At 42.7% G+C, this 144,179-nt stretch overlaps 1 protein-coding gene across 9 annotated transcripts; it reads left to right on the top strand.

Annotated features, from left to right (window-relative positions):
* The first annotated feature begins 23,112 nt into the window (after positions 1–23,112).
* PIGG (phosphatidylinositol glycan anchor biosynthesis class G) lies at positions 23,113–124,910 on the top strand. Of its 9 annotated transcripts, none has more exons than XM_049796305.1 (13): positions 23,113–23,310; positions 26,177–26,382; positions 27,552–27,761; positions 29,281–29,469; positions 30,962–31,100; positions 33,597–33,809; positions 38,864–39,081; positions 41,768–42,049; positions 51,413–51,870; positions 60,373–60,564; positions 65,336–65,645; positions 76,930–77,093; positions 119,239–124,909. In XM_049796305.1, exons 1-13 carry the CDS (start codon positions 23,151–23,153, stop codon positions 119,462–119,464), a joined length of 2,967 nt encoding a protein of 988 aa, XP_049652262.1. In that variant the 5' UTR covers positions 23,113–23,150; the 3' UTR covers positions 119,465–124,909. The 9 variants fall into 9 exon arrangements, 8 of the variants coding, with proteins under 8 accessions (XP_049652262.1, XP_049652265.1, XP_049652266.1 ...); XM_049796308.1 differs by lacking the exon at positions 119,239–124,909 and adding an exon at positions 79,444–79,542; XM_049796307.1 differs by lacking the exon at positions 23,113–23,310 and adding an exon at positions 23,676–23,874 and having other exon boundaries at positions 119,239–124,910.
* The last annotated feature ends 19,269 nt before the right edge of the window (positions 124,911–144,179 follow it).

The raw sequence follows: 144,179 nt of genomic DNA, 5'->3' as shown, positions 1-144,179 counted from the left end.
GTAAGGGAGAGGTCTTGCTTAAGCCTTGTTTTACTTGATGGATATGCCAGAAGCTGTTTTGAACATCAGAAGAAAGCTCAGACAAGGAAACTTTGTCAGTTTTCTAGTGCAGATAAGCTTAACAGCCTGCAATCGAATGTAAGGACTCCTTGCCTGATTTCCTCTATATATAGGACTTACAGGCTCATAGTGTCTCTGTAGGTCAGTGTCAGTGCATCTTAATGTTTTAATCCCCTTGTTAAGTACAAAGAAACATGGCAGAGAAGCAGCCATACTGCATGACTTGAGGAAATAGGTGGCTGAGGAAATAGGTGGCTGAGTAAAGTGGGGAAGACCTGTGAAAGGCTGGAAGCAGTAAAGCAAACTTCTGTCTTATTAGACAATAGGAATCCATGAGACTTCATAAATGCCTCAATGGCAGGGGAAGCAAGAGGTCCAGTCATCTTAAGAAATGAAACTGTAGAAAACCCAGATGGTTTTGTTTTTCTACTTGGCAAATCACCATTTTCTTGGCCTATCTGCAGTGGGCAGGTGTGAACACAGAGACAGGTAACTCAAATGCGGTGATGCCAGATCGTCTGCTTCAGGTACCAGCTTCCATCACTGCACCAGGCTTGACTCCCTGGGACCATCCCAGACAGGATGAGTACCCTCTGCTACCCTATGCTCCTTCCCAGGGCACGCAACAACTGACTCTCAGCTTCACCCTGAAAATGCAGCACCCTGCCATTGCAGAAGCAAGCTTTGGGAAACCCCCGAAGCAATGGTCTTGGAGCCCTAGTTGACTCGGGGCATGGCAGAGAGTGGGTCCAGGTATGATGCAGAATGACTCCGGCCCACCCAGGAGCAGCAAGCCCTTCCCCACCAGGGAGGAAGTAGGGTACGACTGCCTGGCAGGCTGCTAATTGGTGATGAAGTTATCAAAACAAGAAGTTCTAGCTACAGGGTATTAGAAGACATTTGTCCTGAAAATATAAACACTTGAAAACCTCTTTGAGAATTTACTGATGCTGCAGTTTCATGATGCTGATTCATAGCTCAAGTGACTAAAGACAGCTGAGTTACTGTTTCTTCCCCCCCCTCACACTTACTTTTGCTTATAGTAATTTGCCCACTGATATGTTCTTGTTTCCTGTGCCTGCACTGTAACAAGTAGTGTTTCCTGACCTCTCTGCAGCCACTGACACATCTTATTAAGGACCCTTGTATAGGTTCAGCTCTTCCCTTGGTGATGGTTTGGCTATACATTACTGAATTTGACAAAGTGCACACATCAGTTAGCAAATGGGCAAACAGCCTGCATTCTTAAGGCCTGCTAGCCTTTCTCATTTTCTTCTTTCTGAGGCTAAGCAGTTGAATAGTGCCTGGGCATTGAGATGAGCAGGTTTATGATGCTAGCTTGGTACAGCATGGTATTTCCCAGCAGTGAAAAGCAACACATAAGGACCTGTCTCCTGGAAAGAAGTATTTGTGGTAGGAAGTGTCACAGAAGCAGTTGGTTTCTAAAACAAGAAGTGCTTACATTACATGTTGGTATTTTTTAACATAAAGAATGTGGTGCTTAGCTATTAACAAATATCTAGGCTTAAAGTAAATCAAAAGCAGTGTTACTGAACAACTGGCACCTTCAGGTGAATTTTGTAGTTAGTTCATTTTAAAATAAAGACTTGGGCTCAGAGGACGGACAGATGTAAGGCAAGAAGGCTATAAAGATAAAAAAAAAGCTTGGCTAGGATTTCTTACTTAGGAAGGTTATTTCAGTAAATTAATACGTTGTGGAAGAATGATTTCTTCCTTCAGCATTGTAATTGTTTATCACCATTGTTCATAGGGACCAACGAAAAGAGGACTTCTGCACCATGAGAAATTCTCAGTAGGATGAAGACCACGTAACTAAAGAAAGCTCTATAGCCCTAGGCAAATCAGGCAAACAAGGAGCGCTGGAGGGGGCTGATGTTGTCACTTGCATGCTGGGGACAAACGTACTAATGTCATGGAGAGGGAGCAACTAAGCAGGAATAGGGGCAGTCTTGTTTCCTACAGTTGTGGGGTGCACTTGCTGGATTCCCCAGTGACCAAGATGCAAACATGGTTGTTGCACGTGTTCTGGTTGGGACGTTCATATCATGCCCCCTTTCACCCACTGCTCTGTGGATTCTTTGGCACCTGCTAAGGGCTCAGCTTATGCCACAGAGGGGATTTTTGGTGGCGGCACTGATAAGAGTTTGTTTGCTGTTTCCAAGTTCTCATTAAACGTGGAAGAGCACATTATCACTGAGAGACCGTCAAACATAAGAGCATGGCTGCACAAGCTTTTTCCTTAGGAATAAGAAGCAGAGTAGGATTAAAGGAGGAAACAGTAACAAAAGGGAGCAAAATTAGGGGGAGGAGGGATTTTGGAGAGTTTTCATGTATAAAGCAAAGCTGTTGCTTCAGCTGTGCCCTGATTTGGCTCCTTCTCTCAGTGCCTGTCCTGAAGGCTAGATGACGGGCATTGATGTGTGGAAACAAACTCTACAACTCGCAGAGAGTTATAAAGCAGGTATGTTTATTACACCACTGGGTCCAAGGCAGATCATTCCTCCTAACTTGCACACAGTTGCACAATTTACCAGAAATTTATACAATGTAAATATACATATTCATAGGGTTACTCAATACAAAACATACAAATGCATAAGTGAGGTGGAGTAATTAAAAAAGCTTGTGTCAGCAATTCTAAATTGTATATGTTATCATTGCACAGGCTCAGATTTTTCTCCGGTGGTCGTTTACTTCTTCAGGGGTTTTATCTTCCTCTTCCTCTTCTGTCCATTAGACGAACTTTAGTCATCTACGCATGCTCTCTTCTTACGAGGCAATTATAGCAGTTTTATGGTTGCTTCTCATATATGTTATCTTAGACCTATATTTCAGTTCTTGTTATCACTTCCTTGGTTTGACACATCAGTCCTTGACAAGTACCGGTCCCTGACAAGCTTAATCTTTGACAAACACCAGTGCTTGGTAAGCAAAGTTACAGAGAGATAATCAAGGCAAACTAGATCATTAAGCAATACTTAAAATTATTATAGCTTGTTAGTTCCCTATATCAATCCAACCCCCCCCACCCCTTTTCTTTTACCTTTGCAAATTCTTTTGCTATATGATGCCATTCCCTTTAAGGGTTTTGGCAAAGTATTTGCCACTTTCAATGTTCTGCCATAATTTGTGTTTCTTCCACTCTTCATAGCTACTTCCAGATTGTTTATACATCCGCATGAAATACTGCAACATACAACAAACTAATAACCTAAATACAATAATCATAACAATTACAATAAAGAGCTGCTTAAGCCATGTAAGATTAGGTAGCCAAGAAGTGAGCCTTTTCCAGAGGTTAGAAAATCCAAACAAAGTGTCATCCAGGGATACCTGATGTAAGACTTTGGCATGGTCCCAAACCTTCTGAATGTCAACCTCTATTCTACTTGATTAATCTACATAAGCACAACAGCTTTTATTGATCAAGGTGTATACCCCTCTTATATGAGCTGTTATTACATCTAGGGCCATTTCTGTTTTGAAAGACTGCTCACTTCAAGGATTTCACCTCCTGGTCTAAATGATAAATGGCATCTGCAGTTGAGTTTGCTATTACTTCCATTTCTGCCAAAATATTTACTATGGCCCGTTCTAGCTGTGCCACACCTAGGGTAGGGAGCAAAGCTCTAACAAAACTATGATATCCAGTACTGTAACTAACCAGAGGATTAGAGACAGCTCGCTTATTAATTTTCTCCAAATGCCTCCTATGATGCCCCTCATGTTATCCTTATGGAACATTTGCAGTGGAGGAACTAAGTAGCCCATAGTACATTCTCCTGTCCAATTTCGTGGTAGCTGCTTTCAGGCTCTTAAATCTCCGCACAGCCACCAATACCCATCTGGTAGGTCACACGTGGCGTTTATTGCTTGTAACACATTGTTAGTGCTCCTGCCATACAAGTACCCTGCCCACATTTGTTCATTCACTGAAGCAGTCTTTGTATAGGTTACCTTAAAGTCTCTTATTACTCCCTTGACCAAGGCTATTTCTGTTCAGTTGCCCTCTTTCGTTCCATTAAACTGTCCTAACGAGACTCCTGAAATATTATAACCTATGTATTGTACAGAGTGGTTCACTGATACTAACCTGAAGGTTACTTGTTCTAATGAGGAGTTCCCTGTCCGACAAGAGTATGAAGTGTTAAACAGCTCATACAGATTTATCTCCATCCAGTTACTTACAGGGACTCCAAAAAGTGGAGAATTAAGATCATCAGCTTGCCCACATATCCAACAATCCCTAATATTGGGGTATTTTACAATGCTTTTTACAAGGGATACATAAGCATTTGCATTAAAGGCTGCATCTATTAAGTCACAGTTCAACAAGGTTACAAGAACCCATATTACTGTCTTTGGATGCGAAGTTTCAAAGGTCCAGTAGGAATTGATTCCCATTGTGGTTTAGGGGCCTTCTTCACTCTAATGTGATGTATCCATGATGCTTGTTCTTTAATCTTGACTGCCATATGAGAGGTCAGCAATACTTGGAATGGGCCTTTCCACGTCGGTTCCAAAGGTGAATCTGAAAAAGATCTGACATATACATAATCCCCAGGTTCAATACTGTGCACAGGCCCATCGAGACCTCGGGCTCTGTTTCCCAAGACCAGCTTTTCTATCTCCCGAAGCTGTTTTGCAGGCTTATTACATAATCAGTTAATATTTCATTCCCAATTTGAGTTGATGTTCCAGCCTGTATCACGTAGGGCCTCCCATACACTATTTCAAAAGAACTTAGCCCTCCTTTGGTTCTGGGCTTAGTTCTAATTCTCAGAAGTGCCAAAGGCAATGATTGAGGTCAGGACAAACTGGCCTCTTGACCTAATTTTACAATCTGCAGTTTAATTAGGTGGTTCATCTTCTCTACTTGACCACTTAATTGAGGATTATATGGCGTATGTAGCTGCCAATCTACTCCCAAGAGCTTGCTAACTTGTTGAACAACCTTTGCAATGAAGTGTGGGCCCTGATCCGATGAGATTACTGTGGGAATCCCAAACCTCGGTACTATTTCTTGCAATAGTACTTTGGTTACTTCCTGATCTTTATTGGTGTGGCAAGGGAATGCTTCTGGCCACCCCGAAAAGGTATCTGTCAAGACCAACAGGTATCGAAACCCCTCCTTTCTTGGGAGTTCTGAGAAATCAATTTGCCACTGTTGCCCTGGATAATTTCCCTTCCCTATTTGTCCAGGCTGGGCTTTAGGGCCTGTCTTGGGATTATTCTGCAAACATGCCTCACACTGCTGTGTTACTTGCTTGATAGTGGTATACAGATTTCAGGCGAATATCAGCCGACTCAAGTATTTTTAGAGGGCTTCTGCTCCCCAGTGGGATTTTCTATGCTCTGCCATGACTACGGCCCACAACAATGCAAGTGGTATTATTATTTTTCCTTGTGAAATTTTAGCCCATCTACATTCTTTGATTTTCCCACCCAAGTCTTCAATTAGTTTTTGATCCTCTTTAGAATACCTGGGTTCACAATCAATTTGTATTTTACTGTCTGGGAGCAAAGACTGTACCCCTAAATCCCTTTTCTCAGCCACTCTTTTGTCCTCGCCGTCCACCATGGCGTTGACCAATTCCTGAGCAGTGTTTTCTTTCTAATGAGCTTTACAATGCATAATAGCCACCTTCTCGGGCAGCTGTACTTCTTCCAGGAGCTTAAGAATTTCTTCAGCACGTTTTATATGTTTCCCTTGGGTAGACAGGAGTCCTCTTTCCTTCCATACATCTCCATGAGCACAGACTACCCCAAAGGCATACTTGGAGTCCGTCCAGATGTTAATTTTCTTGTCTTTAGCTAGTTCCAGTGCTTGAGTTAGAGCTATTATTTCTGCCTTTTGTGCCGAGGTGTTCGGGGCAAGGGATTTGGACTCTTATTACCTGATCTGCAGTGGTTACCGCATATCCTGCCTTGCGGACGCCTTGTCAAACAAAGCTGCTCCCATCAGTGTACCAGGAATCTTCAGCATCTTCTAGTAGCTCCTCCTTTAGGTCAGGTTGGCTGGAATAGACTGCTTCAATCATTTCCAAGTAGTCATGTGACACTGGTTCTCCTGTGGTCCTGCTAAGGAAAGATGCTGGATTGACAATGTTAGTAACCATTATTTCCACATCATCTTGCTCCACCAGGATGGCTTGATATTTAAGGAACCTTTGTGGTGAGAGCCAGTGTCCTCCCTTCACCTCCAATACCACTGATACCATATGAGATACCAGTACTGTAATCTTTTGGCCCAGTGTAAATGTACGTGCTTCTTGAATATTCAGCACCACCACTGCTACCGCCCTGTCGTGGTTTCAGCCCAGCCGGTAACAAAGGACCACGCAGCCGCTCGCTCACTCCTCCGCCCCCCTCCGGTGGGATAGGGAGGAGACGGAGGAGAGAAAAGAAAAAGAAACCAGAACCTCGAGGGCTGGGATAAAGGCAGTTTACTGGGACAAACACAAAGAGATTACAACAACAACAACGGCACTAATGAAAAAGTATACAAAAAGAGTGATGCACAGTGCAACTGCTCACCATCCGGGACCCGATGCTCCGCCCCTTCCCACACTGAAAACAGAGACCACCCCACCGCCTGCTCCCCATTTATATACTGAGCATGATGTCCCATGGTATGGAATAGCTCCTGGGCTAGTGCAGGTCAGCTGCCCCAGCTATGCCCCCACCTCCCAGGTTCCTGTAAAAATTAACTCTATCCCAGCTGAACCCAGAACATTATCCACCCCTTATTCTATACCATCTACATCACGCCCAGATCTTACATTTTTTTTTCTAATCAACCACTACTACTTTCCTTGTCATATATATAAGTATATGGACTCCACCCTCCGACCTCGCACACACACACACACACACACACACGGTGTTCCTTTAGCCTATGGGCTATCCCTCTAATGTGTCCATCGATTTTAGGGCTCTATCTGTTGTAACAGTTCTTCAGGATAAGAGAGAGATGGTGTGAGATGTTGGGTTCTTGTACGCTACCTCTGGAGCTTGTGGCTAGTACATTTGGTGCAAATCATGCCCTTGGTCTGCAGGTCGAAGATGTTGATCTTCAGGAAATTGCTGGGTACCAGTTCAAGTTCTATCACTGTTGTACTTGGCTCAGTTTCAAAAGTCCATCCTGTAGTCATTTCGATAATTCTCACAATAATACCCTTGATATGGCATATAGACACCATAGATACAATGACATGCATTGGCAGGTTATTTAGCAGTTAAATATCATACAGCCCAATTCACTGGCTATTTTCTCCCAAAATCAAATCTCCCTGAGGTACACATCGAACTTCCCCATCCTTCTGCATCACCTACCAGGTGTACCCAGGTCCTTGAGCAAAAACAACGCCTTGAATAGGTTTGCCTCTGCTTGAGGGAGGACTAACCCAGACTGGCTTTCCTAACATACTCCTCATGCGCACTACAGGGACTTTATCCCCTTCTACAGTATGTGGAACTCTTGGTTGGGCGGGGCCAGCCCGATTGGTGGATCCTCTAGTATTAACTAACCAGGTGGCTTTTGTTAAATGTGTATCCCAATGCTTGAAAGTTCCACCCCCCATTGCTCTCAATGTAGTTTTCAGCAGTCCATTGTATCGTTCAATTTTTCCGGAGGCCGGTGCGTGATAAGGGATGTGATACACCCACTCAATGCCATGTTCTTTGGCACAGGTGTTTACAAGGTTGTTTCGGAATTGAGTCCCGTTGTCCGACTCGATTCTTTCTGGGGTGCCGTGTTGCCATAAGATTTTCTCTTCAAGGCCCAGGATAGTGTTCTGGGCAGTGGCATGGGACACAGGGTATGCTTCCAGAAATCCAGTGGTTGCTTCCACCATTGTAAGCACATGGCACTTGCCTTGGTGTGTTCGTGGGAGTGTGATATAGTCAATCTGCCAGGCCTCCCACTGTTTATATTTCAGCCATCGCCCTCCATGCGACAGGGGTTTTTGCTGCCTGGCTTGCTTAATTGCAGCACATGTTTCACATTCATGGATGACCTGTGCGATAGTGTCCATGGTCAAGTCCACCCCTCGATCTCGAGCCCATCTATATGTTGCATCTCTTCCCTGATGGCCTGAGGTATCGTGGGCCCACTGAGCCATAAACAGCTCACCCCTACATTGCCAGTCCAGGTCCACCTGAGACACTTCAATCTTGGCGGCCTGATCTGCCTGCTGGTTGTTTTGATGTACTTCAGTGGCTTGACTCTTGCGTACATTAGCATCTACGTGACGTACTTTTACCACTAGCTTCTCTATCCGAACAGCGATATCTTGCCACAGTGCAGCAGCCCAGATGGGTTTACCTCTGCGCTGCCAATTGCCCTTCTTCCATTGCTGTAGCCACCCCCATAGGGCATTTGCCACCATCCATGAGTCAGTATACAGATAGAGCACTGGCCACTTTTCTCTTTCAGCAAGGTCTAACGCTAGCTGGATGGCTTTCACCTCTGCAAACTGACTCAATTCACCTTCTCCTTCAGCAGTTTCTGCAACTAGTTGTGTAGGACTCCATACAGCAGCCTTCCACCTTCAATGCTTTCCCACAATGCGACAGGACCCATCAGTGAACAGGGCATATTGCCTCTCATTTTCTGGCAGTTTATTATACAGCGGGGCCTCTTCAGCCCGTGTCACCTCTTCCTCTGGCGACATTCCAAAATCTTTGCCTTCTGGTCAGTCCGTGATCACTTCTAACATTCCTGGACGACTGGGGTTTCCTATGCGAGCTCGCTGTGTGATCAGTGCGATCCACTTACTCCACGTGGTGTCAGTCGCGTGATGCGTAGAGGAAACTTTCCCTTTGAACATCCAGCCCAGCACTGGCAGTCGAGGTGCTAAGAAGAGCTGTGTTTCAGTACCAACCACTTCTGAGGCGGCTCGAACTCCTTCATATGCTGCCAAGATCTCTTTTTCAGTTGGAGTATAGCGAGCCTCGGATCCTCGATATCCCCGACTCCAAAACCCCAGAGGTCGGCCACGGGTCTCCACAGGTGCTTTCTGCCAAAGGCTCCAGGTAGGACGATTCTCCCTAGCCACAGTGTAGAGCACATTTTTAATATCTTGTCCTGTCCGGACTGGCCCAAGAGCTACTGCGTGAACAATCTCCTGCTTAATTTGTTCAAAGGCTTGTCGTTGCTCAGGCCCCCATTTAAAATCATTCTTCTTCTGAGTAACTTGGTAGAGAGGGCTTACAATTTGACTGTAATTTGGAATATGCATTCTCCAAAAACCCACAACACCTATGAAAGCCTGTGTTTCGTTTTTATTAGTCGGTGAGGACATAGCTGCTATTTTGTTGATCACATCCGCAGGGATCTGATGACGCCCATCTTGCCATTTTACTCCTAAGAACTGGATCTCCTGCGCAGGTCCCTTGACCTTACTTTCTTTTATGGCAAAACCAGCCTTCAAAAGGATTTGGATTATTTTCTTCCCTTTCTCAAAAACTTCTTCTGCCGTGTTGCCCCATACAATGATGATGTCATCAATATATTGCAGGTGCTCTGGAGCTTCACCTTTTTCTAGTGCAGCCTGGATCAGTCCATGACAAATGGTGGGGCTGTGTTTCCACCCCTGGGGCAGTCGATTCCAGGTGTACTGGACGCCCCTCCAAGTGAAAGCAAACTGAGGCCTGCACTCCGCTGCCAAAGGAATGGAGAAAAATGCATTAGCAATGTCAATTGTGGCATATCACTTAGCTGCCTTTGATTCCAGTTCATATTGAAGCTCTAACATATCTGGCACAGCAGCGCTCAGTGGTGGTGTGACTTCATTCAGCCCATGATAATCTACTGTTAGTCGCCATTCCCCACTAGATTTCTGCACGGGCCATATGAGACTATTATAGGGTGAGTGAGTCTTGCTGATCATTCCTTGGCTCTCCAATTGGCAAATCAGCTTATGGATGGGGATCAGGGAGTCTCGGTTGGTGCGATATTGTTGCCGGTGCACCGTCGCAGTAGCAATTGGCACCTGTTGTTCTTCAACCTTCAGCAACCCCACAACCGAAGGGTCTTGGGAGAGACCCGGCAGGGTAGACAGCTGTTCAATCTCCTCTGTCTCCAATGCAGCTACACCAAAGGCCCACCAGTACCCCTTTGGGTCCTTGAAATACCCCCTCCTGAGATAATCTATACCAAGGATGCACGGGGCCTCTGGGCCAGTCGCAATGGGGTGTTTATGCCACTCATTCCCAGTTAGACTCATTTCAGCTTCCAATACGGTTAGCTCTTGGGATCCCCCTGTCACACCAGAGATATAGAAGGGTTCTGCCCCTTTACAACTTGATGGCATTAGGGTACATTGTGCACCAGTGTCCACTAGAGCCTTATATTCCTGTGGGTCTGATGTGCCAGGCCATCGAATCCACACTGTCCAGTAGACTCGGTTGTCTCTCTCCTCCACCTGGCTGGAGGCAGGGCCCCTCTAATCCTTGTTAGAATATACGTTACTCACTTTCTGCACACGTGAATCAGAAGTCCCTTCAAGGGGATCAGAAATGAGATCAGCCCATCTACTGCATCTGGGGGACTGCTCACGGGAAACTGGAGCAGCAGTTTTCCAAGAAGAATTCTCTTTTCTGGTTGCTTTTTCTCGCAACTCCTGTACCCGTGCATCCAAGACTGAGGTAGGTTTTCCATCCCACTTCCTCATGACCTCTCCATGGTCACGCAGGTAAAACCACAGGTTAGCCCGTCGAGTGTACTTTCTCTCTCCTCTCTCTTGGGCAGAGGAACGCTTACTCCCAATAACTGCGATGCGGGCCTGTACAGGTGAGGAGGAGGACAGATCTACTTTGAATTGCTGGAACTCTCGGGACAACTCCTCTACAGCTGAGACACAGGCCCGTAGGGAGGAAGAGAGACTTCCTTCGTATTACCGGAGCTGGACAGCCAATTCATCCACCGTTTGTCCATAGCCTTCTCTCCAGGACATTACTGCCAACGAGTTGGCATAGGTTGGTGGTGCACTTCGTAGAAACTTCCGCCACATGGGTTGTGTGCATTGGACTTCATATGGATCTGTGGGTGACTGTGCATTTTCTGGATCATTATAAATCACCTCCAGCATGGCTAATTCTCTCAGGCACTGGATGCCTCTCTCCATGGTGGTCCACTTGCCTTGGTGACATGTAACTTCATCCCTGAAGGGGTATCTTTCCTTTACATCTAACAGAAGTCATCTCCAGAGGCTGAGGACTTGTGTTTTTCTCCCAATCGCCTTGTCGATGCCCCCTTCCCTAGACAGAGATCCCAATTGCTTGGCTTCCTTACCCTCTAATTCCACACTACTAGCCCCGCTATCCCAGCATCGGAGCACCCAGGTAACAATGTGCTCACCTGGGTGGCGGCTAAAATCTTTTCACATGTCACGCAACTCACTCATGGATAGAGATCGGGTAATTATTTCAGGTTCTGCCTCTATCTCCTGTTCTCACGATGACCCTGGTTCATCTTCATCTCTCACTAAGTGAACTGATTTCTTTGTGTGTTTCTTTTTCTGTACAGGGGCAACTGATACTGGCACAGGCTGGTTCTCTCGTTTAGCTGCAGTGTCTGTCACTGGGGTAGGGGTAGTCATGGTACCTGTTGCCGTGGTAGGCGCAGCCACAGTGCTTGTTGTCGGGGTAGGGGCAGCCAAGGTGTCTGTTGTCAGGGGTTGGGTAGCCACGGTGCCTGTTGTCCTGTTTTCCATCTTTTCCCCCTTTTCCCCCTGAGGGTGCTGCCTAGTATCAAGCAGTGTTTGGTAGATACTGGCCAGGGCCCAGCACAGTGCAGCGAGTTGTGTGTCTCTGGGATAGCCACAGCATTTTTCTTTCAAATATTCTATCACTTCATGAGGGTTCTGTAGTTGTTTGGGAGTGAACTTCCAAGCCACTGGAGGTGAGAAGTTCTTTAAATACCTGCCCATATCCTCCCACATGCTGTGCCACCCATGCGTATCCAGCTTTGGGCCAGATCTCTGGGTGTGGTCCTCTTAAAGAGCCTTTTTGTAGCCCTAAAGAAGACCTGAAACATATTCAGGAGGCATAGCACTAACAGCACACTGGCTCGCGCATCCCAAGGATATTAAAAATTCTCAAAAGCTGTTGTAATTAGTCGGAAGGAGGAAAGGGAGGCGAACGGACGGGGGGGAAGTATCCCCCCCTAACTTCCCCATGGATGGGGTGTAATTACCAATAAAATCCGACAGAAGGTGCCCAAAGTATGGAAATGATATCACTGCCTCATACAGATACCAGCTTAACCTCATGACCAGTGATGCAATCATTTCATAAGTCGACATTGCCCAGTACAGCAAAACGATAATCCCAATCACTCTCCCAGAGATGAGATATGCAACTACAGGCAATACATAGAGCATATAAGAGTTTACAAAACGCCACCATGTAAACAAATGAAACAACATTGTGACTAACAACTATTTAGCCAAGAAATGCGTTTGACGAATTTGTTTCAACACGCTCTGGCCAGATCTGTCGTTATCTCAACCCTTTCTGCCCCATGTTGGGCGCCAAAAAGGACTGTCGTGGTTTCAGCCCGGCCGGTACCAAAGGACCACGCAGCCGCTCGCTCACTCCTCCGCCCCCCTCCGGTGGGATGGGGAGGAGACGGAGGAGAGAAAAGAAAAAAAACCCTGGAACCTCGAGGGTTGAGATAAAGGCAGTTTACTGGGACAAACACAAAGAAATTACAACAACAACAACGGTACTAATGAAAAAGTATACAGAAAGAGTGATGCACAGTGCAACTCCTCACCACCTGGGACCCAACGCTCCACCACTTCCCCCACCGAAAACAGAGACCACCCCCCGGCCCGCTCCCCATTTATATACTGGGCAGGATGTCCCATGGTATGGAATAGCTCCTTGGCTAGTTCAGGTCAGCTGCCCCGGCTATGCCCCCACCTCCCAGGTTCCTGTAAAAATTAACTCTATCCCAGCTGAACCCAGGACAGGCCCTCAGGCAGCTAAGCCAACCCTTACTTCATCAAGCTGTTTGGAGATGTATGCCACTGCCCCTCAGTATGGTCCCAGGTTTTAGGCTAGGATTCCTAGGGCTATTCCTTGCTTCTCATGAGAGAACAGCCAGAAGGGCTTGGTGATATCTGGTAACCCCAAAGCAGGGGCATCCATTAGCTTTTTCTTTAGCTGAGGGATCGCTCTTTCTGCTTCTCTATTCCAGGTAAGGTTCTTTTGATTAGATTTCAACAGTTTGTAGAGTGGCTTTACCACAAGTCCATAGTTATATATCCATAGGCGACACTATCCTGTCATTCCTAGGAACGTGCAGAGGTCTTTAGCTGTCTGCGGTCGGGGTGTCTGACACTTAGCCTCCTTTCTCGCTGTCCCTAGGTTCCATTGGCCTGCAGTTATCTTGTATCCAAGGTAAGTTACTTGCTGTAGAGCTACTTGGGCTTTCTGTGAAGAGACTCGATAACCATTAAGTCCGAGGAAATTTAACAGACTAATTGTCCATATTATACACAGTTCTTTCATCTCGGTGGCTATCAGTAGGTCATCTACATACTGTAATATTACTCCAGCTTCATGTGGCCGCTCCCGTTGTTCCAAATCTTTGGCTAATTGATTTCTAAAAAGAGTGGGACTATTCTTAAACCCCTGTGGTAACACAGTCCACCATGTTAGTCATGTCTTTCACCAGAGTCTGGGTTTTCCCACTTGAATGCAAATAGCAACTGGCTTTCTGGGCTCAAAGATAGACAAAAGAAGGTGTCTTTCAGGTCCAATATGGTAAACCAAGCCAATTCAGGTACTAATTTAGTTAATAATGTGTCTGGGTTTGCCATGACAGGGTGCAGATCCTCAACAATTTTATTAATAGCTCTGAGATCCTGTACTATTCGATAATTGCCATCTGACTTTTTGACCGGTAGAATAGGAGTGTTGTATTCCGATTCACACTCTGTTAATAGTCCATACTTGATGAACCAGTCTATTACTTGTCAGATTCCTTCCCTATCTTCCATTCTAAGGGGGTATTGCCTAATCCTTACAGGCCGCACTCCCGGTCTGTGTTTGACTATTATTGGAGGAGCATTTTTCACCTTTCCTGATATCTCCGAGGCCCATACTCCCGCATATACTTGGTTCAGGACTTCCTCAGGTATTCCTGAGTCAACAGGAGTATTTAAGAGGGCCAGACTCAAAATTTCAACTAACTGGTCATTTCCCACTTGAAGTTCCACTTTTCCTTTTTCAAATCTTATTTCCACTTTTAATTGTTCTAATAAGTCTCACCCTAATAGAGGCTTTGGCAAATTAGGCATATATAAAAAATTGTGTATCCCCAGTTGTTTTCCTAATTTGAATTTAAGAGGTTTTAAGAAACACGCCTTTTCACTTTGGCCAGTAGCTCCTCTTACCGTTACAAAGTCATCATCTAGGGGTGTCAAGGCTTGATTTAAAACCGAAAACACTGCCCCAGTATCGACTAGAAATTCCATGCCTTGTTGTTTCCCTAGCTTTAATATAACCAGTGGATCCGCTAGGGTAGATTCCCCAGGTCCCCGTCAATCCTCCTTGACGTGGGCCTGTATCCTTCCTTTCCGTCTCTCTGGGCACTCGTTTTTCCAATGTCCCCTCTGTCTACATCACGCACATTAGTCCTTTCCCAAAAGTCTCTTAGGTCCCACACTTTTGAATCCTTTACTCTCTTGCAACACTGCTACCAATGCTCACTTGTCTTTCCTTCTGTCCTCCTCTTCTCTATTGCTAAACACTTGCCACACTTCATCCAGTAGAGTCTCCAAATTTCTACTTTCTGCCAGCCTCAGTTTCTGTAACTTTCTCTGGATATCACTCACTGACTGCCTAATGAATAGAGACACTAGCTGCCGGATTCCTATCTCCGATCCTGGATCTAGAGGAGTGTACCACCTCATAGTGTCTCATAATTTATCCAGAAATTTTGAGGGGGTTTCTTCTGGGCCTTGCCGAACGGCACATAAAACTGAACAATTGATTGTTTTAGGGATGGCCCATTCCATTTCCTTTATGATCCAATCCTTGTATCCATTCAATAACCTCATGTGGGCCCCTCTATTAGGGTTCCAATGTGGATCTTGTAAGGGAAAGTGTTCTTTTATGTTGTCTCCCATACCTTTAAGATTATCATTAGCCAGATCTTGGGATGTTTTTAAGATTACCTGCTTTTCAGTTTCTGTCAAGTGGTCTAGTAACAACTGAATATGATTCCAATCAGGATTATGCTGTTTTATTAGAAATTGGAAATGCTTGGTTACCCTCATGGGGTCACTTTGGTAAATTTTGCCACATTTTTCCATGTTTTGAGATCAAATGAGGAAAAGGGAAGTTGTATCAGGATAGGATCTCCCCCGGTCCTACTGCTTGCCTTAAGGGCGCCTGCAATACTGCTTGCTCCTTCTTACTCCGGGTGTGAGAGGATACTGGACTACCTGGAGGGGTTCCAGGATCGGAACCATCACTTCCCTCTTATTGTGCCCTTTGCTGGGTCCAGCCTCTTTCAGGTGGTTTATAATATTCTAGTAGATCCCCTGCTTCAGGATCTCTTACATTCCCCAGCTTCGTACATCTCTGCCCTATGCTACATGCTGAGCAACGTCTCTTCAACTTTCTTTTTCCTTCTTTCTTATACTCCTTCTCTAAAGCTAACACCATTGGGTCCTGTGGGACTGTCAATCCCCAGTCAGTTTGATACTCAGGGTGATTTCGGAGGGTAAAGAACATGTCCACATACAAGACCTCATCCCACTTCCCCTCTCTCCTCAAAACCAACATCAATTGCAAAAGGGTATTGTATTCAGTATTCCGTTAAAGGGCCATTTCTCTCCACCTTCTAATTTATACAAGGGCCACCACTGATTGCAGTACTTTATTAAAGTTTTCTTATCCATACCCCCGCTTGGCAGTACCCCTATATCCTTCCAATGGGCCAAAATGCAGCCTAAAGGGCTCTTCGTTAGTATGCCACCACTTTGTCTGTGACCCATGGTGTCTGCTTATATTCTTAACCAAGGAATATGACCTGATTATACTGACAGCAGTAAAACCTAACCCAGGGCAAGTCGTGTAAGTATGTACTTGCACTGCATTGGATACAACTAAACTCTAGGCAATTACTAAGATTGTGTTCCTGCCTTCCACCAAAGGAAATAATGTACTTAGGACAACTGGAACGTCTAGAGTGAAGGAACAATCAACAACGCTTACAAAGTGGACAGACACTAGTTCATGCTCCATTTGGAGGACTTTTTATATTTTCCCTTTTTGCGTTTCCTCCCATACAGTAACTAGATAACTTGCCCTTATCCCGCCCTTCTATTGATTCTTTATATTTCCCAAATTCCTACAAATTGCCTGCTTAAGTTCGCCTGAACGCTCAATCTCATCCCAGTCAGACCAGCTTCCTTGACAATGGGTACACTGAAAATCACTTCCAAATCATACTCGACGTCACAACCAAAGCACTTGACAATAAAGACTGAATTACATGAGAAATCCCAAGGTCTGTGTATAGGACACCAAAAATTAACACTTGGTTTGAATAATACTGTTCCAAAGTCTGTCATACACTTCATTCGTCTCTGGCCACTCTCCTCACGGAGAACACGGAGAACCGCGGATCAGAACTCCACATTCGCTTCGCAGCTGCGCTGCATCTCACTCAGACATTGCAGGCACTCATTCACACAAAAGGGCCCGTAACGCTTCTCACTCACACCACAAAATATGTCAATTAGAACAATAGTCAAGTTCATGTGTAGCATAAATCGTAAACCGTTAACCATTTGCCACAGGTCCACACCAATCAATATCAGTTAAATTATAATACACGGTACTGGATTTTTACATTTGATGACAATAATGGCAATACCACATACTACTCCCATCACCAAGACTAGGAGGACCCAGGACTGGACCCAGGATACTAACAGTTGGGGTACAAAACTCACCCTGCCACCACCTTATGGAGGCTCAAACTCCAACCCGGACAGACTTCCAGCAGTGAGCACCAATGCTCTTTACCTCGTGTAAGACGTCTCCTCATGACTTACAGGTATCCCCTTACTTAATTATAACATACCTGGTCCACCGAGGATGGTCCTTGTCTGATCCTGCGGTGATCTGGGTGAGTGGGGAGTCCTCCTGAGAAATCTTGGGGTCGCCCAGAGGAGTCCTGTCCTCAGCAGGTCCTGCAGCCGCACAGAGAAGGTCCCACCTGGGTCGCCAAATTGACAGAAACAAACTCTACAACTCATGGAGAGTTATAAAGCCGGTATGTTTATTACACCACTGGGTCCAAGGCAGATCACTCCTCCTAACTTGCACACAGTTGCACAATTTACCAGAAATTTATACAATGTAAATATACATATTCATAGGGTTACTCAATACAAAACATACAAATGCGTAAGTGAGGCGGAGTAATTAAAAAAGCTTGTGTCAGCAATTCTAAATTGTATATGTTATCATTGCGCAGGCTCAGATTTGTCTCTGGTGGTTGTTTACTTCTTCAGGGGTTTTATCTTCCTCTTCCTCTTCTGTCCATTAGACGAACTTTAGTCATCTACGCATGCTCTCTTCTTACTAGGCAATTATAGCAGTTTTATGGTTGCTTCTCATATATGTTATCTTAGACCTATATTTCAGTTCTTGTTATCACTTCCTTGGTTTGACACATCAGTCCTTGACAAGTACCGGTCCCTGACAAGCTTAATCTTTGACAAACACCAGTGCTTGGTAAGCAAAGTTACAGAGAGATAATCAAGGCAAACTAGATCATTAAGCAATACTTGAAATTATTATAGTTTGTTCATTACCTAGTTTGTTAGTTCCCTATATCAGCATTACTCTAGCTGGTGGAGTCTGCTAACACTTGGGGGGTTTCAGACATTTATACTATCAGAATCAGTCCATCTACTTAAGTGGTTTTGCAAGTTTTCCTTGAGCACTGATTCTTTCTCATTTGTGTTTTATCTAGCCCATTTAGACTGAATGAAAAACATTGGGTCAGAGCATCCCGAGACCCATTCTAACCAGCACCACATGTGGGGCTCAGGCTCAGCGATCCCAGCCTAGGCTCGCAGCTCTCAGAGAACCTGCCTGGATGGGAGCACAGTTGCAGTTCTAAATCCAGGGCTTTCTTAAGCAGGAACAACTGTTTACATCTCTGTGCAACCCTGTATAGGGGAAGTGGGATAGAGGTATTGCTACTAAGCAGTATAAGCTTTGAGTGCAGGGCTCTGGGAGAAACTAACAAGCAGCTTCTTTCTTCAATTAGTTCTTTCTCTGCAGCTTTGCTTTGCCTTTGAAAGCAAGTAATTTCATACTGCAGCAAGAAGAAAGTCTGCAGTCTACAGAAACAAAACAGACTTCAGCTTCCTACAGCTCACCACTTCAGGGGTTATCAGGGGTTATCTTCTTCAACGATCACTGGCTGCCTCAGTCTCAAATCCCAAAAGCTCTGCAAGCATGGTCTCCAAAGTAACTAAACCTGAAGGAAGACTCTGTGCTTGTGCATGCACATGTGTGTGTGTAAAGTAGACAATCAATTGTTTGATGTGGATAAAGCTATTGAATTTTTTTTTAATATAATAATTCTCCTGTATGTGCAGAAATTCCTATTCAGTCTCAGATTTGAGAAGCATGGTTTACAATCATTATGCTTCTGCATTGTCTTCTACAGACCTCTGGAGACTTTGCAGTGCACCAGAATGGAGGAAGAAGATTCACACTTCAATAGACAGTCTTTGATAACATTTTCTGATGTTTTACCACAGCTTAATATCAGCAGAGACCTGACATACATTCAAATTGCCAGGTACTGAAGACTGGAGAAATGATAGGAGAGAAAAAAATTACTATGTGCCCTTCTGGATTTCTAACTACATAGTAGTGCTTTCACAGTGTCAGATCACCTTGGAAATGCGTTTTCTTACTTCAGCTTCACTTAACTGATATGCTACACACACCTTGTATGTAAAAATGGTGGCTTTAACTTACACCAATCAATTTTGCCACTCTCCCCATTCCTGCTCCTCTTGTGTGTTCCCCTGTACAGTACTGGATGTATTAGGGACAAGTTTAAGAAGCATCATTCTGATTACAGAAGAGGGATGCTTGTTCAAGCCACCAGCATGAGCTGTTCACGTACTTGACTTTGTCAAGTTCAGATGAAATGTGCAGATTTCACATAAACACACACACACTCACATGTGAAATCCTGTTAAATTAGGACCAGAGAGGGAGAATACCTGAGGCAGTTCAAAGAGCAAGGTGGTAAGCTGCAGATCCCAAGTTACTAACTTAACAGCAGACAGAGACCTGAGAGCAAGACTACAAGGAAATCAGTCACAATAAGTTTAAGGAACAGAAGGGGAAATAAGAATAAGAAACTAGGGAAAATGGCTGCATATTGGCTGTATTTGAACCTACAGGAGAGGGGAAGATTGGGCCTTTTTTTCCAGTCAAAATGTGAAACACAAGAAGTGAAAGAAACAGGAGAAAAGGAGCTAGGGAAGCAGATGTGCTGGGTACTAACATGAGCAGTGTTTCATTAAGTGCTGGCAGAGGACATAGAGACTGTTGGAAGGTGGTGTGCTCCTCCCTCATGGGATGCACCAACCTTTTGTCTCATCTGCTTTTTAATTGTTGCCCTAGTAAAGCAAAGCCTTGAGGGATGCCAGAGAGATTAGCAACATGACCTGGGTGCTTTAACTGTTGGTTCCAAACAGCTTCACCAAAATGTGTTGCTACTGGTTTAGTAGAATCAGTGGTAGGCCTGGTGAAGACAAGGCTTGGTTGGCTTTCCGTCTGCTGATTTCTCAGCAGGTTTGGGGCAATGCCTCTTGTGAGGGCTGGGCACAGTGCTTTAAATTCCTTCTTCCTCAAGACACACCGATGTAAGTTTGCTTGAGTGGCTCTTCACAACGGTGGCAGTAGCAATGTGCTGCTCCTGTGGAGAAAGATGCAGCTTCATTTCCCAGGTGGATGAGTTGCACTGTGCTCTAAAACGCTTGCTGGCTCTGATGAAATGACAACCTTCTGAGTGGCATGAATTGCACTTTGCTGCACAACACTCTGACATCAACATTTAACTTTCTAAAGGCTATTTAAGTTAGTCAGTGCCCCTTGGCATAAATTGGTGTACACAATGCTGGTTGTGTGCGTACAAGCTGGGGAGCACACAAACTTCCTCCAAATTCTCATGAAATGACCAAGTCTCACAGGGCATAAATCTGTTATGCACAATGGAAGAGGTTACACCCAAAAACTTGTAAAATCGCCACAGAAATGCACCGTAGTGATTTTGAGTATATTATGCTACAATATACTTGTAGACTCATAGACAACTCTTCAGATCTAAAGTCTTGTGCAGCACTCAGATTTTTTCCTAGATATTCAATGCCTGCAGTTAAGTGCAGTAATAATGAACTTGAAAGCACGCTGCTGCAAGAACTTGCTAAATGGTGTAACTCAGTAAATGCCCAAAGATAGGTCCTGGGGAGTGTGAACCACATGCCAGCTAGTGTAATTACCTCTCTGGAGAAATCCTTTTGTCTGAACACAGACCTTATCATGTTACGTGGGAATTTGAAGGTATGAAACATGGAGAAACATGCAGTGTTTGGGGAATTTCCATCTTATTCCTGAAAGGGAAAGTGCTGTAGTATCTTCCAAGGAAATAAAAAGAAGACAGACTTTTCTCAGTTGCTGTTTGGTGATTTATAAACACTGCCTACATTAGGGTGCTTTATGTTTGTTAGTGGAGTTAACTTTTCTCATTTTCTGCTTGGAGAGTCTCACTTACTAGCTCAAGGTTTAAAGGAAAGCAGAAGATGCCCATAAAAAGTAACAAATACAGCTTTTCTGGACATACAAATAACGTAACTTCGAAGCACATTACCTAAAGACATCTTAGAGCTTGAAGCACACATACAAAGGCCTGCAGTAAAAGCCAGAAGTTTCCTTTTGCCCTTTTCTACAGATTTAAAGCCTTGCACGTTCTCTCTGAATTTCACTGCACCGTCCATAGTCATCTGCAGTTAATTACTGAATACTAATGTTTATGGGCCTTGAAAGCCATGCTTCTGAAAAGAAACAACTGAACCGTATTTACAAAAATGCAATTTCTTTTTAACATAATGGCTTTGCATTTTCTTAGGAAGTGTTAGAAGCAGTCTGACCAGAACCATGAAGTGGTAAGAGGGACCAGAAAAAGCACTTACTATGTGGCCTAAATGTAGCTCTGCCACGTAAACAGTGTGAGCCCACAGGACATGGGCTCCTTGACTTCTCTGTACTTGGAGGCCCTAGGAAACACTTGGAGGGATATAAAGATATACAAAGCTTTTGTCCTGAACTCACTCACAGATGTCTTTCACATCAAGGCGGCTTCACCTAGTCACGCCTTTTGCAAAACCCAGTATGAACAGCTGGCCAGTAAAAACTGGTAGTAGAAGCACAAACTGCCCAACCTAAGTGGGAAAACACTCTTAAAAGCAAGGTACAATGCATTTGGCCCATCTTTAAACAAAACAGATCTTTGAGTTGAGGGAAATGGCCCAGCAGGAAAACTGCTCTGGACCCCAGTTACATGGTACTTGTAGAGTCACATCAACATATACACAGCTATGGGATAATGCCTGTATACAGGTGAGGTGCCACACTGGCATCCAGCTGTTGCAGTGCAGCTTTGTCTGATAACGGACCATAACGAGCCAAGGTTCAGGATGGTTACTGCCAGACAGGCAGTCTGTGGCTGGTGGGGCAGTGTACTTGTCAGATCAGGTAAAGCTAAGGTGGGGCAGTGTACCTGTCAGATGCAGGTAAAGCTAAGGAGTTGTTTCTGTATGCTGCTAAAAAAAAACAAGTGCCACATCTTTCTAGCAAAGAGGTGGGTCATAGAGAAATCGCTTGGGTAGACATGGATAGCAGTTTTGTTTGGGGGAATGGAATTTTGAGTTTTGAGGCTATCCTCCTGGATCAGTAAGTGTAGCTAGACCACTAACAACTCTGCCTCACTTTGCAGAATGTCTTTTCATTTTTCAGAAAATGAAAGTCTTTTAAAAACTTACTTCTCCTCTTTGATCTGCCATGACCCACCTGCTACAGCCTGTTCCCTTTCCAATAGAAAGGAAAGGTTAAAAAATTACTACTACTCAGTATTATTAAAAAGGCTAGGGAGAGAAAGGGGAAGATTCTGCTTTGCAAACACCTGCAACAGTCAGTGACTTGTTTCCTTCCTCACCTGCCGTGCACCCTTTGTTGCAACTTTACATAAAACCTCCCTGCCATCACAGCTCAGGCTTCAGACCTGTGTTTTAGGGGAAGCAGCTCAAAGCACTGCTGGTTTCTGGAGCAAACATCAGCTCCCAGTACAAGCTGCACAAGCAATCGGCCGCAGCACAGTTTACCCGCGGGAAGCTGAGGCCCTGACACCTCGGCACTTTTCCTTCAGCACCGCCGCTCCGAGGCGGGACGGCCTCACGCCGCTGCCGCCGGGCCACAGAAGGCCGAAGGCAGGGCAGCTCGCCAAGGCCTCGCGTCCCGGGGCCCTTCGAGCGCCGGGCTCCAGCACACTGCCACCCGCTGGCCCCACGCAGCCTGCTGATGCTATCCCTTAACCCTACGGCCTTTCACACCCCACTGCAGCAGCTCCCCCACCGCCGGAGGACGCGAGGCTGAGGCTGGGGCTGGGGCTGGGGCTGGGGCTGGGGCTGAGGCTGGCCCTCCACCCGGGCCTACCCGGGCCCCGCGGCCGAGCGGAGGCTGCTGGGAAGCCTAGCACCACCCCCTCCCCCCCACTGGCTTCCCATTGGTGGGAGTACGGCGTTCCACTTCCGGCTTGCGTCACCCCTCTAGCGGAGGCGTTGGCTGGCCGCCAGCCAATAGTAGGGCTCGACGGCCAGGTGCGGTGATCGCTGGTTGGCCGGCGGATAGGCCAGGGGCGGGGAGAGCGGGAAGGGGCGGGGCGGGGCGGAGCGCCACCAGTGCCGCCCCGGGGGAGGCGGGGTTGCGGAGGCTGGCGCCGCCGGGGGAGCATGCGGCTGCGCTCGGGTGTCTTCGCCTCCTCCTGCCTCCTGGTGGAGGCCCTGGGGGTCGCGCTGTTCCTCCGCGGCTTCTTCCCCGTGCCCGTCAGGTCCCTGCCCCGCAGAGAGGCCCGCGGGGACCCTCCCGCCGAACCGGTCCCTCCCGGCCCAGGTAACCGAAGTGTCGTGTGTCCCCCCCCCCCCCCCCCCCCGCCCCGCGACGATCGCCGAGGCACCCCTCCTCCCCCGCCGCCCAGCACGGGAAGCTTCTGCTTACCAGGGCCACCACGCCCGCAGCCCTGGGCAACGGTTGCTGCCGTGACCCCCGCTCCTCGGCCTGGGCCAGGCGGGCTGAGGGACGGGGCCGGGCAGCCCCGGCGGGGCCGGGTGTCTTGCCGCTCACCGCTGCGTCTGCCGCCCTCGGTTCGTGTTGAGCTTCCCGGGTTGGGAGGTCGCGGAGGGAGGGGCAGCTGGTGCCAGCCCTGTGCCGTCGGGCCCCCCGGCGCCGTGGGACGGCTTTCTGTAGAGCCGCCGTGTTTCCAGACCCGCTGCCGAAATAGCTTAGAACTTAACTGATTTCGCCTGTGGTCCTCGACGGCCGCCAGCAGTATCTGCTCGCAGGTGCAAAACAGCCTCCGAGCGTCGGCTGTCACGTTTTTGGAGGGGTGCGCTTTTCTGTGCTTTTATTCCCCTTTCCCTATCTCTGATGCAGCCGCCATACCCGTGCTTGTTAACGGTAAGCTGTTTGTGTTAAATAATGACCTTTCAGGTCATTATTTCAGGTCATTATTTCAGGTCACGTGCTTGCTCTGTCAACTTACTGGTCGTGTTGTGCTTCAGGATCATTGTTTCTGTGGTGCTCACTGCGGTGTGTGAGTGGCTTAATACCACTTTAGGGAGACTTTAACACTTCAGTAGTGAGGAAAGCAACCGTCGTAATACGGGTTTCCTTCACAGTCCAGTCCGATTGCAAAATGCACAGTGTTACTGTCCAGTACCGTTTCTCTGAAATTATGGTCTCTACAGATCCTGCTGTATTCCTTAGCTGAAATTGTGAAACCAAAGTTTGCAAGCATCTTTTAATGAAGAGCCAGTAGAGGATGTGCTGATACATATGTGTCCTATATGTCCAGTCACAAGTTGCATTAAAATAAGGTGAAGAAGAGGACTTGAAGGAGTGTTCTTCACCAGTGTTTGGAACTCATGGAGTGAAACTTCAGGTTAATTGGTATTTTGCTCATACAAAGCTCTTTCTGTAACTGCCAAACTGGGTCTTTAGCCACTTGTTATTGTTAATTCTTCTAAAGTGTATGACATTATATATGTTGGGACAGGCTTACTTAAACTGTGAGAAACAGTAGAGGGAAGAGAAGGTTGTGTAACTCAGAGCACGGTGTGGTGATATCACTTTAGCAGGAACACTGAAAGAATCTAATCTGGTAACAGACTGGAGTGGATGCTGCCAAATGACAGGTTGCTTTTTAGCTGGCGGTTACCAAGACTGTTAAGAGATGCTTGACAGGCCACTGTGAGTGAAATGTCACATTCACATGTGATTAGTAGCAGGAGACTAACATGGAAGGAGACTATTTGGGTGGGAGGGAAGTGTCAGACAATTGGGTTTTGAAAAGACTGATTTGAGTTGAAGAGTATAAATGTCTACCACAGGGCTCTACAGTTTAAATTTAGGCATGTCAGTAGTAATCCTAGGTATAGGTAGGCAAAAATGGAGTGGCAGTGGAAAAATACTTCCTTTCTGTAGTTCTTGCATTACAGTTTGCATGCAGAGTGATCTCTTGGTCAGGATAATAAGCTCTAAAGGCAGGGGATTGCTTACTAAACCATGATACAGAAGGCTTTTGGCCTACTTTAGATCTGTTCAGAAAAGCATTTCTTCAGTGCTTCTGTATTTCCTGAATGTTTCACTTTGTAAGCCCTAACTGCCATTGAATCCATGCTGTTTTGCCTGTGGGATGATTGATAAAATGGTGTAGTTGCTTGTAAAACAGTGAATCCTTGCAGCACATCGTTGTAAATTTTTGGTAGAACCTCTGGTTTTCTTCACTGCTTACAGAAGTTCGGCTTCAGTTAAAATAACTGTTTTCTAAATAAACACAGCAGGGATAAATAAGCATGCTGCATGCCAAGAGTTGCACAATGTGTTGCTTTAGCCATCTTATAGTAAGTATTTTCAGATGGCTTGTAATTGACTCCTAATTCCTTTGCACTTCTCAATACTTTGACTTACTGATGAATAACACTGTAGCATGGAGTTCTGAGTAGGGTGTATGTGTTTGTGATCTGAACATTTTTGGTGTCCAGCAGGTTTTGTTTCCCTAAGCAAGCTATGAGAAAGACTTAACTAACAGTACAGTACATCCAGTTGTGCCTGCTTGTTTTCCACTGAGAGCCAAAGCATGCCTGCTAAGTTGATAATTCAAGTCCTGGAAAAACAACATTATCATTTGAATCATTGTTGCTGGCAGTTAGCAACACTTTGTTATTGTTGAGACTTCCTTCTTCACCCTGCTGTGACCCCCTCCCCAATTTCCTTATCTGGAAAAGTCACTAGCAGTAACGAGTCTGTGAATGTCAATTTATTGACGCTTATCTACATACCCAAAAATACAGTTTCTGAGGCTTTTTTTTGAGGTTCTCTTGTTAGACACAACATTGTGACCTTTCCAAATTGTCAACCACTTATTCAGAAGCATATTTTACTCTGAACAAGAGTAAAAACCCCTGACTTTATGTGCATTTCATTCACATTTTGTTTTCCTTCCTAGATGCTGTATTGGATTTTTTGTTGTTGTTGTTGTTGTTGTTGTTGTGTCATTCTTGTGCTGGATGGCCTGAAAACTCAGCTTCCTCTGATTATTCCTCATGTTTGCTATTGTTTGCAACTTCTTGCTTCTGAATGTAAAGTTAATAAAGAAGTTCGAAGCACTAATTTCTGTGATAAAGTTGTCCTTTAACTTCTGTGTAGCCCTTGTTAAAATTCATTGATGACTTTTATATACCCTTTTTTTGTTTTTTAGGAATGGTTTCTAACTGGACCAAAATTCCACCACCACTTTTCAAAAAAGTTGTCATTGTGCTGATAGATGCTTTGAGAGATGACTTTGTGTTTGGATCCAAAGGTAAACAGTTCATGCCGTATACCACACAAGTTGTTGAAAAAGGGACATCCTACAGTTTCATCGCTGAAGCAAAGCCACCCACTGTGACTATGCCTCGAATTAAGGTAAGTGGGGGTTTTTCCACTTAGGGTTGTTTTGTTTGAGAAAGTTTTGAAGGCTGAGTTGTTACATATGTTCAGAGTTGACATAAAAGGCAGGTTTGCTGTGTTACTGCAATTTGTGGCTGGAACTTGCTTTGCTGTAGTGGTGCCTGTGATAGAGTCCTGATTTGCCATGGCCCAGAGGTGCTTCCTGCAGGAAAGGTCAGGTCAGGGATTGAAGGAGCGTAGAGAGGCAGAGTAAGAGGAAGAGGTGGCAACTTCCACTTAAGTTCCCTTGCCTTGTTTCATTCCTTCATTTGGTAGCTCTGTGGTGGGAAGGTCTGTGAGAATCAGTTAAGCACAGTTGAGGCCCTAGTGCAAGCTTAAATGTTTGACATATTTGTAATCACAGGAAGTCAGTAGCCTCTCAGTCATTACATTTTCCATTTGTCTTCTATCTAAGAACACTTTTGATGCTATTTCTTTGTGTTCTTGTAACTTCTGGTAGGAAATCCAGTTTAGTGTAACGGATGTTTTGTCATAGGGATGTCATAGGGATGTTTTTGCAGAGCTTAAAAAGAAAATTGTGCCAAGTTCTGGGTAACTAAAAAATGAATTGTGGCTGTGTCATCAAAATACTTGATCAACCAGGCTTCTCAGTGGTAGATCTGAGTGACATTTCTTGCATTAAAGAAGCTGAGGGAGTGAGCTTTGGTAGGTTAGCTAGAAGGCCAGTGAGAGAGTGAGAGGGAGGCAGCCTGGTAACTCTTGATAGGTGGACTTCATTGCATTTTCTAGATTATTAGTTACTGTTTTGAGTGTGCTACCATTGTTATTGTTGTGTTAAGTCAGTTTACTTAGGCCTTCTAAACCACCTTTTTGGTGATTTAATGACCAGTAAATGAGGTGCATTTCAGCTGGCATACAAAGTCATTTTGCTGTCCACTAGTTAAGAAAATATTATTTTTACCTTTCCTTAAAGCAGTTATTATCTCAGACATCAGTTAGCACTGTGTTGTAGCAGGTGAAGTGATGTGGCATGGCAGCTTATGTGTTCTTTTACTTTATTATGTTTCTTTATTGAAAGTATAATTTATCTGCCCTCTGCTTCATTGTTTCCTCTTACAGTAATACTGTATTCTAAGTACTGTAAACTTTTTCTGTTAGTATGTCTCTTTTCTTGTTTTATGTAGGCTTTGATGACAGGTAGTATACCTGGTTTCATTGATGTTATTGTGAACCTCAATTCTCCAGCTCTGTTGGATGACAACCTGATATGGCAGGCAAAAACAGCTGGGAAAAGGATAATCTTCTATGGTGATGATACTTGGGTTAAATTGTTTCCAAAGCATTTTGTGGAATATGATGGAACAACATCCTTTTTTGTGTCAGACTTTACAGAGGTGAGAGGCTTTGATAATCCCAAGTTAAATTATGTGAGTACATACACAAAGTGGCAACTTCTAAGAACAAATGAGTAAAACTATCCTTGTTCTGAAATACAAACCTGGCAATTAAATAGAAATGGGATTTATATCTTTTTTTCAGTATTGACAATATGGAGCTAAGCATTTCAGTCCCTCATGCATATGCTGTGGGAAGCGTTTGGATGATACTGTAACAAATAGTGTGTTACTGAATAACTTTATCCTAAACATATATACTCACAAAACTTGTGGTAGGAAGTTAGACCACTTGCTTTGCTTAAAAATTCCACTATACATGTTTCCAGTTTGCTATCACATTTATATTGGTATGTGCCATTTTTAAAAGGCCCATTAATATATAATCTTGGTCTCTTAGAGGCATACTTTCTATAGTATTGTATCACTTTTGTAGTTGCAATATGGGTAGTGTTTCAGTATGTTACCAAAGAAGGAGCATAGAAAGTAATGAAACTAATTGTGAAAAATCTTATTCAGAGCACACTCTGGGCAAAAAAGTAAATGGCTAGGCAATATTAGTTCAAATTTTGAACCTTTATAATTTGTAAAACCTCAGGTGATTGGCCTGCTGCTACTGACGTATTTTACTATCATGTTTAAGGAAGTTATATAGGTCTAACATGTGAATTGGAAGACAGTTTTAATTGGTTACTCTAATAAGACTGGCAGAAGCTTCAGCATGGAGTGAAAAAGTGCAAACAAGCTGCTGGGTCTGCGATTATATGTCTCTCAAGCTCTTTATACAGTCTATGCTTTCTGAATATACTCCATTAGACAGAAAGCTTTTTATCATTTTTTAGGTAGTTACACTCACAGTCAACAAAGCAGTGTTGCATGTGAAATTTTGTAAGGATTTTTAATATCCAGGGAGAAATACATGCAACCAAAAATAGGTTGTCAACCTTAGCAGGAGAACATGTGAGTCAGGCCCCAAATAGCACTTTTCAAATAATTTTTCTTTCTTGCTATGTTGTCAGTTCTTTTTCTCATAGCAAGTACAATCTTTTTGCGTTTGCACAGTAGCAAAAATTGAGTTGAAAGAGCAGGAGTGGATTTTTTCCCCTCTGCTTCCAAGCACCAAAGAGAGGCTTTGTTCCTGTACCTGCTTCTTGTGAAGTGGTAAGTCAGGAGCATGAAGGACAAAAGTGACTGAAAATTTCTTGAAACAGTTTTTAAAAGTATATGTGGAAACATAGCAACTCAGTTTCTCTACTTGTATGTAACCTGATGCCCCATAACCAGAAAAGAGTGAAATGGGGTGAAGAATCTGTTTTGTAAGGCAGATTTTTTTGACTGCCTGGCATTGAAGTAATCAATCTGATTTTTTTCTTTTTTTTTTTTCCTTGTTAACGTTGTGAGTGACTGTAATTCTCATCAGCTTCTACAGAATTTTCGTGGGTAGTGTGATCTAATTTTTCTATGCTTTTTTACAAGAGGGAAATTTTTACCTTTTTATTGTTTTCCTTTTATTTCTGAGGTTGATGATAATGTTACCAGGCATTTGGATAAAGTGTTGAAGAGAGAAGACTGGGATCTCCTAATACTGCATTACCTGGGATTGGACCATATTGGACATATGACTGGGCCAAAAAGCCCATTAGTGGGACCAAAACTTCGTGAAATGGATAACATCCTGAAGAAGATTCATATTTCTCTTCTTTCAAAGGTAATATAGCTCCTTCTTGGATCAATGTCTGTTAGTTGTGGACTAACTTTAAAATGTTTGCTTGTTTGTGGATGGTAGCTTGTTTATTCCTAGACCAAAGCGGGTATTCTTCTTTTCCTTCCCTGGCCATTCCCCAGCTAACAGTATAGTATAGCATTTTTAAGGACTTGCTGGCTGAACAGCAAGGAAATAACTCCCCCTTGGTGTGCAGGAAGAAGAGAGGAATACGTGCCAGAATTCTCGTATCACTCATGAATTAAAATGGTGGTTGGTGTGCTTTCTAGTAATGAAATTCAGCAGAAAGAATAATGGGCATGTATAGCTAATGGCTCTGATTTCTACAGTTGTGAAGGCATACCTAATTCTTAGATATTTAAAAGATTCAAATGGAACTGGTGGTTGTAAACAGCATTTTTCTTATGCTAAATGTAGCACATAAATTACCAGATCTGAATCTGGTTTTAGAAACAGAAATATATGATGTCACTTATCTAAATAGTCTGGATGTTGAAATATCAAGTCCTAATTCCAAATGGCCTGAAGCTTTTTTTCTTGTTTGTTTTTGGCAACTGTAAGTCAGAATAGCTGCTCGTGAAATTTCAATAGTATTTTTAGACAAATGGATACTATTATATGAAAAGAGAGGTTAAATCCTGCTTGTGCAGGTTACAATCTCATGAACATTGCAGCGGTTTTACTGCAGTTTGGTATGTTTTCCTTTTGCCAACTATATGCAAGCCTTTATCTCTGTTTTAGACTACAGAAATAATAAAAGCACTTTACTTTTGGATACAACAGGTACTGGTAATAACTAGAGATGACAAAAAGCTTGAATGACAGTATTTTCTGGTGTCTTTGATTTGTAAGCTCAAAATTGTTGGACAGGCTTCACTTATGCTTCTCTTTCTTCAGAAAAAGAAACATCATTTGATATCAGTCATGTCAAATTTCTACCCCAAAAGCACTTGAGAGACTAGAGACTATTAGAAATAGGGTTATATTTCTATATTATTAAATATTAAATTATTAAATTTGTATTATATTAATATTTACAATACTAATAATTTAGCATTTATATTAAAAACTCAATGTTGCTGAAGGAATGTAGGTGAGGAATACTTCTCTGTTAATGCTGCTGCTCCTGGACTCCTGGTTTTCTTCCCACAGTATGATGACCTTTATTTAATCCTTCAGTCAATTTCTTGTGACTCTGTAAATGAGGGGTTTTTTAAAAGCTTTTTTGTGGTTGTTGTAACATACTGAGAAGTACGTTAGATACGTATGTGTGCCTTAGCTGTTAAAAATGAATATTACTGCATAATGCTTAGTTGCAGACATCTCTTGTAATCTGTCCCAGGTGCTGTGAGCCAATTTAAAAAATTAAATTTATTTTGAGAAATAATTATGTGTGAAAGTTATAAAGATAGTGAAGCATTATATATACACACATCTTGTTTGTACAGTAACTTAAATTTATTTCTGTGACTTGCAGGAAGAAGCTTCTCTGCCAAATTTGCTAGTTGTCTGTGGGGATCATGGGATGTCTGAAACAGGTAGTCACGGTGGTTCTTCAGACGGAGAAGTGCACACACCACTGCTGTTTATCAGCTCTGCTTTTGAAAAGAGAAGTGGTAAGGATCAAAGAGGCTTGACCTTTTTAATACACATTGCCATCTCTAATTTATATTATCTCTAGAAATTCTTCCTCAAAAGTGCTCTGGTTTGTCCTACAGATATCTGGCAAGGCCCATTCTGTGTGACCTGAACCTCTGGTTTAAAGCCACAGTTTGCATCTTTGTCATGGTGAAACCATGGCTTAAGCTTTGTAACTACTGAGAGAATTGGGTATTTCTCAGGTGATAACCTTTTGCAGCACTGTCCTACTGCAGTGTTGAGAGCTAATGAGTTCTGTTGTCAGGATCCTGGAATACTGGTAAATGGATAGGATTAGAAATAGAATCCTATTGGAAGTGAGTTTTAAGTTTTGTCTTTCTTGGCCTGAATATTTCCCTGGCCTCCATTCTTTCCTCTCAGGCAGCTAGGATAGATGAGTGAATGACAATTTCTCATGCTGAGAGTAGCAGGAAAGAGGAAGAATTGCTCTTGTTAAAGAGTGAGAGATGACAGCAGTGAAAACATGACTATTGATTGCTAAGCTTTACGAAAGAATATGGAGCATGTGTGTATTCACTGTATTGGCCAGGCAGTTAATTTTAACTCATTCATGTGAGTTTATCCGTTTCTGAAACTCATTTTCTACTTGTATAGTATAGCTTAAGTAAGAGGCAAGAAGGGAATGGTGTGGTAAAGAATCTTTAGCCTCCATTTGTAGAGTCTTGCTTGAATAAACTCCTTGACTGAGTGAATTGGTGAAGTGTAGTTATACCAGGAGCAAATACTTTCTTCAAAATAACACTTCCCTCTGCCTTTCATTCTGCCTCTTGCTCATTTCCATCTGATTTCCTTGCTTTTAAAGCCTGTTTGCAGAACCTTGCCTTGCTTATCTAGCTGGAGGTTCCTGCAGCACAGTGGAAGTACATTTATCAGCCTGTCCTTTATAGAGCTGTTACCCAGCTGCAATAGAAAGCATTGTTTGAGGAGTCATTGAACTCTTTTCAGATACAAAACCAAAACAAAGTCAAGAGCTGACCAAAGCTCTCAGGTAAGGTTTTGCTTTATAAATTTCACTGGTATGTGTTGACAACCAGGCCACATGAATGTAGACTCTGTAAATGCAATCTCTTGTTTACTGGGATTAGTTTCTGTTAGGTTTAAATTGAATGTCCAGTTTTTACAATACAGTGAAATGTATCTATTCACCTGTCTTCTGGGATCGAGTTTGTGATTCCTAATGATGCCCATGTAAATATCCAGCAGCTTGCTTCTCATTGCTACAGTAATCAGTATTCTAGCGACTGCTCCTTATGATCCTACTGTAAACAAAATGTACGGTGGTTAATTTGGTAGACCTCAAAATAGTAATCCTGTGGGCTTTTGCATTTAGTATGCTGTCAGAATATTACTTGTGTAGCCTTCTACAGAGACATGTCACCCATGATTGGCTAAATGCATTTGCTAGTTTGGCTTTTTTTAACCAGTTAAGAACTTGCCTTTAAAGATGGAATCTGAAAACTGCTGACATAACAGGCACTCATGCAAAGAGGCTTTAGGGATTATAGATGGCATTTGGTACAAGTATGGGATTAATCAGAGCTAGATGAGAAATGAGAGAAGTTCTAATGCTCTTAAAGGGAACCTTGAGAGTAATAAAGACTGTGTATATAGAATTCGTTCTGTACTATATTTAAGTCAAAACACTCAATGGCTGGAGTTGCAAAGAGAATGAAGTAAAGTATAATAGAAAAACACTGTTATGTAACTAGTAAAGCACACAAAGAAACAATTGGCAAGACAAACAAAAGGTTACTTACTTTAGTGAAATAATTCACACATGTAGATGTCTGTGGGACTGAAGGCTAATTCTGATAACTGCAGTAAGGTAATGGGATCCTGCACAGAACCCTTTAAAAATCACTTGGTTTGCCTGCATGGAGCCGAGCCATGGATTTGGGCCTCAGCATTCTTTACTTGACTTCTAATTCTGTTTCCCTAGCAACCTGATATTAATTAAATCTTGAGCTATTATCATTATATCGAGAAGCTTCTAGAATGCTGTCAGTATTATAGATTGTCATGCTTTGTTCATGCATTAAATTAGTCTACTGTAGTGCTTTCTATTCTTTCTACTGTAGAAGTTATCAAACCCTCTTAGAACGTAGGCTGCAACTTCATACTAAGATGATCTCCTGGACCATCTCTGTCCTTACTTGTACCTGTATAAAATACATGCTGTGTTTACAGTAGTTGCTAGCATTGAAGAGTGATGCTTGCTGAGAATTGAATAAATTTTGGTTTTACAACAGCAGAGGACAGCAGCTGAAAAAGATCACTCAGCTCTCTGTAGACCACTTGAACTAGCTGATCTAACACCAATGAAAAAATTTTGAAACTAACAAGATGCCAGCTGTCTCTGGAGAAATAGAATGGCCCTGCTATTGAAGTACTGTTTTCCTCTCTTTTTTTCTTTCTTCTTTTTCCTTTTTTTTTTTTTTTTTGGTTGATTCTAGGTCCACTAACCCAACCTGGATTTGTGCAGCAAACTGATTTAGCTAGCACGCTGGCAGTAGGTCTTGGTCTACCAATTTCAAGAAACAGTGTTGGGAACCTTATATTGCCAGTTGTGGGAGGCAAGACAATGAGAGAACAACTACGTTTTGTGCACTTGAATGGGTTCCAGCTTAGCAGACTGCTGCAAGAGAATACACCTGCATATGAAAAAGGTAAATTAGCTAAAAAAAAAAGTTACATATACAAAAGGAGATTGTTTATAACACAGTTTGGTCTTTTAAGTTCAAGATTACAGCATGGCACTGCAAATTAGCCATTCAGTTGAGAGCAGTTTTCGGAGAAATGATACTGAGTTCAGTCTTTACTGTAGCCTACCTGGCACACTGCCTCTGAATAAAGTTTTTTTAGTGACCATTACTACTCCTAGTAGGCAAAGTGCGTAAATAATGATGAAAGAGTAAGATTAAAGTAAAACTCCCAGTGTAGTTAAATCTCAGGGGTTTCATATCTGCTATTTGTGAGGTATCCTACACAGGGCACTGATTCTGAGCTATTTGGAGGAATAGCACAATGAAGTGAATTTTCTAGTTTAAATAAAAAGGTGCTTCAAGTAAACCTGTGAAATAATTTAGGATAAGTTATCTTTTTATTTCATTCTTAAGTATGACTTTATTTGGAGTGAGAACCGAAAGAACTGCAAAGTTGCTTATTAAAAATACATATATGTGTACATATATATATATGTCTATGTGTGTGTGTATTTGGAGGAAAGAATAAAAAACAAGTGGAAAAAATAAACCAAACCTAGCAAAATGTAGTATTTTGTTAGGAAGCATGATATAAACTGCAATATAAATAAGCAAGTTAATATGATAATTATGTGAAAATAATTGAGTCAGGGAATGAAGGAGAAAATTTTACCATGGACTTTAGAAGATGTTGTTGTCTTAAAGTGACTGTGAAGCTTGAAGTTCTTGTCACTTGATTTATAATCTGTTGAATCATTAAAATAACTGGATGAGAATGCAGAGCTTTGTTACAGCTATGAATAATTAAAGTGGGTAACAATGTAAAGTTTAGCAAGATGATCACTGTAGGTCAAGAATTAATTATCTTTCAACATCATGGCTTCTAATCACAATTAAACCCTGTCCAGGAGTCTACAAAACAAATGCCACTTATAGTAGGAACATGTCAATAGCAGGACCCATGCTCCATATATTCTGATTTTTTTTCTCTGCACATATTTCCTCACTTAACCCATTTGTGTCAAGTGAGGAAACTTCCCTTGGTGGTGGAGTTCAGGATATGGTTGTGTTACTGAAAATTCCAGCACTGTGTTTTGTGTTACACAAAATTCCAGCTTTGGGTTTCTGAGCAAGCTCATACCTCAGTGTAAGGTAGGCAGCTGTGGGTATCTAGTAATGCTTCCCTCATGTTCTGAACTTCTGAACATGCATCTAAATGATGAACTAGGATTGTTTCTTTGAAAGGCACTTCACAGTGGAATGAAGAGTCACACCTGAGAACAAGTTGGATGTTGTTATTAAAATGAGCATCCACTTTTCAATTTGAAACTAATCCTGAACTTGTATTACATGCATGTGTGTACTGAAATAATTTGATTGTTATGGGGAGATTTGTATATTGAAACTGGAGAAGTCACTTTTACATTATCCATTCTTTCCGTATATTTATAATTTTTTTTAAAATGATTGCTGCCTGTGACTGGAACTAAGTGAAATTGTTATCAAACAGATGCTTGGGAAGCATAGCCATTTGCATGTGATAACAATGGAGGGAGGCTGAAGCAGAAATTGCTAATGTAATACTATGCAAGTAAACAGTTGCCAGTGCTTTGGGACACTTGTAACTGGGCAAGCTCGCTTTGGATTTTGCCTTAAGTTTAACTTGTCTTGTGAATATCCAATGTAGGAGTGACTTGGAAATGTTACCCACCAGTTACCAAAATGCTTCTTCAACAACCCAGTCTGTGACCCTTCTCATTTTTTACTTACTGCATACAAATGTGCCACTGGACAGATATCATTGGAGTTCTCAAAGGAAATTTGGTAACTGTGATCCTTTATTCCTTTCTGCAGGATCTTTAAATCATTCCTTGTTATATATCAATTATAGAAATATGGGTGTGACTAAAACAGTCATCTTTCATAACATGGACAGAATGGGTTTGGTGGGCAGCAGCATGGAAAGAGGTAGATGAGAATGAAATAAAAACACTAAAAGGAATGAAGAAGTAAACAGGGCAAAAAGCATGAAAAGAGAGCAGAATAGGAGCAGATGATGTGGAGAGAATTTATTTAGATTTCAAAATATAACTTGAACTCATTTCAATGTTCTGTTTAATGAAATAGTGTTTTGTCAAATCTCAGTTTGATTAAAGCTCATTTTAGGTTATCCTTTATGGATTTCTAGATTTCCTCAAAAGTATGAATATTTAAATATTTCAAATATATTGGAAAAGGAATTTTCTAGGGAGTTCATTGTTCAAAGAACTACCATAGGGAAATGATAGTCTGCATGTGCACTGGCAGCTATCTTGATATACAGGTGTTTGCTGCTGGCTGAATTGTGCTTTCTAGTAGATAACTGCAAACCTCCTGCATAGCGGCATCAGCATGCTTTGGAGTCTGTTCAAAGTCTTGGGAGACCAGACTGGAAATTTTGAGTTAAACATTGCTTTCTAAAATTTTTGCTTTGAATTCAGCCTGTAGTAGATCACGAAGTGTCGTATATACTGATAAGAGACTTACAACTGGTAAGCACGATACTTTCATAACTGTACAAGAATTGTCAATAGAAATACTTCATTCATCTTCATTCAATTGAAATAAATTTTTAAATGTTTCTGGACTTAATAATGTACTTTTGCTGAAAAGGCTTAACAAAGAACGCATTGGGTTTTTTCCAAGTCTGATACACTGTTGATCTACCAGGAGTAAAAATGAGCTGTAACTTAAGTCTTTGTGACACCAAACTTCAGTCATTGCTTTAACCCTTGTCATCTGAAACTGTGCAGCAAATGTTTTACCCTACTTTTATCTAAGAAGGTAAGGATTGCAAGATGGGAAGATAATGATAGGCTTACTATATAAAAATTTCCAAATTGGCCTTTTTGCTCTTAAGTTGTCATTAACTTTCAAGTGAAGTCGCAGGGAAATAGCAAGGATTATTAATGTGAAGTGAAACTAAATATTTATTTCATGCAAAGAATACAGATATGTGTGAATGTTCACACAAAGCATGTCCAGTGAGACACAAGTTTCTGAAAGTTATGCTCTTGCTTTCCTTGTGTTGTCAACTGAATTTACATTGTGATTGTTTACTTTACTCAATGAGCAATATTTTAAATATCATATGGCGTATTGGAGTATGGGGTGATGCAGCTATAAAATGAAGAGGGAAAACATGTCTTAAGTGCTTTCAGGAGCAATGCCATTTTCCACATTTACAATAAAACACAGAAACTGACCTAATTGTTCTATTTTAAATGAATGCTCTTGAAATTAAACTTATATGAAGTGAATGGAATGCTCTTCAGGTGCATGTAGGACCCACAATAATAATTTTGGCAGAAATTGTTTTCTTTTTTTTTACCTTTATGCTTGTAGTGAGTGTTTACATTTTTTTCCATGTAAGAACAAAACGATGTTCTTCTGTTTTCACTTGCAGAATCTGGTTATTGTCACAGCTGAACATATCTTTTGGGGAAGCAAAAAGGCTACCAAGGCTCAGCTTTTTGCGCTGCAGTTTTTTGTGTAAATGTTTAGTAATAGGAAAGTTGATGGTGAATATGAATGGTAGCTGATGGGAGATACGCAGAGTACTTTCATGTGTCCTTTGAATCAACTTAAATCATCTCTCCACACCTACCCTTTGGTGTGTATGAATGAGAACAGTTAGCGTAAAGTAAGGATTCTGTGGAATAACTAGTGAGGGGAAATACAGGTAGGAGAAAAGCCACTGCAGCTGTGACTTGTAAAGGACTTCTAAAATGTAGGATTTGGCTGTTTCCTTATTTCCTGTCTCTCCTGTTGTCCTCACTCAAGCTTTTAAAATAAATTTAGAGGGAATAGAGTAAGGTAGACGTGTTTCTACAGTATAAGAGAAAAAGAAAAGAAACCATAATGTCTCTGTACCTAGATAAAAAGTATACTCACGTTAAAACGTGAACCCACAGAATTTAATGGCTGATCTAAAATTACTTCCTTCAGGGACGCAGTATAGTGCTAGTCTTGTCCTCATTCCCAGTTCCAAAAGCAGACCACAGTCTTCATATGTGTTGTCAGTGTTCACCTGCAGTCCTGTTTACACATGTATTTACCAGAAGACTTAATCAAAACTACATTTCTACAAGAAAATATTGCCTAGGCATGGGCAACGGATATGTGTCCTGGAGGTTGTTTTTTTTTCCTGAGTTTTTCTTAATCTATTATTTGTTTGGTTTTGGTTTGGTTTTTGTTTATTTTGCTTCAGGTCAGAATTTTTTAGATGTAGATAGGCCACCGTGAAATAACCTTCTGCCACAAGAGTCTGGCTTCCATAGGTTGGTGGCAGCATCAGGGTTTCTCTCTTTTAAACAAGTTAGACTGTGGGCCATCCTTACACTATAGCAGTTACGATGTTTCACTGCTGCGGATTGCTTTGCACCAGCTTCATAGTCCAAATGCCTAAAGCCAAACTGTGTTCTTCAGCTAACTTTTCTATTACTGCTTCAAAATCTTGCATCCTGTGTCTTTAACTTTGTGTTAGCAACTGACTCTCGTTAGTTTTGCAGCAAAATTGAGGTCCCCAATACAGTGTGTGTGTCCTTTGGTGTTTCCTCCAGAGATCAGCTATTTGATCATTTCCCACTTGGCTTGTACAATATGGCCTGGATAATGAGTGGCTCCAGTGGAAAACATGACTTTTTTTCAGGATTTAAAGCATTTTGATAAGTTTGTCCTGGAAATCTTTCGTAAGAGTAAGTGGATGTTTTAATATGTTTGTTACTTTTAGAGGTCTTGACATTTTATCAGGTTAGGGATTAATTACTTTTATTCTGAGTAACTGGCTCATTATGGTCTTGCTGCAGGAAAATAATTTAACTTTGTAGGTGTGAAAAAAGTTTCAACCCCCATAGCAATATTTTTTTTATACTATACAAACAAATTTAAAAATATGATCATATCTCTAATTAATCCTCCTTTGTTCAGGGATCCTCTTACCTCTTTTCTTTTCCTTTTTTTTCTTTCCTCCTCCTTAGATCCTGGCTATGAACATTTTAAGATAGCAGAAAAGTCCCATGGTAATTGGATCAAACTGTATTTAGAGGGGAATAATTCAGAAATACTCTTAAACCTTGGCAAAAAGGTCCTGAAACAATATTTGGAGGCCCTGAAGACTCTGAGTTCTTCACTAAGCAAACAAGTGGCACAATATGATGTGTACTCGATGATGGTGGGGACTGTGATCATTATGGAGGTACGAAAATACACCTTTCTATGAAAAAGCTAAGTGCAGAAACGTGAAAGTTTCTGGGTTTTGACTACTCTTACTGGTCTTTAGAATTACCGAGTATGAACTCTTAAAGTTGGCTGACTTTCTTCTTGGATGAGATTAATATTCTTTTTAAAGTGTAGCTTGGCCCTTAAAATGATTCAAGAGAGCTTTTGATAGAAGCTACTTATGGTTTGGTGTAACTAGTTACAGTAAATATGCAGATGTGCTACAACTTAAGTAACTCCCATATTAGTTAGCCTTCTACTTTTTGAGTAGCATTACTACATTAAAAAAAAAAAAAGTCTGGCAAGTAAGTTCCTACCTGTTCCTCTTTATCCAACAGTGAGTGTAGCTGCTTGGAACAGGCAATAACTTCTGTGAGCAATTTTCACAATTCCAAGAATTGTTCTTTGTACAGGTGTAGAGCCCTGAAATAAATACTGCTGTAAGGTGCTGGGTTGCCATTTTGTATCTCATGTAGGAATAAAGATAAGATATCCCATGTCTGGAATTTTAAGTGGTTCTCTGCCATTGATATTTTGGGCAAATCTTAAATGCTGAAAATATCCTCTGTGGTAATGCTTTGAGAATCATGCTGAAAGGGATACCATGCCTGGACATTGAACTTTTATGCACAGAAGCTTGCACTGGCCTTTTAGAAGACACAAGTGTCAACTTTTGTAATAATAAGCGTTGTTCCCTAGGATGGAAATACCTACTACAAGCTTAATTTAGTCCTTGCATGTGTGTAGTGCTGTACAAGACTGTGTAATTGCTGTAGTACTGCTCCCGTTTGGTGCCTGGAATGGAAAACAGTACATGAGCAGCTATTTAGTATTTGAGTCTCCTTTGTCCTGGCAGGACTCTATGCTTCGTCTCATATGCACAGCTCTGTGCATGCAGAGTACATCTGAAATGGCTTTCTGATAGACTGCTCAGTGGGGTTTATCACTCTGCTGACCACTTCACAGGACTTAGTTCCACAGTGCCTTTGGGAGATGAGATGGTAGGTTCTGTTCCCACTCTACAGATGGCAAATCTGGAGGTCGACAAAGCTCAGCACAAACTTGAAGTGCTTGTATTTCTTTTTTGTTCCTTTGTTTTGGGAACCTATGCATTCAAGCTCTTGACAGTTACTTTGGACCTGAAGCATTGGATTTCTTTTTTTCTTGAATGCAGTTGTAGGTGCTTACTGTTTCTAGAAAACAGATCTCAGCTATTTTACTCAATGGGCCTTTATCAAAAGAAACGTGCAGATACTAACCATGAAAATTTTGGTTGAGAAGAGCTTGCTCAGCATCACTGGAAGACTTTGCAAAACTGCTGGAGCTTTTTCCTTTCCCCAGTGCAGTACTCGAGAAACTGCCTTGCTTTCCAAAGTCTTTTTGTCTTGATACGTATTTTCCACCTTCGCTGAATAGATAAGGGTAGGGAGTCTCACAGGTGACTTCAAACTACACCATGCTATAAATGCCATTTATCCTGTATTTCAGATGAGAATACCGCTGGGACATAAGCTGATAACAGTGCATTTGCTCAAAAAAGCTAAATTTAGATTTGTAGATAACTACAATTCGAGCATTTTCCTATCATGAGTGCTGTCTTGTTTTATTTGTAAGTGCTGTGTTAAAAGGCAATACCTAAGCCAGTTTGATACTGTGAAACCTCATATTTTCATTACCAAGTGAACTGTGTGAAGTTGAGTATGAAGAAGAAGGAAGACTAATGCAGTGCATTGGATTTTTTTAATCTACTTTACTATATCTCACTGTATTGTGGGAAAAATTTTAGGCAGAGGTCTTCACAAGTGCCAGTGAAAGATTACAGGTTGGCAATGGTTTGATACACTTGTTTTTATCTTGATTTGTTGTAATCTTGCCTTAGCACAAGCTGATTGAGCTCAGTCTAGTCCTTGCTCCATCTGTGCCCCTTGCAAAGTATTTTAGCATGCGGCTGAATTTTCCCTTTACTTGTAAAGGTTTGCACATGGGTAGCAAAAATTATTCACGATATTATTAATCTCCACTGCTACAGTTACCTGAGAGGAAACTTGGAATTCTGCCTGATCTATGTGCAGGTTAGAGCAAAGTGAAAGTAAAACCAATAAATCAAATTAAGATGAGGAGATGTGTAGAAAATAAATACCGGGAGAATTCATACACTTGTGTGATAGTATGAGAACTTTCCCTAGTCTGGGAAGCTATGTGTATGTGTATGTGTATCTCACACATTGTGAAATTAATAGCCTTTGGCAGAGTCTGTATGTAACTTTAGGCATTTACAGGTGATAAATAATGGGTCAAATTTGTTTACTTCAGAACTATTTTGATACTGGGAGTTAAAGCTCTTACTTTTGCAGGGAATGAAGATCATGCATGTGATCAGGTACCACAGGTGAGGAGGCACATGGCAATTTATTAAACTCCAGCAACTTGTGTGCCCAAGACCTTAATAGATGAAAACATGATCTTTGATTCTCCCATTTATATGGTAATATCCTACTGGGGATAAAAATCCAGCATAGTTCTTCACAGTGTTTTTTTTGATGAAGTATGTAGATTAGCAGAGTGATGTGGATGACGACAGTATGATTTTTTTGTGTGAATTCTCACTGCATGCTTTAGCTAACCCCAATTCTTTAAGTATTAATTCTCTATTTTTTTTCTAGGTTCTGCTGCTGCTTTTGCTCAGCCTTCCAAAAGCCCTGAGCAGCCAGGCAGAATTTGAAGTGTCCCTGTCCCCTCTGCTGTTCTCTCTGCTGTTTTACTTGATGTGTCTGATGCTGTGTGCAGTTCACGTCATTGTATGCACATCGGCAGAAAGTTCATGCTATTTCTGCAGTATGTCCTGGTTAACAGCAGTTGGAGTGATGATGCTGATTTCTGCACTCATGTGCAGTATTTTATCTGCCATTGCAAAGATCTTTGAGAATTCCAGACCTCCACTGAAGGTGAGAGCATGTGTTAATTAGGGTTCAAAATGTTTTGCTCTTCATGGCATACTTTCAGATAAAGTTTTATAAAAGTTTTTTCTGTGTGTGCTTAAAGAAATTGTTATTTGTAATGTAATTTGAATAATTTAAAATTGTAATTGAAATGTGGTGTGTTCACTGTGGCATGATACTGATTGCTATAATTAAGATCATAGAAGTGCTTATTTTCATGTTACTTTAAGAAATGTTCTAATTAGTGTTTTGCAGTTGATTTTATGAGATCAGAAACAGTTATGCTGTGTATAAATTTTATGCTGTTACACAGTGATGTTTCACAATTGCAATTAAAGCAAGATGTATGATATTTTGCAAGAGCATCCACTGGTGATGATCTGTCCTTTCCCAAATACCACAGACATGAATGCTCTGAGGCTAGTAAGAAAATACTTTGCCAGTACCCTTTCTTATATTGGTATTCTTAATGCTTTTTTAAAAATAGTTTTGAAGCTCTTAACAGAGGGAACAAATCTAATCTGTCTCTTCTACTTTTTAAGTTAAACTTTTTCAGTTTTCTAAATTTAGGAAATTGAGTTTGTTACAATCTTTGGAATGCTCAGAAGTGTTCTTAGTTGTGCGAGCAGTTACCTTTTGTAAAGTACTTGATGAGTTTTATTGTTGTATTGAATAGAATTCAGGTAATTCCAAGGAAGTAGTATTTGCAATGTCTTACTCTTCTTTCACTGTGAAACTTATATGCCAAGAACTGTCAGCCACACCATAAAATAAGCTTCTAGCTGTTTTTTCTGATGCTTGTTAGTCATATCTTTCAAAGGTCTCGGAAATTCAGTAACTTTAATGCTCACAGCGCTCTATTTAGTGGTGCAACCTCTATGCAGTACAGTCCTTTGTCCGTCTGGGTTTGTCTTAATCGTGTTTGGGGTTTTAGTATCTTTTTTTTTAGTGTGTGACAATGTGTGGCAAGTACCTTGCTTTCAAAGATATGATGACATATTCCTTCAGGCTAAAAAGCAAACTTTCTGACTTAGAGAATCATTTAATAACGAGTATTCTTCATATAATTCAGAAAATTCACTACTCCTGAGTGGAGATTAATATTGCACTCTCTGCAACTATATGCTGTAATTACTGAGCTTAATTATAAATTTAAATTCTTATAAGTAAGTAAGACTGCTGATTTTTATTATTCAAACTATACCATTTTATAATTTTGTTTCTGTAATTTCTGTGTTTGTGTTATTCCTCCTTGGAAATGCTGCTTTTCTGAGAGAAGCCTTGGACTAAAAGTAATGCCCTTCTCTCCTGAGCACTGCCTTTTTTCTTTTTTTCCTCTTTTTCCGTGTGCTTCAGTGCAATTAATTTCAGTGTATTGAAAATGATTAAAAAGGGATTTGCTGATAGAACATGGTGTTTCATTCTTATGTTTATATTTATCAGTCACATAAGATTTAGGTTTGTCTGTTGATCATTTAGATAGACTAAAATAGAGTAACAAGTCAGCCAGCAGCATCTGCTTAATGAAACTGGGGAAGGAAGTTTCACCTTGGGTATGGCTGCTAACAGAACAGTCTTTGTAAGCGTAAAACACAGTTTGCTTTTGGTACTGAAAATTTTTGTGTCAAAGTAGTGTTAATGTTTTGCTGCCAAAGCTAGTGATGCTTGTGTAGGATTTTTTTAAAGCCGAATAAAAGAAGAACGTAAAATTAACCAGAGTGAATGGAGAAATACGCTGAATGAGATGTCTAGTTGTACAGTTTGTTAACAGTGTTGGTACTTAGGGGTGTGTTGGTCTTTAAATGGACTCAGTTCACTTCTGCCATTTCTGAGTTGTTCTACTTAGGGCCTTTATTAGCTCTCTGTATTTTATTGTAAACAAGGTAGAAATCATTCTTAGAAAAAAGTAAAAGAATATGGTCTTGAAATAATAATTAATGATCCAGTGTATTCTGTAGAAACTTAACATTTACTTGTTGTGTGATAATAAACAAAGACAACTGTGGAAGACAAGCTCATTTTTCATCTTAATTGTTACCAGTTTTTCTAATTTTAGCAAACAGTAAGAACCTAAAAATGATGACTGTCCAGACCTGCATAAAATTTACAGACGCTCCACTTCAATAGAGATGAGAGCAATGACAACAGATAATAGCTTTCTCCTCCAGGTTGATAATTTCAAAGAAATTCAGCCTGTCTGTGACCAGAACTCTTTCTTATATGGCTAGAGATGAGTTAATTCCTTGTGACACCCACTACTGTAGGAGTAACTTTAAAGTAACTTTATATGACGCAGGAAAAATGCTTTCCTGCTAGGTCAAAGACTGGAATCTAGGAAGATGCTGCTATTCCTTGGCTATTACTAACTTTAGAATAGGCCGTTACCAAGTATCGGTTGACAGGTATGAGCTTTGCCTTTTTAGTTTGGTCTGAGTCATAGGGTTTCATTCCCATCTGTTCTTGGCATGTTTTCATCCTTGTTGGTGAGAGACAGCTGCTGGTGTGAACAGCTTCCTGCAGGTGGCTTATATATTGCTAATACAGCTGCTCTGTCAGTGATCACAGCAGCAACTGCAAAATATATCCTGGTATTCAAAACTTGAGTTGGGCGGAAAGGCTTTTCTTGTATTAATTGCTAGCTCCCTGATGGAGGCAAATAATTCCTCAAGGAACACATAAAAAGAAGCACCCATATAATCCATGCTGTTCCATTTTTAGAATTAATCTTTCTGAGGAACTTTAGAGGAGGAAGTGCCACTTCCATACCTGTAATCTGTTGGCCATTTCTGATGATTCCACCTGGTCAGCTATGCCTAGGGAGCAGGGACAGGAGTATGTGTGAGAAGTTAGCTCTCCTTTCTATTTCAGTTGTCTTCTTTCTCCACCCTTGCTTTGTCTGTACATCTGCCCTTGAGGACAAACTGAGCAAAACCCAACTGATTAGAAATTACATCCAGGATACTGTATCCAGTTTCATCTTTGCCTTCAGCACCCCACATTCTGCATATGCAAGATGGCTGCAGCTTGAGCTTTCTCCCTGGTTGATGTTGGGGCTTTGGATCCAATCCCCTGTTGCTTGAAGAAGGATGTTACAGCAGCAGCTTGTCTCCTTTTCCTCTTTGGTACCAACTATGAGACCATCTGAAATTCAAGAAGTGGCAAAAACGCCTTTTATTCAAAAGTGAAACTTGGTGTCACTGCTGATTACACTTCTATCACTTTAGGACAGGGATCAGTTAGTGTTTCTTGGACATGAAGATGCTTATTTTCACATCACCTTTGAAAACATCTCCATTTGGCTGTAATGGAATAGTTATCAATTCAAGCATTCTTCTTGGAACTAGAAAGGTGGGGGAGTATCTGAAATTGGTGCATACATGTTTTCTGGAGTTTTACTGGGACCTCAGGACATACCAGCAGATGATCAGATCATCTGCTTCAAGTTGATAATATGTGAATTAGGAGGTTTTCAGCAATGTTTTCCAGAAGCTTTGTATGTTTGTTTGTTTTTCCAAGGCTGGGGCAGATAGGAGTAAAAAATACTGGATTCTCCATTCCAGGTCTGTCTGTGATCATGTTCCTACCTGAGACATATCTGAAAATGTGGGAAGCTGAAGTATGTCTTAAAAAGTGTAGGCAATAGTAACACTCATTGAGGCAGACATGACTTTGTATCCAGACCTGTAGAAATCCGTTTTCATCATTCCATCCTTAATACTATTCCATAGGTGACTGGATTGTTGGATATATATCTCATCTCATCAATCAGATAGGCTTTGCTGTCTCTGTTCAAGTTCCAAAGCAAGCTTGAAATATTTTGTAGATTTAGTAAGTTCTCCACTCCAAACATGTATAAAAACAGTGGCCTGGATTTGATTTACATTTTTACCAGTCTCAGGGCTGTTGCAGAATGGTATGGTGGTTTTTTTTGCGGGTGGCTGCTTATACAAAGATAGAGCCTGGAGAATGTGACAGGAGCAGTGGATACTCTGGTGTTGCTTGCAGTATGGATGTGAGAGGTTATTTACTGATAACTGTGGCACAAATACTGTAATTCACAAACATTATGTCCCACCTTCCATCCCCTTTTCCAATAGAATACCTAGACTTTGGTGGAGAAACAGGTTGCCTCTGTATGCTGTGTGTTGATCTTGAAGGGCCTTCTATGTGAGTTAAGAGTATTACTTATGCTAAAATAACTCTGAATCCAAGCGTCTGTGACCTGTGCGTCTCCACAGTGCAAATCTGCGTATGGGCACCACTTCTGAAAGAGCTCTGAAAACCTGCTCTTCTGATGGCAGAGGTAGAATCCTGCCTGAATCAGGGTCTTGCCAGTTAAAAAAGCTAAAAGCATTTTCTAAGCTCATGCTATATGATAAAATGTAGGTATTTTAAAAGTAATTAAGATAAGCTTTCTTGTTAATGGCTTCAGAGCTATTTTTCTTCAGATTGTTTCTGTTCACATCTAAAGATTTCTCTGAAGTGCTCTCATTTGTAATGCTTTTTTTCCACCGTGGCTGAATATAGAAACTGATTACCAAGTTCATGAATTTTCTGAAGACCAGTGCAGACAGTGTTAGCATCTGCTTCCTGACTGTTATTTATAGGTTCTGATTACTATGTTTCTAGCAGCACCAGTCCTTTCTTTTAATGACACTTCAGGCTTTAAATAGTTCTGCAGCCCTTTATGAATTCCAGAAAATCATCAAAAAGTTTAACTTCTTGTTCATAGCTTCACTCTAATTGCTTGATAGTTGACTTAAGTACATTATTTACTACTAGTAGTTTTATCTTTTTTCCTATTTCTGATAGAAACCAAAACGAATAGTTTTTTTTAAACAGAACACAAAAGTTAAAGCTTGTCCAATACAGCTTTTGAGAATTTGCATTATGCAGAATTACGGTGGTTTTTTCATTACGTGAAAAAAAGTCCCTCTTTCTGTTTATTTTAAAATGCCCTGTTATTTTAAAATATTTTTGTTTTTCCTCCTCGGTGTGATACTCTTACTGAATTGAACGATGAAACATTTTTATGCAATTGTACCTAAATTTTTTTTTGCATTTTTTGACTTGGGGAAGAAAAAAGGTGATTGGATGATGCCTTTACTGGGTAGGTTTCAAAAGTGATCCCAAACTGCTGTGAAAATGTAGGAGCAAGTGTGGTCTGTAGTACTCTGTCATAGGAAAGTTATCATCATTGAGAATCAAGACAAGGTCTTTGAGCAGAGAGCACAAATATAAGAAGGGAAAAGAATGGTAAGTATTTAAATTTGGGGTGATGGTGAGCATGATAAAGAAAACATTCTTCATCTGAAAAGCGATTGTGAAGTTCCTCAGGCATTAACTACAGATGGTTAATTTTTGCGCAAAAGAACTTTGCTCTCAGCCATACAGAAGACATATAATTGGAATTGGACCCAGAAGACAGACTACAGGAGGTTTGATTTCAAAGTGAAGAAAACAAGTTTCATGGGCAGAGATACATATACTCCATTGTTTATGTGCTGGCACTTCTGCAACCTAGCAAGATACATTCGAAGATAGGGCAAAGAGGTCAGTTTCTGTATTACTTAATCACTAATGCTGTTGCATCAAATGTTAAAGCTACCTTGGCTTGAGACATTTTAGGCTTAAATTGAAAGCCTCGCATTTATAAATTTCTAAACCAAAGATTCTGTATTAAATCTGTTTGCCAAGGTAGTGGTGCAAGTCATAGGATTCTTATAGTATCTGGAGTGCCTGCTGAGTTCCTGAGGGCTGGACATGTTCAGCAGCTAGACAGAGCTGTGAATATCAGAGTAGGACCCACATTTCTGTGCCTGTAAACCAGATTTGAAAACTAAGTACAATCTAAGTAATCTAAGGTCAGGCTGTATAAAAAAACTGTAATGATGGCATTCCTAATAAGGCACAGCTCATATATGAGGGATTACCAGCAAATTTAGAAAAAAATGATGAAGCTATTTTCAGTATTTCTTAGATCATCAAGGCTCAGGACATTATAATTTGCAGGATAATTTTTCATTTTGCATAGTGACTAACTCTGGTCTGAAATGTGGTTTATCAATAAATGCCATTGGGCTTTAATCCTTTGATGTGAATATAAGAGTAAATTTTTTCTCTTTTCACTGGAGTTGTTAGAGTCAGACAAGCAGGGAAGAAATACAGATTTCTGAACTGGGACATTTCACACACTATCATTTTCTTGAGGCTTTTGCATGTTCCCCATAGATAATACATCACTTCTTCAGTTTTCGTATCAGTGCTGACAGCAACCAGATACAAGAGAGCAATCCTTATATAGATTTTATGTTGTGTCTTATAAAGAAGATGTATTGCATTGAAGACTGGTTCATTCTCATTTGTTGAGGATCACAGATTCCTTTGTTTCTGCAAGCAGACGGTGCTTATGTGCTTGCTCATTATTTAGTTAGCCAAGATCTTTAAGGTCAGCGTGATGGAATTATTGGAGTTTAAACTTTTTGTAGTTCAGTCATGTACTGTTCTTGTCCCAGCTTTGTGAATTTCATGGTCTTTGATCTCTGCATGGACTACATCTCTACCTTGTTCTTTTGTTCCAAATACTAGCTTATGGTAGTAGAGTACTAAACAAAAAAGGGGTGGTTCTTAGAGCACCAAAGAAATTTCAAGTGCTAGTCAATTTAGATTGGGCCTGGGCAGTTTTTCAGATTATGACTGTTCCTGTGCTAAATTTTTAGTGGGTGTCCCCCCCCCCCCCCCCCCCCCCCCCCCCCCGTTATTGTTGTGTGTAACCTCATGGGAACTTTTTCATTGTTTTTTTGTTTGTGGGTTTTTTTTCAGTGAAGTGACTTTTGGTGTAATATATTTCTTTAACAACACAAGAAATGGAGGGGATGTGAATAGGTGATAACTTTTAACTATCCTTCCTGCATTCTTTCACATACATCTTATAAAATCTTGATTTTGCAAAAGTTTTTTTCCTCAAAGCAAAATTCTTGCTTCTTGCATCAAGTGTGTGTGTTGTCCTCTCCATGTTACTTTGTCTTGCTTATTGAACATAATAACATACATATAACATACATATGCTACTGTCAGTAAATCTTAAGCATAAGTGAGACTTGCTTCTAAGATAATCAGGGATATTTGTATCATTTACACCCATTTTCATGTTACCTGCTCTAAGATTAGTGAGTTTCTATATTCTTCTAACAAATGATTAAACAGTTGAGGAATCATAGTACACTCTGCATCTTTGAATGTGAGTACATTCTCTGTGAGATTTATCTGTATGAATATTCAAGGCAGTTTTTTAAAGTTTGTTCATAAGGTCAAATATAGGAGGATGATGTAGTTGAAGTGTGCAGTTAAAGACATTAACATTGAAAGTAGGTTCAGAGATCTTTGGTCAGAAGTAAAAATGGCATGCCATAGTTTCAATTTGGCTTTTAAGTTGTTGTTTATCAGGTGTTTAAAATACCGGTTTAAGAGATACGCTGTGATATTCTCTAATAGAGGAAAAATTAATGAGAATATAAAATAGTAAAGGATGATTTTTGAGAGTGTCTTTCCCAAAATGCTTCATGAGTATGTAACCCTATTTGCTAAGGCATGTTAGGAAGCCCCTGCTGGCTCTGTTGGCCTCCAGGGCTGGGGCATTTGTCCTGCCTTGCTGCTGGAGCCCAGCTGTGCACGCCCAGCCTGGGCCCCTGTCCCCACCTCTGGACTCATACTTTGAGAAGTTACAAGTCCTTCCAGTCAGTGGGCCTGTGACCTCTCACTCATGGGTGTGCACACTGGGCCCTCCAGTGCTGATGCAGACTTACAGGCTTGGTCATCCATGGTCGCTTTTCTTGTTGCTGACACCCTGACCTCTCTTGCACTCTGATCTCTCAGCTGCTGGCACCTCAGGCTCGCAGTCCCGATGGCCTGTGGTCCCCACTCCGGTCTCTGGCATGTGGACTCTCACGCGCTACAGTCACTGGCACTACAGGTGCGTGGGTTCAATGACCCATAATCCCACTCCAGCTGCTGGCATTTACTTTTACTCACTCTGGTCTCAAGTTGCTGGCCTGCAGGCTTGTCCCCAGTTACTTGCCAGACCCAGTTACTTGTCCCCAGACCTTGCAGCACCCACAGGTGGGACAGAGAGTGGAGTTGCACAGAAAGAGAGGAGAGGATTTAGTGACAGGATAGACCACAGTGATCAGGCACAGGGCTCAGCCAGAGAAGCGCACTGACTGGCGCCTGCTTATATGTAGCTCTGGCCCCTTTATCCTTCCTCCTCTCACTTTGCCCCCTGCCTCCAGCCTGTTCCTCACTATCCCCTCTCGCTCACCTTTGTCACTTTCCTGAAGCATTGCTTAATGAGTTTGTATAGATCCACAGGCATCATCAGATATCCGTAAGAGTCATGTTCTGTCAATTCCCCCTTATCTGTTACAAAGTCCACGCTGACGCGCTTCAGAGCTATTACTGTGGTTTCTTAATGGCCTGTCAATTAATGCCTGAAGAGTTTTGGTCATCTTTATGATCTCTCTTCATGCTTAATTTTCAGGTTTGTGTCTGTGTGGTCTTTTTATGGTTTTCCCTGTTACTTCTTACTCCATGTGAGGTCCTTTACCTGATAATGCTCTCATCTTCCACATGCTCTTACATTCTCTTTTTAGCTGTATCATCTTCCACATGCCCTTACGTTCTCTTTTTAGCTGTATCATTGAGGGCAGTGATGATAAGGCGGTTCCAAGTAGCTGCTGTGAACAGGAAATCGAACTAATGGAGGCATTAGACAAAGATACCATGGGTTTAGATAGGCATAGCATGTGAAGTAAGTAATAGATGGGTAAGGTTTAAAGTAGATTTTATGATGAAAGACACATTTCAAGCTAAGCAAGGTTAGGGGGTGCCATCAGACTGTCTGCAAGTAACTTATAAATTTGAGTAGTGAAAGCTGTCACTGTACTGAGTTGAGGGTAGCACACATTTAAACTATTAGAAAATTACCCATTATCTGTATCTCAAGTTTGATTTCTGCAGGATTTCTATTTTTACTTCTACAAATGTGCAACAGGGAGACAGCTTGTTTTGAACCTTCTGTCACAGGGTGGTAAGGAATCTTAATCTGTACAGTTGTGATGATTATTCATAGAGGAGTTTTTTCCCTTAAACAGAATGTCATTTTAAAATGTATGATTATGTTGCCATGCTAGCAAAATAGGCTATACTAAAATGATTCTTTTATAAATTTGGGGGATTTGTCAAGATAGAAATAACTTGTTTCATTGTTTATTTTGTTTTCTTAGAGGAAATTGCTGTAAGCATACTATGAATGCTTAAATAAGTGAAATTTTTATATACTTTCATCACTGCTATTTTTTTGTTTGTTTGCAGAATCCAGTTGTGTCCAGTTCCAGCTGGTCAGAAATAGATGTGCTGATTCTGGCTGGAACAATTGGCCATGTTTTGAGTTTGGGGGCAAGCAGTTTTATAGAAGAAGAACATCAAACCTGGTATTTTCTTATCAATACACTTTGTTTGGTGCTGTGTCAGGAACTTTGTAGGAATAATTTTCTTCTGAAAGAATGGGACCCTCAGCATAGCACCACAGTGAAACAAAATTTTGATAGTATTGGGGAAGCCTCTGAGTGCAAGAATATAGACATTCCAGCAGCACGTAATTCAAAACTGGGCGAGGCCACCTCTTCAACTGAATTCATAAAAAGATCAGATAAGTGGATAAGCTTAGCAAGTCCATGGATCATCCTTATTTGCTGTCGGCTACTTCGATCCTTGAATCAGACAGGCGTCCAGTGGGCTCATCGGCCAGACTTTGGCCATTGGTTGACAAGGTGGGTATCTGATTTATTGTCGTACTTTCTGTCTTATTTAAAAATTAATGTATGTTTCATTTGGTGAAAGATGTATACATTGCTATACAGTCTCTTGTTTACGAAGTGCTGCAAATGTGCAAAGCAGGTAAACAGTGAAGTATCAAAAGGAATTTTTCACTGCTGTTTCATGCAGGAGTAATTCTTTGTATACTATCAATAGTTTATAATCTTTGCCCTACACCATGGCTTATCTAATTAATGCCAATTATACACAATAGGCTTATCAGAGGCAAAAAGTAAGTATTTTCCACGTATAAGTCAACAGTGTCTGGTTTGGGAAATTAAAAACTGCTTAATAGAATTAAACCCTTCAAATTAAGGCAGAAGTTTCTGCGGAATTCCAAACTTTATGTAGTTGCAGGAGAAGATGCTGCACATAGAATTCTTCCTTGTCTGTCATAGACATTTATTGTGTGGGTGGAAAACTGAAGGAATTTTTCAAGTGTGGTATGATAAACAAGAAGGGGAATTTTTTACAGCTTGAAGTACACTGGAGAAGGGCTTCTACTTTTTCTACTACCTTTTAGTATTGTGAAGAGCTACAGTCATTATTCAGTAATAAAAGCACTTGATATTTGAACTGTCTTCTGTACTTCAGCTGGTAGATGGAGAAGCAATACCTTGTGACTGACTAGGTCAGGGTTTTGCAGACAGCAGATGGGGAGGCTGTGCTGTGTAAGATAAAGAGATTTCTTGCCGGTGTCTTACAACATGTGGATGAAATGTCATTCATCATTCATTAAAAGCGACATGAGCAAATGAACTAATATGAGACTAGTTGCTTATTGGCAACCTCACAGATAAAATGCTAATTGCTGTGACAGGCATGAATGCTGAAAGACATGAGGGAATTTATGGCATTATAGCAGTTATTCTATCCCAAAGCTTTTGCCATGCATTCCGCCTCTTGAGATGCAGTAAGGGATTGAGGAAGGGATGTCATATTCCCAACTTTATGTCCACATGACAGAGAACTCCTTCATTTTGAGCTAAGCCGGTGTGTGGGTAGGATTAGGTGTGATTTGGTGCGACTGGGAGGATTTTTATGATTAGTCCTTAGCATCTTCCAAAGATTTATTTGCCCAATAGCTTCCTGGGCCAGATATCTTCTTCAGACTGTCAACCCTTTTCTTTGGTGTGTACTAGTGCCACAATGCTGTGAAACAAGGACTTAATATTCTTGCAGCTGAAAAATTGTGTTTGTTTCAGAGATACGCTTTTGCTTGTATGGTCCCCCAGGAATGTTTACTGACACTTGGAAATGTTACCAGCCTTCTAAAAATTGTGTGTGCATGCCTGGACTTAACTTCCAAAGATCCTGTTTTGGTTAAGCATGCTCCCACCTCTGATTTCCTGGTGCTAGATATCCCTGTAGAGCAGCAAAATCTGTTATAGCCTTGGGCTGTGGGGACTCAGGCAGATAGCACAGGCAGAACAGTCTGCAGCTAGAGCAGGTGCTTCTAGGGCTTCCTGATTTGTACCAAAAGCTGTGAAATCCTGTATGGCCAGCTCTAATACTATTGCCTGTCAGGAGCTTCCATGCAACCCACTCAGGTAAACCAAGGTTCTTTACACCTGTTCTGGCTCAGTCTGTTTTTTTGTTGTTGGGGAGGGAGGGGGGAGAAGGGAGGGAGGAGGCTATTTTTGTGTTTCTTTTATTTCTCCTGTGAGTTGGAATTGGTGTGTTTTGCAGAATTCTTGTCTATCTTTGAAAACAACAGAGTCACAGGATCTGGAAATTATTTCGTTCAGTCCCTCTACTCAAAGCAGAGTGATGTGGAACAGATTGCTCAGATCCTTGTCCAGCTGGGTTTTTGATATCTCCAAGCATAAAGACTCCATAGCTATTCTGGGCAACCTGTTCCACTCCCCCCCCCCCCCCCCCCCCCCCCCCCCAAATATTCCTTTTGTTAAAAAAGAATTTCTTTTATTTCAACTTGTGTCCATTGCCTCTTCTCCTCTTGCTGGGCACCACTGAGAAGAATATGGTTTCATCTTTTTTTTAACACCCTCCACCTTGAATTAGGCTGCTAAGATCCATACTGACCCTTCTTTTCTTGAGTCTAAACAGTCCCAGTGATTTGAGCTTCTCCTTGTATGACAGATACTCCAATCCCATCATCATTTTCACAGTCCTTCACTGCACTTACTCCAATATGTCCATATCTTTGTCTGTACTGGATAACCTGTAATTGGACCCAGGGCTGAGCACAGGGGAAGAAACACCTTCCTCAACCTGCTGGTAACGTTTTTGTAACGCATCCCCAAATGTCGTTGGTCGTCTTTGCTGCAAGGGCACATTGCTGGCTGATGATCAATTCAGTGTCCGCCAAGATGCTCAGAGCCATCTCTGAAAAGATGGTCAGCCCCCAATCTGTCCTGATGTGTGTAACTATTTGTTCCAAGGTGCAGGACTTGCCTCTTCCCCTTGTTGAACTTCATAAGGTTGCTGTTGGGCCATTTCTCCAGTCTGATGAGGTGCCTCTGAGTGGCAGCAGACCCATCTACTGTATCAACCACTAGTCCCAGTTTTGTATTGTGTGCAGACTTGCTGAGGGGGCACTCTGTCCCATCGTCCAGGTCATTAATGAAGATGTCAAACAGTATTGCTGTGCCAAGTCCTGGGGCTGATCCTTAATGACTGACCTCCAGGTGGACTTTGTACTGCTGATCACAACTGTGTGAGCCTGGTAGCTGTGCCAGATTTTAGTCTACCTCATTGTCCACTTTTGTAGCTTGGACTGCATCAGTTTGCCTGTGAGGATGTTATGGGAGACACTGTTAAAAGCCTTGTTAAAGCTGAGATAAACAACATTGCCTGCTCTCTGCTTTTCCACTGAGCTAGTCATCTCATCTCAGAAGTCTGTCAGACTGATTAAGTATTGCTTCCCTGTCATAAAGCCGTCACAGCCATATTATTAAAGCTATCTGCCTCCCCCTTCAGTAAGGCTGAAGTACAGCAGCTAGATATCAAACCCAAAACTTCAGTTTTACAGGTGAATTGCTCCATGTGCTTCCCCACCAAATTATAGCCTCACATTGAGTATATTTGCTTGGGTCTTGAATATGAGCCAGCAGTGTGCCCAGGTGGCCGAGAAGGCCAACAGCATCCAGGCTTTTATCAGAAATAGTGTGGCCAGCAGAGCTAGGGAAGTGATTGTCCCTTTGTCCTCAGCACTGGTGAGACTGCACCTTGAATAGCCTATTTAGTTTTGGGCTCCTCACCACAAGAAAGACACTCAGGTGCTGGAGCGTGTCCAAAGAAGAGCAGTGAAGCTGCTGAAGGCTCTGGAGCACAAGTCTAATGAGGAGGAACTGAGGGAACTGGGGTTGTTTAGCCTGGAGAAAAGGAGGCTGAGGGAAGACCTTACTGCTCTCTACAACTAACTGAAAGGAGGTTGTAGTGAGGTGGGTGTCAGTCTCTTCTCCCAAGTAACAACTGATAGGACAAGAGGAAATGACCTCAAGTTGCACTGGGGGAGGTTTAAACTGGATATTAGGAAAAATTTCTTCACCCAAAGAGCTATTGAGCATTAGAACAGGGTGCCCAATGAAATGTTTGAGTCACCATCCCTGGAGGTGTTTAAAATACGTGTACATGTGGCACTTAGGGACATGGTTTAGTGGGACTTGGTGGTGTTAGGTTTCAGTTGGACTTGATGATTTTAAGGGTCTTTTCCAACCTAAATGATTCTATGATTCTATGAAATGCATAGAAAAATAGCAACATATAGTCAGACCTACAGCATTGTAATTGCATTATGGCACTAGGAAAGACTAGTACAAGAACTCAGAGTTGAAAGTGTTGCTTTTGTTTAAGGCATACACGCCTGGCACCTTTACAAATATGTGAATGTCTTCCAGAAACTTCACTTTGGCGGCTCAGTAACACCATCCTACTTGTTTGGCTATAATAGTATATTAAAGGAGCTCTTACCTTACAAGGCAAGGTACCTGCTGTCTTGCTCCTCCCCTCACTAATGGCCCTGTATTTTACCAGCACAGCTGTTGCTTTGTCAGTATGGTGAATTAAATCATTGAATAGATGTGGCTGGAAAAATAACCCAAGTTGTCATGGGAAACTCTTGGCTTTCAGATGGATCACTTCCCATTCTGATTTACCATCCAGCTTCACAGGCAAATGGGCTGGCTTAGTATCAAGAACGCAGGAAGGGAAGAGTGTGCAAGCCAGCACTGATGCTGTTGAAATTCCTGTAGAAACAAAATATGGAAGTATCTGCATCTTTTGAGGTGCTACAGACACAAACAGTTTTTTCTTTCTGCCGTTGCCAAGCATTCCTTACAAAAACCCACATGCCTTTCAAATCTAATTGAGAAAGAAGCAATGATTCACAAACTTCTACTTTTGGGGGATTTAAAAAGATTGTGGAACAGTCCAGAGTGCCATGCCATGGCAGGATAAGAGGATGTGTCATTGGGGCTGCCACAGTTCTGCCTTCTCCCTTTCTTTGGTGTAACTACTTCTGCCATGTTTAGGGACTGGGTGAAAATGCAGAACACTAGCAGCCCTGGCACAGGTTGACTTGGGCTACTGTGGAGCTACATCCTGACTTAAATCAATGGAGCTGCTTTTAGCCTACCAGGAGAATATAATATATGTCACCATGCTGACATATACTTCAGTTGCTTTATAGGATTTAAAGATTGCCGAAATAGCAGCATTTGAAGTGCACAGTTTTGGGACTTGAGTGATGGGACGTAGGTGAGTTCTTGGGTCTGAAATGGTTCACTGGACAAGCTTCAGAAAGATCAGTCAATAATGCAAATAAATCTTTGCACATCCTGTGGTTTGTAGAGTATCTGTGAATTCCTATTTGGCAAGCATGCTTGCATTTTCTTTGGTTGGAGGTTTTAATATCTTTGTTGCTTCTCCTTCACAAGAGAACAGCGTGGTAGAGATGTCTGTTTCCCTAGTGTTTTCATCAGGATTGAGATGATGTGTGTTCCTTATAGCGTAAATTAAATGTTGGTGATAACCTGAGTTGCATAAAGCACTTATTCCTCTTCCCAAAATGCATTACTAGCCTGTAAAGTTGATTGTTATTCTATTTTTAGTATGTGTTTAATTTGCATAGTTATGTCTTAATAGCGCATTTTTTAGTAGTATGAAATCAGAACCTTACTTAGATTATGTATACCCTTGTTAGTTTGAGTTAAAGCTACTCAGGCTTTTTCTAGCCAGCCTTCTGTTTTGTGTCTTAAGACAAACTAATGAACAAACGACCCTCTTTTTTTCCTCTTGTATTGACCTTTTAGATATTTGTGCTCATGGTCAGACATATTTTGCTTATCTGGACAGTGATTAAGGGGCTCAGCGTTTGAGACAGAGAGACTATTGTGCAGGTTTGTGCATGGAAAAATGTAAGCAGCAAAGCACAGAAAATCAATCCACTTATAGTGTGTTGAATTTGGCTACTAGGGATGCACTGAACAGTAGTGAAATATGGAAAACGTTCTTCGTTATTTGTAGAGAGACTCTGTGAAACCTACTACATAGGAAAAAAAAAAAAAAAGACTTTGGAGGGAAAAAGAAGAAAAAGAAAATCAGGCAGTAGATGAAGTGGAAGAGAACATACAATCCCTAAATTTGCCTGGAAGTTGGATTTTCTTTTTAATTAGTTGATTCAGTTAGCTTCATTTGGCTGTTAATCTTGGTCAGAGCTGATACCTGGAAGGTGTCAGAGCTACTACCTGGGTCACTGTGGAAGGGGTGAAACTGTCTATGACAGCGTCAGCTTGACGAGAAGTGACGAGAAGCAGTGCCATGGGAAGATGATAATATTTTCTTTTAATAATGTACTTAACTCTCCCCAAATGCCCTTCCACCTGAAGCTAGCATACCATATGACTCCTGTGTATTTTATTGTACATAGTAGAATGAAAGTAAACAATAAAAAAAAGGCTTTATCCACATAAAATATGAATCATATGCACATTTATAATTCCTTTCACTCATATTTGCAGTAGTGAGGTGAGGTCAAAGCAGTGGGAGGATATGTCTTCAATCTTCATTCTGATACCGGAAGTATGAAAGTGTAGACCACAGTAAGAACATACAGCTGAAGGTCTCTTTTTCTCCTTACCCCTTCCCTAGGTTCTCTCTCAGGAAATGATCAGTTCTTCACTTTCAATTTTGTGGTTTGGGCAAAACCCACTACATTTCAGCTGAGATCAGAGTGGCACGTTCATGCTTATATTTCTGAGTAGAATAACAAAATCATTTAGAGCTTTGCTAAATGGCTGGACTCTGGGTTGAGCAGCTACAATACTCTTTCAAAATAGCTGCTAATTTAATATGCATTTAGCTGCCTAACTGTAAGAACCTTGGCTGGAAAACCTTGAAACTGTAGGTGATTTATGCTGACCTGACTTCACTTGCTATAAATTCTTTTATAGTTTCTTCAGCAAACTCTGTGAAACACTGGAGTAGGCTTTTTTTCAACAAATTTACAAAAATCCAAAACAGAAGTCACAGAGGACTATTACCAGAAAACCTGGACACAAGTTGAATATAAAACCCTTTGCTAGCAGTCCAGAATGCACTATTAATGACTGATGTACATGTGACTTTGAACATACCCTTGCTGTCCACTGGGCCTTCGCTGAGAATTTTCTATCTTTTGGTGGGGGTTAGAGTATGATTTCAAATATACACTGTAGGAAATTGCAGCTGTTGGTGAGTGTCTTGCTTGATATAGCACCAGCAATTACTTCTTTCAGGTAGGAATATTTTTTAATTTTTTATGTGTTGCTATGTTAGGTTTGCCTGCAAAAGTCTCTTAACAGAAGTGCATTGACTTTTTTAGGTAAAGGGCTAAAGACAAAGATGATAATGATGTGCTTTTATTTATCCCTGACTTGTTTTATCTCACTCTCATACAATGAGCAGCCGAAGGAGAATATGGCCTGAAAGCTTTTAAAATTTTCCACAAAGGTTCATTTGAAAGATGCAGTGGCTACTAAATTATTTCTTTATGCGTTGATCATAAGAGATAGTACAGACACTATCTTCACAGGTTGCTGCAGCAATCCATTCACTGCTTCTACTGTCTGTTCCTGTAGAGGAGGAACAATAGTGAGGAGAAACATCAAGACTACATTTTCTCTCCCATAGTGTTCTGGTTCTTACTCCTTGGGAGTCTTGTTAAGTTGTATGAAGTGCTTGACTGGGTCCTGCAGGGAGGACTAACAGGACAATTCTTCTGCCCCATATTCTTTCCTGTGTGACTTTCCAAGCACAACAGTTATTGGTTCAACTCCTGTTAAAGCATATACTAGGGAATAGGAAAGTAAACCTCTTTGAAGTACTATAATTTTAATTAAAACAATGATAAAACTGGAGTTTTGTAAGTGCAGTCAGAGTTAATGCAGGTAACAGCCCAGGTTCACTGTCAGTTTGCTGAAGTTAGTGATCTTTTATTATGGCATTTTGAAGTGTTGGAAGACAGAAGATGGAGCCCTTGGCTCTCACATTCTATGTGATGTTCTTAACAGAAGGTCAATCTAACAAAATTAGTGGTTCTAGGTCATTTGGGATACTGGGAATATTTGCAGTAGGCAAGGGTTAGCAGTTCTTGGATTACAGTGGGCTTTCTGAAATTGCATAGCTAGCTAGAGTAGGGGTTGAGTGCAGACCTTTACCTTACCCCATTACATTTTGCAGTGCTAATTGATATTACTATAGATTTAAATACAAAATGTTGGCAGCATACTCAATGAAATGCCCTTGATTCTGGAGTGCATGTTACCTATTTAGGATGCAGGGCAACAAACAAACTGTACCTGTAATCTTCTTGGCCATGATGCAAATTTTGTGACTTTATCTCTTGTATGTATTGATCCAGTACAAGGTTCTGTAGCTGTGTAAAGGAATTAATCATATTGTGCTGAAGTGTTTGTATGTGTATGTTTTAAACTATGAAGTATATTTCTGGTCATTTCGGCTAGGTAATGTTTTGTATGTCTAAAATTAAAACAAATACATGTGCAGTTATTTAAAAAGAGAGAATAGTTCTAATTCTATAGTGAAAAAATCTTTTCTGCCTTATGCTAGAAAATGAAATGCTGTAGTGCACTCTTTCAAAATGTATAAATAACAAACCCCTAGTTTAAAAGCATTAGACCCTTTCCTATTATGCAATATGCAGCTCAGTTTTTATATAATTAACAGAATAACTTGCATATGATGGAACACAATAATTACACTTTTAAACATGCATGCTTGAATAGAAAACCTCATTAATGAAACCACTTTTTCTAAAAATACTCAAATATTTTACCATAACTCTTGGAAAGTTCATAACAGATGTCAGTGCAGTGATTTGGAAATACAGTGCTGTAGCTAGGGCTTTGTCAAATGCGTTTAGCAGTAATTACAGTGGTTTGAAGGGTTTTTTCGTTGTATTTTTTTGTTGTTGTTGTTTTTTTCTTTTTCCCCAGCTCTGAACAGAAATCTGAACTCTCCTTCTTGGCTGCAGTTTCTCTACTTATGATCTTCTTTCTGGTTCAAAGAAGATGCTCCCTGGTTTCAAAAATTGCTATGGTGCTCGGGCTCCTGGGAGTCTACAGTTACCGGGCAGCTATTGGAAATGTCATATTTCCATGGCAACATGCCAGCAAAGGTATTTCAAAGTAAGTTAATCAACAGATATGTAACTGTATTTCTGGAGAGGTGTTAACACTTTGGATATCAGGGGATAAGGTGGGAGGGTATGTTATGTCTAGGCTGCAATCACATTTTTGTGAATAAAACTCTATTTTGTAGGTGGCCAGCACTCAGTTTTTGTGGTATGTGCATAATTTTGAGCCCCATGAAGGGTCTTCTGACTGTGACAGATCAGAAGCCAATCAGATAAGAATTAATACAAGGAATATCTAACGGTGATACCCTGTGTTTTTGCTACAGAGAAACTCCAAATACACCATCTCCTCTTGTTTTAGATGGACTTGCCTCATTTGGCAGAGCATGTGCCAAGATCATCTGGCTAATTCCTAGTTTTGAAATTCTTAGGCAGTAATTGGGAGAGTTGCTTTTCCATATCTTTCTTTTGCAGGTGAGTGTTCTGTAATGGATGGCCTTTCAAGATAAAACCACGTCCTTTTTGAGGGCTAGGCTGTGCTGCACAATGCATACAAAGAATTTTTATGTGGATGTTACATTTCTTATGGAACTAGTCCATAACTGTAAGGAAGCTATTAGCTCTTTCACCAGTAGCTACTTTTGGAATGTAGCTAAGTGGCTTTAGTTTTCTTAGGATACTTTTTACTGTTGGATTGTACCTGGCTCTGCAGCCTCAAGTTTTTCTAAATGTCAGAGAGCTGCAGAAAACTCCCAGAGTTAGTTAGGACATTTGATGAGAAGGAAGGGGTCATGGAGGAGAAGTTGTAAAACAATTGTCTTCTAGATATAATAAACCTTCCCCTGCACTCATTTTGAATTTGATACGGATGCAGATGGTTTCTGTTGGAGCTTCTTAATCAGGGACCAGAAATTCACAAGATGTGCAGAGATGGAAAAAACCCTGGAGGAGATCTTAGGACATATAGAAGATCAGATTTGCTAACCAGGCATGTTTTATAACAAATATTTTATGTATGTATATCTACATATATTTACATACATTCCATCTCTCCACATATTGAAGATAATTCTAGTTGTATACTAGTGTTAACATTGTGTGCCAGCTCTGCTGGATGCAAAAGTAATGGTAATCTTTACTTAGTCTGCAGGATTTGGTTCTGTGTTTGAAATGTGCCTGATTTCTGAGTGTGACCTCTAGTTTTGCTTTGTGTTTGCGTAACATCCTTGGAGAAGAATACTGTCCTTGCAATAGGAAGAAAAATATTGCAATGTGGGACAGAACATTAATTACAGCAATTGAGCCACAAATAAAATGTGATTAGAGAAAGAAGTGGAGTACTTAAATACTAAAGACAGAGCATTTACTGGGAACTTGCTTATTCTATAATCAGCATATTGATCGCAATTGTAACAAGAAAGATACAGGCTTTTAGTGTTATTTTGCCTTAAATAAATAGTGAATATGGTGATTTAATTAAATTATGTCAGCCCTTTATATTTCTCTTGTTATATACAGGTTTAAAAGTTACTGTCATGTTTCAAAGCTTTGTACCCTTTATATAGATCATCTGTGTAAGTGGTTTGGTGAAAGCTGGTAGGGTTAGCAAACACAGGTTTCAACCTTTGTGTCACCATGTGTTCGGCACCTGGGGCAGGTAGCGTGGTGCAGGGCTCTTTCCAGTTGTCAGTAAGAAAGGACCAACAACAAATATGTAACAGATAGCTGTTTTAATAAGATAGAAAAAGGAATATAGGTAGTGAGTCCCTTCAGATGCTGGGAACCCTGCTTTCATGCAGCATCAGACAAACCCCAGATGAATCTTCCCATGGCAAGCTGTGGCACACGGGTCCCATCTCTTGAGAGGTTCTGCTTCCCTCACCATACCATGGTGCCTTTTTTTTTTGTGTAAAAAAAAAAAAAAACCAAACAAACAAAACACCAAACCAACAAAAAACCCCAAACAAAAAAACCCAAACCACCACCACCAACAACAAACCCCTAACAAACCAAAACAAACCCATGTGCCTACTCTTGCCAGGTCAGAATGTTATCTCTGTCATAATGCCCACCAGTGGCACAACACAGGCCAGCACAGGGGTTCCAGCATTGTTCCTTGCAGCAGCTACTCAGGCTAACGTGGGTTTCTTGAGGCTGAAGTACAAGGCCTAATAGAGCAGCCGTGGCTTGCCCAAGATCACTAGCCCCTTAAACACATTATCTTCAGCAAGGCTCCCAATACAGCATGTGAAAAAAGATGGTAGACACATTAGTAGATTTCAGATGTGATGTGTTGACATAGTGATCCTAGCTCATCTTTATTAGGTAGCTGATGTGATAAATAGTAAAAGCCCATTTAAAACGCCACCAGGAACAAAACCAGGGCTTTTTTTTTAAATGTGTCTAGAGGTATCTTTAGTGTATTCATGATACAGAATAACTCCAGATCCAGGTGCAAGGTAGAGGTAGTTTTGTGTAATATGAGAAAAAGCTGTAGGCAGCCGCTGCATTTTTCATGCATAATGCTTTCTTCTGTAAGATGGAGGATCTTTGCTCTGAAATGTCCCTTCTTTGTACCTTTACTGAAGATAAGGTTTTTTTCTCTGAATGTAACAACTGCTGGAAGGTAGATGAGGGAGAAGATGCTATTGAAGTGTGTCCCATCTTCAATAACTAAGATAACCTCTAAATTAAAAAATGCAAGGAAGTAATATGGCATTCTGTTTTCCTCAGAGTTCTTTTAAAAAATGATAGTTTGTGCAATGAAAAAGGTAAGTATATACCATACTGAAACAAAACCATTTGCTGAGAAACTTGGTTTTTTTTAGTTTGAATTTCCATAAACAGGTTAATTTCAGTTTTCACTTAACTCATTTAATAGTGACAAATACCCAAAGCTATTTCTTAAAGTTTTACCTTTAAGTCACCTGAATGTATCTGAATATTTTATGGTAATAATTACATCAGAATCACCAGAGATGCTGAAAAAGGGCACTGGATTTCTGCAATAGCCAGAAACACAGGAACTCTCTAAACTTTACTGGTTTTTATTTTTTTCCCCTAAAGGAAGAAGCCAGTGGACCTTACAGGGGTTTTACAAAGGCTTGCTCTTTAAGGGAATAAGATAGTAAAGCCCCTTTGCATAGACCATTAGGTATGAGTTTGAACCTTTGAAAGCTAAAGCACAAAACAGAACACTGTATTCAGGTTTAGGAAGGCCACATCACTATCATGTGGTGGGTTTGCCTTTTTTCTTGGTTCTGTGGGTGCAAAAAGAAAACTGAACATGTAAATACTGTTGCTTATTATTCCTTGTCTTGATTTTTGGTTCTCTTTCCTGTACGTGGAAAAGAGAGATTGAATTCAAGCTCATTTTTTAGTAATTGTTTGAGAAGGAAGGTGACCTTCCGAAGACAGAAAAAAAAAATAATTAAAGTTAAAAGGAGAAATTTCTTTTTAGAAATTTTGACTAGTGGTGTTTTCTGTGGTCAGCTAGTTACACTAGTTACACCAAGTCTAATCACACTTTTAGTATTTTTAGTGTTGTGGTCTAATCTACCATATATTATTAAGTCCAGATGACTCAAGAATCCTCACTTCTGAGTGAATCATATTAACTTTGCAGGAGACCTTGTTCATTCACCACTCATGTATAAAGTGACTGGTGATCCCTAAGGATAATGTATATAAAATTATGGAGTAAGTGGGTAGATAATGTGTATTTTTACTTTTTGCAAGATAAAAAAATAATTTTATAACCACAAAGTTTTTCATATGCTCGTTTAGTGAGTTCAATGGATTATTATAGCTTAGCTCACACTAATGTGATCTGCGACTTTTTTTTGCCCAGTAAACCTAAGAATATCAGTGCATTCTGATTGATGTCTTCTTTCACTTTCTTTGTTTCTTGGGCCTTGCACTTCTAGAATAGCAGGTCACAGTTTTTAAGGTTACTGGTCCTTGTCCTTGTCAACTTTTTGGATGAGATGCTGTGTTTTCTTCAGAAGGTGACTTTTGCTGGAAATGAAGAAGCCAATGAATTTACAAGTGCAATGAGCATAGCAGTAGATGCTAATTACACTTACTACTTAAAACATTCATTTTTCTGTACTGGGATTGCTTAGGGATTTGAAAAATGTGTGCAGTTACAAGGAAAAAATGTGCTGGTATAAACTAGCATATCTGTATATCTGTGCAGCTGTGTAAGGTGAGAAGATGTCTGAAGTGTGCAGAAGTTTCAGACAAATAAGGATCTTCAAATACTGTCACAGTCTTTTTGGTTGACTAAAAGGAAACACATTTGTATGAGTGAGTTGTGAAAAATCACTGAACAACTTAAAGGGAATAGTAATTTTTAAGTCAATACCTGAAACAAAGTTTCCATATCACTCTAAGGAGTATTTGGAGGGAAATTAATTCATTTTTGAATGGCATACTTATATGAAAGTATTTATGGACCTAGACCTTGAATAGTAATAACATAAATTTATTTTGGTTACATTAATTGACATATAATTTAATTTTTATATTTTAGGTTAGTTTAGTTTTTAGCACACACAGTTTTCTTTGCTAAAGTTGATTTGGAGGTGTTGTAATTCAAGTATGAACCATTTTTAGAGATTTTGTATTTGAGAAAGCTTTCTCATTAAATTGGCCAGTAACTAGCCTTAGAATTTAACCTGTTTGGCAGAATTGCATTGGTCTTGCACCTCTTTTGAAAGACTTTTTGACCTGTGAAATAGATATAAGTAAGTAGTTCATCTTTCTCTTTTATTTATTTATTAATTTTTTTCTATTTTTTTTTTTTTTAATTTCCTCTTTAGGGGGATTACTGAAGCTCGTTTTGTTTATGTCTTTGTTCTTGGCATAGTCTTCACTGGCACTAAAGATTTACTAAAGTCACAGGTTATTTCTGCAGACTCCAGTGTGAAGAGTACAGGATTATGGGAAGTATATAGTGGATTGGTTCTACTAGTGGCCCTTCTATTTAGACCTCACAATTTACCAGTCTTGGTGTTTTGTCTGCTGATACAGACAATGATGACAAAATATATCTGGAGACCTTTGAAATTTGATGCAGCACAGATTACTATCATGCACTATTGGTTTGGCCAAGCTTTCTTCTATTTTCAGGTAAGCTGAATACTCTCTCCCTGCTACAGGGGTGGGAGGGGGGAATAGGTTTTGAAAGCAATATTGTCTGTTGTGAGTAAAATGCCAACTAAGTCTCAGAGTTGAAGAGTTTACTAAGTTGTCAGAAGGGTTTAGTTTTTAACTGTATTATTAAGGTTTTGTTTTCAGAATCAGGGAAAGATACATACCTTGATAACTTATCCTCAATACAGACTTTCAAAAGTGTTAAAAGTATCGGATACCTGTACCGGGTGTGATTTTGGTCTGTTAGTGGGCCTCCTAAGTACTGTTCTGGTGATAATACATTTAAAAATTTCAGCTGAGTTGATTAATACCAGTAAAAAGCTTTTTGTCCCTGATTCTTGAGGCTTACAAAACCTTCAGTAGCATCACAATAGGTCTACATACAGTTTAAGATGGAAGAGAAGTTCTGTGACGAGGTAATGTCTCTTATGAGAATCATAGCTAATTGGCAATCTTATTATATCAAATGGTATCTTCTTTCCTGAGGAGCCTTACTAGTTTCAGTAACATAGTTCTCTGCATTGCAAATAAGGTTGCAATTCCACAAAAACTTTCCTTAGCATTGAAGCTGGAGAAGTTCTTTCCACTTCTAATAATGTTAGAGACTTAGTGTAGCAGACTGTCTGTCGTGGTTTAACCCCAGCCAGCAACTAAGCACCACACAGCCGCTCACCCCCTCACCCCCCCACCCCAGGGGATGGGGGAGAAAATCGGGAAAAGAAGTAAAACTTGTGGGTTGAGATAAGAACGGTTTAATAGAACAGAAAAGAAGAAACTAATAATGATAATGGTAACACTAATAAAATGACATCAGCAATGATAAAAGGATTGTACAAAAGGAATGTACAAATGATGCACAGTGCAATTGCTCACCACCCACCGATCGACATCCAGTTAGTCCCCCAGCCACCATTCCCCTGCCCCCACTCGCCAGTTCCTGTACTAGATGGGACATCCCATGTTATGGAATACCCTGTTGGCCAGTTTGGGTAGCTGCCCTGGCTGTCCCCTGTGCCAGCTTCTTGTGCCCCTCCAGCTCTCTTGCTGGCTGGGCATGAGAAGCTGAAAAATCCTTGACTTTAGTCTAACACTGCTTAGCAACAACTGAAAACATCAGTGTGTTATCAACATTCTTCACATACTGAACTCAAAACATAGCACTGTACCAGCTACTAGGAAGGCAATTAACTCTAACCCTGCTGAAACCAGGACACTGTCTCAAGAGGGCATTTGTTAAGTTGGAAATCAGGTTGTTTCTGGTTTAGGGGGATAGGCTTTCTGATTTGTTGCAAAATTTCAAGGTGAGACCTGCGTTGGCTTGACTTTTGAGGCATGGCTGAGGATGTTAAAACTGTGGTCAAGCTTACAGTACTTACCTACTCAGTTGCTGATCCTGTTAGTACTGGCTGAGGATTGGCTTGACTTTGCTCTGAGAGTGCATGTAAGGATAGGGAATTGCTCATAAGATCATCCTGATTCATCCCTTCCCAACCAGCTTTCCTGCTCAGAGGATGTAATGTTTTTTCATTGAATGGCTTTTGCATGTCTTGAATGTTGCTGTTCAGGCAGTCATCTCTGATTATGGCCGCCTGAGAGCATAGTTGGGTTGGGTTGGCAAGAGGCTGAAGGCAGGGCCCTCTCAGTACTGAGGTACCAAGCAAAAGCAGCTGTCAGAAATTTAATGGTGGGTAGGCTGGCAAGAAGATCCTAATTATGGAGAAGGGACTAATAAAGAGTGGTTTGAATGTTTTCATAAAGCACCCATTTTCACTGATGAATTCTTGGTACAGTTGGGTGAGAATTTCACAGAACCAACAAATCACCAGATAGTTGAGTCTGGAAGGCGCCTCTGGAGATCATTCAACCCAACCTCCCCTGTCCAATGGCAGGTCAAGCAGATCAGGTTGGTCTGGACCATATCCAGTCCAATTTTAAATACCTGCAAGGATGAAGACTCTGCAGTCTCTCTGGGCAGTTGGTTCCAGTGCTTGACCACTCTAGCCAGTAAAAAAGCTTTTTCTGATGTTTAAACAGAACTTCTTGTGTTTCAGGTTGTGTGCATTGCTTTTCATCCTTTCGCTAGTCACTATGGAGTGACTGAGGTGGTCAGAGTCTGGCTATGTCTTCTTTACTTCCCCCCCCCCCCCCCCCCCCCCCAATCAGATATTTGTACACATTGTTATGATCCCTCTTGAGTTTTCTCATCCTGAGAGTAAACAGATCCAGCCCTTTCAGACAGATGTTTGTATGACAGATGCTTTGTTCCCATCACCATCTTTGTGTCACTTCAGTGGATTTTGTCCAGTACATCCATGTCTGTCTTGTGCTGGGGAGCCCAGAACTGGACCCGGGAGCCCAGAACTGGACCCGGGAGCCCAGAGCTGGACCCAGGAGCCCAGATGTGATCTCATCACTGCTTTGTAGAGGGACTAGAGCATCTCCCTCAACCAGCTAGTGATGCTCTCCCTAATGCAGTCCCAGGTGCTCTTGTTCTTTGCACAAAGGGCAAATGGCTGGCTCACAGACAACATGGTGTCCACCAGGAACAACCTATGTCCTTCTCTAACAAGCTGCTTTCCATATGGTTAGCCCCCAGCCTGACCCGGGGCATGGGTTTATTCCTCCCCAAGTGCCACATATGTCATTTCCCTTTGCAGAACATCATGAGTTTCCTGTCGGACCATTTCTTTAGCCTGTCTAAGTGCCCCTGAGTGGCAGCAGACCCATCTGCTATATCAACCACTAGTCCCAGTTTTGTACTGTGTGCAGACTTGCTGAGGGTGCACTCTGTCCCATTGTCTAGGTCATTAATGAAGATGTCAAACAGTATTGGCCCCAGTGCCAAGTCCCAGGGCTGATCCTTAATGACTGACCTCCAGGCGGACTTTGTGCTGCTGATCGCAACTGTGTGAGCCTGGTAGCTGGGCCAGTTTTTAGTCCACCTCATTGTCCACTTTTGTAGCTTGGACTGCATCAGTATGCCTGTGAGGATGTTATGGGAGACACTGTTAAAAGCCTCCTTATGAGGTGAAAGTGCATTAGATACATATAGGCCATGTATCTCTGGCCAATATGGTATGATGGAATAGAAAGTAAGGACTTCCTGAAATAATATCTTTGCTGTGGAAGTGTAATTGGGCAGGTTAAATTTTGTGTCTTCTTTGATCTGAGTGCTGCAAAAAATTGGGGAATAACTTTTCTGAAAGAATTTCCATGAACTTTGGAAAATGTGTTTAGCTGCTTCAGAAATAAGCTATCAGAGGCTATCAAGAGCATGATACCTCCTTCCATTTGACAATGCTATGCCAAAGGTTTTTTTCTATACCAATAAAAATGTGTTTGTTCAAGACCAGTAAAAGCTAAGAGATCTAATAGCATGTGTTGGGGTTTTTTTGTGGTTTTATACTGGTAGTGGGAACATAGAAATGTGTTTTAAGATTTTTTCTTTTTAATAACTTACATTTTGCACTTTCAACTACCCTTGCAATTGAGGAGTTTTTCGGTGTTTAGAAGACTGGAAGAAGTGATTTCCATTTTAATTGGCCGCACATTGTGCTGTTGGATATCCTGCATTGTCTCTTGCACATAGAAATGCTGCTGAATCACAGCATCCAAAGCTCAGAAAGGAGAAATTCCCCATTGTTTCATTGTGAGCCAGATTGCTTGACTGGTCATCTCCTGTCACTCTAAGATCTGGAGAATGAAGGGTGATAGTTAGTTATCAACATTTCTGGTAGAAGCAGACCAAAGCTTTTTTTCCCTCATGTTGTTTCCTATGCTGTTTATTACCAAGTCCAAGATACAAAGTAGAGTAGATCCAGATAAAGAGCTGCCTTTTTTTGTCCCATCCCGTGTCTGTAAACTTAAGCTTTGAAGAGATTCTTCTGAATTTAGCAACGGCTTAGAAAAAATTTTGACAAATTCTTTCTTTAGCACAGGGCCTCTTAAAAAATGTATCAATTTCAGAAGAACTTGCCAACAGTATTTTGCAAATTTCTTTGGCTGTCTACTTGGAAAACCAAGGTGTGTGCCTATTCAGCATGCCCAAGGCAGAATAAAATGACAAATTAAGTGTAATAGAACAGGAGAGAGTTTAGAAAGAACAGTTTTGATTGTGGCCTATTTCTCTATTTTCTCTATTTATTTCTTTATTTTTTTCTATTTTCAAAACATCCTAGAGATGTTTCAAAAATAGAGAAATCAATTCTGATAAGGGAAAAAGTGCTTTTAAGAGTCAAGACAGATAGAATTTTTTTCTACCCCCCACTCCTTAGAGAGCAAGTTTTTCGTTCTCTTTTAAAAATGCTGTAAGTACATTTACATTAGGTGTCCTTTCTAGGATGGAGATTAAGAGTTTGACCAAAATATCACTCTTCAGATGTTAGCTTTGTTGTTTTACTCTCTGATGAAAAAACTGTTCTGCAGGTATGGAAGAGAACAAATTGAATCATACAAGGCTAAGAGGGGTTTTTGTTTTCCCTTCTCAGTTGAAAGCAATTATCTGATGTGCAAAATATTAGTGTAGAGAAGTAGAATGGTTGAGCTGGTAGCTCATAAAATTACAGAGGCTACAAAGGTCCCTCAAAATCTAATTAATGTTCTCTCTTCAATTGCTAAACTTCTCCCAGTTTGTTCTGAGAATAGATTTTCCTGTCTGGGACTGTAGATCCCAGGATGGGAGAAACTTCTTCCAGAGATTATGTTTAATTTCATGCTCTTTGTATGTAGGTTTCCTTAGTATGTAGCATTCTGATCTGCACTAGCAGGGAAAATTAAAAATCTGACAACCTACAACCCCCACTTCTTCAATAATTATTTTTCCTGGATATATTTAAGTTTCTCCTTCCCTTTCCTTTGAGTTCAGAGTCTAGAGCACAAATGACTTGTTTTAAGGGAAAAACTGCTCAGTTTGTGTAGCTTAAAATCAGGATTGAAGTGTTTTGTTAGTGACACGTAATTAACTGGCAATCATATATTAATGGCACTTAATTAACTGGCAGTCACTGATCTATAGATGCAGGTTCCATACCAGGTATACAAGAGATGGCCACTCATCAATTTCTATGCCATTTTGTACACCTGATTTGAAAAAGATCTAGCCCCCACCCCTACACTGTGACTTCCCTCTCCCAAACACATAGAAGTTTACCTCCTCTTCAGGTGTGTTACAAACACTCTCTTCTCATGTCAATGCGGGTTCCCCTGTTTACTCACACGTTTTGTGACAGATGCAGGCACTCAATCTTTAAGTGTTAATGTATATCTCAAGAGTACCATAGGCAAGTGACCTCAGGAGAAGCCATAGATGATTTTGTGTGGTTATGTACACTTTTCAGCTCTTCCTTACCTGAGTGATGGAAGGTGGAACTCTGAAAGTACCTGTACTTTTCATGATGTAGCTTTTGTTTAGTAACAGATTTTAATTGTCTGAATAACCCATTTAATCTTTTTCCTTTACCTTGTGGGAAAAACAATGTCTTTGCCTGGTGACAGCTTTCAGATCCCCTTGTTACTTCCAATGTCTTCCAGTGAAGGTACACCATTCTTACTTAGTAAAGTGCAGGTGCCCCAGATTTAGCAACTACCTGTCTTCACCATGACTATCAACGTTGAGGTGACATTTTGGCTGACTTAGGGAAGGGTTGTATTTCAGACAGTATGTGACATATATTGTTAAATACTGAATAAACATTAAGGAAATACAACTGTGCTATTTCTGTTGGAGAAGTCCATCAATTTCTCAACTTGAATATTGACCTCTGTTCAGCCTACTTGTTTGCTGCCTCTGGAATGAGCAATATATATGCTTCAATGCTAGGGGAGAGATGTGAAGGAAGCACAACTGTATTATTAGGCATGATATGCACTGCTGGCATAGATGTAAATGTATTCCCTGACTTTCCTCAAGTTTTGTGGTTACTAGAGCTACCATTATTAAACTGGGTGGATTCAGAGTGGTGCTAGGTTTTTAATTTCTAGGCAGGCATAAAGATCTAATGTAGCATACAAAAATAATAGCAGGTTTATGGTTGAAATACAGACTTTGAAAAACACTGAAATTTGTTGTTGATGTAGATCAGATTGGATACTAAATTTAAACCGTGCTCGCTAAATGAGGCAGGAGAAGAGGAATATAAACTAAATATAAAACCTCTTCATCTGAAAATAGGAGTGAGATTTGGAGAACTACTTTTTGCACATGTCCTGGTGTGATTATGAGGAGAATGAGACTTCTTGCCCATGTTGATGAGCCTTTATTAAATCTTGGTAGGCAAGAGGGTATGTAATGACAAAAGCAGTAACTCTGTCTCGCTAAGTGTGGAATGTAAGTGATGGCCTTTTGAATATGTTAGTGAGTAAAAATAGCCTTGTTCAGGATAGCATATTTAATGAATGAGGCAGTGTGCTTTTGAAAAAAATTTTGTAGGGTCCTTAAAGACTTTATGGAAGCATAGCTGTGAAAATCCTAAGTGTACAGAGTAAGCAAGGTTCATAGGAACAGATACTATTTTTCATTATTCAGTTGGTATAGTTGATAAAAGTAGGGGGAAAAGATTAAGTGCCTGGGTGTGGAAGCTAATATTTTGATCTTAAGTAGAAGTAGGAAAAAAACCAAATTAAGTATGGGTTGAAAACAAATGCCTTGAGCTTACACTTGGTTTTGCGTTCTGTACTTTATCTGTGCCAGTGCATCTCCTGTCTAGGAGTTTAGCAGAATTCAAGGTTATCTCCTTCACTGAGAGGAGCTGTTGGGAGAAAACTGTATTATTAGGCATGGCCTTAGAAGGAAAGGCCTGGCCCTCCTTTCTTTTGGGAGCTGCTCTTAATCTGATGCTTTACTGCCTGTGCTGTGTCACAGCTCTGTAAGCAGGTATGGCTGTTCCTGTCTCGTACCCTCTTGATCCTGATTTGGACCTAGACCTGGTGACTGGGCTTCCTGGCTAATCTTGGACCTGCCTTGTCACTGCAGACTTGCTGTGTGATCCCTGGACTGCATCTGGCCCTAACCACTGTCTCTGGATCCAGGCCTGACCTGGACATGCCACTGAGCATTCCCAGTCCTCCTGACTTACTGCTCTCACCTGCCTTGTTTTCACGCTCATTTCCCAGCTTACCTTCCCTTGCAGAACCAGCTGGCCCTTGCTGCTCTCTGACAGTGTGTACCCAGAAGGCAAATTTATTAAACAGTTGTAACTTACATGGGAAGACTACACATTAACTCATTTTTCCAGCCCTTCAGCAAGATTTTTGTGAATAGCAAGCAGTGGAAAAGGTTGCTCACACAGGCTGAACAGTCTTTATGCTTGGAGGTTTTCAGAGCTTGGCTGGATAAAATCCTCTGTTATTTATGTGAAGCTGGGTGAAACTACATAGGTTTTTTTAGTCTTGTTTTAGTAGTTAGCATCTTTGCTTTATTTATTGCTTTGTGTAAACCAATGAGAAGAAGCAAAGTTAAAAATACTCCAGTGTTGTCAAACAGATATGAAATTAATACACTTAGTCAGAACACTACTTACTTGTTAGGATATTATTGCAAGCTTGAGAACCTCTTATTGAATTTTTCAACAAGCTTGAATGATTGATTGTTTTCACCTAAGCTCTGAGTTGTCCACATCTCATAACTTATCAGTCATTTCCCAGAAGCATACTATATCATTGCTACTTGCCCTTCAGATGTGGCGAGAATGGAAATAAGTATCATAGTTGTTTTTCTTAACTATAGCAGCTCCTAAAAAAATTATGCTGCTGTAAATATTTCTTAAAACATTTTAGTTACATTGAATGAAAGCTCATAAATGAACAAAAATTCCATGTATTTATTTATTGGTCTTTTGGTTTTTTTGTTCCCATCCTTAGAGCAGTCTATCTGCAGAAGAGGAGAAAGAAAATACAGTCTCAAAACCTTTAAGACTGGTTTATACTTTCTGGTATTTTTTATCACTGGAGGAGAACAGAATAGGTTTGTACATTTTCAGAGTCATTTATATCTGATTTATCTTGCCTTTAGGTAGAGAGATGGACTAAGTGACATTTTAAAGTGGCTTATGGCTTTTTCTTGTTATGATTTGAAAACATTGTAGGATAATTTATGTTGGAGGGGACCTCAAAGGCCCACAGTTCAACCCCATTCTCAGAGCAGTATCAGCTGTGAGTTCGGACCAAGTTGCTCAGGGTCTTGAAACCTCCGAAGACGGAGACAGCAGAATCTTTCTGACCAACCTTTTCCAATGACTTTATTTTTTCACCTTAAATTATTTGCTTCAAATCATTAAATTCCTCATTCTATGCTTGTTTATAGAATTCCAGTTACTAGAAAGGCATACAATTGTGTGAAAGGCTCAGAGGAAGTGTGATAAGTCTGCTGTGTTAAACCAGTCATTAAACAAGCCAGAAGCATGTCAGTTTTGTCTTGCACTTCTGTACTTCTCAGGCCAGCGAGAGTCATTGAGATACTGCAGGTAATAGCTCATATTCAGTGAGTGATGTGGTATCTGAAAAGTTTTCAGAAAAATCACTGCAGCTTTGAAGAGGGTTTTAGATTGTTTTCATTACTGTCTATGGAGGGATTCTCCTCTGTTACTGTAGCAAATATGCTCGGTAGTTTCTCTAGCCAGCTTATATTTGTGCTTCGTTGATCTCATGACGGATTATCATGGAATGCTTTTATGCAATAGTGCATTGCCTTCTGTCACTTTCTACCCTTACCGCAACATGGGTGATACTTTAAAATAAAACCAAACGCTCTGAATTGTTAGTTTTTTATGTATTGTGTGAAGTATTAGAAGTCATAAGTTACTAAAATTCAGTTCAAATATATTAATTAGTCTTGGAGAAATATATCTCATGTGATGAAAAAATGCTTCCTACTGCTCAGCAGGGCTCTTCCAGTAGTAGCTGTGGAGCCATTCATTAGGCTCAGCAGATTCCTGGTGAGAGTAGGGTGTTTGGACACTTAACATCCTGTGTGGTTGGAGTTGTAAGTGTGTGGATCCAAGTGTGTGCATCCTTGCTCTCCTTGTTGTACAGCTGCATCACTTTAAACAAAGTCAAAGATTGGTGTAGTGAGCCCTGTGTGAAAGGAACCGCAAATTGTTGGGGAGAAGGTGGAAAGCAGTGTTCCTTCCTCCTATTGCCTTCTGCCCTCACTACCTTCCAGAGGAGAGCAGACCTTTTTGCCCTGTTGTGCAGGACCAGTGACATGCACTCCCAGGTGCTGCATTTATTCTTGCTCCTTCTCACATGCAGTGGGATGAGGAGTGGCCCTGAGGTGCCAAGAATCAGCCATGTGTATGTGCAGGTGGAGCAGTGTGAAGAGACCTTTCAGCTCTTCATGAGGTAGAGCAGGATTGCCTGATGTCTCAGCTTTTCTACTCTGTGCACATCATACCGAGAAGGAGGGGAGAGAAAATAAATAGATGTGGTGGGGAAAAGACCTGTTGCTGTGGGCAGGGATTGTGGGAAAAGACAGCAGGTTCTCTCCCTACCTGTCCCTGTCAAACTTTTGCTTGTTGAGGAGCAGCACCTTGCCCTGCTCTCCAAGTGCTGCACCTGACCCATCTGTTCTTGCCATGTCCTCAATCTGTAGCCCTTAAACCTGAGGAGGCTTGTTTTACAGCTTTCTTTTCCAGTCTCATCTTACAGGCTCTAGGGCACATATACTCTTTTTCTTTAGCTGCTCATCATTAGTTATTCTTTGCTCTGCTCCTGTCATTGCTGAACATTATGCTAAATGCATAACAATAACTTATTACACTGGTGCAGCGTAAGAGTAATTTACTACAGTGGTGCATGGTGAAGGTCAAAAGGAGGAAGACTGACAGTCATAAGTCAAGATTTTTCTCCTGTATGATGTCTTGGTAAAATCCATACCTTACTGCCCTCTTACAGATTCAGACTCCCCTTACATTCTGGGGATATCTTCATGGTAGGATTCATGGGGGATAATGAGCTGTGAATGGTTCTGTCAACAAGGATGGCTTTTTTTCCTTTAGAATTTAGAGCTGTTTCAGGAACAGGGGTTTTGCTGTCCCTGGTGCCTAGTTACTTATGTATGTGAAAATGCTACCTATTTTTCGTGCTTCCCTGTGTGCTCTGGATTTTATAAGCAACCCAGACATGTATTTGATGATGGCTCTTTTTTGCTGGTGTAACTTGCAGTTCAAGAAGACTGCAGTCACTAAGGTGAGAGATCAGGTTGGAGGGAAAGGAGTAGCTGCCATTCCTCATATGCTCCGAGGCTGTCGGTGGTGACAGCCCTTACATTTGGATTGCTCTAGGATTCTGTAGGGAGGATTGAAGAATTTGATGACTGTTAGAATACCAGTGCTGTAGAAACTAATCAGCTTCTCCAGGTACTGTAAGAATATCCACGAGCTTTTGCACTAATTTGAGGAAACCTATGTGACGTGCCAAGCTAATCACAGTGTGTGTTTGCTGCTTTAGATGTTTGAGTAAAGTTAAATACTTGGGCATTTCCAGTGGAAAATACTTCCTTGAATTTTATATTACCACTTGTTATTTAGTGGTCTTAGTCACTGAAAAAGAAAACTAGGTAAAATGTAGAAGTCTTCGACAGCTCTTGATACTTTCACTGCTGTGTGTTCCTTGTGGTTTTCTCTTTCTAGGCTTTAAATGCCTTTTATTGATGATTCAGGCTATCTAGGCTGACTTATGGTCTATTTCAATGCAATCTATTGTGTTATAGAGATGTGAGAAACAGAAACATCTCTGAATTTGCCTGTCTAACCTGGTTACATGCAACAACTTGTGTTGTGGGGCAGGCAGGTGGGCATTGTAATGTTCTACTACAGCTCTAAATTAGCACCCTGTTGTCTCTATGGACAAGAAGTATTTATTTCCTGGTGTAATTTAAGGCAACAGGCCTAAAATCTTGGGTTTGAACCATATATGATGAAAAATGCATTTTTTTCATTATTGTGACTAAAATCGGCAACTGTAGCTGCTTGCTTTAAACTCTTTTTGATGGAATGTATTAAACAACAGGCTTGTTAATTTACGGACAAAATAAGACAAGCAAAAGATCATGCTGTTCATGCCTTCCTTAGTCTGTAAATCCTAAATAGAAGCTCTTGCTTGGTAAGCTGCTTTATTGAAATTCTGATGTAAAGAATATGGCTGTACTGTAAAGTGGCTTGAAGAGTAATTTCTTCAATGGGTGCAATAATTAATATTATTCTAATGTATTCTAAATGTTTCTTTGGAGATATTTTAATCTTTACTTTTTTATTCCTATTTTCAGGGGAATTCAAATGGCATTGCTACTGTGGATGTTTCAGCAGGTTTTGTGGGACTAGAAAGCTATGTGGAGATACCAGCTATCTTCCTTACAGCATTTGCAACATATGCAGGACCTTTGCTTTGGGCCATTCATCTGCTGTGCTACTTGAGTTCTGAAGTTAGCAGGTAATCATGTTTTGAACTAAAGTAATGCTTCTCTGTGGGCTGCAGATATAAATACCATCCATGGAGTGTATACCTTTTCAAACAAATAGTTTTGTTCACATAATTTTTTTCCATGGAAGTTAGTTTTCTATTAGGAAAATGCATGTTCTTTTTTTGGTATGAGTTTGTATCACCTCACTCTTCCAGTTTCACTTTCTCTGCAGAAGTTTTGCACTGGGAATATATATGTATGTCTTACTAATTTTTTTCTTTTCTTAATGACTTCTCAGTTTGCTGTGCTAAATTACTTAAGATTTTATTACTTTCCGTTGTAACAGCATGTGCTGCCGAAAAACATTCTTCTTGGAACCTATTAAGCAGGACATCTGAGAAGCACTTTTTAAAGTAATAGAATAGAATTCAAACTTAACTAACTTGCTGTTCTTTCAATGTCTGTCCTTGTTTTGCATAGTGACATACAACATTTTATAAATAAACCAGATTTATTTTATTGTATGTTACTGGTTATTGCAGTCATTTGTAACTAAAATATTGGTACTTTTGGGTATCTTGTGTAGCGGATGGATTAATGTAAAATGAATTAGTGCATTTGGAATTTTAAGAAGACAGTTGGAAAATGCTTATGTAATGTTGAGTGTGCATGTAAAATCCAATTGGACTCTCCAATATTGCATTTAGCTCATCATCCTGGGCATTCAAACTGAGAGATGCAGTATGTTAAAATAGAGAGAAGTGTTGTAAATTCCGTATCGTATAATGCAAAAACTTGATATATTTTCACAGAAATAACATCTGACAGCGGCTAAATTCTTACCATCCAGAGTCTTTTCTCTGTTATCATGGAATATAAATGTAATTTTTTTTAATTTTTTTTTTTTAACGGGGAGCAAAATGTTACAGCAGGCTTGGCAGGTAGGATTTTAGACAGTGTTTAGTTTATCACAACTCTTTGCCTTATGCATTGTCATCCTCTGTAAACCTCTGACTTCCCTTTATGTACAGAGTGTCATCAGGTCTCATCCTGTCAGTGCTTTTTGTTTTCTGGCTTCTCTTCTCATTTCGCTTGTTTGTTTTAGGCTATACCTACACTGTGAACTTGTGTTGGCATGTGTGTGTTCATCAAAGTTGTAAGGAGATGGGATCCACAGATGAGCAAGCTGTGTAGGCTAGTGGAGGTTTCTGAACCAGGAAGGACCTGTTCTAACAGGCTAAATTCCTGCACAGTTATTTTGTCCATTGCGCTGTATTAACAGGCACCTTTAGCAGGCAGATTTATTATTCACCTTATTCACTGATTTGCCTGTCTGCCATATTGCTCTCTAAAGATGTCTAGCTCTCTACTTTATAATGCACTCCTTAGTGTAGATTGAGACTCAGTGTAGAACATAACCTCTTAGTCTAAGGTCAGCTACCTTGAAGTCATCTGTGGTCTTATTGATACTGTCAAAGTACTGGTCTTTATGTATAATGCCTCTGAAAACCAGCCTTTTCTGTGTTCATTCTGATTTTTTTTTTGCTTCAGGAGAAGTAGATGTAGAATACACTAATTATTGATGTCTGGATTTGTATAACGACAGAAACCCCTTTCTTGAATTTTCCTTCGTACCTGGTGTCTTCACACCAAACTCAGTTTTATCTCTGTGTTTCTAATGCTCCTCAGCTTAGCTTTAGTTACTGCTTTGCTCCTTCAGTACATCTTCCCAGTATCCAAGCTCTTCAAGTTTTCTCCATTCTTTCAACTCTCTTTAAAAAGAGTTACCATGTACATATAAAAAGCCCCACCTCTTGTCTTCTGGTACATGTGACCCATGACCCTGGGTATTACTTACCCTCTATTAATGTACTGTTTTTCCCAATTCCTTTATACCCCTGTGATGCTTTGTTTAAAATAGTGCTAGGTGGTTTCACTGGTCACATCCATGTTCTTGTGGTGTTGTGGTTTTTTAGCAGTCCCACTTTCCATTCTTCATTATTATAGTGTAGGTGCTTTGGAACTGGAGCTTTTTGCTTGTGCTTGGAGGACTCCAAGCACAGTGGAGTAGACCACCTCAGTGCCATTGTCTAGGGAGAGAGAGGGAAAGAAAAAGAGCTCCTGTAATGTTTTTAAAGAGCTGAAGTTTTAATGTTGTTTAAACCCTAGACTGCAGACTGTGATGAACACTAACATACAATGAAGAGAAAATTATACCATATATAGCATGTTTTTTGAAAGCTCTTCTAACAAAATAATAAAAAACTTTCAGTAACAAAATCTTTGAGAACCTACACTTGTTTAGTATTGTTTCAAATAATGTGTCTCTGTAGTAGTGTTGGTTGTTGTTCTGATGTTTTCTTGGTTGAATTTTTGCAGATTAAAAGCTCAGCTAGTAGTGTTGCCAGGTACAGTGCTGGTTTAAACTGCTCTCAAGTGGGTCGCTGTGACCTGTAATACCCACATCACTTATGTAAGTAGTTTCCATCAAGCAGCTTGTGTGTGTGGCCATTTTAAGGTTCATTTGGGTCAACTGGTAAGGTTGTTTGCTCTACGAAACAGTACGTAACTCTGGCCTGGAATCTCTGTAGCTGCTGGGACTTGTTTAAATTGGTATGTTGTGGTGCCTGGAACTTGGTCTGTATGCTTTTTATTTTACTCTTGTGTTCTGCTGTTGCTGGCCAAATGATTGTTTCATTACTTTGTCGTTATTCCTTGGAGCCAAATCTGAAACTTGCAGAAGGCAGAAGTTCAGCTGCTTCATGTGTTTTCTTAAATGTATGGGAGACTGACCTTTTAAAAAAAACTGCTGGATGCTTTAGAATGTTCTTTATAAAGGCTTCTGATTAACTGTTTTATAAGCAATATGCCTTGGTTAGTAAAATTCAAACCCTTTCCTTTTTTTATGTGGTCCTGGGTGCAAGATGAAGGTCCTTTCCCCACTTCCTCCAGATAGGAACGTCTGAAAGAATCCAACTGCCCTGGGTTTTTTTGGAGTATGTTGAGTGGGTCCTGTCAGATTGCCACAGGATGTTGCCAGGATTCCTGACACATCCTGGTAGAATCTTAGCTGGATGGATGTGCCCAGAACTGCTTAGCAGTGCCATTCTTAGCAAAGTCCCAGCATCCTGCAGCCTGTTTAGGCTGAGGAAGTTGACCTTGAGAGGGAGGCCTGACTTCAGTGCTGACTATCTTTGTTTATTCCAGCCACTTAGCAGAGCCCATGTAATTTATAGCTGCATCAGTTGGGCTGGCTTACCAGAGCTTCTTGCTGGAGTTCTTAGAAGCTGAGCTCCACTGAGGCATCACTTCCTAGGGGCAAGTACACATACATACCCTTCCCTCTCTCTGCACTTTGCATTTATGAAATCACTTGAGTCTGGAGTCCAACCCTCCTGTCCAAAGGAGGGTCAACCAGAGCAGGTTCCTCAGGGCCACATCTAGTTGTTTTTTTAGTATCTCCAAGGATGGACACTCCAGGGTCTCCTTAGGCAACCTGTTCCAGTGTATGACAACCCTTGCAGTAAAACAGTTGTTTTCTGATGTTTAAGGGGAGTTTGTTGTATTTCAGTTTGTGTCCATTGCCTTTCATCCTTTCACTGGGCACCACTGAAAAGAGTCTGGGTACAACTTCCTTACTTCTGCCCATCACATATTTATGAACATTGGTGAGATCCCTGCTGAGCCTTCTCTACTCAAGGCTAAACAATCCCAGCTGCCTCAGCCTCTCATTTTATGTCAGATGCTTCAATCCCTTCATAATTTTTGTGACCTTTCAGTTGACTTGCTCTAGTACATCCATGTCTGTCTTGTACTGGGGAGCCCAGAACTGGATCCAGAACCCCAGATTTGATCTCAGCACTGCTCAGCAGAGAGGAAAGATCACCTTTTTAATCTGCTGGCTCTACTTTTCCCACTACAGCCCTGGGTTGCCTTAAGGGAACATTGCTTGCTCACATTGAACTTGTTGTCCACCAGGAACAACTATGTCCTTCTCTGCCAAGCTGTTTTCCAGATGGTCAGCCCCAAGCCTGTCCTGGCGCATGGGTTTATTCTTCCCCAGGTGCAGGATTTGGCATCTCCCTTTGTTAAACATTGCGAGTTTCTTGTCAGCCCATTTCTTGAGCCTGTCGAGGTGCCTCTGAGTGGCAGCAGACCCATCTACTGTATCAACCACTCCTCCCAGTTTTGTATTGTGTGCACATGTGCTGAGGGGGCACTCTGTGATGTTGTCCAGGTCATTAATGAAGATGTTAAAGAAGTATCAGCCCCAGTGTCAAGCCCTGGGGTTGATCACTAGGGACTGGCCTCCAGGTGGACTTTGTGCTGCTGATCACAACCCTGTGAGCCTGGCATCTGAGCACTTCTCAGTCCTCCCCACTGTCCACGTTCCTGGTGGACAGTTCCTCCTGGACTGCATCCATTTACCTGTGAGAATGTTACAGGAGACAGTGTTAAAAGCCTCCTTGTGAGGTGAAGGTGCATTAGATACATATAGCCCACGTATCTTTGGCTGATGTGGGAAAAGGGAATAGAAGATAAGGAGGTTTTGAAATAACACATTTGCAGTGGAAATGTAGCTGGAACTCCTTAAACAATTTGCTTCCATCTGATCAAGAATGTGGAACTATAAAATATTCTCCTCATATGGAAAGGTAGATATGTTTCTAAAATAATTAAGTGGCATGTGATAGACAGTAACATGGATATTACTGCCTCTTTTAGTCCTTCAGGGTCTCCTAAAGAAAGTTGGCAGCTTAAATATGATGGGATTTTCACAGACAGAAATAGTAAGAAGTACTCTTTGGCTTTGGTTTCCATGGAAACTGTGCAATAACTCTTGAAACTATTTTTGAGACAGGGCGTACTGATTAAACTGATGCCTGAACTTAACCAAGTATTCTGTGTGTGATTTGCATAAATTCCAGAGAGCACCTGATTCATGTAAAGGGTAGTTTTTACAGTGAGTGCTCTATTGCTCTGATCTGAAGTAGAACTTTGGATTTTGGGATCCTTATGACTGGGAAAGGGGCCATGTTGTTGGACAGTCTGACCTATATTGTGTGACATCACTGTGCAGTACACTCCAGATGGCTTCAGTTTTCAAGCTCCTGCCCAAACAAAATTGTTATGTGGGTGACGTTCACAGTGTTGTGTAATTACCACTCTTCAGCTAGGCATCGGGATAGTTTTCAGATTACTTCCACACTGGAAACTGTGTTTTAATAAGTTTAATGAGTAATGTATCAGGGTGAACTGGTGGATGTTTCCTAGCATTAGAAGGTTGCATACTTATTGGCTTTTCTTCCTTAGTGATCAAAAGTTATAACAGTGCTTTTATGTTAGCAGATGGATTTCAGGTATTGAAAATGGAAGTTATGGCCAACAGGAGGGTGTTATAGTTGCAAAACTTTTAATGTTATGCCATGACTTTGTCAATGCAGAATGCCAGCACAGCAAACTTAAGTTTTGCTGTGAATTCTTTTATAAAGCTGATCACAACAGAATTAGGAAGGCATGCTAGCTAAAGGAATTTCAGCAGTTAACATCAGCTTTTGCCATCTTCGAACTAATGTGTTTGATTCATTAAGTCCCCCATTCACAACCCACGTTAATACATTAATCCTTTTTCCTTCTGACATAAACTGGACATGCAGTGAGTGTTTCAATATACCTTTTTTTTTTTTTTTTTGAGTCCCAGGTAGAAAGTGCAGCCCTCCTTAAAGATAAAGGAACAATCCAAACATTTTTCTCTGAACCCTTCATTATTTTACATAAATAGTTTTTGATTCTGATGGTTTCACTCCATTCTTTTTCCTGAGGTTAATTAAAGCTGAAAAAATGTTTGCAACTAAAAATATACTGCTGCTGTGCACTCTAGAATGCTAATACCTGTTATCTATTGTATTTGCCAGCAGTCCTGTTCTCTAAATAAAAAAATTAATAAAATGTATAGAAGAAGGTATCTACTTGTTCACTGATCTGCATGGAAATCTGGAATTGATTTTATAAAATTGGAATGGGGTTTTATTGCCACAAGCTGGAAGAGTATTTTACTCACTTAGGTATCTCCTGACATGTTGTCATTGCAGTGATGGCGGGAGATTTCTTTTAGACATCATTAGTGCTCTGTGATGGATACCTCTTCATTCATTCCTTTGCCATGCTGGTGAGACACTGACTTTTCCTATGAGGTTTCCTTCAGGCAGCCATGGCTCTTATTATTGGAAAGTATTTTCATAGTAGTGAAAAGTGATCCAGCAAAATAGGGTTGCCTGCAGTTGCCTCTACGTCATAAAAGAAAGACAAGTTGTTTCAAAGCAATTTGCAAAATAAATGTCATTGTCTTGCTCCAAGGACCAGCTATGCAGCTGTGTTTTAGGAGCTGAAACACTTTCTATGTAGGTGTTAAGGAAAGTTCTGTGCACAGAATTTATAAACCCATAGATGTAGGGTGGGGCAGGTTTTTTCGCTTTGTGTAGATAGAAGTAAGCATCTGAACAGATCTGGATTATGATCTAATTTTTGGTAGAGTTGGCATATGTAACATGAGGTTTGTTTTGTAGTAATGACTGATGACCCTAATTGAAAACCTGTGGTCCAGTGTGCTAGCTACTGCCCAAATGCATTGTAGAGTGGGCCATACAGCTTTTAAATGGTCTTATTGATGCTATGTAATGCCATTGCTATGAGATTTTTCTCACTGACAGAACTGCTGGCTTAGGTAGAGACCACTTTAAGTAAGCATGTAAGATACGCTTTTTAATTTTTAAGTGGTCTATCACTTTTTCTTTGTGGTTAATCTTGACTTGAAAGGAAAGAGTTCTGAAATGGTTTTTTATTTCTGCCCAAACTCTAATTTGAGGTTTTTATGGTTGCATTGTCTTCCTCCTCTTGCTCTTCTGGTGTTCATCTGACTTATGGAAGTATGCTCAGAAGCAAATAGCTGATTTGACTGCACAGCCTTCCAGTTCTCAGTGTATCTGTAGAGCTACAAGCTTCTTACTCTACCTAGAGTGCAGGTGTGCAGTATCAGTTTGCTGTACAAAAGGGTGTAGGATTTGACATTTATTCTTATTTGGAACCTCTGCATTGTGAGACAATATTTTTCTGCAATCCTGTATGGATAGATTTACAAATGCTGCTTACGCAAAAGAGTTCATTAAATTTAATACACACATAAGCTTATTGAATCTGTTAGGAGAATCAACGTTAATGACATTGGGCATGAGTAGCCTAGGGGACATCAATTTCAGGCAGAAATTTGGGGATCCAATGGTAAGCAAGCAGAATTTCTTCAAAGAATAATGACAATCAAGACAGGATATGCTAGCAGGACTCTAGAAAGACTTGAAAAGCCTCTGAAACTATGGAAAAAATAATGAAAGGAAGGTTGGTTAAGTTTTGTGTCTGTAAATAAACTTCTGGTAGTCTTTCCTATTGCTACTGAACCACGGCCATAGGAACTTAACAGAGGAAAGCTAACTTGCATCAGAGTTGCAGGATAGCAAGTGGTCATGTGGCATGTTAGTTTCAAAAATCATAGGCACTGGGGTGCAATAAAAGGAACTTTAGTAAATTCTGATGAAAGGGATTAGGTTTGTCTATACTGACATCTAAGTTAGTTATGGACATTGATTAGTTCACACAGCTGTTAGTAGGGAAATGACCCTGAAGCTTGGTGCTGCTCTAAAATGAAATTATACTTTCCTGAGTGCTTCCTCTCTATCTCTGACTCACTGTCCCTCATTCTTTCTTGCTTGCTATCCCTCTCTCTCACTTACTTGGTATCATTCTCTACCTTGCTCAGTATCCTCCCCATTCCTCTCTTTCTTCTGCTCTTCCCTCACACACACCTCACGCCCCATACCCCAGCTTCTCTTCTCTCTTGGACACACTTTACACCGCTTTGATGTGCTTTGCTTCTCACGTGCATGTGCTTTGCCCCTCTCCCTCTCACACTTGCCTCCTCTCTTATGTGCTTTCTGTCTTGTCACAAAAATTTGCAACTGACCCATGCCAACTGAGGAGAGAGGTGAGGAGGCAAAGTATAGAATTACATGAGTAAGTATTTATTCATGTGCATGAGGTGTCCCAGCCAAACTGGGGCACCCTGAATGTGGTTTCACACAGGGTTCTTATACCTTTTTTCATGCTTCTCTGTTGTTATCCTTGTCTCTCTGTCTCTCGCTGTCTTGCTACACACCTGTGCCCTGCCACCCCCTGGCTATTCCCCTCTCTCTCACTTCCCCACCCTCTCTCAGATGCTTCCCCACCTCATGCACTTCTCCCATCTCTCATGCCTGGGCTTTCATCATCTCTCAGGCGTGGATGCTCCCCGTCTCTTTTGTGTGCAGGCCTTTCCCACCACTCACCTGTGTGCTTCCTACCTCCCATGCATGTGCTTCCCCTCCTTGCACATGCTTACTTCTCTTTCACGGGCTTCCCCACTCTTGTGCTCTCCTCCCCCATGTGCTTCTGTCCTTCTTGTTCTTCTTTCCCTTTGCAAGCATGCTTCGCCCGTCTCGTGCTTCCCCATGCGCTTTCCTCCTCACGCTCTTCCTCCCTCACACTGCACCCCCTCACAATCCCTGATCATGCTTTTCCTCTCTCCCTGTTGTGCTTTCTCCATCTCACACATGCATTTTCCCTGCCTTGTGTGTACTCTCTCCCCTCCTTGCACACACTTCCACCTTCACTTACATGCTTCTCCCCTTCTCATACATGCTTCCACCTTCTGTCACACACTTCTCCCCTTCTCGCATGTGCTGCCACCTTCTCTCACATGCCTCTCTCCCTCTCTCATGCCTGCTTCCCTCTCCTTTGTGCTCTTCCCCTGGCTGGCACACTTCCATCTCTTTTGTGTGTTCCTCCCTTCCTTTGTCTGTTCCCCTCTCACACACTTGCCCCTCAGTCTTCACACTCTACCCTCCATATGCTTCCCTGTCTCACACATGCACTTTCCTCCTTGCACATGCAATTTCTCCCTCTCACATGTGTGCTTCTCCTCACAAATGCTCTCCCTCTCTCACTTGAATGTACTTTGTCTCTCCATTGCTTGCTTGCTTTCTTGTGCACTTCTGTGTGTCTTCATCTTGCATGTCCTTCTGTCTCTTGCTTTTCCTTCTGTCCTCCTTTCCCTTCTGTACATTTTCTCCTTTCTTGCGTGCTTTCCCATGTCTCACACTTTTTCCATCTCTCTCACACACACTCAAATTCCTACAAATTCAAGTTCCTTGCATTTTCCCTCTGTCACACATTTCAATCTCTTACCTGGGTCCTCCTCCTCTCTCATGCCTTCCCTCTCTCACATGGCTTTTCTTTCTCTTGTACTTCCCTCCTTCATTCTCTCTTTGCTTCTTTGTCTCTTAATTTCCCTCTCCTTTTTATGCTTTCTAGTTCCTGACAGACTTCTTTCTTGCCTGCACCTTCCCTCTCTTAAGCTTGCAGTTTCTCACTTGTGCTTTCTCCTCACTTACTCTCTGTCCCTTCTATCTGTAGAGTTTTTCCTCTCAATCTGTAAAGCTTCCCCTAACCATACTTGGCTTTCTGCTTGTCTCCGACCTGCTTTTCCTCCCTCTTAGAGTTGCATTTTGCCTCATTTGGGCATTTCCCATCTCTTGGATGCACTTTACCTCTGTCTTTCAGGCTTTCTTGAGTCGCTCCTCTCTTCCCATCTCACATTCCTCATCCTGAGGCTTCCCCTCTTTCTCTCTCCACTTGTATTTTTCTCTCTCTGACTCTCTTTTCCTGTGTGCCTTTTCCCTTTCTCTCTGATGTGCTTTGCCTGTCCATCATGTATATTCTTATCAACGGTCTGGACGAGGAGATCGAGTGCGCCCTCAGTCAGTTTGCAGGTGACACCGAGTTGGGCAGGAATGTTGATCTGCTTGAGGGTAGGAAGGGTCTACAGAGGTATCTGGACAGGCTGGATTGATGGGCTGAGGCCAATTGTATGAGGTTCAACAAGGCCAAGTGCTGGGTCCTGCACTTGGGTCACAACAACCCCATGCAATGCTATAGGCTTGGGGAAGAGTGGCTGGAAAGCTGCCTGGTCGAGAAGGACCTGGGGGTGTTGGTTGGCAGCCAGCTGAATATGAGCCAGCAGTGTGCCCAGGTGGCCAAGAAGGCCAATAGTATCCTGACTTGTATCAGAAATAGTGTGGCCAGCAGGACTAGGGAAGTGATCATCCCCCTGTATTTGGCACTGGTGAGGCTGCACCTCGAATACTTTGTTCAGTTTTGGGCCCCTCGCTGCAAGAAAGATATTGAAGTGCTGGATCATGTCCAAAGGTCAATGAAATTGGTGAAGGCTCTAGTGAACAAGTCTTACAAGGAATGGCTGAAGGAACTGGGGCTGCCTAGTCTGGAGAAAAGAAGGCTGAGGGGAGACCTTATCACTCTCTACAACTACCTGAAAGGAGGTAGCGAGGTGGGTGTTGTTGGTGTCTTCTCCCAAGTAACAAGTGATAGAATGAGAGAAAACAGCCTCAAGTTGTGCCAGGGGAGGTTTAGATTGGATATTAGGAAGACTTTCTTCACCGAAATGGTTGTCAAGCTCTAGAACAGACTGCCCAGGGAAGTGGTTGAGTCACCATCCCTGGAGGTATTTAAAAGATGTGTATACATGGCACTTAGGGACATGGTTTAGTGGTGGACTTGGTCGTGTTAGGTTAATGGTTGGACTTGATGATCTTAAGGGTCTTTTCTGGCCCAAATGTTTCTATGTGCTGTGCCTCTTGCATGTATGTTTCCTCTCTTATGCTTTCTCTGCTCCCAGTATCGGGGGTGCATTTCTTCTGCATGTTTTGGCTCTCCTGCATTTCACCTGTCTTACATGCTGTGCCTCTCTCATGCTTTTTTCTTCTACTTCCCTACTTCCCTATCTCATTCTGTCACTTTGGCCCTTGGACATGCTTGTGCACTTTCTTCCACTCACGTGCTTCCCCTTCTTGCATGCACTTTCCCCCTTTTGCATGCTGCTTCCCCCTCATGTGCATTTCTGTCCTTCATGCATGTTGTCTTTCTCATGTGCATGTTGCCTCTCTGACACAGTGTGCCTTTTGTGTGTGCTTTACCTTTCATGTGCTTTGCCTCTCTCACACACATATGCTTTGCCTCTCTCATGTATGCATGCATGCTTTCTCTCACTCTCACTCCTCAGTCTCTTCAGCTCATGCTTTACCTCTTGTGCACATGCTTTGCCACTTGTTCCCTCTCTCATATGCACTTTGCTGCTTTGTCTTATGTGCTTTGCTGCTGTTGTGTCAATCCAGGCACTTTGCTCTCTCATTTTCTCTTGCCTTCCTGTTTAACATTCTTTCCTGCCCTCTCATGCATTTCCATCTCACAGTTTTCTCTCTTATTTGCACTTTTCCTCACTTAAGCTTTCAGTCTTTCTACTATACCCCTCTGTCTCGCTTGCTATCCCACCCTGTCTTGCTATACAACTCTCTCTCTTGCCCTCTCTCCCTCCATCTCAATCACACCCCCAACTATTCCTCTGTCTCAAACTTGTCTCACTCTCAGTTTCTTTCTTCCTGCCTCCCCCCCGAGCTCTCTCTGTCGCCAGCTCTCTCTGTCCTCTCCCTTTTTGCTTCCTCTCTTCCAGACATGTTTTGCCTCTGTTCCTCACACACTTTGCTTCTTACATGTCTTTTTTTCTCTTGTGCTTGCCTTTTTCATTCTCCCTTGCCTTGTCTCTCTCACTTGCTCCATCCCTCACATGCTTTTCCATCTCTGACACATTCTTGCACGCACTTTTTCTCTTGCTGGTGCTTTCAGTCCCTCATTTGTGCTTTCCCTCCACTGTTTGCTATTTCCCTGTTACTCCCTATCCCTCCTTCTCGCTCTTGGTATTGGTCTCCCCTCCGCTCCCCGCCCCTGCTACCCATCTCTCTCTTGGGCTTTCCCAATGTCTCAAATGTGCTCTCTTTTCCCCTCACAAATTACCCCTCAATCTCACTCTTACGTTCTTTTTCTCTGTTTTGCTTCTGCCTCTTTGTCTCTGCCTTTCTCTGTACTCCCTATCTCTGTCTTTCAATTTATCTCTCTTCCTCAGACATGCATCCCCTATTTGCAATCTGCTTTCTTGCTGTCTCAGTTTCCTCCATCCCTCCAACCTTTCCCTCTCTCGGTCATGTTCTGCCTCTCTCGCGGACACTCTGTCTTTCAGATGTGCTTTCCCTCTCATTTTGATCAGCTTTCTCTGTCACAGGCCTTTCCCCTCTCTGACAAATCTTAAATACATGTTTCCGCTCTGACGTAGTTTGCCTCTCACACGTGCTTCGCCTCTCTCTTGGTTTCCTTATCTCTCATGTTCTTGTGAGCATTTGCACTCTTGCATATTTTTCTATTTTCTATTTCTTCCCTGTTCCCCACTTCTGCCCGTCTCCCTGTTGCTTTCTCTTTCCCTTGCTCTCACTTTCCCTATGTATGTCTCTCTCTCCTCCCCTTCTCCCTTCAAATTTTCCTTCTTTCTCAGACATGCTTTCCTTCTCTCAGATATGCTTTCTCTCTTTCTATAATATGTTTCTGCTTTTGCAGTTTTCCTCTTTTGCTTGCGCTTTCCCACTTGTGCTTTCTTTTACTTGTGCTTTTCTTCCCTCTCTCTTTTGCTATTCCTTGCTATCTGTTGCTGTCCATCTCTCACATTTCCCTTTTCTCTTGCCTTCCCTCTCCCTCTCGTCTTTATTGTTCCCTTTTGCCCTCACCCTTTCACTCCCCGCCCTCTGTCCTGTGCCCTTCCCACCCACCTTGTTTTGCCTGCTTTTCTGTCTTCACCCACCTTGCCCCCTGCCCCCTTTTCCCTTGGACTGTCTTTGCCTGTGTCTCACATGCTATTCCATCTCTGACAGTTTTCCTCTTTTTACACGTACTTCGCCTGTCATGCTTGAAGTTTCTTGCCTGCGCTCTTGCACTGTTGTTCACTATTTCACTCTCAATTGCTCACTTCCTCCCTCTGTTGTTTTCCCTCTCCTCAGCTTTCCAGTTGTCTCAGACATGTTTTCCCTCTCTTTTGAATGTGCTTTGCCATTCTCTTGGATGTGCTTTCCCTGGTGCATGTGCTTCTCTTCTCCTCCTTGCTTTCCTTGTCTCCTTTGTGGGCTGTGCTCACACTCAGTAGCACATCCTTTAGCATGTTTCTTTGTCATGGTCTCTTGCTTTCTCCCTGTCTTGCGTGCTTGCTTTCCTCTCTTCCATGCACTCTCCAGCTTGCTTACTTTTCTATGTGTTCTTTCTTCCTCTTTCTTGTGCTGCCTCTATTTCATGCTGCACTTCTCTCTGACACAGCTTTCCTTTGTATTGCTTCACCTCGCGCATGGTTTGTCTCTCTCATATGTGATTTGCCTCTGTAAGAGTGTGTTGTCCCCCCCCATGCACTTTCCTTCTCTCGCCCCACTGCCCCTTGCTTGTCTTCTCTCTTGGACACACTCTCTCCCGTCTCATTTTTCCTGTCTCTTGCACTTTCCTCTCTTGTTCTGCCTCACTTTCCCTCTCCCTCTTTCACTTTGCCACTCTGTCTTCTGTTTTCCCTTGCATGCTTTTCCATCTCTGAAACATTTCCTTTCTTGCATGCACTTTCCCAATTTATGCTTTCAGTCTGTCCTCATGCTTTCTCCTCTCTGTGGCTCATTATCCCTCTCTCTCTTGCACACTACACTCCCCATTATCCCAGTCTCCTTCTGATGCATTTCGTGCTCTCATGCATGCTTTGACTCTTTCATTCTTCCCTTTTGTCTGCTGTGTGCTTTGTCTCTTTTGTGTATTTCTTTTTTCTCTTGTGTTTCCCTCTCTCACTCTTTTGCTTTCCCATTCTCTCTTTCCTCATCTTGCATGCTTTCTCCCTGTTGTACAATTTTCATCTCTCCTGCCTGCAGTTTTCCTTTTGCTCATGCTTCCTGTGCCTTGTGATTTTCCTCCCATTCTTGTGGTAGTCCTTGCTAACTCTTACTATCCATCTCTTTCTCTTGCTTCCCCCTTCACTTCTTACCCTCTTCCCCTTTCCCCCCACTCCTTTCTTTCTCTCCCTCTCGATTTACTTTTCTTCTGTTTTCCCTCTCTACCCCTTTTGTTTTCACCTCTCCCTCTCACTATCCCTATTTGCCCTCTCTGTCTCTGACACACTTTTCCTCTGTATTATTTTTCCTCTCTCTTGCATACTTTCTGTCACCTGCTTTCTTCTCTCTTGGTCTTCCCTCTTACGGGTGCCCTTTCCCTGTCACATGCACTTTGCATCTCTCTGTAGTTTCACAGTCTTGCATGTTTCTTCTTTCTCTTGCGCTTGCTTCTCCCTCTCTCCCCCCCTCTCTAGCATGCTTTCTCTCTGTTGCACAATCCCTTTCTCTCCTGCTTGTACTTTCCCTCACTTATACTGTCTGTTGTGTTTTTCCTCCCCCCCCTTTTTTTGTTATCCCTAGCTGTCACTATCCTTCTTTCTCAATTCCTTTCTTTCTCTCACTTTCCCTCTCAATCTCTTGTTCCTCTTTCCTTTCCCCCTTTTGCCTCACTCTGTCCCCACCTCCACCCTCCCGTCTCCCCCTGTCTCTTTTCACCCTCCTTGCTTTTGCTCTTTCTCAAACACTTTCCTCTTTCACTCTCACGTGCTTTCCCTTTTGTCTTAAGCTTTTTACCTCTCACATGGTTTCTCTCATGTCCTTTGTCCCTCTCTCACGTTTTGACTCTCTTGTGTGCTTTTGCTTTCTCTTGCACTTCCCTCTCATCACTCTTACTTTCTAGTTCTCTCTTTCTCGTGCCTTTCCATCTCTGACACATTTTTCTACTTTCTTGTCTGAACTTTCCCTCTTGCTCATGCTGTCAGTTTCTTGCTTATGCTTTTCCTACTTCTGTTGCTTGCTGTCTCTCTTTCTATTGCTTGCTATCCCTATTTCTCTTTCCATCCGTCTCTCTTTCCCTTGCTACTCTTCCCTCTTTGTTTCTTTTGCTTTCCCATTGCCTTAGGCATGTTTCCTCCCTCTCTCCCATGTGTTTGCTCTCCCCTCTCTCCCCAGATTTCTCTCTCAAGCTTTCACCCTGTCTTGGTCACGGTGTCTGACATGCTTAATGTCTTGCATGCACTTTGCCTCTCTTGTGCACATGCTTTGCCTCTTTCAGATGCTTACCTGCTCTTGTGGATTTGCCTTTTTTGCTTTGCCTCTCTTACATGCTGTTGCACTCTCTAGTGTACTTCCCCTCTCTCTGATGTGATTTCCTGCTTGCCTGGTGCTTCCCTGATGTGAATTCCCTCTTGCTTGTGCTTTCAGTCTCTTAGTTGTGCTTTCCTTCTCTCTATCATGCTACCGCTCTGTATCTCTTGCCACCTTCTCTCTGTTTCCCTCTCTCTTTCTGCCTCTCCCCATCCCTCTTCTTTTTCGTCCCTCTTCCCCCCCACAGTTCTCTTCTTTCCCCACCCCCTTACTTTCTCTCTCTCACACACTTCGCTTCTCTGTCATTCCACTTGCATGTCTCTCTCCCCTGCTTTGCATCTGTCACATTATTGCTTTTTCTCAGACATGTTTTACCTCCCTCTTTCTAGTGCTTTCCTGCTTACATTCACTTTGCCTCTGTCTCTTGTTTGCCATATCTCCCATGTGCTTTTGCTGTCTTGTATGTTTATTCTTTCTCATGTGCTTCCCTCTCTCCATGTCAGTTGCTGTCAACTTCTTTATCTTGCATTCCCCCTCTCTCATGTGCTTCCTGCCTCTCACACAATTCTCCTCTCTTTTGATTGCAGTTTTCCTCTTGCTTGCATGTTTACTTGTGCTTTTCCTCCCTCCACCTCCTGCTATCCTTGTGTTACTTTGCCTCTTTCCCTCTTCTCCACCTCTCCTGCTTTTTTCTCTCACACTCTTCCTCTCTGTCTCTCTCAGACATGTATTTCCTCCATATTGCTTTCCTTCTCTCTCTCATGCACTTTCCTACTCCCATGTCTCACACAGTTTGCCTCTTTCACCTGCTTTGCCCTTCTGATGTGTGGCTTGCCTCTGTTCCTCTGTCACCTAGTTTGCCTTGGTCTCTCTTGCACATGGTTTACCACTCATATGCTTTCTCCTTCCGACTTGCATTCCCTCATGCTCTTTCACACTTTCCCTCTCTCTTATGTGCTCTTCCCTCTCAGGTGCTTTCCCTTCCTCCCACAGGCTTTCCTTGCATAGGCTTCCCTTGCATAGGCTTCCCTTGTACTTTTCCTCTTTCTGTCATGCCCTCTGGCACACCCCGTGCCTGTCTCTCTCAACAGCTTCCCACCCCCCCACCCCGCACACAGTCTCTCTCATGTGCTTTCCCTCTCGTGTGAATTTTGCCTCTCTTTAATGCTTTCCTGATCTCTCATGTGCTTTTCATTGCTTGCTGTTTTAATTCTCTCGCACTCCCGGCCCTGTCTCTCAACTACCCCTCCTTTCTGTGTCTTTCTCCCTCTCTTGCATGCTTTCTCTCATACAATTTCCCTTCTTGTGGACGCTTTCCATCTTACTCATGCTTTCTGTCTTTTACTAGTGTAATTCATCACTTTCGTGTACTGTCTCTGTTGCTATCCATCTCTTGCTTCCTCTTTTTCTCTTGCTTTCCCTCTCTTATCCCATTACTTCTTGTTGCTATCAGTTGCCCCTTCCCCCTCTCTCCCTTCAACTGCCACCCCCCTCATCTCTGTCACTTTCCCTCTCTCCCTCACACACTTTCTCACTCAGTGTCAAAGGGTTTGCCTCTCTCACCTACTGTACCCCTCTCTGTTGTGTGCTTCTGCATGTCATGTGGTTTGCCTCTCTTGTGCTTTCCCCTGCACTCTTACGCACTCCCCCCATCTTCCCTCTCACTGTCATCTTTCCTTCTCTTGCATGCTTGTTCTTTCTCTTGTGCTTTACTGTTTCCCTTTTTTTCTCATGTTGTCTCTTCCTCTCTTGCTGACCACCTCTTGCATGCTTTCCTACCTTTCTCACACTTCTCTTTCTTGCATGCTCTTTCTCTCTCACTCATGCTTTCAGTCTCCTGCCAATGCTTTCCCTCTCTAGCTTGCTACCCCCTACTCTCTTGCTCTCTTTCCCTCTCTCATTTTCTATCCCTCGCACTTTCTCTAGCTTTTCCTGTCTTCCTGTATGTTTCCCTCTCTGTCATATGCCCTTTCCAACTGTCTTGGATGTTCATGCCCTCTCTCTTGAATATGTATTCCCTCTCTCCTGGATGTGCTTTGCTCCCCTCCGCCCCTCTCCACCCCTTGCTTTCCATATATCTCTTGTGTGCCTTCACTCTTGTGTGCATCTTCTCTCTCTTGCACACCCCCCTCTCTCTGTGTCACTCTGCTCTTCTCCCCCTCTCTTGCATGCTCTTCCAGACACACAATTTTCCTCTCTTGTGTTTTGCACTCTCTCACTCCCACTGTCAGTTTCTTGTGTTCTTTTCCTCCCTCTGTCTCATGCCATCCCTTGCAATCTCTCATTATCGCCCCTCTTGCTTTTCCTTCCTCTTGTTTTCCCTCTCTATTTTCCTGTTCCCTTCCCTCCCTCTCTCCCTCACCTCATCGCCGTCTTTCCCTCTCTCTGACACATATTTTCTCTGTTAGTTTCCCTTTCTCACACACTTCCCCCTTCATTCACATGCTTTTCCTCTCTCTGCTGTCCGCCCCCCCCCCCCCCGCCTTCTTGCATATGCTTTCTCCAGCACTCCCTTTTCTCACTCTCTCCATCTTTCTCTCTCTTACAGCCCCACCCCCCGGTTTCCTCCCTCTCTCCACTGTCTCAAGCACCCCCACCTGCCTCCATGTGGTTTTCATCTCTCTAATGAGCTTTCTTACCCCACCCCCTCAGTCCTCGCCCCCCCCTTCCAGCCTCTCCCTGAGCCTTCCACCCATCTCTGCTTTCCAACTCTCTTGCATGCTTTCCAGTTCTCTCATGCACTTTCCCTCATTCACATCTTTCTCATGGTTTTCCCTCTCTTTCTCCTTCACTTTCCTCTCTTCTGATTTCCTTCCCCTTCTTGCATGCTTTTCCACCCCTCACACCCTTTTCCTCTCTTGCTTGCACTTTTCCTCCTGCACGTGCTTTCAGTCTCTTGCTCAGAACCCCTCTGCCCTGTTCCCTCTCTGCTGCTGTCCCTCCATTCACATTCTCTCCCTCCCCTCTCCCTGCCCCATGTTCTCTCTCCTCAACAATTCCTCTCTTGCTGGTCTTCCCTCTTTACCTCTGCCTCTCTCTTCTCACCTTCTCTGACTGTTCCTGCCCTCTCTTCCCTGCCCCCTGCTCCTCTATCTCCCTCTCTCTTGCTTTCACCTGCCCCCTCACTCCCCTTCCCCCCTCCCGCCCCCCCCCCCCCCCGTCTTGGAAGGTGTTCGAGGTCTCTTTCACGTGCTTCCCCACTCTCTCTTCCCCCATCTTCCTCATGCTCTTTCCTGTCTCGTTCTCTCTTGCTTTGCTCTCTTGCAGTTTTCTCCCCCTCTTGCATGCTTTTCCAACTCTCACTTGCACTTTACCTCTTGAACATTCTTTCAGTCTGTTGCTTGCTCTTTCTTTGTGTCTCTTGCTCACTAGCACTCATCATCTGTCTTACTAGTCCTCTCTCTCCCTCCCCCCATCTGACGTGCAGAAAACAGTCTCCACAATCAGTGAGATTGTAAAGTATGTATGTTCATTCAGTGCAGGGCAGCATGGGGGGATAGTCCCACCAAAGTCGTGTGTGCCTGATTTGGCAGTTCGCTTTAAATTTATACAGTGAAGTTTTACATATACATAGAGTTTCGCAATACGCCTATACATAGGCATTACCTATCCCCGCTTTATATTAAAATTAGCTCTAGGAATTCATTTCCATAGTCTCCTCTCAACCGCGCTTGCGCAGTGCCTCCTTATGGTGGTTGTCTGGTGGTCGTGAAGATGAAGGCTGTATGTCTTCTCCATGGTGAACTCTTAACCTTCTGTTCCTGCGCAGACTCAGTTGTCCCTTGGCATTTATCCAGATCACAAGGCTGGTCTTGGCTGGTTCTTGGAGTCGACTGCTGCTTCTTATCAGGGTCTATCTCCTGTCCCAGCCAGCCTCAACAATGCAATCGTTAAACATCACTTCTCATCCCCTTGGGCCATGTCTACCTCTATTGAAACTTCTTTAACTTCATTATAGCTAGATAATTATTAAACAATTCCTATCTACATTCATATATCTACTATATCTAGTAAGGTTCCTTTGGTTCCCCATCTCACCATCCTTCGCTGTATTTCAGTCCCTCATTTTGTCTTGTTGCCCTCTCACCTTCCTCCTCAAGTATTCCCCCATTTCCTCTCTCCCCAACACTCCCTCTCTTGCTTCCCCTCTGTTTCCCCCTCTCCCTGCTCCCCCACCCCATTTTCCTCCCTTGCAGGCAGCCTTTTCCTCTGTTTCTCATATGCTTTTGCACTCTGTTGTACACAGTTTCTGTCAGTTTCACATGCTGCCCCCTGCTCCCCCTCCTACTGTCTGTCTCCTGGTCACTCCCTCTGTCTTCGAGTCCCTCCACTCTTCACTCTTCCCTCTCACTGCCCCCCCTGCTTTGTCCCTCTCCCTCTCTCTCTGGCTCTCCCTCCTCTCCTGCCCCAGCTGGCCCTCTGGCTACCCCATCAGTCCTGCCCTTGTTCTGACCTTCCCTCTCTCTTTGGTTGCCCCCTTATCAATGCCACCCTCCTTGCTGTCCCCATACTCTCCCCGCCATGTCTCCCTGTCCCTCTGTCTTGCTTGCTGTTCCCATCTTTCTCACTTGCTGCCCCTATCCCCACACTGTCCTTCCATCTCTTTAGCTGTTCTTCCATCTCCCTGTGTCTCTCTCTGTCTCGTGACCCCATCTTTCTCACTGTTGACGCCTCTCTGTCCCTTTGTTTCTCTTGCTGCCCTTGCTGTTCCTTTCACTTGCACGGTGTCCCTTCTCCCTCTCGCTGTATCCTTTCTTCTCTCCCTTTCAGTGTCCTGCCCCCCTCCCCCTTCAGTCGCTCCCTACTCTTGCTGTCTGTCTATCCCTCTCACTCTTTTCCTCCCACTGTCTCTCCTGGTCTTCTCTCCCCATCCCCAGCTGTCACTCACTCTCTCCCCTTGCTGTACCTCTCTCTCTTTCCCTCTCACTGCCCCTACTGATCTCCCTCCACCTCACTGTTCCTTATATTCTCCCTGTCTTGCTCCCCACCTCTCCTCTCTGTGTCTCCGTTGTCCCTACATCTCTTTATCTCTCTCTCTCACTGCCCCTACATGTCTTTCATGCTTACTGTCCTTGCCCCTTTCTCATAAATTCCACACATTTACACCCTTTCTCTCTCATCTATCACTCTCCCTTTGTCTGTCTCTCTCATGTTCCCTCTTTTGCATATTTTCCTTTCTTGGACACAGTGCCTCTCTCACAAGTGTTCTCCCTGTCTTGTGTCTGGCATGCTCACTGCCTCTACTGCATGGTCTTTACTTTTCTTGCACACTTTTCCCCTCCCTTGAATAAGCTTTCTGTCTCTGCCTTACAGGCTTTTTTACTCATATTCATTACATCCTTTCTGTCTCAGGTTTCTCCATTTCATGCTTTCCTTCTCTTGTGCATGCTGTTATGTGCAACCTGGCATGCTTGAGCTCTTTTGTACACTTGCCCTCTCTCAACACTTTTGCATTCTCACTTCTGCAACCTCTCTGTTGTATTTGCCCTGTCTTGTGTGCTTTCACTTGCATATGCTATCCCTCTCATTTGTGCTCCCCATCTCATGGACTTTCCCTTTCTTCTGCCTTCTCTCCAGTGCTTGCTTTCTCTTGTGCTTTCCCTCTCCACAGGTATGCTCTCCTGCTCCTATATGTGTGCTTTCCTTCTCTCTGGCATGCATACGCTTTCCCTGTCTTGCATGCGCTTCTCCTCCTATGGGTACTTTACTTCTAGTGCATGTGCTTTCTCTGTCACTCACTTTTATGGTTTACTTCTGCCTCCATTCCTCACACATGAATTCCTTCTTCATTGTGCATGTCCTTTTTGGTCTGCATCTCTCACACATTCCCTCTGTCCCTCTTATGCACTTTTTGTTTCTCCTCACACCTTGTGCACTTTTCCTCTTACTCATGCTTGTGCTTTCCCTCTCTTTTTCTTACTTCCTCTTTATCTCTCTCACCATTTCCCTCTTTCTCACACAGTTAACTCTCTCACTTCCTTGCATGCTTTCTCATGCTTTCCTCACATGACTTCCCTTCCTAGCATGTTTTCCTTGTCTACTACTCTGCTGCATATGCTCTTCCCTATCTCTACTGCACCCTTTTCCTCTCTTATGTGCCCTTTCTTATTTTTTCCTGTTCTTGTCAGTTGTCTCTCACACATTTTGTTTCTCTTCTGTACTTCACTGCCTCTAATGCTTTCCCTTTACCACATGTAGTTTCTCTTTCCATTGAACAGTCTCCCAGTCTCTCTTGCTTGTACTTTTCCTCCCTCATGCACAATGTCTGTCTCTCCCTCCCTTCACTGGCTCTTCCACTTCCTCTCTTCTCTCTTGTTCATGCTTTCTGTCCCTTTTTCACACCTTCCCTCCCTCTCCTTTTCTTGCACTTTCCTTTTCATGCATGCCTTCCATTTCTAGTGAGCTTTCCTTCTCACACATGCTTTTCCTTTTGTCTATTGCAGTTTTCCTTGCTCTTTCTTGTACACTTTTCTCTCTTGTGTGTGAATACACTTTCCCTTTCTCTTTCCCTCTGCTCTATTGGTTTTTCCTCCTTTCTTGTTTTCCCTGTCTTGTATGCATGCTTCCTGTCTCTCTCTGTTTTGTGTTTCCCCTCGTTTGCATGTGCCTTTCCTCTCTTGCATGCTGCCCTCCTCTCACTACCTAGCACTTTCTGTCTATGGGTTGTGCTTTCCATCTGTCTTTCTTGCTTGTACCTTCCCTCCCTTGGGCATGGTTTCCCTTCCTTATGCAACCCTTTTCCTTCCTCCCTCGTGCTGTCTTGCATGCTTTCCCTCTTCTGTCACATGCTTTCTCTCTGTCATGTGTGCATTCCATCTCTAATGAATGTCTTCTTTTTTCCATATATTTACTGTCTCGTATCTTTCATCTTTTTTAGTGTGCCTTTCCCCTCTCTGGCACCTTTCCCGTGCTCTTTCTGTTGCACCTTTCACCTCTCTTGTGCATGCTCCCTCTCTTTCTCTCACTTTCACATATGTGCACTTCCCTGCCACCACCCTGCTATTTGCTTTCCTTTTCTGTCTCTGGCACACTTTTCCCTCTCTCACGCATTTCATTTTTCTCTCATGTGCTTTCTCTCAGTCACAGTTTCCCGCTCTATCATGTGCATTCCCCCCCTCATGTTTTCACTTTCTCAGATGTGCTTTCCCTTTTGTTAGCTCAAGCTTTCCTTGTCTCTACTGTGAATGTTTCTCACTTTCATGCTCTCTTGAGCTTTCTCAGTTAACACATGTTCCCCTCTTATGCCTCCTTTCCCTCTCAGATACTTCCCTTCTTCGTTGAACTTGTCTCTCTCATGCTCTTTTACTCCCTCTCACATGCTTTCTCTTCCTCCCTGCCGTGTAAGGTTTCGTTCCCTCTCTTATGTGCTTTGCCTCTGTCCCATACATCTGTCCCCCTCTCTCTTGGACACTCTTCATGCTTTTCAAGTCTTTCTTGATTTCTCTTTCTCTCTCTCCCCCCACATTACTTCTCTGTCATGCACTGTTTCTTTATTGTGTGTGCTTTCCCTTCCTCCCGGGCACACTTCCTTTCTCTCTTTTACCACCCCTTTCTCATGGATCCACTTTCCCTGACATTCTGCCTCGCCTTTTTTTTCGTGGTCACATTTATACTTTCTCTGTTACATGCTTTTTCACAAACGGTTTCTCTCTTTCTCATCCCTCTCTCCCTTGCCTGTTTTCCTGCTCTGTCTGCACTTTCCCCTGCATTTCACATATCTTACATGTGCTTTTCTCTCTTTTTCTTGTGCTTTGTCTGCCTTGCACTTTCTTTTGCTAACACTCACACTTCCCCTTCTGACTTACACACTTCCTGTGTCTCAGGCTTTCCCTGTATCTCATGCTTACCTCTTGCACACAGTTTGTCTTGAATGGTTCCCCCTCTCTCATGCGTACTCTGTCTTTACCTCTCGTGTCTGCTTTCCTTATAGATTCTGTGTAGTTTCCCTCTCTTGTGTACTCTTTCCCTTAATCTTGGGCATTTGCTCTCTCTCGCACCTGCACACTGTCCCATTTCTGTTGCATGCATGTTTGCTTTTCCTCCTTCTTGTGCTTCCCCTCTGTTGTGCCCCTTCCTCTTTCTGTCATGCTCTTTCCCTCTTTCTTGCGTGTGAGGGCTTACCGTCTGTCTTGCGCATGTTCTCTCTCTTGCATGCTGTTTCTTGCTGTCATGGGCTTTTTATGTCCTCTCCTGCAATTTCCCCTCTTGTGCACTCTCTCCTTCCCTCTCCATCACACTTTCTCATGCTTTTTCTTGCATTCTTTCCCTTTCTCACATGCTATTCCTCCAGTGCATGTTTTTCCTCTCTTGTACATCCCATTTCCATATCTTTTGTGTGCTTTCCTTCTTGCTTGCTTGTACTTTCTCTTGCATGTTTCAGTCTCTCTCATACTTTTCCTCTGTAGGCTTTCCCTCTGTCATTAATTTTCTCTCTGTTATGGGTTAACCCCAGTCTGCAGTTAAGCACTGCACAGCCATTTGCTTTGCTCTCCTCTCAGTGGGATGAGGGAGAGAATCAGAAGGGCAAATGTGAGAAAACTCATGGATGAAGATAGAAACAGGTTAATAAGTGAAGAAAAGCTATGTGTGCAAGCAAAGCAAAATGTGGAATTTATTCACTGCTTCCCATTGGCAAGCAGATGTTTAGCCACTTGCCTGGAAAATAGGGCTTTAGCATGCATAACAGTTACTTGGGAAGACATACTGTAACTATAAACATCCCCCCTTCCTCCTCTTCTCCCCCAGCTGTCATTGCTGAGCGCAACATACGGGATATCCTATTGGTCAGCTGTCCCAGCTGTGTCCATTCCCAGCTTCCTGTGCACCCCCAGCCTACTCACTGGGGGTCAGCATGAGAAATTGAGGCCTTGATGATATGCATGCAATGTTCAGCAGTAACTAAAACATCGGTGTGTGCTCCCTCTCTTTCTCTCACTTTCACATATGTGCTTTCCGGTGTGTTAACAACACTGTTTTCATCACAAATCTAAAACACAGCACCATACAAGCTGCTATAAAAAAAGTTAATTCCATACCAGCCAGACCCAGTACATGCTCTTTCATGCTTTCACTCTCAAGAATTCTGATGTGCACTTTCCCTCTCTGCGTGCTTTTTCATGCCACCTTATGCTTTCCCTCTTACTCTCTTGCTTTTCCCCTTGTGCTCTCTCACTTTTCTCTTTTTGCCTTTTTCTTGAGTTCTGGGGCTTCTCTTCCTTGCATGCAGTTTTTCTCTCTTGTTTTCCTTCTAATGCACTCTTCCCTTCCGTTTTGCAGCACTCTTTCCCACTCACGGTCTCATGCTTTTTAATGCTTTTTGACAGTCTTTTGCAGACATGCTTTCCCTCTCTTTTCCTCTCATTTTCTCTACCCCTCTTTTGTTCTTCACATCTCTCTCATGCTTTCCCTCTCTGTTTTGCATATTCTTGCTTTCTCTCTAGCATGTTTTCCTCACTGTCTAGCATATGGCCTTTTTCTGTCATGTGTACACCATCCCTCTCTCCCTTTATCACTCATGCTTTCTCTCTCACGCATGCTCTTCTGCTCTTTTGCACACTTCTATCTCCATCTCACAAGTGCTTTCCTGTTATTGGGCTTTCCATCTCTCCCGTGCTTTACCTTTTCCTTGCACATGCTTTCCTTTTGTTGTGAGTATGCTGCAACATGTTTCCTCTCACTCTCATGCATGCTTTTCTCCTTTCTTGCACACACATGCTCCCTGATTTTGTCTCACGTGCTTTCCCTCTTACTTGTGGTTTCTCTCCTGTATGCCCCCATCCCCCATGCTTCTGCTCTTTCATGTTCTTTTCCTTTCTTGTGTGCTTGCTCTCGCTCTCTTTCTTGCTCTCATTCTTCTGCAGGCTTTCCTGCTTTCACACTTTTCTTACTGTGTGCTTTTCCTCTCTCGTGTGATTTTCCTGTCCCATGTACTTTCCCTCTCCCTTGCAGTCTCCCTCTGTTTTACTCTCACCATCTCATTCCTTCTCTCGCTCTTTTCCCCATCTTAATTTCTTAAACTTTCCCACTTTCTCTTGCATGCTTTTCCACTCTCATGCTTGCACCTTTCCCTCTCCCATGCTTTTTGTCTTGCATGCTTTCCCAATCTCATGTACCTTTTAAAAAAGTCTCTCTTTCTTTTGCTTTCTTTCTCATACAAGCTTTCTTTCTTGTGCACTTTTCACCCTGTCACTCTTTTCTTGTTGCTCTCTTGCTCTTCCATTTTTCTTGGAATCTTGCGCTTTACTTCTCTTTTGTGTGCTTTGCCTCCCCCTCCCACTCATAGTATCTCTTCCTTACTCATGCTGCCCCTCTCTCATGGTTTCCCTCTGTATTGCATGCTTTCCTTATCTCATATGTTCATGTTTTCCTGTGCTTGCTCTTTCTTGTGTGTTGTTTTTCCTCTGTTCTCTTTTGCATGCTTTCCCTTTTGGGGGGGCATTTCCCCTCTTTCCCCCCTCACATGCTCCTTCCCTCTGTTGCATGCTTTTTCCTTCTCACTGTCTTATGCTTTTCCTCTGCCTCTTGTGCATTTTCTTTCTCATTGATGTGCCTTCTATTCCTGCCTGCCCCGCCCTCCCCCCACCCTACCCCGGCTTTCTCTGCCTTGCACACTTTCCTTTTCTGTCTTGCCTGTGTTCTCTCTCACACACCCCTTCCCCCTTCCCTGTCTGCTACTCTCTCTTGCCACTTCCCCCATCTATCTTGTGTTTTCCTGCTGTCTCTTAGTGACAGAATTTCCCCATTTCTCTCTCCCACACTTCTTGCATGTGCATTCATGTCTTCTCAGACATGTCCCCTCTCTCTTGCATGTTCTTTCCTACTTTCTCTTTTCCCTCAGGTGCAGTATTGTTTTCTCACCTCTCCCGTGTGCTGATGTGCTTCCCCCCATGTCTTGCTTTCCCCCCTTTTCCCCTTTCTTGAGCATTCTTTCCTTCTCTCATGAACACATGATCATTCTCTGTCACTCTCAGTCTTACACACTTTCCCTCTCTGTTACGCTTTCTCCCTTTTGCATGCTTCCCATTATATACATGCTCTCCTCTTCTTGTGCGTGCCTTTTACCTTGCATGCTTTCCCTCTTGCTCTCATGGGCTTTCCTTCTCTTTCTGTGTCCCTTCTCTCTCTTGCATGCACCACCACCCCACTCCCCTGCTCCCGTGCATAGTTTTCCATACTCATGCACACTTTCCCACTCATATGCACTTTTTGTTGTTCTCGCAGTTTCTGTCTCACTCACTCTTTCCCTCTCAATCTTTCACTCTTTTAGTCTTGCTCTCCTGCTTCCTTTCTTTTGCTTTTCCCCTCTTCTTTGATTTCTTGAGCTTTCCATCTTTTTCATGTATGTATTCTGTCATGGACGCTATCCCCCCTTGTTCAAATCTCCCTCTCTTGCACATGCTTTCCTCCTTTCTTACATGCTTTCAATTTCTTGTACTTTCCTTCTTATGCAGTTTCTTGCATGTGCTCTTCCCCTCTTTCTTGCATGTTCTTGCCCTCTCTCTTACATACCTTTTCCTATTTTTCACATGAATGCTCACCCTGTCACATGCTGTCCCTCTGTCGTAGATGGTTTCCTTCTCCTGCACATGCACTTGCTCTCGCTCTTTTCTTCTCTTTTTCTTGATATCCCTTATGCGTGCTTTCTTTCTTAGGCACGCTTTCTGCCTTGCAGATGCTTACCCTGTCTTGCATGCTTTGCCTTTTCTCATTGCTTTCCCTCTTTCTCTCATGCTCACTCTTTCCCTCTTATTTACTCTTTCCTAATGCCTCCCTGTAATGTGCTTTCCCTCTCTCTCCTTTCTCCTTTCTCTCACTCCCTCTTTCCCCTCCCACTTTCCTTCTAGTCTTTTGTCACACTCCCCCCCCGCTCTCTGTCCTTGTCTCTCACTAATTCCCTTTTATTCTTGCTCTTGCCCTCTTGCTTACTTTTCCATCTTTCTTTCCCTTTTTCCCCCCTTGCTTTCCCCTCTCTTTCCTTTGTTTTCCTTCTTTGCCTATTGCTTGCTGTCTTTGCCTCTTGCTTTTCTTCACTCTCACTCACTTTCCATCAGCCCCTCTTTTGCTCTCACAATCTTTCCGTCTCACTCTTTCCCTCCTGTTCTCTTTGCCTCTTTCCTTCTGCCTTTGTGTCCCTCTCTCTTTCCCACTCACTTAGCTTCATTCTGCATTTCTCCTTGATCACTTTCTCTTTCCCTCTCAGCTGCTCTGTTTCCTTCTGCTTGTCTGTCTTGTTTTCTTCTATACCCACTTACTTCCACTCTTCCACTTTTCCCTTCTTCATTCCCTGTCACTGTTAATGCTATTTTGTCCCCTCTGACTCTCCCTGCCTCTCCTTTCCTTTTTCTTGATGTCTTTCATTTTCATGTGTTGTTTTTCTCTTTCATTTTTCCCCTCTGTCTCAGCTCACCTCTTGCCCAGTGTCCTTCCCTCCCTCTCTCTCGTTGTCTCACCTTCTGTCCTGATTGCTCTGACTTGCACAACCTCTCCTGTCTGCTTCTCATTCCCTCTTGCTCCCTTTGTTTACCTCTCACTCTTTCCCTTGTGTTTGCTTTCTCTTTTTCCTTCTGTCTCTGTCCCTCTTGCTGTCTCACTTTCTCACTGACCAACTTTTCCACCAATTTTCTTTCATATACATTTTCACCTTGCCACTTGCTTGGCCTCTTCCTCTTATTATCTCTTTCCCTCTCAATTGCAGTATTTCTTCCACTCTTGCACTCTGCCTCTTTCCCTTTCTATCTCTCTCTCTTCTCCCTGTCCTGATCACTCTTCCCCTCTTGCTTGCTCTTTCCTCTGCCTCTCTTCCATTCTTGCTCACTCTTTCCCCCTCTAGCTACCTCTTCCTATTCCTGTGTCTCAGTCTTGACTGCTCCTTTTGACACTCACTCCCTTTCTTTCCCTCTTGCTCTTTCCTTCTGCTTCTTTCTCTCTCAATTGCTTTCTTTCCCTCTGCCTCTATGCCCTGCCCCCCACTCTTTCCCTCTTGCTCCTTTCCTTTCATTCTCATACCTGCTTCACAGAATCACAGAATGGTTGAGGATGGAAGGGACCTCTGGAGGTTGTCTTGTCCAGCCCCTGTGCTCTAGCAGGGCCACCTAGACCCTCTTGTTGAGGACCATGTTCAGATGGTTTTGAATATCTACAAGGATGGAGACGCCACAAACTCTCTGGGCAACCTGTGCCAGTGGTCAGTCATCCTTCAGTAAAAAAGCATTTCCTGATGTTCAGAGCGAACCTCCTGTGTGTGTTTGTGCCCATTGCCTGTTGTCCTGTCACTGGGCACCACGGGCCTGGCTTCATTCTCTTGGCAGTCTCCCTTCAGGTATTTATATACTTTTATAAGATCCTCCCTGAGCCTTCTCTAGGCTAAGCAAAACTAGCTCTCTCAGCCTTTTGTCATAGGAGAGATGTTCCAGTCCCTTCATCATCTTAATGCCCCTTCACTGGACTCTTTCCAGTAGCTCCATATGTATTTTGTAGTGGAAAACCCAGAACTGGACACAGCACTGCAGGTGTGGCCTCATCAGGGCTGGATAGAGGGCAAGGATCCCCTCCCTTGACCTGCTGGCAGCACTCCTCCTAATGCAGCCCAGGTTACCATTGGCTTCTGCCACAAGGGTGCATTGCTGGCTCATGACAGCTTGGTGTCCACATGACCCCCAGGTCCTTTTCTGCAAAGCTATTTGCCAGCTAGGTGGCCCCCAGCATGTATTGGTGTGGGGGCTTTTTCCTCCCCAGGTACAGGACTTTGCACTTCCCTTTGTTGAACTTCTTGAGGTTCATGTTGGCCCATTTCTCCAACCTGTTGAGGTCCCTTTGAATGTCAGCACAGCCTTCTGGTGTATCAGCCTTTCCTCCTGGTTTTGCATGATCAGGAAACTTGCTGAGGGCACGCTCTGCCCCATCATCCAGGTCATTAACAAAAATGTTGAACAGTATTGGACCCTGTGTTGATCCCTACAGCACTAGTCACTGGCCTCCATCTAGACTTTGTACCAGTGTTCACCACGCTCTGGGCTTGACCATTAAGCCAGTTTTCAATCCCCCTCACTGTCTGCTTTTCCAGCCCACACTTACTAGCTTTTCTCTGAGGATATTATGGGAGACAGTGTCAAAAGCCTTACTGAAATCTAGGTAAGCTATATCCACTGCTCTCACCTCATCTACTCGGCCAGCCATTTCACTGTAGAAGGTTATCAGGTTGGTCAAGCATGACTTCCTCTTGGTGAATCCATGCTGACTACTCCTGATCACCTTCTTGTCCTTCATGAGCCTGGAATGGTTTCCGGGAATAGTTGATCCATCACCTTCCCAGGGATCAAGGTGAGGCTGACTGGCCTATTGTACCTTGGGTCTTCCTTTTTGAAGATAGGAGTGACAGTTGCTTTCTTCCAGTCCTCAGGCACCTTTCTCAGTTCCCATGTTCATTCAAAGATTGAGCCCTTGCAATGACATCAGGCAGCTCCCTCAGTATTCACAGGTGCATGCCATCAGTGCCCATGAACTTAATGTATGTCCGGTTTGCTTAAGTATTCTTCTCTAACCTGATCCTCTTCCACCAGGGGTGAGTCTTCCTTACTGTCTGCTTTCTCTGGGTCTGAGAGTGCTTAGATTTCTGAAGAACAGTCTTATTAGCAAAGGCTGAGGTGAAGAAGGTATTCAGTACCTCAGCATTTTATATGTTTTGTGTCACCAGGTCCCCTGCTGCCTTTAGCAGCAGCAACATGTTTTCCCCAGTCATTCTTTTCCCATTCATGTACTTGTATAGAAGCCCTTCTTGTTGAGTTTGACAACCCTTGCCAGATTCAATTCCACATGGGCTTTGACTTTTCTACCTACATCTCTGTACGCTTGGACATACAGAGTGTCTCTGTATTCCTTCCAGGTTACCTGTCCCTGCTTCCACCTTCTGTATGCTTCCTTTTTATGTTTGACTTTTGCCAGAAGGTACTTGTTCATCCGTACAGGCCTCCTGGCATTTGTGCCGGAATTCCTGCTCACTGGGCTGAACTTGAGCTTGGAGGAGGTGGTCCTCAAATATCAGCCAGTTTTCTTGGACCTCTCTTCCCTCCAGGGTCTTTTCCCACAAGATTTTGAAGCAGATCCCTGGAGAGGCCAAAATCTGTTTACCTGAAGTCAAGGGTTGTGATCTTGCTTTTTTCCCTCTTCCCTCCTCTCGGGAGTCCCCATTGCATGGTCACTGCAGCCAAGGCTGCCTTTGAATTTCACAGCCCCAACAAGTCCTTCCCTGTTTGTGAAAATGAGGTCCAGCAGAGCACCTCTTCTCATAGGCTCCTCTGTCAGTTGGATCAGGAAGTTATCACTGATGCTCTCCAGGAACCTCCTGAATTGCTTATGCCCTGCTGTGTTGTCCCTCCAGCAGATGTTGGCGTGGTTGAAGTACATCATGAGGACCACGGCCCACAAACATGAGGCTATTTATAGCTATCAGTAGAAGTTCTCATCTACTTATTCTTCCTGGTCAGGCAGCCTGTAGCAGACAGTGTCATCTGTACTGGTCTGCTTTGTAATCCTTACCTGTAAGCTCTTTCGAAAGCACACCTAGATCCTCCTCAGCTTTGATGACAGTGAATCTTTTCCATAGTTGAAAGCCTTCAGGTGGAGCAGGAGCCTTCCTCTTGGTGCCGAAGTCATGGTCTTCCAGCCTTGACCTTCCACAGAGTTTTCACTTATCAGTCTGCTAGGGACAGACTTTGGCTGTGTCTACACTGCAGTTGGGGTCCAGAGCCGTCAAAGCTATAGGGTCTCTGAGAAGATCATGTCTCTCCTTCATCCTCTCTGATGGTGCAAAGCCTTCTCACTTCGTCCCGTAACTCCTCCACTTGGTGACACAGCTCTTCAACAACAGTGTATCTGATGCAGGAAAGAAGACCATGTCTGCAAGGCTTAGGGGGAGGCCTTTGCACAATCCCTGCAGCTGGGGACTTGCAGACCTGCACCTGCTATCGAAAACTCCATCTGGGACAGCTGCTCCAAGAGCTGCTGGAGAATGTACTCTGGTGCATCACTACTATGCCTGAGAATGTTCAGGCTGGTCTGAATTGAGATCAGGATCCATTCATTGCACCCTACTGCACAAACTGCTGTGTCTCTTAGCCATGCTCTAGGCCTACCAGCTGTACAGGTGCTTGACCCTTTCTTGCCAGACAACAGCTATAACAAAGTCTTCAGGCACCCTGGGTCAAGGGCAGCTGACTGAACACATTAGAAACTGCTGGAGCTTCCTGTCCTGGTTTCAGCTGGGATAGAGTTAACTGTCTTCCTAGTAGCTGGTATGGTGCTATGTTTTGAGTTCAGCATGCGAAGAATGTTGATAACAAACTGATGTTTTCAGTTGTTGCTCAGTAGTGTTTAGACTAAAGTAAAGGATTTTTCAGCTTCTCATGCCCAACCAGCAAGAGAGCTGGAGGGGCACAAGAAGTTGGCACAGGACACAGCCAGGGCACCTGACCCAAACTGGCCAACAGGGTATTCCATGCCATGTGACGCCACATCTAGTATATAAACTGGGCAGAGTGGGCGGAGGGTGGGGGATCGCCACTTGGGGACTAGCTGGGTGTCGATTGGCGAGTGGTGAGCAATTGCACTGCACATCGTTTGTACATTCCAATCCTTTTATTATTGCTGTTGTCATTTTATTAGTGTTATTATTATCATTATTAGTTTCTTCTTTTCTGTTCTATTAAACCGTGCTTATCTCAACCCATGAGTTTTACTTCTTTTTCCCGATTTTCTTCCGCATACCACTGGGTGGGGAGGGGAGTGAGTGAGCAGCTGCGTGGTGCTTAGTTGCTGGCTGGAGTTAAACCACGACATTCCTCAGGCCCACAGCCCTGTGGCTCCCCTTACCTTGTTCTTACCTTGGAGGGGCATGTACACTCAAATTTCTCCAAGGGTTCCCAGGAGTCCCCCAGTGTTCCTGGACCCTGTCACCAGGAGATCCCAAAGGAGAACCTAGAAACTGTTGTGCAAACCACTTGCTCTCTTGCTCCTTCTCTCCTGCTAGTTGTCTTTCCCTCTCCTTTCTCTGTTGCTCTTTGTTCCTCTTGCTCTTCCCTTTCCTCACACTTGTTTCCTTTGCCACTCTCCCCGGCTCACTTGTGCACTTTCCCTCTCATTCGCTCTTTCCCATTCACTGTCTTTTGCTCATTCTCTCTCTTTTCCCTCTGCCTCTCTTTACCTGTTGCTGTCTGTCCCTCTGCCTTTTCTCTTTGCTCATTCTCTCCTCTTCAATTGCCTGCTCCCCTCTCTTGTTCTCAATCTCTCTGTCCCTGTTGCTGTCTCTCCCTTCCCTTTCCACTCTGAAACTGTCCCACCATGTCTCTTTCCCTTTTGCTCTCTTTACCTCATGCTCACTGTCTTTCCCTCTGCTTCTTTCATTTTGTGTCCTTCTCTCTTGTTCACTTTCTGTCAATCTCTGCCTGTGCTTGCTCTTTCCTTCTGCCTCTCATCTCCTTCTTGCTTGCTGTCTTACCTTTGCTTTTCTTTACCTCTTCCTGACTCACTTTATTTCCTCTCACTCTTTGCTGTATGCTCTTTTTTTCCTCTCAGTCATACTCTAGCTTTCTTTGCCCTGCTTCTATTTCTGTCTCTTTGCTTCTCACTCAGTCTGTCTATCCCACGTGCTCCTTTCCAAGTCTCCCTCTCATTTGTTCTCTTTCCCTTTGCCTGTCTTTCTGTCTTGCTTCCTCTTTCTTTCTGCCTTTCCTGTGTGACTCCACCTTTGTCTCTTCCTCTTTATTCACTTTTCTCTCAATCCTGTTTTCTCTCACCCTTTCCACCTGGTCTCCTCACTTCTCTCGCCATCCCCTCTGCTCACTCCTGATGTCACTCTGCCCATCATGCTATTTTTTGTTCTTTCCACTTTCTTTCTCTGCCTTCCTATATCTTTCCCTCTCTTTTCCCCCACTCTGTTTTCCTCTCTATTTCCCTTGTCTCTTGTTCTCACTCCCTTGTCCCTCTCACCCTGTCCCCATTCCCTCTCTTTCTATTTCTCTTTCCCTATTACTAGCCCACTTTGTATCACTCCCTCTCCCATTCCATCTCATTCCATCTCATTCTCTTGCTTTCCCTTTCTCATCTCCCTCACCCCCTCCTTGTGCACTCTCTTCCCCTCTCTCTGTCTCCATCTCGCTCTTTTCCCTGTGTTCCATCTCTTCCTCTCTGCCCTTCTCTTCCCCTCTTTTTGTCCTGCTTGTTCCCTGTATCTCACACCCTGTCTTCTCACTCCCTTTCTCTTACTTGCACTTATTTTCTCCCTCCCACTTCTCCTGCTTCCTCTTTCTCCCTTGCCCTTCCCCTCCTGCACCCTCAGCCATCTCTGCTCTTCTCTCCCCCTGCTTTTTGCTTGCAGTGTCTCTCTTTCCATTGCTATTGCCCTCATTCTTTCTGTCTCCTTTTCTTTCTCTGCCTCCCTCTGTCCAGCAGATGATGTCCACATTTTCCTCAGAGCTGTCTTTTTAGGTTCCATGGCCACTGAACGTACTCAAACTGCAAAGTAATATCTGCAGTCTTCTGAAAGTTGTGTACTGTCTTTTTACGTTCCTTTTTCTGTGTCAGACCCAAGATTAGCATTACAGTATCACCAAAGCTATGGCATGAAAAATCCTGTGCTGATTTTTCTGCATTGTCCTCAGCTGAAGTCCAGTGAGGTAGGCGGTCTGCAGCTAGTGTACCAAGGTATCTTTCTCAAAAATCAAATTGGTCTTGCACTTAATTTCTTGCCAAGGTGAAACCATTTTTATTTACTGTTCCTTTTGTGCTTTGTGGTATTAGCATTGTCTCATCCTTTGCAGAGAACCTAGGGTATGGGTTTACAGATCCTTCTGTAATCCATTCTGCTTTCAGGAGAAAGCATGTGGGGCTTTACCATCTTTATACTAACATTGAGTACTGTTGCTTTTAGTTATTCAACTTCATGCAAATTATTTGTAAGTCCAACACTCCTATAAACTTGCCAAAGTAAAAAGTACGTATGATACTTGGCCTCAGTAAAAGTATCCTTGCATAATCCCAGAAGTTATCTCATTGCACCACAAGGAATAATGAGTCTCTGAAGATGAATTCGCTGCACGTTGCACCAGAAAAAGCTGTGAAGAGAGTTGGGGGACAATATTCTGAAACTTTGCATGAAGTATACACAGTGCATTAAAGGAATTTTCTCCCCTTCAGTACTTTGGATATTCCTTCCTCTTAATTCTGAAACAGAAATCTTCAGATTGAAGCATAGTACCAACTTTATTTCTTCTCTACAATTAGTAAAGGATGCATGATGATGCTGGGTTCTCAGTGGTTTATATTACTGCTCAAGCAGGAAGCAGAGCCATTCAGAGGGGCACTTCTGGAAAGAGAGGATCACACTTGTAGACTTTTGCTTACATACTTCTTTACTGTAGAAATGTTTCTAGAAGTAACCTGTACTTTTTGCTATTAATGGCTTTGTCTTACTGTTCTTAGTTGCAGGCTTTTTTCTTTTTTACCATTAGTTTTCTTTCCTTCTCTGTTCTGTGGCCAACATAACTGACTGCTTAGTTCTGGTAGCTGTGGATAGGACTGTACATATGCTACTGTCCTTCTGCATTTATCCAGGATTTTTCTATGTTCTGTTCTCACACCTTTTCTTGAAATGCACGAGTTCTTCTGAAATGTGTGTGTTACTGGGGTGGCAGGAGTAATCTGAGGAGAGAGCTGTTATTTTAGTGAAGTCACAAGTTTAAAAATAGTTACTGTAATGGAAAAATACAAGAAAGAAATGACTCTGCCCTCAGTGCAGAAGAGCAAGCATTGTTTCACAGAACCATAGAACAGCCCAGGTTGGAAGGGACCATGAAAGATCATTTGGTCCAACTTTTCATGGCAAAGGGAGCCTCAATGAGATCTTCTAGCATCCTGTCCAGTCGCATCTTGAAAACCTCCAGTGATGGGGACTCTACCACATACCTGGGGAGATTTTTCAGTGATTGATTATTCTCACTGTAAAAAATGTCTTTCTTATACAGAGATTAAACCTTTCCTGGTGCAACTTGTACCCATTGCCTCTTCTCAATGTGTTATCTGGTGAAGAAACCACCTCTGTCCTCTTTGTAGAGTACTGGAATCCTGTGATGAGGTCTCCCTGAGCCTTCTATTCTCCAGGAAGAGGAGACCTAACTCCTACAAGTCTTACCTTGTAGGGCAGGCTCTCCAGCCCTTTGATCATCTCCGGCCCTCCTTTGGACCTTCTCCAGTCTGTCCACATCTTTTTTGAATTGTAGGGACCAGAACTGAACACAGTATTCTAGGTGTGGCCTGCTAAGCACTGAGTGGGATGATCACATCTCCATCTCAGCTAGTAATCTCCCTGTGGATGCAGCCCAGGACCTGATTTACCTTTGTTGCTGCAGCGGTGCTCTGCTGACTCATGTTCAGCTTGTTGTCTACCAGCACCCCCAGGTCCCTTTCAGCAAGGCTGTTCCCCAGCCACACAGATCCTAGCCTGTATTGGGCCCTTTGGTTATTCTGTCCCAGGAGTAAGACTTTGCACTTGTCTCTGTTAAAACTTCATACAGTTCTTGCTAGCCCACTCTTCCAGCCTGTCCAGGTCTCTGTAAGATGGCTTTCCCTTCTGATGTGTCCACCTCACCACCCAGTTTAGTGTCATCAGCAAACTTGGTGAGGGTGCTTTCAATCCTATCTTTCAGATCACTTATGAAGATGTTGAACAGCTTGGGGCCCAGTATCAATCCCTGGGGACCCTACTTGTGACAGGCTGCCAGCCTGAGTAAAAACCATTGATTACCACCCTCCGAGTGTGGCCTTGTTGGCCAGTTTCCTACCCATACTTAAATAATTTCCTAGCCATTACTTAAATATTTGTGCCTCACCCCTCTAGAAATGCCTTATGACACTTCACGTATTCTGAACTGGTAAGTTTGAATTTAATAACATGATAACAGTCTATTTTAAGTCTCTTCAGAGTCTGTGTGTCCAGAACAATCTTTGGATACAATTTTTCTTTACATCTTTAGCTAAGATGATGAGGAGCTGTTTGTTTACGAAGGTGGGCAGGAAAGCCTATAGATACACCTTAACAGAAAATCAAGCTATAAGTTTCCTTGTTGTTTCCTGTATGTATGATGCTGATGTAAAATGCTTCAGGCTTTTTGCTAGCGGAAGTCTTCAGAAGTGCTAAGTGGATTTTGGAAGAATACTTGCAGAAAATTGACTAATACTGGGCTTTGAAATAATGATGACTTGTGTTTTGCTTGTTAGAAGTTTTAATGATTTGGGTATATCTTGTTGCTTTAAACTCTGGGCCAGTGTCAACAGGAATAGACTGATTTAACTTTTTTGGTTTTCTTGGAGCTGAACAGAGTAACACATACTAAGGATTAACCTGAACAGAGCCTTATGAGAAAGCTTGAGGCAGTGATAACAGGCAGGAACTGCATATATACCAGTATGGCCCACGGCAGAAGTAGTGAGGAAAAACATATTAAGCAGAGCACTCGGGATTTCATGCAAATCCTGTCTTTGAAGAATGGCTGGAACTCATCAATAGCTGTTGTTGCTTACATGGAGAAGGCTGGTTTCCTGAATCAAAGGTACCTACTGAAAAGGAGTAGCTTCTTTGTGGTGAAGAAGTCTAGAGATTATATGGCCAGGTTGCCAAGAGTGCAGTTTAGCGATCTCTTTGCCTGCAATCCTGAAATAGACACGGATGTTTGATCTTGTGAAGTGTTTTTTTCTGTAAGGGAAGGTGAGGACTGATCAAGTGAAGCTGAAAAGCGGAGGGTTTCCAGTCCTTTGTAAGTTGATTGCCACAGTATCAGTATATTGGGGGAAATGAGCAAATGCAGGGGATGAATTGTATCTAGTGGACATCTTTCCAGTTAGGTTGCCAAGATTTTTGGAAGCCTTTACTAAAGGTACAGCTGATTTCTTTTCCTAGCAGTTAAATGATAATAGCCATTCAGAGTGGCTGTTCGGACCTTCTGGCCCAATGCCAGCATAATTGGATTCCTACTTGCAATCTAATATAAATCTGTTGGGTATTCAATTTAGGGAGTTCCTCTGAACTATTTTTAGGGGCCAAGCCTGACCGAAGAATGGAAAAAGAAATCTGAAACTTAATTGATACATGCCCTGTGTTTTAGATAGAGCTCTGTTCTAAGCAGGTTAGCTAGTAGTGGATGTCAATGAGAAGAGTTATCTCTGCTGGGTGACTGATACTACTTCTCTTTCTGACAGGAAGCTCCCAGCACAACTGATTATGCCCGCAGTGAAAACAGGCAAAACCATTTTTATGATCCTGTTTTTCCTGCTCTTGATGCTGAAATAAAGAGAATCGAACTTTCAGGTCTTAATAGCCTTTTACAGCTAAGTCTTCATGAGAAACTGCTGAACCCTATATTGCAGTCCACTGTAACTTACTGCCATGGACACTTGACCTTGCTCAGGTAATTGCAGCTTCTCCGCCTCTCTTACTGGGAAAGAGGATACACAGGAAAATCAATGGCCGTCCCCAAGTTCCTTCATTTCCATGGCCGTAGAATATACTCTACAACCCTTTTAGCTTGCTGGCAACTACCCTTTTTGACACCTGCCTGTTGATAGGATTTGGTGTCAAAAATTGTGAATCTATAGAATTAATGTTGTTTTGATTGGTAGTCTATACCACAGTTGATCATGTAGATTTTGAAAGGACTTTTGGTTCCCTTGGATCTGCTAAAAATATGAAGTGTTTTTCCGTCAGTGCAGGTTTGTGTGCTATAATCTAAAACAGCACTGTAAGAATTATACTAGCTGAGCATATGGGAGAGACATAGTAAATTTGTTCTTGTTGCTAAACTAATTGATATTTGCTTAGATTAGACGAATTTCTTACAGATTGCAGATACTTGTAAGATGTCACAGACAGACTGTTGGAGTGCGACAGGGTTTGTTTCTGACTGCAACCCTTTATTAATATATGCAGGACAGATTAACGAAGTGCCAAGTATTTTTCAGAGAGCACTAAACAGGGAGATCTTGCAAACTGAAACTGCAGAAAGCCTAGAAAGAAAAGTACCACTAATACAGTAAAAATTGCCTTCAAATATGCAAATTCAGCATCCCCAGTAAGAGGTAATCTAGGCAGTGATATTCAGCTAGAAAAGAGGAGCTGGAAGGGCAGAAATGCTAGAGGATAACTTCTGTTGAAAGGATTCAGCTCATTTCTTACTGAAACCCTCCAGACATGACCCCCGTCCCTCAATCCCAGAAAAATGACAATCCTAAGGTATTCCTCACTCATATGCTTGCATATTTCTAGAATGTTTATTTAATTTGGTGGGTTAGAACAAGGGTTGGAACAATGTAAAGTAGTGTATTTTAAAATTCCTTGTGGAAGCATTTGTAGGGCTGTCTGTGGAGGTTATTTGCTTGATTTTTAAACTACAAAACTTGTGCCACCATCCACCAAATATTCTATATAACAGGGAGACATGCTTTCACAAGAAAAGAGTTGTTTTTCTTTCAAGTTTTTGGCATCATAATTTTTTCATTTTACAAACATTGTATTACCCATTTTAATACCACCTTAGAGATGGAGTGAGAGGTGAAGGATTTGTTGACGAAACATTGGCAGTTAGGACTTCGGAGATCCCAAGAAGTAGAAAACCTATTAATAGCACAATTTCTTGGCCATATTTTTCTATGTATTAAATATTCAATTAAAATTCAATTAGGATTTTTGTTGAAAGCCAGTATGTGCTCTAGACTATGCTTAATGTTTGCAGTCTAAATATGGTGTGTTCAGTGATGTGAATCTGTAGTGTTCTTTGCTTCAGAAGCTTCCGAAAGCATTGTTTTTTCTAGCAATCTTTAGCATCAGTCTCACATGAAGTTTGGATATGCTTTGTCATCTTTAACAAAGTTGGATTTCTCATTCAAGTCCCCAGAAGCTAACTCGCTAAATGAGCTCAATGTCAGAGGCTGGGTACTTATTTTTTTACTCCTGCATTATGCAGAGGCCTTAATATTGGGCTGGTTCTGTCAGAACATGGAGGTAGTGCATACGGTTTACACCCCTCTATGCTCTCCTCCTTTAAATAAGAAAAGGCATTAAATGCTGCAGAGGCAGTTCAGTGTGGAGTAGTTACAGGTTGATGCTTTACATGTTTCCTGTAATCTTCCACTGAAACAGCACTGAGAGGTTGCAAGGTTATTCATTACTGGCTGATCCAGTTCATAAATGGTAGGATACATGAGTGGCATGCCACAGCCAGCTTTATGTGCTCTCCTGGTGACTTCTTTTGGAAGAACTCGGGAACCAGCTGAACTGCCTGGATTGTCTTGGTCATGTTATCAGCAGCACCTTGATCCCTGTTGGCTGTGTTCCTTGTAGCCTGGCGAAGCCCTGTACCCTGTGGTCACTCTGTGAGCTTAGAATGAGCAGGAGTGTGCAAAGTCATTATTCTTAGCTATTCCGCAAATTGGGTGCCTGGCAGAAGCAAGAAAGAATGGTGCTGTGCTCAAAGAACTAAGTCATTGCCTTAGCATCAGAATAGCCAAGTAGGTCTAACTGCTTGTGCTCAGTCATTCCAGTGCTCTTTCTTCAACAACACGTGTGAACTCTTATACTAGCTCCAAAAGAAACTGAATTATCCTGCTATTGAACCGCGTTAACAGTTTAACTTTGTGGATACAGTGTGCTTCTGTTGCCTTCTCTAAATTGCACCACTGTATTATACTGTGAAACTGTCCAAGATTTCCTTCTGCAGGTAGGTGTCTATCTTTTGTTAAGAGATAAAGCGATTGCTGAGACCTTTTCGATGTAAAGGTATTATGTAAGCAGAAAACAGTTCATTATTTTTACTGTATCAGAATACAGAAAGAATTGTACCATTTACTTATTGACTTGGGAATTCTTTGCTAGTAATCATAATGTGAACATGCAGAATTTAAATGTTACTAGTAAAGATTACTGTGTGCTCTCATTCTAGTTTAAAATGCAAGTATCTAAAGTATTACATCTACCTAATTTTTGAGCCAAAGATGTGAACACACAGAGATTTGATTCGATAATAATCTTCCAGCCAGTTTCTTCATAATTAAAAAAGTAGGGATTTCAAAAATTATTAACACCATTGATTTACGATTAGGAGCTTTCTCACAATAGGGTACTAAATGTGTTGTTAGGTGAGCACAAACTAGGGAAAAAGATATGAACTGAAATTTAAATTTAAAATGCAGGGCTCTTGAACAACCTAGATGTATAAGTTTGTGGACACTCTTACATCTCTCTTTTAGGATTCCCTTGAAAATGTCATCATTGAGCTTAATAAATATGATAGCTACAACCACTGATAGCCTTCATCTAGCTGGTCTATCAAGTGCATTTTTTTACTCTAGAAAATGGTTTAAAAATTGCCTGTTTGCCTATCTGACTCAAAAACTATTTTCTCTGTTTATTCAGTTATATCATCTACTACAAATACTGGTTTTACAGTATGAAAACAGCTAAGACTGAGTGAACTGCAGTTGTTTAATCCTTGTCAACAAAATCAGTTATTAAACATAAAGCTGGTTATTTACACAGGCTCACTGAAGACTTAAGATAGTGATGCAGAAGCAGGGAGCAGCCTAGTTCACTCCTAAGTCACAGTTTCCTTGGCTAAGCAGAGAGGGAGATAGTTTTCTGTGAACCAAATGTATGTTTTGCAATCATTCACACCTGCTGTTGTCAGCTGATTTTTCAATGCTGCTTTTGTGACCTGTTCTTTCTTCCACTGAAAGCCTTCGGAATTTGCTCTTGACTTTGCTGGAAAACAGGACTGTATCCTAATTATTTTGATTTAAAGAATAATAAGATTAATGGTTTATGTAAAATACTGCATTCTGTACCTTACTTAGTCATAAGTGACTAATTTACATCTGATGGAAGTGCTAGTCATCTTAAATTTTTATTACTTGGAACAAGATCAGAATTAAAAACCAGGAGGAGCAGAACAGATTCTCAGATCAGGATTTCAGTGTAAATCATTTCCGCTTTTTGCCAATGTGTTCTTTGGGGAACTGATGATGTAAAATATTTTGATCCAGAGAGGAGAATGTTCTGCTTATTATTCCAGTGACATAGCTTTATTCCTTCCTTTGTCTGAACAGGTGAGTATCTGAATTTGGTGTGAATTAGTCTCTGCACATGTGGTTTGAGGAAAGTGGACACATGCCAATGCAGCATCATTGCTGCACGTTTGCACCTCAGGGAAGGGATTAAAATGAAAGTGCAGAAAACCCTTTCACTTCCATTTTCATCTGACTCCTGTCACCCACCAGAATACCTCAGTGCAGCAGATATGGGCCACGTAGGTTATGTACAGGGCAGACATTTCTTGCAATACAGTGGGCCCAGCTGATCTAAGCTTCTGTGACAGGAATGCAATGTATTGCTCATGTAAGCCTAAGAATATTGTATTCTCTGGAGAATGTTATGTTAGCTAGCTTTGCAAAGTTTTCTAATAGCACAATTTTTGTGTTGTTTTGTACAATGTTACTGGCTGTGGGCAGCAGTGTACTCTGGCAAGTTTTATGCCCTTTACAAGGAGAGCAGACTCCATCTGATTATCCATCGTACAGGTTAGGCAGCTTTGTGAAGAGTACTGAAGTCTTTCTTCTCTGCCTCTTACCATCCAGATTCTGCGGAAAGGCACTGGAAGGCCAATAAGAGACGAACCTATCTTGAGACTGCTTAATGGAGATTTTAACAGTTAGAACAAAGTATATTAAAGCACAGAATCTTTTAAGTGTGAGGTGTACTGCTGGGTGCATTTACGACAGTTGCTATGCTTACACTTAACATACTTACACATTATGTCGTATGTAGAGGTGATAAAGACAAGCTTTATTAGTTACATTGTTGCATCAATAATCAGTTTTCTAACACAAAGTGGAGATCTGTGAATATTCTTTGTGTTGTGAAATAATGCTAAAGAGGAACTCGGATGCCTGCACTAAGTTTGCCTGAGAATGAACTCTCTGTTTTTGTTACCAGGAATTCAGCAGCAGTGGGTCACGGCTGTTTCTGCTACGCCCTAATGCGTTCAGTTCCAGTTGCCATCTACATAGTTTTGGTAACAGGTCTGCGTTACCACCTGTTCATATGGAGCGTCTTCTCGCCAAAACTACTTTATGAGGGAGTGCATGTGTTCATCACAGCCGCTATCTGCCTGTTCTTCACAGCCATGGATCAGAACCACTCTCACAAAGTGCAAGATTGAAAATAAGTGTGCAGTACACAGTTCTGCATTGCAATGTCCAGTGTGTCACTAGAATGGGAGAAGGAGAATAATGGCTTTAAATTGTTGTGTAGAATTTGATGAGTAACTTTGTTTATTTTAGTCAAGATCAGGATTTGAAGGGCCTGTCCTATTTCAAAACTGAGTTTGCTTTAACAACGTTGAATTGAAATAAACTGTTCCTTCATGGATAACTTTTGTTCTATAGCTGTCATTATAGCACTCTCCAAATAATAGAATGGCAATATTACATGATTTGAATTAAAAAATGTACATCTTAATATAAATACAGACCAGCACCTCATGGGCACTGGAAAAATCTTTTGCAGATACAATTTTTTTACCTTCTTAGACTACAGAATCCTAAAAATATGCAGTATTTCTTGGTGCTGTTCACAAGATCTTATATTTATTAGCTTTGGGGATTTTTTCATTAGTTTTGTTTCTAGCATGTGCACTGAAAGTATTATAAATTATTGTAATATTTTACAAATATCCCAGGTAAGAGATTTTTTTTGTTTGTTTTGCATAGGCAGCATTTCTATTTAAAGGCAGTATTTTCTTTGTAAGGTGAGTGCAATCATTATCTGTAATGGATTTCGATCTGCACTTCAGGCACTGGATAAGAAATGCTAATGGGCTAACAAAGTCATGAATCTTCTATGGAGTCCATTCACTGCTAAAGTGTTGTGTTTCTTTTTATTACTGTATAAATGTTAAATCAGGTTGGTGGCAGCTGTGCTGAACATTTGATCGTGTTTTCCGCACTTATGATCCATGAGCAGGGAAATAGTTTAATGGGCTAAGTTACCAACAGAATAAAAAGTGTGTTTGCATCACCTTTCCCCTAGTGACCTGTCCAGCCACCTCACTTGAGTGTGCTATAATTAATTCCTAACAATGTTGTTTTCCTTGCTTCTGTCAAGAAGATACACATTGATTACTATACTGAGCATCAGTATTCTTTATGTGGGGGTTTTTGCCTCATATTTTTGTCCATGTTAGCAGCCAATAGGATTTAATCTAAATGTATTAGACCTGTAGCAGAAGAGAAGCATGCAGGGAACTCTAATTTTTGTTATAAATGTGAAAATAAAAAGAGTTTAGGCCCTATATAGCTGACAGCACATTTGTTAGGATCACTGATACACTTCTCATCTCATGTTTCAGATAGAGCAAATCTCAAAAAGTAGGCCTTTCATTTTTACACATTAATAGTACACCATCTTGATCACTAATAATGACATTTTTTTCACCTGTAAAACAACAAAATTTTCAGTACCCTGGCCACATATTGCTGTTCACCTGGAGAAGGCACTACTGGATCTTAATGATTCACTGTGACCTGTTGGAAGTTTGAAAATTAAATACTTTTAATAAATTTTTTTTCACTGCAAATTACGGAGTATTTAAAATAGTTTGTATTTGTGAATGTTGTACACATTTACCATTTTCAACATTCTCATTATTTTTCTGGTTACCTGTTGCCTAGCAACCATATGGGGATTATTGACATCTTCTCTGCTTACTTGGTTAATTCCTAAGCAATCCTCCCTAATGCCATATAGAATATGTTCATAAGAGATTTAACTCAGAGAGAAAGGGTGCTAATAAAGAGATGGAAGAGGTGGAGGGGAAGTTGCTTCTGGGGTACAGAATCCTAAAACAATGTGGCCTGACTTCCACAAGATCTTCTATTCCTTTATTCTGGTATTTTTTGCTTCTAGTATATCTCTTGGACATTGTATCAAATAATGGAATCTAAACTATTGTGTGTATATTAAGGTTGCATTTCTTCAGATTACTTACTTAAATAATCCTAGTGTCCCCTTTCTTCTCTGAAGTTGAAAGATGTCCAGACTGAATCAAGGAGAAAATAAATGGCATGGAAAAACTATGGTTTTCAAGACCAGGAGAGGAAGGAAGAAGGAGGAACTTTTCAACTCTGTCTTGGTTAACACATGGTTTGGGTGATATTTCAAGAAAACATGGTGCTTTCAGCTTCAGAATTGCCATTTTTATTCTTTTTCACCCTTTCTCTTTGGGTATAGGCAAATGAAATACTATTTTATCTTCATCAGCTTTTGGGGAGACAGTAAAGAAGTGAGTTGGTTCTTGCTGCTCTGGCGTGGTTATCAGCTGGGGGTGCAGCTTCCACAGGAGTACCCTGTGCACAGGCACAGACTCCTCCTTAAATATTTTCTAAGCAAGGATGTTGTGTACTTCTCTGTTTGGGTTAAGTTTTGACACATGGTAAATTTTGCCACTGAGCATCTTTGCTGCTGGTCACTGCCAGGTTCAGCCAGTCTATAGCTTCCTCTACTAGATTTCACTAGATCACCATTGGTCAGTGTGGCTTACTGCCACTCAAAGCTTGTAACATATGTCCAGTATGGTCCTAAAGATCCAGAGTGTGATGAAACTTGAGCTAAGAAGAGACTCTTGTAAATGAATTCAGGTTTAAGAAGAAAAACCCAACCTATTCATATTTCAGATACTATATATCTGTATTTCTGCTCTGTAGAAAAAAAAACAAGTTTTCCTTGGCTCTATATAAGACAGCAGAACATCCACACCACGCGCCACAGCCTTTGCAGCAGTGCTAAGCCACTGCTCCTGTGTGGTGCTGTCCGTAAAGGTCAGGGCAATTTTTGGAATTCCTCACATAAAGCATTTGCAAATTAAACAAGATTTATCTCCACAACTGCACAGTCACAGGAGGAGGGGGCACAGATGCAAGTTGCCATGAAGGGCTTCCTCTGAATAACCAAGAATTCCCTGCGTGCTTCAGCAGCACAAGGAGGGGAAGGAAACTAGTCGCACTGATCAGTTGGCCAGGAAAGGGAGATGGCTGATCTCATTGTAGGCTGCCAGCTCTGTGAAAGGCTGTGATCGGGGGTTGTTCATGAGGCTAGCATTGTGCTGTCTTCCAGAAGTGTAAAGAGGGTCTGGGAAATGACTGGCCATTAGCCCCTCCTCAGTCCTGTCCTGGTTTCATCTGGGATAGAGTTAACTGTCTTCCTAGTAGCTGGTACAGTGCTATGTTTTGAGTTCAGTATGCGAAGAATGTTGATAACACACTGATGTTTTCAGTTGTTGCTCACTAGTGTTTAAAGTCAAGGATTTTTCAGCTTCTGGTGTTCAGCCAGCAAGAAGGCTTGGAGGGGGCACAAGAAGTTGGCACAGGACACAGCCAGGGCACCTGACCCAAACTGGCCAACAGTGTATTCCATACCATGTGACGTCCCATCTAGTTTAGGAACTGGGAAGTGGGGGCGGGGAATCGCTACTCGGGGACTAGCTGGGTGTTGGTTGGCAGGTGGTGAGCAATTGCCCTGCGCATCATTTGTACATTCCAATCCTTTTATTACTACTGTTGTCATTTTATCAGTGTTATTATCATTATTAGTTTCTTCTTTTCTGTTCTATTAAACCGTTCTTATCTCAACCCACGAGTTTTACTTCTTTTCCTGATTTTCTCCCCCATCCCCCTGGGGGTTGGGGGGGAGAGTGAGTGAGCAGCTGCATGGTGCTTAGTTGCTGGCTGGGGTTAAACCACGTCAGTCCCCAGGCAGATGATGGAGAGGGAGACTATTTCCCAAGAGCTAGATGGAGGGGAAATGACAAAGAGGGATTTACCAGGACAACTTGTGCCTGGCCCTTTGGTGCCTGATTGCCTTTTCTGAAGAGATGACAGACTCTGTGGAGAAGGGAAGAGCACTGGATGTTGGACAACTTTACTTTAGCGAGGCCTTCAACATGGTGTACTTGGTGCCCTAGTGGTGAGCTATAGATCAGTGGGCTTGAAGGTGTACTGGATCACTGGTTTCTGAGGGTTGACTTGAGTGGTTTGTGGTCTCATGGTTATCTGGTAAGCAGTGGTGTCCCTGGGGGGCAAGGCAATTTAAGATCTTTCCTAAGCTGGATGAGGGGATGGCAAGACCAGAGCAAATCTGGAGATGGTACCAAACTGGGGGGAGCTGGGTATATGCTGGAGGGGAGGGCCACCCTTTGGAGCGACCTTGTCAGGCTGGAGAAATGGGCTGCTGGGAAGCTGCAGTATGGCCTGGGCAAACATTGAGTCCTGCCCCTGGCTGGGAAGAGCCTGGTAGTGATGCAGGATGGGGCCCATGGGCTGGGGAACAGCTCTGGAGCCCCAGTAGACAGCAAAGTGGACCATGAGCAGCACTGACAGCCCAATCTTGTTCCCCAGCTGATTAGTATTCATGTAGCAGACACACACGTGTGCACACACTCACACACGGACACACACACGTTTGCATAGATTGTTTATCCAACACCTGGCCCAAATCCCCATGGCCTCCCCTGCTGCTGGCACCCAGACAGGAACCCCAGACATTTGCAGCCATGCTCTGGTTGCTGGTATCTTGACTTCTTCTCTTATTGGTGTCCTGCTTGAAGTTCACTGGTTTTCACACATACCTACTTAGAGTAGAGTCTGCACTCACAAAGAAGAAGTAGGATTTAATGAGAGGATGGGGCACACAGCGGTGATGAAGTGAAAGGCTCCATCAGAGAAATACACTGACTAGCAACTTGTTTATACTCAGCCAGCCCTTTTTATCCATTTTTTCCTCTGCTCTCCCATGTTTGTTCCTCCCCAAGCCATCTTGATCCTTCTTTTTCCCCTCCTTTGGTCCTTTCTCTGAGCATTGCATGATGACTTACATGTTCTATCAGTCCCCTTAAAAATGTCCTGTAAGTTTTACAGAATCCCCAAGTGCTCTTCCCTCTGCATCCCATAATGAGTCCTGTGCTCATTCAGGCAGTATCCTAGTGGGCTTCACAGCAGGGGCAATTGTCTAATTGCTTAGTGAGTGATTAGATTATCATCTAAATAAATTACTGTAAACTGCAGATTAAGCAATTAGCTTAGTAGAGATCCTCAGCATGTCCTTGTTCATCTGACCCTCTCCAGACCTTTGTGTTAACCATGAATAGTCTTTAATTACTTAAGTTCACAGTGATTAGTGCCTTGTTATGGCCTGAGGATGAGAAATCTCAGGGAACCCCTTTGGCTGCAGTCAGTTCCCAGAAGGGAGGGTGTGGAGATGTTGAATGTGGACTCTTCTCAGAAGGGCACAGGGACAGCCCCAAACACAACAGGCACAACTTGCAGTATGGGACATTGCCAGGAGGTCAGAGGAGCCTTTTCTCCTCTGGGTGTTTACTGTCTAGGTGGGAGATTTTCCCACCTTGAAGCAACCTTATTTAGTTGGCCCTGCTGTGTTCTGGACATTGTATTGGGTAAGCTCCAGTTGTCTCTTCCAGCCAGTGTTTTTCAAGGATTCTGTGGTTTTGTTATATTTAAAGTTGACTCTGCCATTTTTTTACTGACTGTTTCACAGGCTATTTCCTGAACTCAAAGAGCTTTGTCATTCATTTCACAACAAAAATAAAAAAAATTAAGAAGCAGGAAATAAAACATCTGTGTCACTGGGTTTTTTTAAGAGATAAACATTGAAGCTGAAAACTGCTGTTAGTTTTGGTTTTATTTTATGTAGCCTTGTATTTATACGTTAGATACAAGAAGTGAGCATCACTGGAAGGAGAAGTTTAATGCCATCTGCCCGTAGCCATGCCAGCTTCAGTGCCTCCATAGCTTGAGGATTCCCAGATTTGATGATGAAAGGTGCTATTTTGCCATTGCTTCTGTTATGATTCAGATGATTCCCCAAAATGTTCAGCTTGCCTATTAGGCCTGAAATGAAAGTTTGTGGGCTTGCTGTGATCGCTGCAGGCCCATGCTGGGAAGACACACACAGGTGACTTGCTTTCTGAAGGTGTTTTTCTGGCTTCAGACTGAGAACTAAACCTGTGAACATTAATTCCTCGATTTTGCCTCATGGGGGACATAGGTTCATCCCACAGGACATGTTATCTCCCAATATCTGATAGAAACCTGGGGTTGCTATGAGGAATAGCTTTGTTCCTTCAGCAGCTGTCTCCCCCACTCAGTGTAACACCATTGTCCTCCCAGCTGGGCAGGGTGTTGAGGACACATTTTCAGCCTGGTACTAGCTGACGGTGTAACTCAATTCAATCTGTAGCTCAAAGCACACCCTTTTTGCATGACGTTGTTGTCAGCTTAAGGATGAGTGTGCTAGCCAGCAGAGATGGGCTTCAGGATAACAGTCTCCAGACAAATTACCCATGGTAAAACTTGCATCAGCTATGCCTTTTTCACGCCTCTGATTTTACCACTGTGGTGTGTTATATTTGGTGATGTTGACTGCAAAGACCACTGGTGATGCAGAATGATACAGCAGGGCTCACACAGCAAATGTGCACCCCATACTGCATGGATGGTGTATTGGTCACCATCAGGAAGACACAAAGTCCAAAACACTCAAAAGCCTCTGCAGCTGTTACCCTGAGAGTTGGTTATATCTGGTGAGATAGGAAGACTTGAGCTGAACTTTTCCTGATACAAAAAAAAGTGAAAGCTGCTTGAAGAGCGCTGTCTTTGGAGGCCGTAGGACTTCCCAGTGGGTCAAAATAGCCCTGCCTGGTCCCAAGCTTTTGCTGAGCTGCAGAACCTGTTTGTATGGGGTGGTCCTCTGAAAAAGCTGAGTCTGTGATTCCAGTGATGGTGCTGAAGAGCAGTGTAGTGTCTGCAGTTGTTAAGCCTTGCTGGTTTGGCACAAGTTAGTCACTATTTGTGTACAGCAGTTGCTAAGCAGAGTTAGTCTGTAGATCCTTTGGATGGCTGAGCACAAGATCAAATTAAAGAAAACATGCCACAGAATCATACCTAGGGCCTTGAAAATTAACATCTTATTATCTAAAAGTGGCCTTTAAAAGAGAAAGTGACAAACAGATCCACTGGCCCCAATTCTGCCTTGGTTCCTGCGTGTAGTAAGCTGTAGACTTCCAGAGGTGCTTGACTGATGAGAAACACAAGGCATGGGGACAGAAGGGAAGTTTTGGGGCAACATTTGCATGTATTGTGGGTGGCTTTTTGTTTTGAATAAATGCTTAAAAAGAGACTAACATGACCGGTGCAGCTCTCTTAGCTGGAGTCAACAGCCCACAGGAGCAGCTTAGGAGTGGGTGAGCAGCCTCTTGCATTTTGGCTGCACATGAACTTCCCCTGAACGTCACTGCTCAGGACTTTCGGCAGTGTCACTTAGAGCCTAGTTCCTCCACAAAAGCCATGCTGGAGGTGCCTTGCCAATGGAAGAAGGTCCTTGGTCCTCCCCTTTCACAACTGGGACACAGGAGACAGTTGCTGAGGAAAGGCAGAGGCCCATTAGAGAGGACTGCCACAGCTGGAGATGCAGTTATGACTGGGTATTTGTTGCCTGCAGCTCTCCCAGTGACATGTTTGTGGCAATGTGAACACCTGCTTTCTGCTGTGGGTGTTGACAGAAAGCATCCAGCATTGCTGGTTTAATCTTGTTAGGCAGAATGCCACAGCACAGAAATCCTGGGCTTGCTTCCTGCTTTCCCATAAACTTACTGGGCTAGCCTGTGGAGATACACCACAGGAGGTAAACGTGCATACTGCCAAGGAGACTGCAGCAAAGCACTTCATGCAGGTACTTGCACTGAGGTGTGTGTATATGATAAATCCTTCAGTGAACAGCAGCGTGGACACAGCTTTGGTTTACAAAGCAGAGCCTCATGTGTGAAAAATATTAAAGATGAATGCATGGAGAACTACTGTCACTCACATATTTGGCCTTCTAGAAGCAGGTCCCTGAGGGGTTAGGAGCTCCACACTCTTCAGGTGTGGAGGAGGGGAATCTGGGGAAGTCCTGTGGAGGCACTGGGGCTCCTTCCTGAGTCTTTCAGTAGACAGCTGACATGATCCCCAGGTGGGATGGGAAGAGCACTTCAGGGAAAGTAGAGCTGTGGGGAGGGAGGTACAGGGGCAAAACAAAATAACAGTTGCTGGAGGCAACTACCTCCTGTTGTGAGGTAGTTTCTGCAGGGTGGGCAGGGCCAGAGGAGAGTGCTGTAAATCCCATCTGCCCTTTTAACACATGCAGCGTCTCTGAGCGAGCCAAAATTAAGCCATTTTACGAAAACTGCAGGGGAAAAAAAAACCAACCACAAAATCAAGACAGTTGTCTGACTGGGAGCAATACTTCACCTACACATAAGTTCACAGTAGCTGAATTCCAATATGCTTTCTTCTCAACATCCAACTCAAAGAGTTTTACTGGTGGGGGAGAAAGGGGACATAAGGAAACAAAATGTGCGTGAACTTATTTGTACTGCTGACCTGTTTCAACTAAACCTGGAGCAAAGCAGAGGTCTTCTGATAACCTGAGTTCCTGTAACTCTCTGCTAAGCATCAGCAGTGACAAGGATCTCAGGGCATACCCCCGCTAAAGGCTGGGCAGTCAGGACCTAGCTAGTGTCCAGTCCACATAAAAGCAGCTGTCTGACCAGTCCATGCAGGTATGCTTTGGACAAAGGATGGATGTTGAAACCAGGTTTTTCTAGTTTTCCTGTTTCTGGAACAGCTTTCCTTAAATGCATTCTGAAGAAGCTCCAACAAGTTCCTTCTTACTCCCTCCAGAGAGTAGTAGCTGGAGTCACCTGGCAAGTGTGCCTCAGTAGCAGAATTTTTCTAGGCTTTTGATGTAGGCTTCTTAGCTCAGACCATGGTCAACACCTGCAGCTCTGCCTTAGCATCCTTGCAGTGGAGTCTGGACAGCTGTTGCCTGTTCTGGCTCCTGAGTACAAGTGCAGTGTAGAAATGAGACACCCCTTCCATGCTTCTCTGCATTGCTGCATCTATCAGTGTATATGACACTGTCTGCACCGGACTCTCACCTCAATGGAAGGGGAGCCATAAGTGCCACACAGCCTGCCTGGGACTTGACTGTGAGTTGGGGGTGAAAGTCTTTTCCCCTTCGCAAAATATTGTGGAGACATACCTGGGGGTTATCTGCTACCGGAAGGGACTCACAGTACTCCCAGCTTGCAGATCAGCAGACACAGTTAAAGAAAGGTCAATCTTTCCTTCTTCATCCCCTGCAAAACTCTTGTGTAGAGCCTGCTTGCTTGCCCTAGGGTGAATTTTGCAGAGCCAACATGATGATACCAAAAGTATACCATGTGCTATAGCATGGCTAGCAGACAGGTATAGCACAAAAAAAGCTATTTAAAGCCTGAAATTCTGATGATAAAATACTAGATGATTAGCAAAGTAATTTTACTCCATTTGCAATAAATGTCCTCATTTACATGAAGAGTGCAGTGAACGTAGATTAGCTGAAACAAAAGCACAGAGATTGGGCAGTTTTCCTCTTTGATGCAAAGATTATAATTACTGTGTATTTTTGTATGTGATGGTTTGAAAATGTCTTAGCTGAATACAGAGCAAGTGTAACTTCGGAAGTGTTTCACATGCTGTTGGATGCTTAACTCAGATTGCATCAGATCAATTAGATTTTGTTACATTCTTACATGTGACATGCCCCCCAAACCCTTCTGAAGATACTTTTTGCTTGGAATGAGCTTTTTAATGTTATTGTTTAATGGCCTTGCTCCATTCCCACTGAAATCAGGGGAGTTCTGCCAAGAGAGCCCTAACTTGCAAATCATTTCCGGTTCCTATCATTGAAATCTTCTGCTTGCCTGATGCTGTATTGTTTAAAATGTCTTAAGCACTCTTAGAAAATAAAGGCCGAATCAGTTTAATTCTGCATATGAAATGTCAGTGCCATGCTGCTTTTATGTAGGCATATGCATACTGAGTATTATTTTCTGAGTGTAATTGCCTTAAGTGCTGTTGATCGTGCAAAGAGAATGATGCATTCTCTGACTCAAGGGTCTGCGGATCAAAGATCCAAATCCTGCAGATGCTTAAGCATGTAGAGAAAGCCCTCTCAAGGGATGACACAGATATCCAGCTACTCTTGTGTTCAAGGCTGGAGACCACATTTAGCAGACTGAAACCAGCAGAAGCACACAGCATCTCACCCCTGAGCAGTACTGGTCATTGGAGGGAGGGACTTGGCGGGAGAGAAGGGGAAGGACTGGTGAGGACAAATGCAGGTAGGAGAAGAGCAGCACAGATGGAGTGTTTGGAATCAGATGGAAGTAGCCAGATGGGGCATAAAGAACACCAGGAAGACAAATTCACAGAGGAAAAAGAAAGGAGGACTGGGAAATGTGTGAATCCAGGGTCAGGCCGTGATCCTTCAAATTACTGGTGGTAACAAAAAAAGTTAGGTTGAAAACTGTTTTCAAGGTGTTTGTAGAGGGCTTGTTGTGACTAGCTTTGCTCCACTCTATTCCTGAATTGAAATACCAAGAAAATAAAGGGGGGGTCTGGAAAGATAGGCTGGACAGAATGAGCAGTGCTGGAAAATCAGATCAGTTTAAAGACCAGTAGCATTTATAAGAGTTGCCAGTTCAAAATGCATGCTTTTACTGAGCACCCTACCTCTCCATTTTGAGGAATATTCATTCTGTTTTACATTGCATATTTTCTCTTGAGCAGTGTCCCACATTACAAGCTAAGGGTGCTGAGATCTCATAATCCGTAGTGTTTTGTGTTGCCTATTAATCTTTAGACTGGTTTTCTGACTAGCCAGCACTTCATGGGATCCTGTCATGGTCACCCTTGCAGCTACAAATGTGTTCAGAGCAGTGTCTTGATGTAGTGGAGGCAGAAAAACAGCACAGAAAGACATGGACATGTTGGAGCGGGTCCAGAGGAGGGCCACAAAAATGATCAGAGGGATGCAACACCTCTCCTCTGAAGAAAGGCTAAGAGAGTTGGGGTTGTTCAGTCTAGAGAAGGGAAGGCTCAGGGGAGGCCTTACTGTGGCCTTTTCAGTACTTAGAGGGGGCTTATAAGAAAGACGGGGACAGACATTTTAGTAGGGCCTGTTGCAATAGGACAGAGCATAATGGTTTTAAACTAAAACAGGGTAGATACAAACTCGATGTAAGGAAGAAATTACTTGCAATGAGGGTGATGAAACACTGCAACAGGTTGCCCAGAGAGGTGGTCGATGTCTCATCCCTGGAAACATTCAAGGTCAGGCTGGACAGGGCTCTGAGCAACCAGATCTAGTTGAAGATGTCCCTGCTCACTGCAGGGGGGTTGGACTACATGATCTTTAAAGGTCCCTTCCAACCCAAACTGTTCTATGATTCTATGATCCTATGAAAAATAGGGAGGGGTTGGGAAAGCTGTAAATGTAACGTACAAATATCCATAGGCTTTACACCCTGAGCATTGCTAGAGTTGATAGTACAGAACAAGTTCCTTTTTCATGCATGAATGTTTTACAAAACACTCTTTTGATGGCTCTTACTTCACTGCTTTGCTTGCGCCCTGAGGGTAATGTCTAAGGAAAGGCCCACAGCTTGTGAATGAAGGAGGGAAGCTTGTTTTAAGAAGGACCAAGCCAAAAGTCTTAAAAGTGGTTAGGAATTTCTTTGCTTTAGAGAGGGTTTTGATGGTGAAAGAAAAACCACAGCAATCTGCAAAGAGGTATTATATCTGGGAGATCCCTCCTTTTCTGGACATGCCCTCTTACAGGAACATGCAAGATCACTGCAAGTAGAAGACAGCATGTGTGTTTGCTTGTTTTGCCTATTTCCTTGATATCCCTTCTACCTCCCAGGCAACTGCTACTCTCTCTTGCTCTATCTACTGCAGCTGCTAAGTCCCTGAACCACTCAGCTGCACACAAGCCAGCTTGTGGGAACACCACTATCATATGCCTCTTACAGGGTGCATTTCACAACTTTGTCCATGCCTTTCTGTGTATGTGTTTGTCCTGCATTTCACATAGCTGTGTTGAAGAAACCCAGCTAGGTTTCAAGAGGGGGAAAAGTTCTTCTATATAGTGGTCTTGTGCCTCTACCTCCACATGGCAGTTACTGCCTTGTTGGTATGTACACACATGAGGGGTGGGAGGAGTGTCTGGGATCCTGTTCCAAAAAATTAAATGACAGAGATCAAATTCATCCTCTTCTGCATGCTTCTTCATAACTGCTGCCTGTCATGTGAGACAACACTTAGAAAACTCAAGTATTTGAGTTTGGTGACTGATGGGGCCAGCAGCATGCTACTGCCTGGCAGCTGTAGCTGGTCCAGGCTCTGATTCTGCAGGAGGAGGCATGAAGAGGGCAGAAAGGGAAAAGTTAGGCTATTCTTTCTTCTGCTGTGTTTGAGTAATGCATTCACAGCAAATTGAGCTTCTAGCCATGCTGAGCTTCCCCAGTTCAGGCTGAACTCACTACATTGATTTTATGATTGGAGGGGACGTGGAGAACTTGGAGATCAGTCACAAAATGGGGCTGAAAAGTGGCAGTGGCAGCTCTTTCTCCAGAGCTCTCTCATTAGAGCATTGCACATGGGGAAGATGAGGGGACAGTTGCCTGAGTCTCCAGCTCCCAGGCAGTCAGGAGCACTTACCCCACTATCACTGGTAGGTATTTTTACCCTCTTCTGTTGACTCTGTTCTCCTTTGTATGAAGCAGCTGAGTGTCCATTGGAGCTGAGGTCCCTCCCCACCAGCAAGCTGTCTTCTTCTGCATGCTATGAATATTTACATGTCTTATGCAATCTGAAAAGCTTCATGGGAAATCAAGGAGAGCTACCCTCAGCCCAGCTTGCAGTGTGACCTGCAAGGATCCAGGCGAGATGTCCATGTGCACAGGGACAGTCATTGCAGGTCAGATCTGGAAGGGGCATGACTTCTTGTAATGTGGCTGAGAGAAATGAGGCAGGGTTTGCAAGGGGAGGGAATAAATTTTATTAGCTCAGGTAAAAATCAGGCACGTTCTTCTTGTATGCATGTGTACACAAAGGACATGCATGTGAGGGAAATACCAGTGGTAAAAAGCGGGGGGGGGGGGGGGGGGTGGAAGCCAAAGGAAAGCATGTGCAACCTAGGGACATCGCCTGGAGGACCCCAGGACCAAAGGACAAGACTTCCCAACTGAAATGGCAGATGGGGAGCTATTAATTTATGCAGCTGGCTTCTGCTGTACAGAAAGCCACCACTCTTTTCCCAGGTGTGTAAGTGCTGGTTTGGGAGATTTTATTTTTGAGAGTGTGAAGTCTTGGCACGGGTGGGTTGTGAGGGAAGAGAGAAACCCCACATCTATGATGCTGGGTACTAGCACTGCCTGGAGGTCACTGTTGCTTCTATCTCATGATGATCTATCCCAGAGGCCTCACATCGCACTGTGCAATTCAGCTTGAACATGGCAGGCAGGTCATGGGAACTTCTGAGATCCTTGGTGAGAAGGCCAGCCTCTGCAGATGTGGGTCACCAATGTCAAGTTTTGGTGCTTATGCCAAGGCAGCCGCACTGCAACTATATGAGGGTGAGCAGCTGCCATGTCTGCTGGAGCAGGGTGTAAAACTCAGCCCTGGGTCAGCAAGGTCTCTCCACAGGCGGATTGCAGTGGGTTTTCACCATGTCCTTGAAAGCAGGCCCATGCCTGCACACATTGCTGAATTGGGGCCTCAGCCCCTGGCCTCCTGTCTTACAAAGGCTGCTTCACAGTCTGAGCAGCTGGAGCTCCCTGCATGGAGCTTGTGCTGAGATGTCTTTCAGTGAACTGAATAACAAACCCAAACCCACACCCTACGTTCAGTTGTCTGCTATCTGCTGCCATTAATCCACTTGAGATAATTTGGCAGCAGCAATCAGAATGAATTAATTTGGGATTTGCAGACTGTCGAACGTTTTTCCTCAGGCAGCTTTCTGCTGAATTTGTGGACTTCGGGGATTAGCTGCTATTTAAAGCAGCAATGTATGAACTTCCATGATGGCTAGTGCTCTGTCTGTCCAGCTGAGCCAGAGGAAGAAGTGATGTGTGTATGTGCAAGCCTGAAATTCAGTGCTTGGCTGCTCTGCCTTGCCTCCCCCATCCCTGGTGGGATTGATCTCACAGAGTTTTTAGCATCAAGACGTAGGCTTTCAAATCTTCCTAATGTCCTGGGCTCTGCTTGATGACAGCTAATGTTACACTGGAGACCTGTACAGCCTTGACCTCTCCAGGAAGGGACTGTTACTGCTTAACAGCCATTTCTTTGGGCCTAAAGTAGCTGTTATTCCCTGTTTGCCTCTTGACGGAGACAATTCAATCTACTGCTTCCACTTGCAGAGTTCATCCTTTGCCCCAGGGAGACCAATCTTCAGTGCTGGGAGTAAAGCAGCTAAACAGAAGGAACGAGCTATGAAAAAGGAGCAGAGGAGTCTGGGGAGTGGCGCAAGGACATGGTGAGCTGCTGTGTAAGGGAGCTGCTCCCCAACCTGTTCAGAGCAAAAGCAAGTGCCTGCGGCCCATGACCTGGATATGCTGTGCAGGTCCTGCCATTTCCCTGGCCCGGCCCAGCAGTAGCATGGGCAGGAGAGCCCATGGCAGCAGTGCATCCAAAGAGGATGTGCCATATTTCCCTGCCTGCCTGAGCATTTAAGCACATTATTCATACTTTTCATACCTGGATGTCCATACCTTTTTTTAACAGACTTTTGACACAGTGAGGGCAACTGGAGTCACAGGAGGCTGTGGCAAGAGCCTGGAGTCTGGAAACCACCTGCTGAAAGGCAGGTACTTAAAAACTCATGTAGAGGCTGAGATCTGCAGCCTGACTTTCAAATGGGCAGAGAATATGACATTTCCCACAGGCTTCAACAGCAACCATCTGGAAACAAAACAACAAAACTACGCAACAGATTTGTCATCTGTGTGCCTAATATCAAGTTTTCACCTTCTTTTTATACCCTGGTCCACACGTTCCTCCTTTTTCTACTACAAAGAAGCTTTTGCATGCTTTGCAGTGGGAATTTAAAGGGGGACCTAGGATGAAAAATAGAGTAGGTTTATTGGGTCTTCAGGTCTTGATCTTGCAAATGTACTTGTCTAGGATGCTGCAACCCAACATGAGGTCCGTGGAGAATGCTGTGTTCGACCACAATAGACCTCAATTTGCATTGGCAGAAGCCTGACCAGCAATCCTGTGTTCAGAAGCTATAGCTCCATTTCTCCTAACAGCTGCTGGAGCAAGCCTTGTACTAACTCCTGGATAGACTAATTCTTTGACCTTATCTGTAAGCTGTGGTCTAAAACCGTTAATATGCTTTTAAAATGTTTAGATAAGAATCAGTGCTCAACCCACACCTTCCTGTTTTCAAACTAGGAATTTTTAACTGGGCAGAAGTGTAGACCTGTGGCAAGAAGAGATGGCAGCTAGAACTGTTCTGGTGACTGATTTTGCATTTGCAAGTTACTATAGAATACTTTTGAATCCAGAAATATTTTAGCTGGCACTTGTTTAAACTGGATCCTCTTAAAATAGCATGAGTTATTTTAGAAGTCTTTTCTGCCTTGAGCTTCTTAGTACCTATTAGGAAATATTAAGTGTGCGTTCACTATGCTAAAAAGAATAATGGAGATCTCAGAGCAATCAGTTTTGTGTGGGATGCTTAAAGCGTTAACATATTTTGAAGTGATTATTTCCAAATTAAGATACCTAGAGTTGGAATTGATCATAATGTGACTTCTGTGGTTGAAAGACATAGAGTAGGAAATATAGAGAGCTAGCAGCATGTATGTGTTCTGAATTAGGATTGAGTGTTTATGTGTGCACTCTGTCAGCCCATTGCTATAGCATTATTAATATCCTTCCATACATAATTGATTTAAAAGCTATTGACTCTAAGAGTCAGTTTCTGTGATCTGAGAACTTCACACAGAGCTACCAGTCAGCCAATTTAAAGCAAATAATGTTGTTTTTTATTGTACAGCTGGTTCTATTGTTTCCTTTTTTGTACATAGAAAGAAATTTTATTTTCAATGGGAAAATAACGACTGCTGCCACAGCAAAGAGAACAACCTTTTGCCCACGTCTTCATATTGGGTGGAGAGGCATGTGCCAGAGAAAGCCATGTGACGCTGGACTGGCATGTGCAGGGGTGAACTTCTGTCAGGCGTGGCTTTGGCCATCCTGCTGCCCCTTGGGACGGTTGTGATTTTGGGAGTTTTAATATTTGCTTCTCTCTGGAAACCCCAGGAAGCTTCGGGTTCCCCAGCTGATTTGGGGCAGGTGCTCCACATCATAGCAACCTTCAGGCTTTGAGATGCTTTTTCAACCTGCAATCATGAGGAGGTGGCAATTGCATGGCCCTGTTGGAAAGGAGAACAGTGATGCTGTGGGGGGACCAGCAGCTGAAGCAGCTCACAACTAAGTCTCTGCCTCCCTCCCAGGGCAAGGCTGTGGTGCAGAGAGGATGGCAGGAGGAGGAAGGACCCACACCTCAGACCAGCATGGTCTGGTGGGGTGAAGGCAGGAGGTAGGCAGGGGTAGTTGTGTCACAGGCTGGAGCAGCAGTTTGCAAGTGTATTTTTGCAAGCTTCTGGGGGCTATTCTGACAAGAAAGAAGTACCGCAGGGTAGGCACAGCCTGTAGGGATGATAAAACTAGTGTCCATTTTCCCTGCTGAGGATGCCCCAGGGCCATCCCTGCATCTCTGCTTGCAACATCCAGAGCAGACCTTCCTCTGTTTATGTGAGCATATCCCCATTTCTGGCACTTTTTCTGTAAAGTGTATTCATAAAGATGCTAATCCTCCCCCCAAACCAGAAAATGGCGCATGACAAAAGGTTTGGCTTAAGCCACAGCATGGTAAAAATTCCATGCTCTTTCTTTTTACTTGTGCTGCTGCTTGGAGCCAGCAGTTTAGGCATATATCTCTCTAACTGCACAATCCTGAAGGACAGAGGTTTTTCTCCACTACATGGGCTGCTGATGCTCTTTCTAAGTCCACCTTATTACTGAAGCTGCTTCTACTTTGCCAAGGAATTTAACACAAATACACGTCTCTCACACACACATGCATACGTGCCCATGCACACACACACAATTTGACAGCTCTGCATGTCTCCATCCAAAAACCAAATCAAAGTATGTCTGGTCTGCATTTAGTCTAAAAAATGACCCCTAGTCTACTGAATTAATGATTTCTTTTCCTTATGCAATGTGCTAATAGCTATGCTGTTAGAAAGGAAGCGTAATGTCTGTACTTGGGGTTTTCTCCTTACACAAAATTGCCTCAGCCTTCAAGGTCCTTTGCATTGTCTTCAGTGCCTTGCAACAATGTCTCCATGTTTATCAAAGGAAATGATAGTTTTTTCAGAGTGTCTTGAGTAATAGTGGAGCCAAACAGCTTCTGGTGGGAGTTAAAATACTTTTCTAGTTTGAGGTTTGTACAGCAGATACTTGTTAACAAAAAAAAAAAAGGCACTGGTTATTGGCACCTGCTCGAAAGGCAGCAAATTTAATTCGAATCAGATTGAAACCCATTGTGCTCATGCCTTACGTGGCCCATGTAAAGCAGACCTCAAGAGAGTGTTTAAATACAGCCCTGTGGAACTTTTCATCAAAATGTCTTTTAAATGAAAAGACACTTGTTATGTTTTAACCCCAGCCAGCAACTAAGCACCACATAGCCACTTGCTCACTCCCCCCAAGCAGGATGCCGGGAAGAGAATTGGAAGGGTAAAACTGAGAAAACTTGTGGGCTGAGACAAAGACAGTTTAATAGGGAAATCAAAAGCTGCACGCACAAGCAAAGGAACACAAGGAATTCATTCACCACTTCCCGTCAGCAGGCACGTGTTCAGCCATTGCCAGGAAAGTAGGGCTCCATCACGCATAGTGGTTACTTGGGAAGACAAACGCCATCACTCCGACGTCACCTCCTTCCTTCTTCTTCCCCCAGCTTGAAATGCTGAGCAATGAAGTCATATGGTCTGGAATATGCTTTTTGTCAGTTGGGATCAGCTGTCCCAGCTGTGTCCCCTCCCAACTTCTTGTGCACCCCCAGCCTACTCATGGGGTGAGATGGTGGGATGAGAAGCAGCAGAAAAAGCCTCAGTGTAAGCACTGCTCAGCAGAAACAAAAACTGTATTATCAACAGTTTCTAGCACAAATCCAAAACATAGCCCCATACTAACTACTGTGAAGAAAATTAACTCTACTGCTGCCAATACCAGCACAATGCTAAACAAGTATTTGTCTAAAAAATGTTTCCCAGTGCCCTTCTGCCCCTCTGAGCATTTTGGGCTCACACTTGTGCTAAGCAAATCTTTAAATTTGTAGTAACTGCTCAGATGGGTAGCCTGGAGAAAACTCGTAATGAGGAAGAAAAGTGAGACAGTAACTGGATTTGAGCCCTTCAAGGAAAGCCATCTAGGGTCTGTATCTGCATAGTGGGAGCTTTAGCCCTGGCTGGGATCATGGAGTGGTCCTTTTTTTTTAACACCCCTTGATGATAGGCCAGGTGGCTCAGGCCATCTTTCCAAGCACAACTTCACTGACATGGAGGGCCCCTCCTGTTCCTCTTGGCAGGAAGCAATTATGGGCAAATCCTCAGCATGGGGCAGAGCTGGGGCAGATCCTTTCACACATTAAACTCACAAACAGCTGGAAATACCTTCAAGGTTTGTTCCAGCAGCTGAGCAGAGAGAAGGAATAATAATCCACCTTCTCCTCCTCCCACTCTGCATGAGGCCACCCTGAACTTTGCAGCAGTGGTTGTGTTGTTGCTGCAGATGGATGCTGGGTGAAGGAATGGCACAGGTTTGGAGACTGGCAGCCTGCCATGTTGGTCAAGTCATGGTTGCCCCTGGTGCTCAAGTAACTGACAGCAGGAATGTACATTGGCCATGATGCAGTAACATAAAATGAGGTGGGAGCTGGGGGACACTGTGTCCTTGTGTGGACATCAGCACTCACATGATGACTTGAAATTGCTGGGCCGTGTCACTTCTCAGTGAATGGCTACAGCATGGCACAACAGACATGGCAAGGGGACAGGAGCATGGATCTTACCTGCAGTGCTGGTCCTCTGTGGCGGTGAGGCCATGGCCACAGCGCCATGGCCACAGCACCATGCCCATCTTCCTTGCTTCCAACTTTTGCTAAACAAGGTGCAGAACTGGGGGCTGAAATCCCACTCTCACTGGAGAGTGGGTTTCCTCAAGGAGGGTCTTCTGGCCAGTTTGGTGTATTTCAGCCAACCATGACATGGGCTTGCTGGTGATATCCCCCAGGAGCCCCTGTCAGACTGACAGCTCATGGAACAAAGCTTGTTGACATGGCCTGGGATGTCTGCCAACACATCACTCATTGCTGGATAAATTTGCCCTTGTTGTTAGGACAAGAGGGAATCCTGCTGTCCACTGTGAGGAGCCAGATAACTGGGGGGCATGCTGCTGGATTGGATAGAGACATTAGCGGGGCATAAAAGAAGTTACAGTACAAAGATTGTGGTAAACACAGATGGGAAAAGGAAATGATTACTGAGATAAGTCAATTCTCTGTGAAATAACCTGGAACCCATTTGAGCTGGGTGCAGACAAACCATTTGGACAAACAAGGTCTCTCAGCTGGCAGCGAAGAAGAATGCAGTCCATATTCAGTGTGACAGAGCTTATCCTGGACATTCATGTGGAGGAGTGTCCCAGAGTGAGGCTGAGATGCAAACAGCAGCATCAGGGTGGAAGTGGAGCAATGGTGTCACCTCTGTGCTTGCTACTGGGGTAACTGCAGCAGAAATTATGTGTCCAGGCCTGAGCCTGCAGCTCAGAAACACTAATTGCTAATTTAGAGGAGGCTCTGAGAAGAGCAATGAAAACAACTAGGAGACAAAAAACCTTGCCTTTGTAATGAAAAGAGTTGGGAGTTCAATTTATTTGACTTACCATTGAGGAGGCCAGGGGCTGACTTGATCCACATCTGTAAGTACCTGCTGACAACAGGGATGTGATGACAGAGGGGGTCTTTGGTCAAGCAGGCAGACAGATAACAAGACCCAGGTGCTGCAGGTTAAAATAAAACAAATTCAAAGCAGAAGTGAAGGGTGGCTTTTACCAGCTGGGTTAATTCAGGGCTGCAGTGGGGTCTCAGTCTTGCTCCAGAGGTTGCATTTGAACCTCAGCACTCCTGCTAGCTGGAAGGCAGCATTAGCAGAGGAGCAATCCCTGCCTTGCAGCTCACCTTGGGGAAGGCTGGCAGGGTGGTATGGGCTTGCTTTAACCCCCAGGGCAGTGCAGCTCTGTGGACAGCCCCAGTGGGGCTTGGTCTTCTTCCCTACAATGACTTGCAGGTGTTGCATCCTCCAAAGTGGAGGAATCGCACAGGAATGCAGCAGCAATGCATCTCCCCCGCTGGCTCAGCTCAGGGCTTGCTTTACTGCTCTCCAGGGTTGCCAGGCAGGGTGGACCACTAGCATGCTCCGTGGCATTGGCACTGCAGGAAGCACTGCCCTGGCATGGGTTGCTCGGCCAGGGGTCCGAAGTGAGGGTGCTGCCTCCCTGCTGATAGGTCCCCATGGTGCACAGTGTCTGCGATACTAGGGAAGGGACTACCTGCAGATCAGAGATCTAGCATCATGTCCATTCACTCCTTTATCTCAGCATAACCTTTTGCTTATCCTCCTTGGGCTCCACAACTGGCTGATGCAAGTGCAAGGCAAGTCTGTCCTGCTTTTGGCTTTTGCTGGTGGAAGCAGCAACGGACGGAGGGAGGAAGGGAGGGGAAGGGGCCACAACTGGATGCCAGGTCCCCTATTTCCTCCTTGCTACTTCAAGAAGAGAGAGGCCATGCAGGTAGTACCTCAGCCTAGGCAAGGAAGGCCAAGGGAGGAAAAAGCATGGGCAAGACATGTGATTACCAGTGTAAAGTCAAAGCCAACTTTTGTGGCACATGTGTTTGGGCTGTGTCTGTTGCCACAACTCTAGGCAGCCTGCAGAAAAAAACCCCAGCATCTCAAGCTCACTGAAGTGGATGGACTTGTGTGTCTGCTGCTTGGGACTAGCACATCCACATTTTGTGGCAGATGACTCTTATGCCCTCTGGATCCCATGCACTGTCTGTGTGCCCCTGAAAAAGGATAACCTTTTGGGGTGAAGGTCTATAGGATGATCATGGGGAGCTGTCCTGGGCACAAGGCACCCAAGAGTATGCGTCTGTCTGTCTGTCTGAAGAGGGTAATGGAAAAATTATCCTGTCAGCTGTGCACAAATTTCCTCCAAGAGGGAGTTAGATTGCATGAAATCATTGCTACCAGTCTGGGATCAGAATCTGGGAGTGAAAAAGACAGACCCTAGGCCTGGGCTGTTGATATGGATTTGCCTACAGTGCACTGAAGTACTACTTCACTTCTATTGCTATGCCTGGTTATATTAATGTTTTATAAGACCTTGCACAAAAGTTTGGCAGGGTTTTCCTTGCTAGCTGAATGGCCAAATTTTCACTGTTATCCCAAGGATTAACTCTAGTGCTCAGATAGCTATGTGTTTTTATTTCCTGGCTATGGAAGCAACTGATACGGTCTTTGAGAGACTGTATGACTTCTTCAATGAAAAGGGAAAGCACAGACATTTTCTGTGAGCTGCTCTGCTCCGCTACTCAGTAACACGTGGTACTTGTTCATAACAAACCAATTCTCCCTAGGAAAGGATTTTCTGCTCTTCTTGGTGAAATATATACACTGAAGTCTTCTAAAGAGGACATTTCTGCTTGCAAGGGAAAAGCTTTGAAAATCAGTTGGATTCAACCTTTCCTCCCTTGGAGGGAGGTGAGAAGAGTACTGCATGCATGATACAAGTTGCTTTTATACACAGTTCTGTTCCCTTTCTTAACACATTCCACTAAGCTAACAAGAAGGGACTATTTATTACCCAAAGCTGTAATACTCTTCTAACCTCTCCCTCTGTCATAAATATTTCAGACTAAAAGCTGCAGACCTAGGCGATGTCCCATCTGCATGTCTATCTCCAGTGGCCCCTCAGCTGTGTGTGCCAACTTTGTGTTTTGGAGCAAAACATGTTCCCTGCTTTCCAGGTTCCTCTGGGTGTTTGGACTGTGGGGAGCCTGGTTGCAGCTTTTGTGATTTCCTTCCTTTTTCTTTACTCCTGGCATTTTCCGTGATGGCAGCCAGCTTTGCCCATGGGCCTGCTCGTGTCTGTACTTCCACACCAGGCAGGGAGGAGGCAGTGAGTGCTGGTACAAGGTGAGCCTCGGGGGACTCTTGAAACTTCCTTGTACTGTCTCCAGAGGCCTCTTCTGAGTTTGCCATCTAAATGGCTTTGGACTGGATAAAGGCAAATCCTTCCCTGACAAACTCTCTAGAGATTGCATGTATACTCAGTGCTTGAATCAGCAGAAAAAGTTTTAGTGACTCTATTGGCTTTGAAGGAGGCACAGGAGGATAGGCTGGTGGTGAAAGCAAAGAAAAGCAGAGAGCCTAGTACCTGAGCAGCAGAGGGTGAAGGACAAGAGAGACAGGAATGCTCTTCTTTTCTCCCCCATATGAACTTCTATACTAAAAGCCAAAAAGACTGTTTTCTGTTGCAATTGAAAACTGATTTCGTAATGAGTGAGTAGGAGATTTCAGTTCTGATAGGACTGGCTGGCTCAGGGCTCATAAAACTGTTACGCTTCCAGCTCTTCCAGATAGGCTGTCTTTGCTGGAAATTATGTTTGGATGAAATCTACCGTCTTTGGATGCTTGCCCGTAATTCCAGATGTTCAATGGCCTGGTCAGAGTTGTTATGAAGAAATTTAGAGTCCGTGCACTGTAGATGAACTGGTGTGTCCTGTGCCCATGCCCTACTTGCTAACACTGAAATAGATGTGGTTTTGTGCATGATGCAGAGAGGGTCATGTGCTCAGGATGCCAGGGGATCACTGCACAGGCTTGTCTGTGGTGGGACTCGTGCTGTGCAGTGACCTGGACATGCATGTGCATGATTTTTGTCCTGGAAAACCCTCCGTGGGAGGAAACATGGCAGCCCTGTTTGGGGGAAGGGTGTATGAGACTGAATAATTTAAGTGCTTTCATGGTTAACAGGCTGTTGAAAACCTGTACCTGGCAAGACGAGGGAGATTATCTTCCACTGGAGGCTAAGACCCCTGTTTTGCAGGTGAAGTCCATAAACGTAAGTGTAGGAATGCTTGATAGGACCACAGACCACCCAGCTCCATTATTCAGTCTCTGACTATGACCAGTGACAAACACTGTACTGGACAAGCATAACATGCGAGATAATACTTGGTGACAGTTTGGCAATTCACCTAAAATCCTGTTCTTGACAGCTCTGACAGCTAAGTTATGTGGAGAAAAAGACTTTTTCTGTGTTGGGGGTAGGCTGCTGTGGAATTGAATGATGGCTTTCATTCTGTGATGTGAGATTAGTGATTTCTTGACTGTCAGTCCATGACTGTCCTCACCTCCCCCACCTGTTCCTCCTTGGCTGAAGTCTGTGTCACCTGTCCTCATGCAGGGGATCCATCCTTTCCCTGGCCCCACTGTCTGTCTCTGGTCCCTCTGCCCTTTACAGCCACCACTGTGGCACTAGGCAGCTGGTCACCTCATGTGAGTGCAACCAGCTCCCACTCGCTTTCCCAGCTCTCAATCTCATCATAACATGGCACCTTAAGCATCTTCTTGTTACTTCCACTCATGGTTCTCTTTGCTGACCTTTGGGAACTGAGCTTGCAAAATGTCCCTGATTTGCTGCAAGCTGGAGGTGAAAGAGTAAATTTTAATCACCCTCTGAATCCAATGGGTTGGACAACCTCTCCCTGCAGCCCCAAAGTGCTGTGTGTTCTGTTCTGTAAATCAGGTGCTTTATTAGGCTCACTGTAGCAGAAAATGCAATGTAAAACTGAGCGTAGATTTATTTTAGACACAGTAGTAGCAGAATTAAGAGGGGAAATATCTTTGACTTACTGGGGGAAGTCATTTAGGAAGAAATTGGAATGGTTAATTAGAGAAAATTATCTCAATCTAATACTTTAAGGCTAATTTAAATGCTTCAGTCTCTTTCATGTAAGGAAAAATCTCTTTTAATAGCTTAGATTATTATCAAGGGATGTAAGTTTAGCAGTAGCAACAAATTTTTAAAAATTTTCCATCTAGAAATATTGTTAAAGTGGCACACAAAACATTGCAACAGAGATGTAAAAATCATAGTGGGCTTTTTTTTTTTTGTCTTTTTTTTTTCTTGGGGAGGTAGGAGTTGGGGACAGGGAGAGGACAAGGAAAGAGATTTATGAAGCTTTTCTAATTGTGATGTACAGTAAAAGGGCTAGAAACTTTGAGATCAAAAGCCATACCTTTGTGATTCCTGAAGTGTAAACTATCAAAAGAAACACTTAATCTCTTGACAAAAATCCCAGGATTTATCGGGGTGCCAGTAACAATACTTCATTTTCACAGTAGGTATCATATTGCAAATTCCCCAAACATTTTGGTTGATTTAAACTAAGAAATTTTAAAAAGACCTCAGGTTAATTACCTACCCTTCATGAATTTAATCTTTTACCCAGGCTCCCAGTTGTTAAACTAAGAGCTAGGGAGTGATGTTTGACAACTTTCCCAAAGCAGAATTATGGCTTTCACTTGCCAAGGACCTGAGGTTTTGCAGGTTGTGTTGCCCGTGAGGTTGTAGTAAATGGTCAGATGGTAGAGGTGCTGCAAAGGCATGACCAAAGTGGGAGAGAAAACCTGTTTGTCCCATTACCACTATGTTCCATCTCCTTTGCCTTGGTTGTGGTTGTCTGTCATTTCCTCGTTATTTCCTTTGCTTTCTAATGCAGTAGTTTTCTAGCTGAAGAGACTCCCCTCTTTGGACACCTGCTACCTGATTGCTTGCTAAAACCCTGATTGTTTA

The sequence above is a fragment of the Accipiter gentilis genome, chromosome Z (genome assembly GCF_929443795.1).
Source record: "Accipiter gentilis chromosome Z, bAccGen1.1, whole genome shotgun sequence".
Lineage (NCBI taxonomy): Eukaryota > Metazoa > Chordata > Aves > Accipitriformes > Accipitridae > Astur > Astur gentilis.
Note: the sequence above shows the minus strand (reverse complement) of the source record. Positions and strands in the feature narration are given on the sequence as shown.

What these genes read in the sequence shown, in the direction of transcription:
- PIGG (XM_049796305.1), top strand. Translation starts at nt 23,151, where the DNA reads ATGCGGCTGCGCTCGGGTGTCTTCGCCTCCTCCTGCCTCCTGGTGGAG. An exon ending in ATATTTCTCTTCTTTCAAAG is followed by an intron (nt 29,470 to 30,961) that starts GTAATATAGCTC and finishes TGTGACTTGCAG; the next exon opens with GAAGAAGCTTCTCTGCCAAA. An exon ending in TTGAGTTCTGAAGTTAGCAG is followed by an intron (nt 77,094 to 119,238) that starts GTAATCATGTTT and finishes TTTTGTTACCAG; the next exon opens with GAATTCAGCAGCAGTGGGTC.